At 40.7% G+C, this 125,135-nt stretch overlaps 2 pseudogenes; both read left to right on the forward strand.

The window, feature by feature from the left end:
• Positions 1–6,944: 6,944 nt before the first annotated feature.
• On the forward strand, positions 6,945–95,774 carry LOC145418109 (KRAB domain-containing protein 2-like; annotated as a pseudogene).
• Positions 95,775–95,840: 66 nt separating this feature from the next.
• LOC145418110 (uncharacterized) lies at positions 95,841–97,006 on the forward strand (annotated as a pseudogene).
• Positions 97,007–125,135: the final 28,129 nt, after the last annotated feature.

A 125,135-nucleotide genomic window follows, 5' to 3' on the forward strand; every position in this document is an offset into this window, starting at 1 on the left:
GGGCTGGCGGCCACAAATTAACACGAGTGACAAATTCCTGATTAATTTGAGTGACTTAGACACGAAACATATAGTTATATAGACTAATCCCTGGGAGAGTCCAGGCAAAAATTAGGGGCTGGCTCAATTCTCCACACTATATTAATAATAGTTCAAATTTATATTTTCTAACCCACCATAAATTTTCCGTAATATCCAGTCTCTACTGCTAGGTATGCTCTCTGTTCCTGTCTTCCAATTTATTAACTAAGTTTAGGGCTAATAGGATGCTCTTGAATTGTACTGCCTTTCAACTACTCAATTGTACTGTAATAGCAAAATGTACTAATGTATCGTCAGTTAATGTATGAGTTGTACTCTTAACGTTCGTAATGTTATGACAACTGATGTGTGTAACAGATGAAAAGAGAAAAATAATGAACATGGATCACACATTAAATATGTTAGTAAATTTACAACACTAATGGTAAGTTTACGATAGCTTACAGTGATGATCAAAGCTCAGTCATAAATGAACGTTTCTCTGGTGAATGGCAAAATCTCTTGCTGATACATTTTTGAAAGTAGTTGAACATAGCTCGTCACAGGAGGGCTCACAGGCCATTAAAATAGTGCAATAATATTATATATTAACAGCAGGCAACAGTGCATTTTGAAAAAAGTGGCGATAATATTATCAAGGTTGCACATATACAATGAGAATGGAAACGCGTCAACAATCCTAAAATATTTTGAGATCACTGATAAAACGGCCGAGAAGACAAGAAAGGCTGCAAATCCGCTGTACATAACTCTATCAGCAGCGAGAAAGAAAAGTAATAAAGTAGATGTTTGCCTTCACCTTTCAAATCCGGGTACAACTATATCAACTAAACAGACAGCACAACGACGGCAAGCCTGAAAATTGGCCTTGATCCGTGGCCTTGGCCATTGATCCATCTGTACCAAAATACAATTACTTATTTATAAAGGCTACGACGTCGGCCTCGCTGATTAAATGGCCCTTAATTCCTTGTTTTTTATTCTCATCCGTCATGACGGGAAGATGATGGCGGTTGTATCTAACCACGCTAGTTCGAAAATTATCTCCTCCAGACTGGATTAAGTCGTCTGAATAGCTAGAATAAAATGAAAAAGATGTCATTTGACTGAAACTTCCTAACCTCACTGCCCTAAGTTGTCTTAACCTCACTGCCCTAAGTTGCTGCTCATGGCTAAAACTGAGTAAAAAAAAAAAAAAAGTGGCCGGCCGGGAATTGCTTATCGTCAGTATGTTTCATTGCAGCTTTCGTGTCGAGAGCTGACAAAGAAAGGAAAGAGTGTGAAGTGAAGAGATCGAGGGAGGGAGGGAAGGAGGGAAGAAAGAAGAGAAGGAAGAAAGGAGGGAGGGATGGAAGGAAGAACAGAATGGGAGAGCGGAGGGTGAGATGGAGGAAAAAATGGAATAAGTGATAACTGCAGAGAAAGGTGGAAGTAGGGAGGCGGAAAAAAAAAAAAAAAAAAAAAAAAAACGAAATGAAGAAGGTCGAGATGGGAGAAGGAAAGGCGGAAAGGAGTGAAGAAAGAAGAAAAAGAACAAGAAGGGAAGGAGGGAAGTTAGAAAACAAGATAATAAAGGGTGGATGAAAACGAGGGGAAGAAAACCCGATGGCAAAGAGCGTTAAAAGGAGAGAATACAACTGGTTGTGCAAAACTGATGTAATAACTACTAACTAAAACAAGATAAAATTACTCTTACATTAATTTGAAGCTCACTGTATACAGGAAAAATATGTGAGAACCCGCAATTTTAAGAAACAATAAAAATTAACTGAAACATGAGTGAGGAATACCAGGAACACAGAAATATTGACAGGAAAATATAATAACAAAACGAAAGAATGCAACATGATCAGTATTATGTAAACTGTTAAAGAACCACGTGGAAAAAATGCAAAGGAAAAAGAGAGTTGTAAAGAAGAGATTAATAAAGCTGAGTGAGTGATGGAAAGGCTGAATATGAATGAGACACGAGGCGCGCCTGGGAGTTGAAAAACACCCAGATTGGAAAAAGGAAATATTATTTTTGAGAGAGAGAGAGAGAGAGAGAGAGAGAGAGAGAGAGAGAGAGGGAGAGGGAGTACATAGGGGTACACAGGAAGTACAGAAAACTGGAGGCCTATTGGCCCATGGCGCGGGTATCTCTTGGAAAAGAGACTAATTCTGCTAAGATCTAACCAGCATGTAACAAAAAAAGGATAGGGAAGAGGGAGGCTCTCCCTCACCCACCACACCATCCGGTCAACTCGGCAGGAAAGAGAGAGGATAGAAAACCAAGTTTTTTAACAAGAACAAGGTTGGAAGTTCAAAAGGAGTGGAATAACGGGATCGACTATACACTGTCATATCTGTTCTACAGATCTGTAAAAAAAAAAAAAAAAGTGTACACAAGATGCAAATGCTGTCGTTATTAATCAAACGTCTACCAGTCGCCAGCATCACTTCAACCTGTAAACAAACAGTAAGTAGTTAAATTCTTTAGTCTCCCCAAAATTGCCTAGCTGAACTTTTAAACGTACCGGTATCATTAGTTTTTGCACTAACTACCGTTGCTAGTAGCCTATTTCATTGTTTCACTACGCATATATTAAAGAAGTTTTTTCCTAAATCAGTGTTCCATCTTTTGCTTCAGAATCTCATTCCATTATTTCTAGTCAGAGTACCATTCTATATTTAGAACAAATTATCATATCATATATCTGCGGATTTATTAAGAATGTCAAATATTTGCTTTATTTCTCCTCTGAGTAGTCACTTTTTTCAGAAAAAAACCTATTTAGTTTCTTTAGTCGCTTTTCGCAAGGTAAATTTCGCAACGATGGGATCTGTTTTGTGGCTCTGTGCTACACTTTCTTGAGCCTGTCTTTGTCCATAAAAAGATTTGGGGACCACTGCTGTGCACAGTATTCTAGACGTTGTCTAACTAAAGACATATGAAGCTTAGAAATTGTATCGAGCCTTTTGTAATCAAAGTTCCTTGTGAGGACACTGAACATTTTATTTACCTTGTTATATATAAAGGAACGTTGTGGTGTTGATGTGGATGTGATAGGGAGCGTTATGAGGAACACACTGAGGTGGTTTGGCCATGTGGAGAGGATGGAGGGTGAAAGACTGACGAAGAGAGTGTATGTGAGTGAGGTGGAGGGGGGAAGAGGAAGGGGGAGGCCGAGGATGAAATGGAGGGATAGGGTGGAGAGATATATGAGAGAGGGGGGTGTGAGTTGGGAGCAGGGCAGTGAAATGGCGGGGGACAGGGCGACTTGGAGGCGATTTGTTTGTGGCCACCCCAAACGGGATTGAGGCGTCTGGCAATAGATAGATAGATAGAAACCCCAGTCACACACAAGCGAATCAAGGTCCAACCGCTGCGCGAGTCAAGGTCATAAAGCATTTTTTCATCGATCGTCCCTTGTTTTGCTGGCAACCTGGACTCTTTTGGGCGCTTGTGAGCCGCTGGGACAACTCGTCGGGCCTCATGACTTGCCAATATTCGTGCCACAGTTTTGTCGCATTCGGGAGTGTTGTACGTCAGTCGCGAAGCAGTCTTAGCTCAATCAGATGCATCGTGATTCGGTCATTGCGTGTCGTAATGCTGTCGCCGACAAAAAAAAATCAAACGTTACAACTGCATGTCCCTCATCAACTGACTAAACACAGGAGACGTCCATGGCTATGTTCTGGGTGTCATTGGTGGTCCAGGTGTGATGCCACACCTCATGGGTCAGTCGTGGGAGGGTCGTGGGGGTCTCGTGGGGGGTCAGGGTGCATTCCCCAAATGCATCATGCAGTCGTCTTGCGTTAGAGGGAGGTCGTGTCATGGTCGTGGCTGACAAAAATTTGTTAAATTTAAAATTTGGAGAATCGTAGCTCTGTCGCCTTGCAGTCACCTCGTGATCTTGTTGCATTCTTTACGACATCACGACCAGTCGTGAGGCCGTCGTGATGCGGTTGTGAGGCAATCGTGAGCAGAGCAGATTCGGGGCCAGTAAGAAGGTGTGGGAGCCAGCTAAGACACGACCTTGAGTCGCATGGCGTTCGGACCTTGAGTCACTTGTGTGTGACCGTGGCTTTACTGGCTATTATACACTGTTTGGAGTTTTTATGTCGTTACTGATAATAACTCCTGGATCCTTGTCCTTTACTTCCGTCAGCGGGGTATCAAACATATGGTATTCACATCTAATGTTTTTAATCGCCAATGTACATTACCCAACATATATCTACAAATAATTTTGTCTGCCATTTATCACTACAGTATATTAACATATCCAGGTCGTTCTGTACTGATTCACAGTCTGCTTTGGTAATTACTTAGCCTCCAATTTCCGTGCCATCTACAAATTTCACTACTTTAGTAGTGTAAAATAATGAAAGAAATTGGTCCTAGAACTTACCAATCCACGAACATAATTTGTCAGAGAGGCCGTGGGCTTTTAGTTTTTCTAGTAGTCTTAGATGGGAACCGTATCAAACTATTTCTGGAAATCTAGGTAGATGACACCCGTCGATATTATTGCGTCACAGTTACATGTGTGTAAAAAATATAAAAAATTCAGGCAGATTTGTGGGGCATGATCTATTACAACCAGTGCAGTGCTGCTTATCTCTTATACGATTATGTTTATTAAAGAGCACAGAAACTTCATCTCTAACATTTTTTTTTTTTTTTTCAAAAATTTGTATAGAACTGACATTAGGCTTATATGGGCGGTATTTTTGTCTTTTATCGCCGTTTTTTAAGATCGGTGATATATTAGCAAGATTAGGTGCTCTACACTCAGTTAACCCGCCCCGTCCCGACGACGTATGGGTACGTCACCACGATTTGCATTTGCCAGTCCCGGCGACGTACCAGTACGTCGTGCAATTGCAAGGTCGCTAATTTGCACAATTTTCAATTTTCGCACGTGATTTTTCGTATGTATACACGGGACACATTCCTCTATTCCTGTACAAGATACCAAGCAAGGACAATGCCTTACACTGCATAACCTCCCCCCTCCCCCCCTCACGCCATTGTCTTGGCAAAGGACCTGTTACCAGTGACCTGGCTAGTAAAGTTATTCAGGGCCAGAGTGATTCCCCAATCGATGACAATGTGGAGGACAATGTTTACATAGCATTAGAAGAAGAAACAGCCAGAAATAATGATCAGGTAGTGTGGCAAAAATAGGTCAGGTATGGTGATTAGTTAGTGAGTGAAACAATGCTTATTATGCCTTTATTACTGCTTGAAAACCAATATACTGTCATACTACATATACATTCGTACCAAGTAAATAAATAAATACCGTTTATGAGTGGATAAAATAGTTACCCTCCCATAGAACTCGTTTTCTTTGGTGCCAGCATGTTAGAAAACCCACTCAGGTAAGGAGGAACTCCTACCTGGATTGGGCACTTTAAACCTCAGGTGAGCGATTTCTCTATGAATTTTCGATGTTTCTCACCAAAAGCGAAGGTTTTAGCCAAAAAAAAAAAAATCGAAAATACCTCGGGACTGGGGGATGTCGGAGGTGCGGAAAACCTCGGGACGTGACGGGTTAATGATTTATGGAATATTTTAGTTATAGGAAAGGCTAACTGTCAATAACAGTTACGCAGTATGCGAGAAGATAGCTGATCTGGACCAGCAACAGACACGCAGACCAGAGAGAGAGAGAGAGAGAGAGAGAGAGAGAGTTACTGTATATCATCATCATCATCATCATCCAATCCCACGTTGCCCCACGAGGAACATAGGACCCCCGGGCTAGGCAAGTTGGTCCTGACATTTAAGATGAGTGTGACCAGCCGCACTCATCCCTGAGTGGCATTACGTGGGCAATAACTCCAACCATCCCTTGGACATAAGCCTTCACCGGCTCAATCCGACTGGAGTGCCGCAGTTACCCACTAAATCACCAGACGCCATAATTTAGTTATATGGTTACCACCCAGCGTAGTAAATGGTTTCCTGGTGTACAGGAAGCTATTCGGCTTGTCACTCAGTGTAGTGTCACCCATAGATAGAAGGAACAGGAAAGAATGAAGGAAAGACAGTCAAAAGATGGAGTGTAAAGTCACCCGTTTTGGAGAAGGACGAGGAACGAATGAAGTAAAGTAAGACAGAAAAGGAAGGAAGGAAAGAAGGAAGGAGAGGAAAGGAAGAAAGGGCAGACACCTGAGAGCAGCACTACATCGACTGAGTGGACGGCGAGTAATTATCATTACCATAAATGCATACTACAATGCCTTTATAAATGACTACTGAGACTTCCTTTGATTGAAGATATATTATCTGATATCAGTATAAATAAAATATCAAGGTGTACCAAATCACTGCCCCCCACCCCACACGCACATAAATACACAAACTGTTCTCCCATCTTCGCCAAGTGTGAGTTATATCAAGAGCAACGACATCTGCTTACAGCTGCTTGAGTTTCTTCGCTAACAAATCCATGAACTAACAGATTCTAATAAACCCTGAATTTTCCTAATGTCAGAAAAAATATTATATTTACTTATCAACGGCGGTATCCATAAACAGTTGCATTAAGTCAGTCAACGGAATACCTCAGTCATTTTTTATCACTTTAATTTGAAAAACGATTGTTTGATGTATTTCTTCTCTCATATAGTATCAAAACTGTTCCGAATATATGTGTGAACAGTTTTATCAGGATTTACCTCAAAATGCTTTAGAATAGTCATGTTGCAACGAAACACTTTCGAATCATTTCCCCTTCACTACAAGAACCTCGTTCACAATTTGCACTTCCTATAGTCACGCGATTTATTTCACCTTTGGGGATACTTTTCATGACAGAGAAAGTATTTATTTAGCCATAGGTATCCCCATCACTACTATGTACTGGTACTGGAGATGGACATCTTCACGTGGTGGCATCGATATAGCCATGTGGCTCAGCTGTCCCATTATACACAAGTCACTCAGCTCCCTCCCCGGCTCCTACGAGGACGATGGTGGACGGCCAGAGAAGGGCAGCTTCAGCCTGCAGTCCACTGGGTCCACGTTTCAAGTGGGCCTGAGGCTACATCTGCTATAACTAATATCGTTCTCAGGTAAAGTACAAGATTGTCTGGAGACTGAAAGAATAAAAAAGAACATGATGTACTCAGGCTGAAGGACACAGTTATAACAGTAATTATATTATACTGTATCTTCTCTGAAGATGAAATAAATGTATTATTATTATTATTGTTGTTATTATTATTATTATTATTATTATTATTATTATTATTTTATTACTATTATTAGTATGTATGTAGATGAGGTGGAGGGAGGGAGAGGGAGGGGTAGACCGAGGATGAGGTGGAGGGATGGAGTTGAGAGGTATATGAGGGAGGGGGGAGTGAGATGGGGGGAGGGTAGTCAAATGGTGGGTGACAGAACGACTTGGAGGCGTTTTGTCTGCGGCCACCCTTTGCGGGATTAGGGCGTCGGGCTTTAGATAGACAGATAAATAGATTATTATTATTATTAACTCTTATTATTATTATTATTATTATTATTATTATTATTATTATTATTAATATGCTCTGGCTGAACAGTTTCCTTTGGCAGAATTGACCAGGAGCTGAACTTTCGCTGATTTAAAACAAGTGAGATGCAAAGTTAATTCGCTCAAGGCAAGTCAAGTATTTTACCAGTAAGGATAATCCACTACTGTCTATTTCATTTTTCGTTCATGCTACTAATGCTACTATTTTTTTTTTTTCTTTCAGTTTCCAGCTTTTTTCTTGTTGTCGCCTGTATTTATTCAAACTCTTCTTAGATTTCACCTGGAGAGTCAGATATAGAAGCCTAGAAGGAATAAATATTTACTTATCAACACAGGCTTTGAATGTACAGATGAATTGTTCCCTTTGCTTCCTGTCAGTAATGTGTCAGCTGATGTATTTAAATACTGTGCTATTTAACTGTGCTGGTGGTTTGCACGTTTTGATCGTTATACAATCATGTTTTGCACATCTCTTTTCAATAATTATACTTCATTTTATTTTTGAACGATAATTAATTTTTGTTCGTTACCACAACCCTCATCCTACCCTCTGTCTCCTTCTGCCTGAGTAAATTATATTCTAGCCTCGCTGTGTCCTTCTCTTCTCATCTCTTTACTTCATTATCATTCTTCCATTCCTTGCTGCCTTTCCTCCGTTCATACCCTTCTACTTTTGTGTCAGTGTTTCCATCTGCGTATCCTCCTCCCTCCCGTTCTCTCCTCCTGCAGCCTGTGTTATTAACGACTGTGCTACACAGATATTCCACCGTCTGCCTGGCGATGATGGTGTGTGGTGGTCGTGGTGGTTGTAGTGTTGGTTATGGTAATGTGTGGTGGTCGTGGTAGTTGTCGTATTAGTTATGGTAGTGTGTGGTGGTTGTGGTAGTTGCAGTAGTGGTTATGGTAGTGTGTGGTGGTCGTGTTGGTTGCAGTAGTGGTTATGGTAGTGTGTGGTGGTCGTGGTTTTTGCAGTAGTGGTTATGGTAGTGTGTGGTGGTCGTGGTTTTTGCAGTAGTGGTTATGGTAGTGTGTGGTTGTCGTGGTGGTTGCAGTAATAGTTATGGTAGTGTGTGGTGGTCGTTGTGATTGTAGTCGTGGTTATGGTAGCGTGTGGTGACAGTGGTGGTTGTAGTAGTGTCTGTGGTAGTGTGTGGTGGCAGTGGTGGTTGCAATAGTGGTTATGGTAGTGTGTGGTGGCAGTGGTGGTTGTAGTAGTGGTTATGGTAGTGTGTGGTAGCAGTGGTGGTTGCAGTAGTGGTTATGGTAGTGTGTGGTGGTCGTGGTTGTTGCAGTAGTGGTTATGGTAGTGTGTGGTGGTCGTCGTGGTTGCAGTAGTGGTTATGGTAGTGTGCGGTGGTCGTGATGGTTGCAGTAGTGGTTAAGATAGTGTGTGGTGGTCGTGGTGGTTGCAGTAGTGTTGTGGCAGTGGTGGTTGTAGTAGTGGTTAAGGTAGTGTGTGGTGATCGTTGTGACTGTAATTGTGGTTATGGTATGTGTGTTGGTTGTAGTTGTGCTTATTGTAGTGTATGGTGGTCCTGGTGGTTGTGGTTGTGTATTATGGTGTAGTCATAATTATGATAGCGTGTGATGATTGTAGTAGTTATGGTAATGTATGGTGGTCCTGGTGGTTGTGGTAGTGTATTGAGGTTGTAGTCATAGTTACGATAGCGTGCCATGATTGTAGTCGTGGTTATGGTAGTGTATGGTGGCTGTAGTTGTAGTCATGGAAGTGTTGATGGTTGTAGTCGTGGTTACGATAGTTTGTGGTGATCGTGCTGGTTGCAGTAGTGGTTATGGCTGTATTCATGGTTCTGGTACTGTGTTGGGTGTGATGATTGTGGTACTGGTTATGGTAATGTGGTGGTTGTAGTCGTGGTTATGGTACTGTGTAGTTTTAGTGGCTGTAGTTGTGACTACGGTAGTGTGTGGTGGTTGTAGTCATGGTTATGGTAGTGTGTGTTAGTTGTACTCTTTGTTGTGGCAGTGTGTGGTAGTTGTTGTCGTGGTTACGGTAGTGTGTGGTGGTTGTAGTCGTGGCTATGGTAGTGTGTGGTGGTTGTAGTCGTGGCTATGGTAGTGTGTGGTAGTTGTAGTCGTGGTTACGATAGTGTGTGGTGGTTGTAGTCGCAGGTATGGTACTGTGTAGTATGTATTTTTTGTTGAGTCAGTGTGTGGTGGTTGTAGTCGTGGTTATGGTAGTGTGTGGGGGTCGTGGTGATTATAAGTGGTTTGGTATTGTGTGGAGGCCATGGTTGTTGTAGCAGTGGTTATGGTGGGGTGTGGTGGTCGTAGTGGTATCTGACATAGTTATGATAGTGTGTGGTTGTCGTGGTGGTCTTAGTCATGGTTATATTGCTGTAGTGGTGGTCGTGGTGGCAGTACTCGTTATGGCGGTGTGTGCTGGTGGCAGTCCTGGCTATGGTAGTGTATGATGGTCGTGGTGGTAGTACTCGTCGTTATGGTGGTGTGTGCTGGTGGTAGTCCTGGCTGTGGTAGTGTATGATGGTCGTGGTGGCAGTACTCGTCGTTATGGTGGTGTGTGCTGGTGGTAGTCCTGGCTATAGTAGTGTATGGTGGTCGTGGTACCAGTAATTGTACTTGTTGAGACGTTGTCATAATTACTGTGTCCATGAACTGGTAGTATTAGTGACACCAGGAGGATGTGTGTGAGAAATATTTAGGTGAAAATGACAATATGAATGTTAATGTGGGTGTTTTGTGTGAATGATGAATAACGGATGTTAATCATTATACAGGTCTGCAAAACAAACACACACACACACACACACACACACACACACACACACACACACACACACACACACACACAACTTCCAAGATTTAATGTTTTTTTTTTTTTTTTCTTATCGACTGCCATACACTGGTTCCTCCACAAAGTCTCACACTATTTAAAAATTTCAGCCATTATTTTTAGGAGGTCGGCCTCTCTCCAAAACGCATAAAGAAGAGCAGATATGTCTTTGGTATCAACTTAAAATACACTTTAAACAAGTACATGCTAATGCTTGGTGATGTTTTGGGCCACTACAAAGGGTTTTTAGGCCATTACATAGTAAAATTATTGCGGTGGAATCCCCTTTTTAAGGGTTTCATCACCGCAGAACTAGTTTTTTTTGTGTGTGTGTTTTTTTAAATGTGTCCGGCTGTGGGCAAAGGCTTCAGGGCCTATCCTAAGGACCAGTTATCCTCCTACACATCTCCAAATATCACCACTTCGGCGCTAACATCCACCATCCATACTGAATACATGCTCTTCCTTCTGCCTACGGGTGACTTTACACTCCCTCTTCCGTTCTTCTTTCCTTCATTCTTCCCTCTTCCTTCTGCCTAAGGGTGACTCTACACTGAATGACAAGCCAATTGCTTTCCGGGAAACCATTTACTACGCTGGGTGGTAACCATATAATCAAATTATGGCGCTTGGTGGTGCAGTGAGTAATTAAGGCGCTCCAATCTGATTGGGCCGGTGCAGATTTATATCCAAGGGGTGGTTGGGGTTTATTGCTCACGTTATGCCACTCAGGGATGAGTGAGGCTGGTCACTCTCATCTTAAATGTCAGGACCAATTTTCCTAGCCCCGGGCTCCTACGCTTCTCATGGAACAACAGAGGATTGGATGATGGAAGGTTGGATGGATTAACCTACATCACCATCACTACCACAACGACCATCTTCATCATAATCATTCATTCAGTCATCATCATGATCCTAATCATCATCAACATTTTTGTACTATTATCATTATCATCATTACTAATCTCCATCATCATTACTATCTTTATAACCACCACCAACAACATCATTAATCACACAACCATTATAATGAAGATCGTTATGCTTTCACTTATTATTATTATCAGAACTAACTCACATCACCACCACCATCACCATCACCATCAGCTACATTAGATCAAGGCCACCATTATAGTTCGCCCCTTTTAACTTAGCAAAATTTAACATAATTTTGCAAGAAATTATCCTTAGCTGAATGGCAGATCAGGGCAATATTACTGCACGACTCTGCTTCCTGTCCATAAAACTTCTTCGTGACCAACACCATATTCTACAGTCTTTTGTTACAAATCAGTATTCAAGATGGGAAGATGGCAATTTTAGGTCAGATTAAAGTGGACAGAGTATTAAAGCATTATAAGCAATAAGACAGGTAGAAGGAGATATGGAGAAAGGTAGAGCGGCACTATTATACCTGTCTAACATTTGTCACTAACTCCTCTGCCGATTTTTCGTTTTTTTTTCCTCTCTCTTTTTGTTTTCCCACCACTTCATTCATTCTTTGTTTCATCACTTTTATCAGCACTTTCTCATTTCTATTCTGATTTCTTCTTGTTCTCACAACTATACTTCCATACCTTTACTTTCTTTGGGTTATTTTCTTCATACGCCTTTTCGTTTTTTCGCCATTCGATTTTACGTCTTTTTTTTCTTCTTTTATATCTCCTTTGCTTGCTATTCTTTCTTTCTCCTCTATATTACAGCATCACAAGCTACAAGAGGTAGTAAGCGAGATGAAGTAAGTGGAGCGGCCTGGGACTCTACAAAGGTGTGCCCAATTAACACCTCTACTATTGGTATATCGTTTTCTTTCTTTCCTCCTTTCTTTCCTTCTTTCCTTCCCCTATATTTCCCTTTCTTTCTCGTCATCCTCCCTTCCAGATCTCTCAATTACCTTATTTGTTTCTCCTTTTTTTCTCTTTCTCTCTCTCCTTTTCCAACAAATCCATTTTCCTTCTTTTTTTTTTTCCTTTTTATTACTGTTTCACTATTCCTTTCTAATGCCTTCCTTCATTACATTACAGCAATAAAATCACAAGACAATCAGCAGGCAAAGTGAAGTAAGGTGTAGCGGCCTGACATCCTAACAAAGGTGTCTCGAGTTGCACCCTCTTGTTTCCTTGCCGCCTTTTACGTTTTGTTTTGTTTTCCTTTTCTTTTCTTCCTCTGTCCGTTCCACTTTATTCTCCCTTTCTTTCTTTTTCTGCTTTTTTTCTTTCTCTGTTTCTTGCCTTCATTCTTTCTCATATACTCATATTTTTTCTCTCTATCTTTTCATCTTTTTTTTTTTATTTCCCCGTTACATTCTTCATTAACACTCCTATTCTTCAGTCTCTCTCCATAAGAATTTTTTTTTGTTTGTTCCTTTGTCTTCCGCAATATCGTTCTTTTTCTCCCTTACTTTCTCTTTCTTTCTTCATTATATTACTGCATCACAAGCCACAATAAGGTAGGTGGTGAGATGAGGTAAAGTTATCATCTTCAATAGTACCTCATCGCATATCAACATCATCACTAGTACCATCATCACCATCATTATCAATATTATCGACATCATCATGATCATCATCATCATTACACATCTGATTAACATTATGCTCCTCACTAATACCAAAACCACTATCGTCATGTTTTATCATCATCACCATCACAATATCCATCATCATCACCATCGTCAACATTACCATCACCACCATCAGCCACATCGATCAATGCCACTACTATGTTTCATCATCACAAGCGACAAGAGAGGTTGGGGGCGAGATGAAGTAAGGTGTAGCAGCCTGGGACTCAACTACAGGTGTACCAAGTTAACACCATGACAATTTATGATTAATTTGCTTTATCTCTCATTCTTTCCTTCTTCACTTTATGTGTTGCCTCATTCTCGTTCTCTTTTAACTTCTTTCTTTCTCAGTTCTCTCTTTCTCTCCCCCTTTCTTCTTTTTCTTTTTTCCCTCAATTTTTTCTTTCACTTTTTTATACCTTTTGTTTTTCGTTTCCTTTCCTATTTTTCCTGCGTCTTTCATTTTCTCTACTGTAATGCACTTCTCTCTTTCTTTCTCCAACCATATCTTTCTCTCCTCATTCTTTCTTCACTATATCACAACGGTACAGCAACAACACAAGTAAGAGCCACGGTGAAGTAAGGTGCAGCCGCCTCAGACTGTAATAAGTGTCTGCAGTTCCAACCTTCTCCCATAATGGCTCTATTTTCTCTCTCTTGCTTACCTTGTGATATATTTTTCTTTCTTTTTTCATTTTCGCTGATGTTCCTTATGTTTATGGTCTCTTTTAATATTTTTTTTCTCCTGCTTTCTTGCTTCTTTTTCTCTAATTTTCTTACCTTTTTCTATTTCTTTTAACACTTTCTTTGTTTTACTCTTCTATCTCCCATTCATCGCCCTTTTCCTTACGAACTCACTTTACCATTCCACTGTATTCTGTCATTTCCCATTACTTCTTTCATTTTTTTTCGTTCTTATATTTTTCTTTGTTTCTTCCTCCTTTCTTCCTTCATTATATTACAGCATCACAAGCTACAACAGCGATAGGAGGCGAGATGTAGTAAGGTTATCATCACCAACACTAATCTATCCGAAGCCACCACCATCATCACTTCCAGTGCATCCACCACGACGATCATCATCATCATCATCATCACCATCGATACAGTTAACAAAATTCTTAAATCTAGTCATCATCATCATCATCATCATCTTCATCAGTATCACCTTCAGTACAAATAGGTACATTAGATCAGTCTGAAGTCAGTGGTAGGTGGGGGCGCCCATCATCCACCCACTTAGTGTAGCGGTACTCTGTTTTAGGGTAGCTGTACACTGAGTGGCAAGCCAAATGATTTCCTGTAAACCAGAAAATCGCTGACAACGCTGGGTGGTAACCTCATAACTAACCAATACATGTTCCCTATGTGAAAACAAGTAGTTTGGCGGAGCGTTACCGCCCCTCCCCAGAAAACAACTAACTAAAAATACAAACAAGAAGCTTCGAACCAGGACTGACCAACAGGTGATGACTAATGACCGAACAAAGGACATGGTACGGATTGCGACATGGAATGTACAGTAAGGGGTGCAAATGACGAGGTGAAAGAGAGAGAGATTGTCCAGGTGCTTGAGGGTGCAAAACTAGATGTATGTGGATTCACTGAAACTAAATGAGGAGGTGCAAGTGTGAGAGAAGCAGTGTATGGATGGGGCACATGCGCGGGAGTGGGTGAGAATGAGAGGGCTAAAGAAGGTGCGTGTGTATTGTTGTCTTCAAGAGATGGAAGGAGAATATAAGAGTGTATGGATCAGCTGGATCAAGGATTGTGCAGCTAAGATTGAAAGTGGGTGTACAAATGTTGGCGATTGTGTCTGTGTATGCACCAACGCAAGAACCTGCAAGTAGTACGAAAGAAGAGTTCAGGACAAATGTGGAAGCTTGCATGGAAAAGTTTGAAAGAACTGAGAGAGTGTTTTTGAGTGAAGAGACGAATGGAAAAGTAGGGAATGTGAAGGTGGATGGAGTAATTGGTGAGTGGGGTGTGCCTGCAGAGATGGATGAGAATGGCAGTGCTCTAGTGGACATTAATTTTGCGCAGGGAAGGGGTTGGTGATAGCCAATACCATCTTTATACTAAAAATGATCCACAGGTATACGTGGAGAGTGATAGAGGGGTGGGTGGTCAACTGAATAAATGGAAGGCAAAGATTGATCGTGTGTGTGTGTGTGTGTGTGTGTGTGTGTGTGTGTGTGTGTGTGTGTGTGTGTGTGTGTGTGGATGACAGAATCAGAAGGTGTGTTATGGATGCAAGAGCATACAGAGTTGGGGGAGTGGACTTTCAGACCACCACTTGGTGGTCGTGAAAACCAAGGTTCAAATGAAATGGAGGAAGAGAAGAAGGGAAGGACAGGAGGAAGTAGTTCATACAAGGAGGGTAGCAAGGTTGCAAGAGGATAAAAAAGGCAAAATAAAAGAGCTAAGTGGAGGAACGATTGGGTGATTATGATTTAGAGCAGATGGGGGACGTGGAAGGTGTGTGCAAGATATTCACATAATAAATCTGTGCAGCATGTGAGATGGTCTGTGGGGTGAAGAGAAGACGAAAGGGGATGCAACGAACAGCATGGTTGAATGCAGTGGTGAGACAGGCTGTGGCACAAAAGAAGAAAGCATAGTGTGAGTGGATGAGAAACAGGGATGTGGAGGAAGATGAGAGGTGGAAGAGAGAGTTACATGTAGAGAGAAGAGAGAGGTAAAAGGGGTAATAAAAGAGAGTAAGAAGAGAATGGATGAGAACTTGGGAAGGATTTGAGTATAAAGTGGAAGGAATGTAAGAAAATGTTCTGCAAAGACGTAAATAGAGTTAGACAGGGTGATAAAGAAGTCAGTCAGGAAGGGTGAGGGATAAAAATGGTAGATTGCTAGTGGAGAAGGGAAGAAGGGAGAAAAAGTGAACAGGTGGAGGAAACACTCTAAGGAATTGTTGAACACAGATAATGAAAGTAGTGCGAGTATAAGTGGTTGGGGAATGGCTTGTAGAAGGAGGAATGTAAGAAAAGAGGAAGAAATCAGAGGAATGGAAGTTGTGGAAGCAATGAAGAAAGTCAAAATGGGGAAAGTCCCAGGAATTGATGGAGTGTATTGTGAAATGCTGAAGCATGGGGGAGAGATAGTATAGAATGGATATGAAAGATGTGCAGATTGGCCTGGGAGGAAGGTAGGATCCCGGAGGATTGGAAGTCAGTTTACGATTTGCTATGGAGAATGGTAGAGCAGCCTGGCACTGCAATCTAAATTCTTTCTACCTCCTTTTCTGCTTTTTTTTTTTTTTACTTTTTTCATTCTTCTTTCTTTCTCACTTTCTTCATTTCTTTCCTTTTGTATTCTCTCATTTTGTTTTTCTCCCATCCTCTTACCTTTTCCTTCTTTATTATTTCCCATTTACTTAAATTACCCCTTCAGTCTTTTTCCGCCTTTCTCCACTCTATTTCTTTTTTTCTTTTTCCTTTCTTCTTTTTGGTCCCACTTGCTTTGCGTTCATTCCTTCTTTCTCCACAATACTTCAGATCCAAAAGTTACAGGAGGTGAGGCGAAATGAAGTAAGGTGGAACGGCCTTGGACTCTACTGCAGGTGTACCGATTTAATACCTTTCCCAATTATATTTCACTTTCATTCTTTATCCAGTTATTTCTTTCCTTCTCCTATATTTTACTCTTGGCATTACTATCGTCCTCATATCTTCCTGTTTTATCAATTTCTATTTTCTTTCCCTTTAGCTCTCCTTTTCTGTTTTCCCTTTTCTTTTTGCTCTTGAGCCATTCTGTTTTTTCAGTCATCCCATCTTTCTCCTTTCTCCCTTACTCCATTTCCTTGCTGCTTTCGGTTATCTTTCTTCGGCATATTGCAGCAATAAAACAACAAGAGAAGTAGGAGCCAAGGTGAAGCAGGGTGGAACGACCTGGCACACAAATAAACGTGTCTCGAGTTCCACCCTTTCCTCCATGATGGTTCCTTTTTGTTCCTCTTCAGTTGTTTTTTCTTTCTTTCTCTTACATCTCTTTACATTCTCCTTTGTATCTTGTTTTCCATTCTTTCGTTATCTATTATTTCAGTTCCGTTTTCTTCTTTCTTCTATATATTAAATCTTAATCCACTGTCTTCTCTTTCTTTTTGTACTGTCTCCGATTTTGCTTTCTCCTTTGTTTTTTCTCCAAAATTTTGTCATTTCTCTTCATTGATGTTACTGTATTTTGCTTTCTATAATGTTCTCCTGTTATTTCCGTTTTGCCCATTTCATTCCTATGAGATGCAGTATGGTCACTATCATGAATACTGTCCTTCACATTCATTATCATCATCATATCACCATCATTATTATCAACATAACTATCATCTCACTATCATCACCATCGTCATTATCCACAAAATTATTATTATAACATCACCACAACGAAATCACCACCACGCCTACCATCATCATCACCACCACCACCAGCAACACCACCACTACACCAACCATCACCATCACTACCACCACAACCACCACCAGCACCTCCACCACACCTATCATCGTCATCATCATCATACCACCACACCAATCGTCATCATCATCACCACCACTCCTACCATCATCATCATCATCATCATCATCATCATCACCATCACCACAACCATCATCATCGTCATCATCATCATCATCATCATCATCATCATCACCATCACCACCACCATCATCATCGTCATCATCATCATCATCATCATCATCACCATCACCACCACCATCATCATCGTCATCATCATCATCATCATCATCATCACCATCACCACCACCATCATCATCGTCATCATCATCATCATCATCATCATCATCACCACCACCATGGCCAGCATTAGGTGCATTAGATGCCAAGGCGGTATTTATAAACTGTGCTAAGGTTAAGTTACGTTGTAAGATTGCTTGTATATACGTTTGCCTTCACTCCTACACCTACCATACACTTTATAATCAAATCTGAGTGAATATTAATGTGACAAAATGCGAAAAACAAACCATCCCTGATAATAGTTAACTGTTATGAAGACTTATTTATTACGTTATTAGGTTAGGATCCTTTATAAAAACCAGCTAAAACCACTACTATATTACAGTATCACAAGCTGCAAGAGAGGTAGGATCCTTTATAAATACCAGCCAAAGCCACTACTATATTACAGCATCACAAGCTGCAAGAGAGGTAGGATCCTTTATAAATACCACCCAAAGCCACTACTATATTACATCATCACAAGAGAGGTAGGATCCTTTATAAATTCCACCCAAAGCCACTACTATATTACGTCATCACAGGAGAGGTAGGATCATTTATAAATACCACCCAAAGCCACTACTATATTACGTCATCACAGGAGAGGTAGGGGCCTTTATAAATACCACCCAAAGTCACTACTATATTACAGCATCACGAGAGGTAGGATCCTTTATAAATACCACTCAAAGCCACTACTATATTAAAGCATCACAAACATTCCTCCACATATTTATTATTCCTTTTATTCCTCTGCTACTATTTTTTTTTTCTGCACTGCGATTACTCTCGTCAGTTTTTTTTATATATCCTTTGGTTTCTCTCTTTCCCCCTTTACTTCTTTCGCCACCATATTACAGCATCACCAGCTACAAGAGAGGTAGGAGGCGAGGTGAAGTAAGGTGGAGCCGCCTGGGACACTGCTACAGGTGTACTGAGTTCAACCTTATTAGCAGTTTCGCTTCCTTTTTTTCTTTCTTCTTTTTCCCTCTATACATTAATTATCCCCCTCCTTCTCTTTTATCCTTTTTACGCTTTTCCAGATGTTTTCTTCCATTTTCTCTCTTTCTTTGTTTCTTTCCGTTTACCATCTTTTTGTTTTGTTTTGTTTTCTTGAATGTCGAGTCGAGACCAACTGCCTAGCCCCGGGCTCCTAAGCTCCTCATGGGGCAATGTAGGATTGGATGATGGATGGATGGATAGACTGTTTTATTTCTTTTTTCCTTATTGTTTTCTTCTGTGGCTTCTCTTTATCCCCTGTATTTCTTTTTTAATTTTTCTCACGAATTCTGTCTCATTATCTCTCTTAATTCCCCTCTTCTATTTCTTTCACTTTATATTTCTTTCATTACCCCATTATTTCTATGATCCTTTCTTACCTCTTGCTTTCTCCATTATATTGCATCACAAGGTACACGAGAAGTAGGTGAGTTCAAGTAAGGATATTTTCATCATTATTAATCTACATCAGCATCACTACCACCACCACCATCCTCATCACTGTTAGTCATCATCATCATCATCATCATCATCATCATTATTCATACTATTATCATTATTATCAAAACTAACCTCCATCATCATCACTTCACTATAACCATCACCATCATTTTGTACATAATCAGTGTAATCAAGATATATAACGATTCACTTATGGATATTATCATCAAAACTATCCTACATCATCACCACCACCACCACCATCACCATTAGCTACATCAGAGCCAGGTCTCCACCACAGTTTGTTCATCTAAACTTGGCAAAGATTTCCGTCGTTTCTCAGCAAATTTTCCCTAGTTGAATGGAAGATCAAGGCAATGCAACGACTCTACATCCTGTCCATAAAACTTCTTCGTGACCAGCACCATATTCTACAATCTTTTCTTACAGTTCAGTATTCAAGATGGGAAGATGGCAATTTTAAGTCAAGTTAAAGTGGACAGAGTATTAAAGCATTATAAGCAGTAAGACAGGTAGGAGGCGATATGGAGAAAGGTAGAGCGGCCTGGCACTATTATACCTGTCTATCATTTGTCCCTAACCCCTCTGCCGATTTTCTTTTTTTCTCTCTTTTTGTTTTTCCTCAACTTTTTTCTTTCTCTGTCTCATTATTTTTTCTTTATTAAGTTTCTCATTTCTGTTCTGACTTCTTATTCTTATAACTTTACTTACTTACCTTGACTTAGTTATTTCCTTCTTACTCCCTTTCTTTCTTTCTCCATTCGATTTCACACTTTTCCTTTTCTTTCTTTTATATCTCAATTGCTTTTCACTCTGTTTTTCTCCTCTATTATACAGCAACACAAGCTACAAGAAGTAGCACGCCTGATGAAGTAAGGTGGAGTGGCCTGGGACTCTACAACAGGTGTACTCAGTTAACACCATTACTATTTATGCATCACTTTATTTATTCCCTCCTTTCTTCCTTTCCTTCTCCAATATTTCAGTTTTTCATTCTCGTCGTCCTCTCTTCCTCCCTTCTTAGTATTTTTATTTGTTTCTTCTTTCATTTTTTTCTTTTTCTTTCTTCTTTCTTTCTTCTTTTTCACTCACTTTATCATGCTTTATCTATTTCCCTTCTGTTTTCTTATTCTTACTGTTTCATTAATCCTTTCTAATGCCTTCCTTCAGTACATTACAGCAATAAAATCACAAGAGAATCAGCAGGCAAAGTGAAGTAAGGTGTAGCGGCCTGAGATCCTAACAAAGGTGTCTCGAGTTGCACCCTCATGCTCCCCAGCCGCGTTTTGCTCATTTTTATCCTTTTCTTTTCTTTCTCTGTCCGTTGCACTTTATTCTCCCACTCTTTCTTTTTCTGCTTTCTTTCCTTCTCTGTTTCTTACCTTCTTTCCTTCTCATTTGCTTCTTATTTTTTTATATCTCTCTTTTTATCTTCTCTTCATTTTTTGTTATTTCCCCGTTACATCTCCTTTTGGCTGATAGATTATTTATCAACACTCCTATTCATCAACGTCTCTTTATAGGTATTTTTTTCTCCTATGTCTTCCGCAATATATTTTCGTTTTCTCCCCTTCTTCTTTTTCGTTCTTTCTCCATTATATTACAGCACCACCAGTCACAAAAAGGTAGGTGGTGATGATGTTGATATGCTTATTGCATATCAACATCATCACTACTGCCACCCTCACTATCATTACCAGTATCAGCGATACCATGATTATCATCATGTCATTATTCTTCAATTTAATATTATGCTCGTCACTTATATCACCCACACCATCAACATATCCACAATCATCAACATCATCATATCCATATTCATCATCATCATGACCATCATAATATCCAACATCAATACCATCGTTACATTATTATCACCACCATCGGCCACATAGACCAATGCCACTACTATATTTCATCACAAGCGACAAGAGAGGTATACTCTGTCCAAGTTGGTTTAAAGGTAAATGCACCACCTCTGGGATTTGACGTCAAAATCGTTCCACCTACCGTCCGCTATGACTGGCTGGTGAGATGAAAGGTACTATAGTCTCACCAATCTAAAACCAAGGTTTGGGTGGAGTCCAGCCGGGGATTTCCCGGCGTACAGCGTTGCCGTGTTTCCTATACTCTGATTGGTTAGTGGCTGACCTGACACCGTTAGAGCTCGCCGCTCACATCTCGCCACCTGGCCTGACATGACTTCACCCACTTCTGTGTGTGTGTGTGTGTGTGTTTTTGTATGTGTGTGTGTGTAAAGACAAACTAATTTAAGTTATAAATATAACCAAATTAATGAATTTAAAAATCGCATTCTCTCTCATATAATTTATGATTCCTTGTATGGGCCTGGATGTTGCCGCTCGTGAGTGTTTTAACTTATTTATTTCTATTAAGAAAATAGCGTATGTTCTACTGATTCCTTCAAATTATATTATAAACGTAATTGTTACATTACTTACCCAACTTAGAACTACCGTGAAAGTCGGTAAAAGTAACTACATTTTTTTCAGCACCACTGTAAAATATGTATGCCACGTTTCTTTATTGATGTACAAGAGCCATATGCATTACAAGTTTACCTTCCTTTGATATGCTAGAATACTTACGTTTATATTGTATTAGTATGTGTGTACCTATCTGTGATGCCTATTACATATATAACAGAATCTACTCATCGCTCGTTTAGGAAGTATGGCATGGCTGCACCCAGCGCCAGACCCCACCCAAACCTTGGTTTTAGATTGGTGAGACTATAGATGAAGTTAAGTGTAGCAGCCTGGGACTCAACTACAGGTGTACCAAGTTAACATCATTACCATTTATGATTTATTAGCTTTATCTCTCATTCGTTCTTCATTTAATGTTTTGCTTCATTCTTGTTCTCTTTTAACTTCCTTCCTACTCAGTTCCCTTCTTGCTATCCCCCTTTCTTCCTTTCCTTTTTTCCCTCAGTTTTTCTCTTTCTTCTTTTATACCTTTTCCTTTCCCATTCTTCCAGCTTCTTTCACTTTCTCTCTTTTTACCGTAATGCACCTCTCTCGTTCTTTTTCCAACCATTTCTTTCTCTCCTCATTCTTTCTTCACTATATCACAACGGTACAGCAACAACACAAGTGAGAGCCACGGTGAAGTAAGGTGCAGCCGCCTCAGACTCTAATAAGTGTCCGCAGGTCGAACCTTCTCCCATAATGGCTCTTTTTTTCTCTCTCTTCCCTTCTTATATCTTTTTTTCTTTCTTCTTCGTTGTCGCTGATGCTCCTTATATTGATAGCCTTTTTCATTAATTATTTCTCCTCTTTTCTTTCTTCTTTTTTTTCTAATTTTCGTTCCTTTTTACATTTCTTTTATCACTTCTTTCTTTTACTTTGTCCTTTCCATCTCACATTCCTTGTCCTTTTCCTTACAAACTCATTTTACTCTTCCACTGTATTTTGTCACTTTCCATTATTTCTTTCATTTTTTTAGTTCTTATATTTTTCTTACTTCTTCCTTCTTTGCTTTATATTATAACATTACAAGCTACAATAACAGTAGGAGGCGAGATGGAGTAAGGTTATCATCACCAACACTAACCTACCTGAAACCACCATCATCATCACTCCCAGTGGAACCGTCACGACCATCATCATCATCATCATCATCATCGATACAGTTAACACTATTCTTAAATCTAATAATCGTCATCATCAGTATCACCTTCAGCACAATTAGGTACATTAGATCAGCCACATCTATATTACAGCAGCTCAAGCTACGATAGAGTCAGGAGGCGAAATGAAATAAGGTGTAGCGGCCTGGGACTCTACTACACCTGTACCTAATTAACACATTCACCCTGTATTGCACCATAATCCTTCACTATGTTTATCCTTTCTGGCTTTTTCTTTTTTCTCTCATTTTTCTTTCTACCTATATCCTTTCCTCTATCTTTTCTTTCTCCTATCTTTCTCCTTTTCCTTGGTCTTTCTTTTTGTCTTTCTCATTTCCTTGTCATTAATATGCACTCCAACCAACAGCCACAGCATTTGCTTGACTTTGGTAATTTTACGTTGATTCTCAGGATGCCATGACTCACTCTGAACTGAATACAATCTTTTGGCGGCAGCTGGAATACAGTACTACATCTGTGAAGAAAGGGAAATAAAGAAAATAGAAGAGAGAGAGAGAGAGAGAGAGAGAGAGAGAGAGAGAGAGAGAGAGAGAGAGAGAGAGAGAGAGAGAGAGAGAGAGAGAGAGAGAGAGAGAAATAGTAAGAGAGAGCATAATGAAAGTATCACAGTGTATATTAACCCCCAAACGCCGGGCAATATTTAACGAAGTCATCACCTCACTACTGGCAATTTCTCAGAAACCCCTGAAAAGTGCATTTAGGGATCATCTGGGGAGAGAGAGAGAGAGAGAGAGAGAGAGAGAGAGAGAGAGAGAGAGAGACTGTGAACAAACATTGCCATCCCTCTTGTATTCTTCCACATTACCAGACATAAACAAGTGTGTGTTTAAGCCACCAAATATATCATGTATATTCTCTAATATATATTTTGTCTTTTACATATTGATTGCAGTTTTTACTATGCCGAAGATGTAAGCCTGTAAGGGGATGTGTGGTAGTGATTCTGGTGGTTATGGTAGTGGTTGTAGTGGTAGGTGTGGCAGGAATGTGGTAGCAGTGATAGCGTGTCGCGAGTGAAGTGGTGGTGGTGTTGTGGTTATAATAGTGGTTGTGGCTGTAGCAGGAATGTGATAGTGGTGGTAGAAGTGCGTTTTGTGGGTGTAGTGATGGTGTTCTGATGGTTATGGTAGTTGTGGTGGTGGTGGTGGTATTGTGTTATGGGTGTACTGATGGTGGTTTTTGGTGTTGTGGAAATGGTTGTTGTGGTAGTGATGGTGTTCTGGTTGTGGAATGACAGTTGTGGTGGTGTCAGTGTACTATTGGCTGTAGTGATGGTAGTGTTGTTGTTGTGATGGTTGTAGTAGTGGTAGTGTTGTGGAAGTGCGGTTGTTGTAGTAGTGATGCTTAAGTGATTGTGTTATAAAGGACAACCCTAATTTCTTTTCATTAGCAATTTATTTTCCATGTGACGCCTTACTATTCTCTTGTATGTTGTTTTTACCTTTTAAACATCATGACATACACACACACACACACACACACACACACACACACACACACACACACACACACACACACACACATGGTATTTTAAAGGTGAAGGTGTTAGGGAGCTAGCTAAACGGGCAGGAATACGGGACATGGACATGATATATTATTCAGCTAAAAAAAAAAAAAAATCTAACTTCCCTCTTTTGTTAAAATATTAACACTCGTTCAGGGGAGAATTCAATTATTTTTTTAAGAGATCATGAAAAAATAATAGCTCTCAAAAAAATGTATTTAGTTATATATATTTCAGCTGCAGATGTGTGTGTGTGTGTGTGTGTGTGTGTGTGTGTGTGTGTGTGTGTGTGTGTGAGACAGAGACAGTATCTATCTCTCTATCTATCTATCTAGATCTAGATCTATCTGTATGTATCTATCTATCTATCTATATATATATATATATATATATATATATATATATATATATATAAAATATATATATATGTGTGTGTGTGTGTAAGAGAGAGAGAGAGTATATAGAGTGCCCTCGCACAGAGAACGTATTCAGAGTAAAAGATTCGCTTAGTGAAGGAGCAGGGGGTAATCAGGTCCACAAAACCATAATGAACGAGTTGAACCCCGAGTGAACGATATCGGGGAAAAAGGTCATAACCGCCATCTCTCATATTAAACGACCCCCCCCCCCCCAAGTAGACGCTGCACAAGAGGCCAGATCTGAGCAACCTTTTGAGCAAAATCCAATGGAGGACAAAGATTTGCCTGTCTATTTGCTTAAGATCAGTATAATTCTAGCGGCAGTGTATGTTCTGACAGATGTTAAGGCAGTTGCAACCAGCTGCCTCAGAACACAGGAAGTGCTCAGAGGAGGAGAAACCACTTTTCGTCATTACATTGAAAGGCACAATATGGAAATCAGCAGAATAAAACAAACATCACACGCTGCTATCGAACTCAAGAACAACAGGAACCAGTTGCCTCTACATCGTCTGCTACACTTCCTGGGGAAGACGATGATGATGTGATGTCATTGATGTCATCTTTTGACTTTGAAGGTTTTATGGGGGAGGTGAATGAGGTAGAGGCAGGTGGGGAAGTGGTTCAGTCAAGTGATGAGGGCAAGACTGGTGACGGGAGCGAGGGAGTGGAAGGTGATGTGGCGGGGACAAACTAAGTGTATCTCCCTGCCTCGGAACCACCTGTATCCAAGCCAGTCAGAGCCGCCATCTGCTCCATTTAAGGTAAACAACCATGTGTTTTATTATATACCTGAACTGTACCTGTATGGAATGTGCCCTTCAGTACATCTCTATGGCGCAAGAAGTGGACTTTGAGGGAGCGGTGCCACCCATATGTTATTTTTTTCTTTAAGATACGTTGTTCACAGTGAAAGAATTCACAGTCAACGAGCTCGTCTGCCGCCCATAAACTCGTTTACTGTACGAGGGCACTATATATATATATATATATATATATATATATATATATATATAAAGAGATACATAGATATAAATATAGAAATATATACAGAGAGAGAGAGAGAGAGAGAGAGAGAGAGGGAGAGAGAGGAAAATCAGAGTAATAATCCATCCATCATCCAATCCTACATTGCCCCATGAGAAGCGTAGAAGCCCGGGGCTAGGCAGTTGGTCTGGACATTTAAGATGAGAGTGACCAGCCTCACTCATCCCTGAGTGGCATTACATGAGCAATCAACCCCAACCATCCCATAGATACAAACCATCCGCTCAATCCGACTGGAGCGCAATAATTACCAACTAAACCACCAGGTGCCAAAATTTAGTTATATGGTTACCACCCAGCGTAGTAAATGGTTTCCTGGTGTACAGGAAACCATTTGGCTTGTCACTCAGTGTAGAGTCACCCACAGGCAGAGAAATCTAATATTTCTGTTAATATACGTAGATGGAAATAGACTGATTGATATGATATACATTATATATATATATATATATATATATATATATATATATATATATATATACATATATATACTGTACATGTATGTATAGAGAGAGAGAGAGAGAGAGAGAGAGAGAGAGAGAGAGAGAGAGAGAGAGAGACTTTACGAGACAATGAATGGAAGAAGGAAAAACAAAGGAAAAAATTGTCCATGTGCCTAAAGGCATCCTTCATTCATAAAATATTTGTAACAACTGGATTTAAATAAATGTGGATTAAATGTCTCTGGGAAGCAACTCCCAGGAAGTGAATCCCAGAGAGTAGTAGTTCTGGGGATAAATGAATTTTGATAAGCAGAGGTTCTGCATTGCTGGGGAGAGACTGTAAGTTCTTGGGCGCTCACAGCTGCCCGAGTATTTCAGGAGAAAATGTGAAGGGGAGGCACAATTAAAGCAAGTGCATCAAAGCACTTGCAGTAAAAATATCGGTAATATAATGCTAAAGATGCAACATCTCTACGTATTTATAATGGAGGAAGGTCCTGCATAATGGCAGGATTATTGATTAATCTAATAGCTTTATTCTGAATTTTGTCCAGCTGCCTCAGTGCAACCGCTCCATATCCGCTCCACAGTGGCGAACAATATTCGATCTGAGGACACACATGACTTCTGTATATTGTTGCCAACTGCTCGTCAGTGAAGAATTCACGAATTCTGTACAGAAGTCCCAATTTTTTAGAAGCATATTTAGCAAGGGATTTAACCCGAGGCATCCCATCGACGTATGGGTACGTCGCAACATTTTGTCATAGCTAGACCCGTCAACATACTGGTATGTCGCTCAATTGCAAGGTTCATAATTTGCAAAATTTTCAATTTTCGCACTTAATTTTTGGTACATATACACGGGACACCTTCCTCTATTCCTCTACAAGATGCCAGGCATGGACAGTGCCTTACCCCGCATCACCTCCTCCCCCCCCAGCACGCCATTGTCTCGGCAATTCACCTGTTACCAGTGACGTGGCCAATAAAGACATTCAGGGCCAGAGTGATTCCCCAATTGATGACAAGGTGGAGGACAAAATTTACATAGCATTAAGGGAAGAAACAGTCAGAAATGATGATCAGGTAATATCGCCAAAAAAGGTCAGGTATGTTGAGGAGTTAGTGAGTGAAACAATGCTATACTACTGTTTGAAAACCAATATACTCTCGTACTACATATAAATTCGTACCAAATAAATAAATAAATAAATACCGTTTGAGTGGTGTGGAATAGTTACACTCCCATAGAACTCGTTTTCTTTGGAGCTAGCCTGATAGAAAACCCAGTAAGGTAAGGAGGTACTGCTACCTGTATCGAGTATTTTAAACCTCAGATGAGCGATTTTTTTATGAATTTTCGATGTTCCTCACAAAAAGTGGAGGTTTTAGCCAAAAAAAATTAATTCCAAAATAGCGCGGGATTGGGGGGTATCGGAGGTGCGAAATCGGTCAGGACATGACGGATTGTCCAGCTTAGGTTGGTGTTTAGTGTGACACCTAGGATATCAGCTATAGTGGATATGGGAAATATTGACATCATTTTAAATCATGTGGGAATCTGAGGGATTCTTTCTGTTGGAGAAATTAAAGTATTTAGTTTTCTGAGGATTAAATGAGACCAGATTTGTTTGTCCCCATTAATTAATTTTAGGAAGGTCCTAGTTTTGAGAAATTGCTGTGTTTGTTTGGGAATTAATAATTTCAGATTGTGTAAAGGAGGTACTAAATGTGAAAGAACTATGAAGTGTCGAGTCATCAGCATAAGAGTGTATTGGGTTGTGAGTGAGACATAAGATGTCATTAATATCTATCTATCTATCTGTCTATCATCTATCTATCTATATATTTTTTTAAACAGAACAGAGGAAGGAAAAACAAATGAATAAAAAAAATAATCCATACACCAGATTACTGGTGTCCTCTGTTCATAAAATATCTGTAACAGTTCGACTTAACAGCTGTGGGTTGAAGTAGGGAGGGAAACAACTTTGGGGAAGGGAGTTCCAAAGAGATCAGTACGGGGAGTGAAAGAATTCTGATAGGCAGAAGTTCTGCAATATGGATGAATGACATTCCAGTTATGAGCGATACCAGATGCCCGTGTAGCACGAGGGAAGGCATGGAGAGGGGGCACCATGGACGCAAATTGGTCTGAGCATTTGCCATAAAAATATCTGTAAAATAATGCACGGGAGGCAACATTCCTTCATACTTGTTCAGGAGATAGTTTATTTGTAATGGCAGGGTTGTTAATAATTCTAACAGCCTTGTTCTTAAATTTGTCTAGTTGAGAAAGAGGGCTGGGGCCAAAACTGATCTCTGAGATGCACCAGCATTTATGGAATGAAATTTGGAATAAATTCTATCTACCGTGACCCGTATTTTTCTATTATGAAGGTTAGAAGAAATTAGAGGAACCATTGATGCAAGGTCATAGTGTGACATCTTAGACAATATGGCCCGGTGCGATGCTGTGCCAGATGCTTTTGAATTATCAAATGCAATTGTGTGTGTTACTCTATGTTGGTCTATTGTTTTGTTGATCTGATTGGTAAGAAGGCAAAGAATGTTCACGTTTGAACTTTCTTGTCCAAATCCTTACTGCCAATCATTGATTAATTTATTGATTTCTAGGTGCTTGACTATGTGTTTGTTATTAGTGTCTCAAAAACTTTACCGAGAACGGAAGTTATACCTACTGTATACGTCTATAACTTGATGGATCAGAAAAGGCCCAATTTTTAGGAACAGGATGGATATTTGCTTCTTTCCAAGAGGCTGGAAAACCTGAAGTACAGATAAATAGGCGGAAAAATTTTGCTAATACAGGAGCCAACACTGAGGAGCAATTATTTTTAAGTACTGTTGAAGGAATTGCATCTGGACCAGTGCCTTTGTCCACGGAGAGATTCTGTAATACAACTTGTACGTATCTTGTGTGAATCTTGAAAGGGGGTGTTTGAGGGGAATCAGAATCAAGTACAGGAATATTGTAATTTTCTGTATTTAGGGTTGAGTTTCTTGAAAAAAATATCAACAAGAAGGTTGGGTTTTCCACGTGGGTCACTTGCTAGATTTCCATTGAGGACTGTAACGGTGGAATGGAAGAGGTGGTAGTCGAGTAAGATGTCTATCTATCTATCTATCTATAGCCCGACGCCCTAATCCCGCAAAGGGTGGCCGCAGACAAAACGCCTCCAAGTCACTCTGTCACCCACCATTTGACTCCCCTCCCCCCAACTCAACCCCCCCTCCCTCATATACCTCTCAACTCCATCCCTCCACCTCATCCTCGGTCTACCCCTCCCTCTCCCTCCCTCCACCTCACCTATATACACCCTCTTGGTCAGTCTTTCATTCTCCATTCTCTCCACGTGTCCAAACCACCTCAGTGTATTTCTCCTAATCTTTTCAACCACATCCACATCTACCCCACAACGTTCCTTCACTTCTTCATTCGTCAACCTGTCCCTCCACGTCACTCCACATGCTCCTCTCAAGTAACTCATTTCCACTGCTCTCACTCTTGACTTGTTCCCCTCTTGCAAGGTCCACGCCTCGCTTCCATACGTCAGGGTAGGGATCACATGAATTAAATGATGTGAATGAATTAAATGATGTGTTTCTGCTATAAATGACGCCACGGTGCTATAAATTACGTCATCCTGTTAAAAAATAACGCTGCTGGCATGAATGACATCATTGCTATACAGTAATGGTGTCAACCTACAATAAATGACGTCACTGCTATAAACAACGTCACCCGGCTGTAAATGACGTTACTCTGCTCAAAATGATGTCCCCGCGCCAAAAATGACATCACTGGGCTATAAATGACGTCACCCAGCGTGAAACGCAGTAACTGCTGAAAATGACGTTACTGCTCTATAAATAACGACACCGCGCTACAAATGACGTCACCCTGCTACAAATGGCTACACCCTGTTATAAATTACGTCAGCCTACTGCACATGGCGCCAACCTACTGTAAATGACTCACCATACAATATATGACGTAGCCATGCTATAAATGACGACACTCTGCTATAAATAATGTCATTGTGGTAAAAGATAAATAAGGTCACCGTGTTATAAGCTAAGTTTTAATGACGTCAACGCGCTACATAGGTTAATGACGTCAGCGCGGAATAGGTAACATTTGAATGACGTCCAGCATTTCCAAATACTTTTCCACATATTTTTTATGATTCACCTTTGACTTACAAATGAGTGACTCCCACACTGATTTTACAACACACACACACACACACACACACACACACACACACACACACAAACACACACACACACACACACACACACACACACACACACACGCATCTTTATACATCGTTTTAATATGAATATAATTTGCATATATAACACACAAGAGGATGTTGTGCAGTGTGCAGAATATATCGGTAAGGAAGATGTGTTACGTAATCTCCAAAGCTCCGCACAATACCTCCCTTGGCCTTCAGAAAAGTACAGTGAGTGAATGAGGGTGGGTGAGTGAGTGGTGAGTGAGTAGGCGAGTGACGAGTGAGTGGGTGATTTACGAGTGTCAGTGGATGAGTGAGTTACGAGTGTGAGTGAGTGTTCGAATGAGTAAGTGACGAGTATGAGTTAGTGCGTGTGAGTGACGAGTGTGAGTGGGTGACGAGTGAGTGAATGAGTGAGTAATGAGTGTGAGTGAGTAACGAGTGGGTGAATGAGTGAGTGAGTGACTAGTGCGAGTGAGTGATTGAGTGTAAGTGACGAATGAGAGAGTGAGTAAGTGATGAGTGAGTGAGTAAAAGACGAGTAAGTGAGTTAAGTGTCAGTGAGTGTCCAGTATGAGTGAGAGTAACGAGTAAGTGAGTGAGTGTCAAGTGAGTGAGAGAGTGAGTGACTCGGTGAGTAAGTGACGAGTGAGTGTGTAAGTGACGAGTGAGTTTGTGACGAATGAGTGAGCCAGTGAGTTAGTGAGTGACGAGTGAGGGAGTTAGCGAGTGGGTGACGGGTGAGTGAGTGAGTGAGTGAGCCAGTCAGTGACCAATGCGTCAGTTAGTGAGTGACGAGGAGTTAGTGAGTGATGAGTGAGTGGCGAGTGAATGAGTGATGAGTGAGTTAGTGATTGATTGATGAGTGAAAAATGAGTGAATGAGTGAGTGACGAGTGAGTGAGTGACGAAAAAGTGAGTGAGTGACGAGTGAGTAACGAGATACGAGTAGTGAGTGACTGAGAGGGTCACGAGTGAGTTAATGAGTGGGTGAGTGAGTGACGATTGAATGAGTAGGTGATGAGTAAGTAAGCGAGTAAGTGAGCGAGTGACAGTGAGTGAGGGAGTGACGAGTATAGCCCCGTTCACGCTAGGGGTCATGTTGTGCTCTGTTGCACGTCATGTTGCGGAGGATCTGTGCCGCAGCTTCTGGCAAATCTGGCCGAGGGGCATTTCGTGGTGACAGCGCCCTGTGTTACCCACAGTATCCGTCGGGCTTCCTTCTGAAATTACGTCGAGACAGCCACTGCTTGCACTAGATCTTCTTTTTCCCATTCTTCTACATTCTGGCACAACATAGTGCCACAGTGCTCCACATCACAATCTCATGAACTGCTGCAGTGTTGGTATCCTTCCCCCTCCTTTCACAGCTCAGCGGTAACTAGCGCGCTCTGCCCATTGTGCTAATGTGGACATCACCGGCCTCAGCAAAGGGAGTTTGGCAGCATGACGTGCAACGGAGCGCGCTACATGGCAACCAGTGTGGACGGCCTTACGAGTAAATGAATGAGCGAGTGATGAGTGAGTGAGAGACGCTGTTGGAGACAAGCTACCTTTGACTTACCTTTCTGGGTAATGTAAATGAAATAGCTAGCAAGTCCCTTCAGAATGAGAATTACGGAAGTTGAATGAGGGCTTTTCTTAAGTTAAGGGATTATTGTAAGCTGAATGAGATTTTCATTGACTGAAATTGTAAGTTGTAAGGGGAATTTTCATAAGCTGAGTGAGATTTTCCTAAGAGATTTTCGTCAGTTGAATGAGAGATTTTCGTAGTCGAAAGTTGAATTATTTTCGTAAAATGAATTGTATTTTGAAGAGATTTTCTCAAGTAAAGAGATTTTCATAAGTTGAATGAAATTTTCATATGCTGAATGAGACTTGTAAGTTGAATGAAATTATCTTAAGCTAAATGAGACTCGTAAGGTAAGAGATTTTCGCAAAACGATTGAGATTTGCTTACGTGATGAGATTTTCGTGTCGAAAAATCATCTTTATTTATATTAAAAAAAAAAAAGTAAGTGGAAACAATCTTTTCAAATTTGACAGTTAGATACTATACATATACAACAGAGAATTTTTCTTGGTAAAGAAATGAGAACAACTGAAGGATAACTGAAACAAGATTACGAGATATGAGATTTTTTTATATAATAATTCTATATATATGAAATCTTGGTGCTGGCCTGAGCATAGAATTATTCGGACAGATTAATTAATTCCATTGCCTGATATAATTAGCGCTTGTTTATGCTCATTAGTGATCACCCAGAATTATGCTGGGTAGAGGGCTGTTGCAATGATTTATTTATTTATTATTAGTGGAATTATTATTATTATTTTTTCCCCTGATATCCGAAGGGCTAAGGCGTTGCCTCTGGGTAGAGGACTTTTGGACTGGAACACGTAGCATTTTATGACCGGATGGCCTTCCTGATGTCTACCAATGACCCTTGGGTGGATTCGATCCTCCGACCCTTCGGTCAGAGCGGAGCGCTCTAACCCACTGAGCCACGGCTGCTGCTGCTGCTACTACTACTACTACTACTACTACTACTACTACTACTATTAATATTATTATTATTATTATTATTATTATTATTATAACTGTCATCATCATCAGTGTTATTTTTATTACCCATTTTCATAGCACTACCACATCACCATCTTTCATGATCACAACTACCACAGCCAGTATCACAACTACCACCACAACCAATAATATTCATCACCATCATCATCATCTAATCCTGTGTTGCCCTATGAGGAACGTAGGAACCCGGGGCTAGGCAGGTTGGTCCAGACATTTAAGATAAGAGTGACCAGCCTCATTCATCCCTGAGTGGCATCACTTGAGCAATAAACCCAAACTACCCCTCCGATATAAACCTACACAAGCTCAGTCCGATTGGAGCCCCTTAATTACCCACTAAATCACCAGGCTCCATAATTTAGTTATATGGTTACCACCCAGCATACTAAATGGTTTCCTGGTGTACAGGAAACCATTTGGCTTGTCACTCAGTGTAGAGTCACCCACAGGCAAAAGGAAGAAGAATGAAGGGAAAAAAGACAGAAGAGGGAGTGTAAAGTCACCCGTAGGCATAAGGAGGAGGAAAGAATAAAGGAAAGACAGACATGAGGAAGGAAGGAAAGAAGGAAGGAAGAGAGGAAAGGGCAGTCACCCGTAAGCAGCACTACATCGAGTGAGTGGATGGTGAGTGCCCCCCACCTACCACAAGACATAACTTCCACAGTCACTACCACAAATACCATCGCCACTACCACAGCTATCACGACCATCAGCACCACACACTACCACTACCAACTACCACAACTGCAACCACCAACTACCACTACTACCACAACCATCAACACCACACACCACCAGTACCAACTGCCACAACCAACTATAGCTACCACCACCAACTTCCACAACCAACTACCACAACCATAATCACCACCCCACCACCAACTACCACAACCAACTACAACTACAACAACCAACTACCACAACCATCACCATCACCACCAACTAACACAACTATCAACATTAGCAAATACCTTCAGTGACCACAACCAACCACTATGAACTACCATGACCATCAATGTAAGCAACCATAACCACATCACAGCTACTCGTACCAACACCATTTTTCACAACTATCATCCGCTACCACAACTACCACAGTTTCAGCACAGACACCACCATTAGCTGCCATAAATACCATAGTCGCACCACAACTGGTGCCAAGAATTACCACAAGCACAATTACACCACAAACAATCATCAGCTACCACAAACTACCACAATCGCACCACAAACACAACCATCACCTGCAACAACTACAGTACCACAATCACACAGCTACCACCATCACCAATTACCACAACCACAAGTATCAACAACCACAACTACCACAATCGCATTATTACTACAGTTGCGCCACAACTACCACCACCAGCTACCACAACTACCACCATTCGCTACCACATCTATCACTACCACACCATACTACCATATCCATCATCTTTAATACCGATAACTACCACCTGCCGCCACCACAACCACCACCATCCTCTACCACAACTACCACAATCCCATGACAATTACCACCATTTGCAAGACATGGCGGGAGACTGTGCAATATCCATACGGGCCCGCTGCTTACTTGTCAAAGGTGCAAGTTGCAGAGGGAAAGGGAGAGAGAGAGTCAAAAAGGGGAAAAGAGAGAAAAGAATGTTTAAATTCTGTTCTTTAGTATTTCTACTGTACATACCAGTAGCCATCGTCATCATCATCATAATCATCATCATCATCATCATCATCAACGACATCATCATCATCATTCAGTTTTTCATCTTCTCATAGGGCGGAGAGACTATCATCATCATCATAATCATTATCATTCAATTTTTCATCATCTCATAGGGCAGAGAGACTATCATCATCATCATCATCATCATCATCCATTTCTTCATGCTCATCTACTGTAGTACGGAGACATCTCAAGTCTGTTTAGGGATATGACTCAGAGGAGAAGAAATTGAGACATGAATCAGAGAAGAAGTTGAGACATGAATCAAAGGAGAAACAATTGAGACATCAGAGGAGAAGAAATTGAAACATGAATCGAAGAGGAAGGAAGTGAGACATTAATCAGAGGAGAATGAAGCGCCAACCCTCCCTATATGCAGCAGGAGGGACTGGGCTATCTGGGAGTCAGGTGCTGGGCGGCGGGGTCGGTAGTTTCCAACCCTCACTTTATGTCGCATTTTCATGCACGCTGGGAAGACGTGTGTAACATATTTAGCATATTCATTTTTTCCTATCCACAACGAGTTATAATGTAAAAAAAAAAAAATAGTATAGAACTGGACTTGGTTATGGAAGTATGAGAAAATGCGTATTTGAGCAGAAATTGTAACGCAAAATTATGACCTGAAAAATAGTAGTAGTAGAAGTAGTAGTAGTAGTAGTAGCAGTAGTAGTAGTAGTAGTAGAAGAAGGAGGAGGCGGAGGAAATGGAGAAGCAGTAGTAGTGATGGTGGTATTATCATTATTATTATAAACCGCAGAAGTAGTAGTAGAAGTAGTAGTAGTAGTAGTAGTAGTAGTAGCAAAAGCAGTATTGGTGGTGATGGTGACTAGTAGTAGTAGTAAGTAATAGTGGTGGTTGTGGTGATAATGATAGTAGTGGTAGTAATAGTGGTAGTGGTGATAGTAGTAGTAGTGATTGTGACAGTGATAGTAGTAGCAATAGTAGTAGTAGTAGTAGTAGTAAAGCTAGTAACTAGAAAGAGCTCAAAGAGTGCACACCTCCGCCAATGCCATTGCCATTAAAAAGGATCCGGATCTGTCCCCAAATTTAATAATTCCTTCTTGGTCCACGGCGCACCTTTCCACAAAATTTCATTGAAATTCACTGAGAACATTGTGCCTGATACTCCAAATCCTGAACCGGATCCGGCCCAAAACTAAATCGTTATTCCTTAGGCCGTGGCCCACCCTTCCAAAAATTTCATCAGATCAGTTCATAACTTTTTGAGTAATCCTGCTAAGAGACAGACAATCAGACAAACAATCCAACGCAGGGTAAAACATAACCTCCTTGGCGGAGGTAGTAGTAGTGGTAGTAGCAGTAGCAGTAGCAGTAGTAATAGTAGTAATAAGAGTTGTAATGGTGGTGATAATGATCGTAATAGAAACAGTACTAGTAACGAGTAGTGGTGGTGGTGATAGTGATCGTGAGAGTAGTAGTAGTAGTAGTAGTTTTTGTTGTTGTTGTTGTTGTTGTTGTAACCCCAAGTTCATCTGAAGGTGAACCCGGTGGACTGCAGGCTGAAGTTGGCCTGCTGCCCTTGGTGAATTAGGAGGGAAGTGAGGAACATTTGTGTAACCGAGCAATGGATCCGGCCAGGTATATCAGTGCCACCACATGAAGGCGTCTCTCTCCACCGCTCCTGTAATACCATAAGTATGTAACCGAAATATTGTAAGACTATTGGGAAAATCTGATGAACAGAATAAATAGTCTGTGAAAAGGTGTGAGGGGAGAAAATGGTACTCTGCGGTGTGGTCTGCACTTAAAAGTATTGTTTTTTTCTGTTTATGGTGGTGCAGTGGTTAACAGTGTCAGAGTGGTGGTGGTGATGATGGTGGTGGTGATTGTGGCGCTGGTGTTGGTGATGATGAGGATGGTGATGGTGGTGGCTGTGTTGATGATGATGATGATGATGATGATGATGATGATGACGATGGTGGTGGTTGGAGTGGTGGTTTAGGTGATGATGATGATGATGATGATGATGATGATGACCATGGTGGTGGTTGGAGTTGTGGTTTGGGTGATGAAGATGATGATGATGATGATAGTGTTGGAAGTGATGATGATGATGATAGCAGTGGTGGTTTAGGTGATGATAATAATAATAGCTATAGATCTGTTGGTGTTTTGGTGATGATGAGGATGGTGATGGTGTTGGCTGTGGAGTTGTTGATTGTGATAATGATGATGATGAAGGTGATAGTGGCGGTTTAGATGATGGTGATGATAGTGGTGGAGGTGCTTCAGGTGATGATGATGATGAAGATGATGGCTATAAAGTTGGTGAGGATGATGATGATCATGATGACGATAGTGGTGGGGGTGGTAAAGATGATGATGATGAATATGACGGTAGTAGTGGTGATGATAGTTAAGATGATGCACCCGTCTGGCCTACTTAACACTGATGCTCCTATGAATCACTCAGCTTAATAAAATCGCCAGAAATTAACTGGAATAAACTACACGAGTTGTGCTGACCATAAGAAAGTTACCCTTGGCTGCGTATTGCATTACGGAAATGCCTGTCGGTAGACTGCGTCCTCGATTCCGTAAGAGCCGCATGAAATTTCCAAAAAAAAAAAATGTGCTGTTTTTTAATATAGCGCATGAGTGCATGAACGCGCTCTCTGCGTGCGACTCAGAATTATTAAATGTGTAGCGGCGCTGGCTGGCCAGCCTTTGTATTCACTATTCACTCAGTATTCAGTTACCTACTGGCAGCCTTGGGGTGAGTATGTTGCTCGCAATTCGCCATAAATCCCCCCAACCCCCACCACTTAGTTGGGCGGGATTCACACCCGGACGCTCACCCATCTCATTCCTGTATTTATTCTCTCTCTCTCTCTCTCTGAGGGATAGGTGGGAGGGAATGGAGAGAGAAAGGAGGAACCGATTTTATGCCTTATCTCCCTCGTTTGTTTATCGAAGGGACGCAGCGTATGTCATGCCTGTAATTAATCTCTCTCTCTCTCTCTCTCTCTCTCTCTCTCTCTCTCTCTCTCTTCGCACTCGGTGCTTTCATTTGTACTTCATATTTTCATCATCATCATCATCATCACCTTACATTTCATATTTACCTTCGCTTTCAGTTCACTTTGACATTCACATTCACTTTCATATTCACTTCCATGCTCACTTTCACTTTTCCATTCACCTTCACCGTACACTCACTTTTCCTTTTGCCTTCATTTTCAATTTCAATATCACCTTCAACTTCACTTGCATCGTTACTTTCTCGCTTTCTCGTTTACTATTACGTTCACTCACCTGCACTTTCACCTTCCCTTTTATACTTTCATATTCCCCTTCACTTTCACTCACCTTCATTTTCACCTTCACTTTCAGTTTCACTTTCACTTTCAAATTCACCATCACTTTCACTTTCACCACCTTCATTTTCCCTTTCATTTTCACCTTCACCTTCAATTTCACTCATTCACTTTCACCTTCACCTTCAATTTCACTTTCACTTTCATTTTCACCTATACTTTTACTTTCACCTTCATTTTCACAATCACCTTTACGTTCACTTTCACATTCACTTTAAATTTCACTTACCTTCACTTTCCTTTTCACTTTCATTCCGACTTCCACCTTCACTTTCACTCTTAGCTTTACTTTCACCTTTAGTTCACCCTCACGTTTACCTTCCTATTCACTTTTATTTTCGCAGTCATTATCACTTTCCTCTTTTCCTCTTATCTCACTCACCTTCATCATCACATCGACACATTCTCTCTCTCTCTCTCTCTCTCTCTCTCTCTCTCTCTCTCTCTCTCTCTCTCTCACACACACACACACACACACACACACATGAAACACGCTCATATATATACAAACTTACACTCTCCCTCATTCATAAATGCGGACACATTTGTACATACACGTACACATGTAGGCTACATATACTGTACCCTCGATGAGGGCTGGTCTACACTGGTTTGGTTGCCTCTCTCTCTCTCTCTCTCTCTCTCTCTCTCTCTGGAAAATAATACGAAACAATATGCACCAAATCGTACCAAAATCAAAGAGAGGGGCTGAAAAAGGTATTTTGTATTATACTGTGAATTATTGTGATAAAATACAAGTGATTTGGTGATTTTTTCTGCGATAATTGAAGTCATATGCTAAGTGCATTAGCAAGCCAGCATTTTTGCGCGTGCAAACTGTGCAGCTATGCTTTAAAATGACTCATAATTGACATCAATAAGTTTTAAAAAGATAAGTGATAATAAAAGTCTTTCATGAAGTTTTATAAAGTTTGTAATGATTTTCCTCACATCGCTACTGTTTCACTAGTGTCTAGCGTAAACACAGTGGAATATTGCAATAAAATCATACAAGACTGGCTCGAAGTGTTTTTATTTTTTATATTATCGCAATTACTGTGATGAGATGGCGTGGCGGTAATACTATTTTGTATATATATATATATATATATATATATATATATATATATATATATATATATTGTGGACCGGCTATTTACAGCGTCAGACGGGCAAAACACATCTTCTTTTCTCTCAGATTATTCGCCAGCCTGGGAGTACCTGCGGACATGCAGTTTGTTGCAAATGATAGTAGATAGATTGAAGTTTGACAAAAATTTTAGTTCTTACAATTAAGGATAAGTTGGTTAAAACACGAGTTGAAAACACAGCACTTTTTTCCTATTTCTCCACATTGAGCACATAGACTTTCGTCACTGCCAAGAGGGTTTAAAGTCAAGAGATGATAAAAAAGCAAAGCTATGAGAGATAAATATTGGCATTTCTGATAAAGTAGGATATTGTAACATATTCTGTTGATTTTATTACCATATGAGACAATATATAACACAATACTTAAAACTCTAAGCATTTATAATACTGAACATTTGCAACACTACAGTATTTACACTAAAATGCTTACAACACTCCCAGTACTAACAACACTTACAGTACTTATAACATTTACAGCACTTACAATACTTACAACACGTATAGTTCTTACAGTACATCATTTACAACACTTTCAGTACTTACAACACTTACAGTTCTTAGACTATAACATTTACAACACGTATGGTACTTACATTACAACTTTTTAAAACTTACAATGCTCAAGCAAATTGCAACGAAAAGTATCGTAGAAGAGACAAATGTTAGTGAATATAATAACGAAGGGCATGACAATGCACTCTGAAGATAGGCGTTATCAGCTTATGGTGTTATTATTGTTTGCTATCTTAGAGTGCATTAGGCTGGGTTATTTCTCTTGTGGGGGAGCTTATACATACATGCGTACATATGGGCGTACATATATACATACATTAAGGGATAGAGAAGACGTAGGGACAGACTAATGGATGTACAAAGACAGTCGCACATTACATACATAAATACAGCTACAGGGGTAGATGCGGACATACAGACGGCAGACAGGGTGAATACACAACTGTAGTAAAGCATACGCAGATTTTTTTTCCTTCTCTTCCAGTTTACGGATTTAGAATTTGTTTTTCTTGGGTACAGTGACTTGTTTATTTACTATTTGTTTATTTTTTTACTGATCTCGGATTAATGTGTTTAACTTAAACCATTCTCAGAGTAGAGATTAATGTTGTGGGAATATGTTGATGGTGATGATGAGGATGGTGATGGTGGTGATGGTGGTGGTGGTGGTGATATGACGATGATGATGATGGTAGTGATGATGAAGATCGTAATAATGACGATGGTGATGATTATGAGTGATAATGGTTGCTTATGATGATAGTGGTAGTGGTGGTGATGGCGAAGATGATGATGATGATGATGATGGTGATGATGATGGTAGTGGTGAAGATGATGGTGATGGTGATGACAGTGATGATGATTTCTCTCATCGGGCCCAAATCGACTCATGTGTTAAATATAAACCTAAGTGCATCAATAGTGGCAGTAAGGGTAATGGACAGAGCTAGTCATCTAGGGGGTAAAATTTACCTCAGTTGAAAAAAATCGTCTGGAATTAACTTGAACTGAAGAGCTGAAAAATAGTAATCTGATTCTCTCTCTCTCTCTCTCTCTCTCTCTCTCTCTCTCTCTCTCTCTCTCTCTCCTAAACTTCTGTAATTTGAGGGAAGGTGTTTCGATTAATATTAAAGGCTTGTAAATTGTTCCCTCTCTCTCTCTCTCTCTCTCTCTCTCTCTCTTTATTGCACATTGTTATGATTCTCTCGTTTTACTCTCTCACTTTCTCACCTCACATTGTGTTTTTATGGCCGTTCCTTCCTTTTATTATCTTTTTATTTTTCCTCATCTCTTGGACACGCCTCTTCCTCTCATCTTCCTTTTCTTTATATTCTTCCTCTTCCTCTTTCTTCCCGTGTTTATTCCTCTTCCTCTTTCTTCCCTTTGCCTATTCTTCTTCCTCATCCTTTTCGTCTTCTTCTTCCTTTCCTTCTTATATTTTCCTTCATTCTTTTCTTCTTTCACTTCCTCTTCTTTCTTTTCTTCTTCTTTTCCTCTGCTTTCTTTTCTTCTTCCTCCTCCTTCCCAACTTTCTTGTCTTCTTCCTCATCCTTCCCTGTCACTCCCCCACAGTTTTTATACTTTTTTCTTTTCCCTCTCTCTCTTCATCTTCCTGGTCGACTTTCTATCCTCTCTCTCTCTCTCTCTCTCTCTCTCTCTCTCTCTCACACGTTTGCCTCCTCCTCTTCCTTCTCTTCTTCCCTTTTACCTCTTCTTCCTCCCTCTCCCCTTTCCACTTCCATTCCTCTCCCTCTCACCTTTCCTCTCTCCCCTCTCCCCTCTTGCTTCCTCGTCTTCAGTCTTTACCTCTTCCTTCTTCCTCTCGCTCTTCTTCTCACAGTTCATCAATACACACCCACAAACATTATTACTACCACAACTACCACTACTACTGCTTCAACTACCACAACCATTAATATGATATGTTGGTAGTAACTTACATAATATTCAGCCAAACTTTGTGGTACTCATGGTAGTCGTGGTTGTTGTGATGGTGGTAGTTGTGTTGATGACGGTGGATGGTTGTGGTTGTTGTAGTGTTGGTTATTTGTGTTGGTGGGTAGTTGGCTGTGGTTTTATTTGCGGTGGTGATTGTGGTAGTGGTGGTTATGATAACTGATTTTGGTGTAATTGAGTTTTTGGAGATATTTTGCATTGTAATGATATTATTATTATTGTTATTATTATTATTATTATTATTATTATTATTATTATTGTCAACCAGGAAACCATTTACTACGGTGGGTGGTAACAATACAACCAAATTTTGACGCCTGGTGATTTAGTGGGTAATTACGGCGCTTCAGTCGGATTGAGCCGGTGAAGGTTTATATTCAAGGGGGGGTTGGGGTTTATTGCTCACGTAATGCCACTCAGGGATGAGTGAGGCTGGTCCCTCTCATCTTAAATGTCAGGACCAACTTGCCTAGCCCCGGACTCCTACGTTCCTCATGGGACAACGTAAGATTGGATGATGAATAAAAAAAAAATATTATTCCTCCTATTGCTGCAACTACTACTACTACTACTACTACTACTACTGTATAATAATAATAATAATAATAATAATAATAATAATGATAAATTATTATTATTATTATTTACCTCCCCCAGGAGGTATATGTTTTACCCGGCGTTTGTTTGTTTGCTTGTCTGTCTGTCTGTCTGTCTGTCTGTCTGTCTGTTAGTAGGATTACTCAAAACGTCATGAACGGATTTTGATGAAATTTTATGGATGAGTGGGCCATGAGCCAATGAATAAATGATTAAATTTTGGGCCGGATCGGGATCGGGATCCTGAGTATAACGCATAATATCTCCAAAAGCTCTCAGTGAATTTCGATGCAATTTTTTTTAGGAAAGGTGCGTCATGGACCAAGAAAAAATTGATTAAATTTGGGGACTGATCCGGATGCGGATCAGGATCCTATGTCCACGGATCCGGATGCGGCTCCTTTTTAATGGCAATAGCATTGGCGGAGGTATGCGCTCTTTGACCGTTTTATTATTATTATTATTATTATTATTATTATTCTATCTATCTATCTATCTATTGCCAGACGCCTCAATCCCGTTTGGGGTGGCCACAAACAAATCGCCTCCAAGTCGCCCTGTCCCCCGCCATTTCACTGCCCTGCTCCCAACTCACACACCCCTCTCTCATATACCTCTCCACCCCATCCCTCCATCTCATCCTCGGCCTCCCCCTCCCTCTTCCCCCCTCCACCTCACTCACATACACTCTCTTCGTCAGTCTTTCACCCTCCATCCTCTCCACATGGCCAAACCACCTCAGTGTGTTCCTCATAACGCTTCCTATCACATCCACATCCACACCACAACGCTCCTTTATATCCTCATTCGTCAGCCTGTCTCTCCATGTGACTCCACAGGCTCCTCTTAAATAACTCATTTCCACTGCTCTCACTCTTGACTTGTGTCCTTCCAACAACGTCCAAGCTTCACTTCCGTACGTTAGAGTTGGTATCACAATACTGTCATGTAATAACTTTTTCACTTCCATGCTCACTTCCCTGTTTCTTATCACTGTTTTCAAAGAACCAGCAACCTTTCTTCCCTGCTGTACCCTTTCAAGCCCTTCACCCTCCAAACCTCCATCCTTACTCATCACACTACCCAAGTCTTAAACGTACTCACATTTTCCAATTCCTCACCATCCAACCTCGCTGTACATTCACTAACTTCACCTCTCTCACAGACCATCACTTTACTCTTCCCTACATTCACCTTTAGATTCTGTTTCTTACACACTCTCCCAAACTCATCCACCAAGCCTTGCAGCTCCCCTTCGTCTTCACTCAACAACACAGTATCATCTGCAAACAACAGTACAGGGAGTTTCCAAACACTATCCTCTCTCACCAGGGCCACTCCAACATCCACTACCCTACCTTGTACCTCTTTTATTACCCCATCCATGTACAGATTGAACAACCATGGAGACATGACACATCCCTGTTTCAACCCAACTTTCAAAGAGAAAAATTCACTTAGTTCACCATCCACACGCACTGCAGCCTTCGCACCATCGTACATACTCTTCACAGCATTCAACAACTTCCCATCTACTCCATATATTCTTAACACTTTCCACAATCCTTGTCTATCCACCCTGTCATATGCTTTCTCCAAATCCATGAAAGCCGCATACAACTTCTTTCCCTTCTCTAGAAACTTTTCCACTAAAGATCGAAGAATGAATATCTGATCTACACAACCTCTTCCCCTCCTAAAGCCTCCCTGTTCTTCTCCAACTAATTTCTCTGTTCTTTCTCTAACTCTGTCAATAAGTATCCTACCATACACTTTTCCTACTATACTAAGAAGACAAATGCCCCTATGATTACCACACACTTCTTTTTCCCCTTTTCCTTTGTACAAGGGAATAATTATTATTAATATTACTAATTATTATTTTCATCATCACCATCATCACCCCCCCCCCCACCACCACCACCATCATCATCATTATCGTCATATACACCATATATATAATACTTTATACATGTGGTAGGTGGGGTCGCTCATCATCCATTCACTCGATGTATTGCTGCTTTGAGTGTTTACCCTTTCATCTCTTCCATCCTTCCTCTTCTGTCTTTCCTTCACTTTTTACTTTTTCTTCTGCCTATGGGTGACTTTACACTGCCTCTTCTGTCTTTCTTTCCTTCATTCTTTCCTCTTCCTTCTTCCTATGGGTAATTCTACAGTGAGTGACAAGCCAAATGGTTTCCTGTACACCAGGAAATCATTTACCATGCTGGGTGGTAACCATATAACCAAATTATGGCGCCTAGTGGTTTAGTGGGTAATTAAGGCGCTTCAATCGGATTGAGCCTGTGTAGGTTTGTATCTAAAGGGTGGTTGGGGTTTATTGCTCACGTAATGCCACTCAGGGAAGAGTGAGGTTGGTCACTCTCATCTTAAATGTCAGGACCAACTGGCCTAGCCCTAGTTTCTTACGCTCCTCACGGGGCGACATAGGACTGGGTGATGGATGGACGGATTCTGTATATATATATATATCTGCAGCGTTATTCCTTTGCAGTACACAGCACTGTTAGAACATGCTTTGAGTATGAGTTGTTATCCAGTGGTAATGGTTGGCCTGCAAAAGTTGCCTTGCAGTATTACCACAGCATTGCACACTTAACTACCACAACTACCACTATTACTGCAGTGTTGACTCTCTTGATAATGATTTAAACACTGCTACCACTCTGACTACCACCACTGCCACAACCACAACTACCGTTATTATTGCAGTGTTGGTTGACACTGTCTTGTTCAAGATGGTTTAAATACTGCTACCACTTTGACCACCACCTCTTCCACCACCACCACTACCAAAAATACCACTCTATTTGCTGTGCTGTTTGACTCTCCCTTGAAGATGATTTAACTGCTGGTACTTCTAGAACTACCACCTCTGCTACCGCTTTCACCACCACGACTACCACATCACTACCACACCACTATCACCACCACGACCACCACCACTACAACTACTACGTCTACCATTATTATGGTATTGACTGTTGCCTATCTGATTGTCACGAGTTCGCGCGAGCGTATTTATAAAATCGTGACATTGTAATTTAGTGAGAAAACCACGAATTCTAGTGGAATTCCCACTGGGCATCACTCAGTTCAACCGTCCTCGTATTCACTCCGATCGGGATGGTTTTCAGAACATATGTCACTGTTTCACAAGTGATCATTCTTATCCACGACATTAGTGCTTTCAATGAGTGATTTATTGTGAGCCTATGTTGCTCACTTTCTTTCCGCTGACCGTTGAAGTTAGGCCACGCCCTACTTCTGGCGAACACGGCCATCTCTCGCCCCCTTTCATAGTTTGAAGTCAGTCAGCTTTCAGTCGCCTCAAGGGTAGGACCGCTTGTGCCCAGCTTAGAGCAGCGCCTCTGTTGTACAGCGAGTTCCTGATTCTCCACCTAGACGGTGAATTGGCGGAGTGGGCTTAGCGAATAGCAGTGTTTTGATGTCCATCACAGGTGCCCAGACTACTCGTTCGGCTCCCCTCCACTGGCCAGTATTTCTGTTCGTTTTTTTCTAGGCTTAAGTGTGTTTAGCTTTTGAATGAGCGAGTGAGTATTCTCCTTGTTATTTTGAACTCATTGTTGAGATTCATATAACGTATATTTATTTCATTGTAATAAAAAAATTTACAGTTCTTTTCTTTGAGCCTAATGTAATTAAACTCGTGTTTTATTTCTCCACATTAAGCTTATTTTAGTTGCCGCTCCTAGTTTGCACAAACTCCTTACAATATTCATAACTGGTAATTAGGCCAGTTCTTTTGTATCAAATTTAAATCCGTTGTCCCAGCCAGGAGTTAGGCATTAGCAGAGACCTGTTTATTATTATTAGCATTAGTTATTGATTGTCAGGGGTGGAGTCACTTTCTCAAGAGGCCAACAGTACTATCAAACAGCACACGTGAGTAATTAGTCTCTGCTGTGTACTGCTGGGAAAGTTTATAAATTCTCGTCTTTAGAGAATCGGCGAAGTAAGCCGACAGAAAGTAAAACTTACTGCTAGATTTTCACAAGTTAATTCTTTGTCTCTGTTTTCAAGTAACATCCAGCATTTTTAATTCACAAATTCACATCCCCCCGTGACAGATACTGATACAACCACATCTACCACAACTACCAGTACCATTATTACTACCCTCACTACCACTACTACTACTACACAGCTACCATCATTATGACCACCATTATCACCACCACATGCACCATCAACACCAGTATCACCATCACTACCACAACTACCAACATAGAGCTCTCTCTCTTTCTCTCTCTCTCTCTCTCTCCACAACTCGACGCAGAGATAGTGGCAAAATTTTCACTGTAGCTTTAGTGTCATTAATTACACAATACACTATGAGAGAGAGAGAGAGAGAGAGAGAGAGAGAGAGAGAGAGAGGAGGGAAGGACTGGAAGGGAGAGTAATAATAGTAACTCCGTACCTTATAAATCTTTACGCTTTACCTACCTTCCATGAGAGAGAGAGAGAGAGAGAGAGAGAGAGAGAGAGAGAGAGAGAGGAGGGAAGGACTGGAAGGGAGAGTAATAATAGTAATGCCGTACCTTATAAATACCAGGTCTCTTGATATAATCTACTTAGATTTCCAGAAAGCCTTTGACAAAGTGTCGCATAATAAATTAATGACAAAGGTAAGATCACCTGGAAGTGACGGAAATATTCATAGGTTGATAGGTTGCTGGTTGAGTGAGAGAAAGCAACGAGTCGTTATAAATGGAGTGGAGTCTGACTGGGCTCCAGTGACCAGTGGTGTTGCTCAGGGATAGGTGTTGGAACCAGTCTTAGTTATTATGTATATTAAAGATATCGGTGTTGGCCTAAACAACTTCATTTCTGAATTTGCAGACGATTCAAAAATCGGCAACACTATATTAACAGAAAAAAACAGATTTAACTTTCAAAATGACCTTAACAAAATTGTCAGCTGGTCAGGAAAATGGTAAATGTCCTTCACGAAGTAAATGTCAGGTACTACAATGTGGGAAGAAAAACAAGAGGTATGATTACGAAATGAAGGACCAAATCATTAGCAAGTCCTCACTAGTTGAGGATATAGGCATACTAACTTCAGACGACCTAAACTGTTCTAATTAATGTATCTCTGCCGCCAATAAAACCAACAGGGCCCTTGACTTCATGAAAAGTCATTTTACATATAAAAACAGAGATATTGTGATCCCTCTATACAAAAGCGGAGTTAGGCCAAACTTAGAGTTTGTTGTATAGTTTTGGGCACCTCAACTATACTCGGTCCAAGCTGGTTTGAAGGTAAGTGCTCCGCCTCTGGGATTTGACGTCAAAATCGCTTCACCTACAGTCCACTATGATTGGCTGGTGGGGTGACAGGCACGTACACACACACACACACACACACACACACACACACTTCAGACTGAATCAGATCGTGTCTTGCCCTGACTCAATGCTCTTACCCTCTTATTTATACTCTACAATATCCACGATAAAATAAATCTCTGTCTGTCTGTCTGTCTCTCTCTCTCTCTCTCTCTCTCTCTCTCGCGCGCGCGCGCGCGCGCGGAAACATAAGAGGGGTATTGATAAAGGATTTGATGTAGAGATAAGTTTCATAATACATAAGGAAGAAGGAAGTTAAAATGAAAGCCAGCCAAGAGTGTGTGTGACCTGAGGAGGGAGGCTAATTCTCAAGGGACAATATTCAGTATCCTGGTGTGTGTGTGTGTGTGTGTGCGCCCCTCTCTATCATACTCCAGTAGTCGTACACTTTGTTCCACGTCAATAAAGTCATTACCGGTATATGCCTGTCACCCCACCAGCCAATCATAGTGGACTGTAGGTGGAGCGATTTTGACGTCAAATCCCAGAGGCGGAGCACTTACCTTCAAACCAGCTTGGACTGAGTATAGTCAAAGATATAGAAATACTCGAAGTGGTTCAGCACAGGGCTACCAAGTTAATCCCATCCCTTAGGAATAAACCATATCTCGAGAGGCTCAGGGAATTAAACTTATTCTCTCTTAGAAAATGGAGACTCAGGGGACAACCAACTGAATGTTTTAAGATTCTGGAAGGTTTCAGTAGTAATGATTCAAGCAAGCTATTCACAGTCATTGTCTAGACTGTAACTTGAGGAAATGTTATGAAGTTGCAATCAAGGAGGGCTAATCTTGATACAATCCAAAACTTCTTCACTTAATCCGTTGTAAGTGAATGGAATAAACTCCCTGGGAATGTGGCTGAGAGTGGTACCATAAATATCTTTAAAAAGAGACTGGGCATGTATCTCGACGCAATTGGTATCAGTTAGGAAGGAGTAATTATTGTATATTCGCGTCTGCATTCATCTACTGTATTTATTAAACACAATACACCTAATCTTGTATTAAGATAGACAATATTTTAGGGCAAACATAATAGACAAAACAATGTTATTGTTTTATTAAAAAAAAAAATCTGTAAAAATAAATTGCATGCACAGGATTAGTATGTGGATGTATGCCTAGATTCTCCATTTCCATATTTTTCAACGTTCTGCCGATCCTATAAAATTCCTTCAGATATTCAGTCCCGAAACGTATTACTTCGTCTCTTCTTTCCTGTACGGCAAATGCCGGAGGGTCTGAAAGGTGGGGGAGAGTGCTTTCTTGTGTGCCATCCTTTTCTCCTGCTCCTATAACTAGTATTAAGGCCGGACCGCCTCGTAGGTACCTTAAGGTGTGTGTGGTCTGTTATCTATGTAACTCTCCACAAAAATGACCTGCCACTTCCATCAAAGCCTGCCCGTCAGTTGTGTGTGTGTGTGTGTTTGTGTGTGTGTGTGTGTGTGTGTGTGTGTGTGTGTGTGTGTGTGTGTGTGAGAGAGAGAGAGAGAGAGAGAGAGAGAGAGAGAGAGATGAGAAAGTAGATGGCAGGCCGGATGTAGTCATTCTTTTTTTGAAGATCAACAGAGGAAGGAAAAACAAATTGAAGAAAATAATAATTGCATTTACATTTAACTCTTTACCAAGGAGACACATTCCGTTGTGGTAAATAAGTCTAATCGTCTTTCATGCAACTAGCTAAGGTGTAGGATTTGCCCAGTTCCCTTGGGTGAACACGAATATAGGGCAGACGAGGAGTGTTTCGTGAGATCTTTGGAAGGTTGTGTACTGTCACCTCAACGATCCAGACTTTTACGTGATCAAAAGGGGTAGAAATCAAGTCACTAGTGATAACCACTGTGTGCGGAACGGTCGGGAACTCGGATTGACGGAGACTCTCTCCCACTAGCGGCCTCTTCGGTTGCGTTTATTACTATTCAAGTGGCCAAGTTAAGAGTGATAGCATGCCAAAATGACGGGGTCAGTCTCCATGTCGGCCAGCCCAAGCCCAACCTTCGCAAATGCTTCTAAGGTTACACATTAACAAACTACTAGGTAAGCTCTATACCACCAGTTATCGATGGTTATACAAACAGTAAAGTTCGAGTGGGAGGAAATGTGTATTAACAAGACCAAAAAATAAATAAATAAATAAAAGGTAGAAATCTTCCCATCCACTAGCCTTGTAGATTAATGCTGAATCAGTTGGAACGTTATTAAGAAAAATTATATATATGGTCCTAATATCAAATTCCAAACTTAGCTCCTTAATCCCAGGCTCAGTCCAATGTGGCTCTCCATTACCGTCCCTCAGAGCTCATAGTTCACTGGTCCAATCTTCTCATATTCTTGACCTTGACTTCCACACTGGGACCTTGACCTTGGTTCACTCGCTGAGACTGACCACACTTCGATCCGCTAGAAATTAATATGTACATTGAATAACTATTCTCCCTAATGCATGTAATCCCTTTACTTGATCTAGAAAGTCTCACAACAAAGAATCATAAGTTATAACACTCGGCATCTCAATTAATAACAGAATAACACATGGCACTACAGACACATAGGTCTGCTCAAATTAATACTTATTGTAGGGATAACATGGAAGAAAAAGTACTATCACAAATAAGCATGAATAACTCTAACTCTAACCATGGAAAACATCATTGAGTTGATATCATTGTGCCTCACAAAGTAACTACGTGAACATTAACTCACAACTAACACAGCCCTAATAAGTACTGCATTGCAAAGTCATCCCAACACTTATTAACAAACAATTCACAGTCCCAAGGCACCTGATATTTGGCCCACAAAAATCACACAATTGCCTGAGAGTCAGACAGAACTGGAACAAGAGAGCTAGCATTCTCTTATTCCAGTTACTAAATAATAATACTATAAAGTACAGTACACAAATATATGGGAAATACCTCACTATCCAGCTCACAGAATACAAGGGAGGTGAATGGGAACTCAAGACTCGTTCTTCCAATGGCGTCACCTCGCGTGATCAAACACTTCCTGAGGAACGACAATACTTGATACTAACACGAGTCTATTTCCCTATTTTCCGCACTATTATCATTCGTGGGGTATCACTTATTTGCGCTTCAACATGTCAAATATCAATACTATCAATTACTTACAGAATTCCTTGGAGGGAGGGGGGGGATGACTACAGCACCTACTACCCGCCTCGTTTCACCGTCGGTGGGCGCAGTGTTGCCAGATGGTCCCCATAAAATTTCTGTTGATTTCTTACCAAAATTCCTGGATTTTACAGAAAATTTCTGAAGATTCAATTTTTTCCCTTAAAAACATATATAGCAATGAAATATGGGTTACAACAAATCATGTAAAATATATAAATATCTTTAAACCAATCGTGCCAGAATAATCGGAAACAGCTGATAAGATCAGATATAAACAATTTTTGTATATCTTGGCACAATTATACTATCTGCACAAATAATGACAGGTACCTTCATTCATTGAAGATAACATTAAATATCTCGCATAGATCCTAATCTGTGGAGGCAAAGATTAAAGAAATAGGCCTAAACTGTGCGAGGGAGCAGAAAGACCGACTCAGGACTCGGCTCAAAGCACATTGTGTTTTCTTATCTTGAAGCATTATTCTCTCTGCACTTTATAATGACAAGTAGCCTGAATATATGCATTGAGTCTGTAGTTATTTACGTATTTAGCATAACTCTAACCTTGACAGGGTCAAATGCAGGCCTCTGAGTCAGAGCATGGGTGTCGTCTGTGTACTGGCAGTGGTCACACATTCAGCTGACTGCTGCTGCCTGACGGGGATCTTTACGTGTCCTTACCTAGTCTTTTGGCAGTTTCAACGGAGCAACTGTCGTTGGGGTTCGGTACGTTCCATTTTTGTGGAATTTATTCATTATACAAAAGTTGATGAAAGTGGATTTTTAGTGAAGGAGTGCAGATTGTTTAAATTCTCGGTAATAATTTCCAAAAATCTGAAAGAGTATCTGACATCTGTTAAAATTCTGAAGATTTTATAATAATTCCTTAAATTCTCACAATAGGTCAATTTTTCAGTAGAACTCAAGAAATTTCTGAAGATCTGGCAACACTGGGTGGGCGAGTGACTCAGTGAGACATGCCAGCGGCCAACACACAGTGTGCCACACTTTTAAATGGGAATTATCGTGCCAGGTCTTAAAAATTATTGTTTTTTCGCTGGAATTATCATACACTACTTAATTAGTTTTTTACAGTGTTTAATAATTTGATGTATTTTAAACCTGTCGCCGATACCTTGGTGTATTTACTGAAAAGTTACCCATCACAATTGTCTTTATCAGAACCGTAATTTTGTAAGGTACTGACGTATGTTCAGGTGTATTTTTATCACATTTTGTATCAAAATTAGGCATATCATGAAAATCTCATATCAATTATACTATTATAATATAATCATTCTTTTATTACAATATATATATATATATATATATATATATATATATATATATATATATTAAGGAAAAGAAATAGTCTGTGCCACACCAGAAAATCAATCTTTTTATACTCCGTTTGCTATATCTGGTCAGGGGCGTTCCTAGAGTATTTGGCAACCAGGGCAGACCTATCCACTAGCACCCGGCAGCTCCCAGAGATGAATAATATACAAACGAGAATTCGCCGTAATAGTTTTACGGTAGTTTCAGAATTCAGGATTAATGAAAATTAAGCAGCGTAGAATCATTTACTTTCGATCTAATTTCTGACAGAAATACTGAAAACCTTGAAACGGTGAAATGAAAAAGTTACCACTCAGTTAAACGGCAACCCCTATGGCTGCCAGCCGGGACGGGCCGCCCCCCCTGCCCTTCATTAGTATGCCACTGTATCTCGTTGTTGGGGAGTTTAGTGTTTGCGGTAGTATGGCGGACCAATTAACCAAGATCAAGGAAGCTTGACTTTGTTGGAACAAACTGGTGTTTACTTTGACATCACCACTGACACTTGCATCTTTCTTAGAAGCCATAGCCAGGGTTAAGTACAGTCATAAGAAAAATTATCGTTATCCTTCAGAGCTATGCACTATGACACAAGGACGAAGTGTTGTGGAATGACGGGACAGGAAAGTTTGTACCTTAAACCCGTCAATGACGGATATGTGAGACACAGATAACTGAATTTGTGTTAAAGGTAATAAAAGCTAATAAGATCGATTGGCCTCTGTGCATAGAGACAATACACTTTATTATCCGGCACCGAATTGATTAAATAAAAATATAACCGAATGGTCTGAAGTCGGCAACACACATGCAGACGTTCAATGAGTATGTGCACCCATGCCAGACGTATGATAGTACTTCAGCCGATACAAGTCAAGTTAGTAAATTTCAATGTAATAATGTTATGTATTGCTTTCTACTTATAATAAATGTTGAGCAGAAGGATAATAATTATATATGTTCAGTCTCACTGCTTTAATGTTTTGTATACCCACCCCCTGCTTCCAAAACAGCCTCTAGACGTCTGAAGCATCCATCTGAAGCATTTGACCACCCATCTAAAGCAAACAAATGAACTCGTGCACCCTTGCTAGACTATCATAAAAAATAAAAAAGTCGATGCCTATAGATAATTTATTTGTTGTATTCTATAGATAATAGTGTTGAATAGTAGGAAAATAATAAACCCGCCGAGTTTCATTATTAATCTCCGGCGGGGCCCTCAGGGTAAAACAAACACGTCGTATCTACTTCCCCGCCATATGGCTCATTCTTGCTCATTATTCCAACTCTTGTAATGGGACTGTGTTATGGGAATACTAGATAGGGGAGGGGCGAACAGCAAGGACCCGCCCACATAGCCCTGCTAACGTTCGTTTAGCATCGAGCATTACTGGGGATAACGATACTTTTTCTTATGACTTTACAATTATGTGCAATAAGGTAAGAGGAAGACAAAATACTGGGATCACACCAAAACATACAGTGTAAGTAATCCAAGTCATCACGCCATCACTCCGCATTACCTGTGGCCGTCCGGTAAACTATTCTCAATTTCACCGAGTCGGGCACCATCAGCGATGTGCTCAACGCCTGTACTGTTGATGTAAATCCTCTGCACTAGGTAAGCCTCATTATATTACTTTGAGATCCTATATAAAGGCAATACAAAAAGGTATGTCAGTGCTGAGGGGCTTTATCAGTGTTACAGATGATGAGGACATCACTGATGGTGCCAGACTCGATGAAATGAAGTATAGCAGCAGAATGTAGTCCACGGAACTTAAATAGATAATTCATAGCAATGTGCATACTTTTGCAGATAATAACTCGGTAAGACCATAAAAAAAAAAAAGTTTTGAGTGATCACCATTACATTAGCCCTTAAGATCCTCATCTGTCAAACTGTGGAACAACTGTGCATGATTAGCTATTTGTTCAGGCATGTCTTTAGAGAGTAAATCTGACACACGACCCTCGTGAATTTATTAGGCAATCTGATGAAAGAAGACCTCCATTTACAGTTTTGGTTTTTAGCTTATTTCTTTGCTTGGTTTCGAGAAGATTAACTTTGCTGAATACTCTTTCACATTCAGCATTAGAATGTGTGGTCTCAAAATTTACTGCCATGCTAGCCATACTGCCATACGGTTTGTACAATAATTTTGGGTAACCAAAATTATCGTACAAACCGTACGATAATCGAAAACGATACGTACATCTTTCCAGGGGGCAGTATTATCGTAAACTTACGATAATTATCGTACATGTGGCACACTGCCACACTGCGTGATGGATAGTGAAGGGGGGGGAATGACGGTTTACGCAATTTAAAATTTTCATTATTATAGACTCGTGATAGACTCAGTGATGCCTCTCCCCTTACAACTGATTATTCGAAAAAAATGACATTTTTTCTCTACAACAATCTCTATACACTTGCATCGAAAAAACATTGGCGCATGCGTACATGATGCTAGATTACATGACCATAGGCACGTTCCTTCTCACTCGAGTTTTTATATTATGAAGAGACTTAATACTAGTAAATTACAGTAGGAAAAAAAAATGACTTAGCAACTCGATAACTTATTTTACGTTCTGATCACGTTCGCATGGAAACAGCTATACCTCGGCCACACTCTCCCACTTAACCGAACTTTTTGGTCGTATAAAATGAACTAGATACAACTCATTATCACTTCCGGGCACTACAGTTGGAAATACTGGTAATTAATATCCAGTCAACGCTTTCTTGTACAGGCAAGTCCTCATATACCGCTGCATTGCACACCTACCTGGCTCCCTAACACTTTTTACCAAGGGATTTATTTTATTACCCGTTGTTGTCCTCTTCCGTGTTATTTAATCCTTCCAGTATCACCACACCCTGCATAAACTACGTACAAAAAAGACTAGCAATATCCAAAAATAAATACCTCAGACGAGAGTACGAGCCCTTGTGTGGTGCGGGGACGGCTCAGTCTGCAGGTTTGGTCGTGGGTTTGGCAATGGGAATCTGAAATGAATAATTGGTGCAGGATATATTTAATAACGGTAATGAGCCGTTCCTGCAACAAACAAGAAGTCGCCCCAGAGGAAAATAAAAGTTATATATAGACCAGCCCATTTGTTCATGTTTTTACGGCCAGTCGATTTTATTCAGCTTAAAAAATGGCCCCGATACCGAGGCACTTATAGTGACTGTTTCGCTGTGGACTAGATTTTAGTCCCTTTGCAGCTTATACAGTATCACGTAGCTGGGCGGCAGATAAAAAGACGGCATCACGCCTCTACAGCCTTCACATGACACTTGGTGACTAGCACCGTATATTGGTGGTGTTAATCTTATTGCTGCAACTCAGCATTCAAGACGGAGAGATGACAGTTTTGGACCAAGTTAGAGCCGAAGGAGTATGGAGAAGGCTAGATTACTTTTTAAGTGTCAGACTCTAAACATAGATTTAACAACCCCGTTCCCTGAGGCCCAGGAGTCCTCCTAAGTACCGCACACCATCACATGTCACCACTTGGGCGTAAAACCCACTATCCATGTCGAATACATGCCAGGGCTGTCTCAAACTGAATGCATCAGAGGGGGTGTTGTTACATGTCGATGGGTCTTATGGTACATCAGTAACGTCTGTTTAACGATTGTCAACTCCATAGACAATGCTCGGCCCCAGCAGGGATTCGAACACGCATCCGTTGGGACAGCAGACCACCTCTCTACTGACTCTGTCACCTTCTCCCGAACAAGCATCCATTGGGACAGCAGACCACCTCTCTACTGACTCTGTCACCTTCTCCTTACCAGTTAGTAAAGTCCCTCCTTAGCTGAATTAAATCGTCTGGAAATAGGAAAATGGAATACAAAGGTCATCATCTTCCCAACTCAACCATCCGTAGAAATGTAAAGAATCAAATGTCTTGAAAGGATGATGGGGAGGAAGGGAGGAACCAAAATGGAGAAAGTTGTCCCATGTAAGTATCTGTAAGACTTGTAATCTGCTAAAGGGATCCGACACAGAACTTCTTTTGTTTGAGATAAGATGGTGGAGAAGTGAATAGGTGTTTGTAATACTTAATAACCTTCCATCCATCCTTCCTTTTGCTTCAAAACAAACCAAACACAATTGAACTTGATAATCCTGTATGACCCAACTAAATCTATCCCAACCCAACCCATTCCAACCTAGCTTAACCCAACCCAACTAAACCCAGACTAAACTAACTCAACCTAACCCAGCCCAAACTAGCCAGCCAAACTCAACCCAACCCAACCCAACCCAACCCAACTCGACCCAACCCAATCCAACCCAACCAGGAAACCAAGAACTAAAGCACGCATATAGATACTTCAGTGAAGAAGTTAAAGTTTTTCTTCGTTTAGGATAAAGTATGATGTAGAGAGAGAAAAAAGTTTAGCATGTCGCCTTCCTAACTACTTCTTAGCTTCTGCGTATAATTAGTCAGATCCTCTCTCTCTCTCTCTCTCTCTCTCTCTCTCTCTCTCTCTCTCTCTCTCAGGATTCCTCGTTTTTCTTTTTTTCTTTCTTTTTTTTTTCTCTCTCTCACTCTTTCAACTCAACTGCCAATGTTTGTTCATGGATTTAGTTCTCTCTCTCACTTAATTATTCAATCAACGGTGCAGTGCTTTTTTTGAATATTTTTTAGCAGCTTTTTTGAGGCATATTTTTTGCTGTTGTATATATCGCTGTTGATTTTTTGGGTTTGCTTTACTCTCTCTCTCTCTCTCTCTCTCTCTCTCTCTCCCCAAATCTATTTATCTCTGTCAGTATATTTCTATACATGTATATGTCTGTCCATCTGTCTGTGTTGGTCTGCCTCTTGTCAATCTACCTACCTGTTTGTAAATATCTGTCTGTCGATCTGTACATTTGTCTCTCCCAGTGTTAGTTCGTTTTCAGATGACAAACACAGCTGAATACAGTATAAGAAGAAAGAATAAAATAAATAGATAAACTCGGGAAAAGAAAAGAATCAGAAGGTTTTGGAAGGTTTAGGGAGTGGGCGCCATCTTCTTTGCCTTCCTTTTTTTAATTTCATGTGTAGTGTCATTTTTGTCTTATCTCATTATTATCAAAACTGTAAACACTAATAGGCTACATCCGATTGGTGCGTCTTAACTTACTAGACCGCCTGGCGTTCATTTTTGATATGGTTACCACCCAACGTTGTGAATGGTTTGCTGGCCTAGCCGAAACAATATGACTTGTTACTCTGTGTAGACTCAAGGTAATAGTACATGGTGTTGTCCCCTTGTAACACCGTTTATTTCATATAAATGAGTCTGTCTGCCTGTTTTCTCTCTCTCTCTCTCTCTCTCTTTCTGTATGAATGTATGTATGTCTATGTGTGTGTATGTATTGTTACATAGCCTATGATTTCATCATCCTTTGTGTAATTTTAACGCACAGTATGCTGCATGTTTGATCACGAGCGTGTTCTGCCTCAGTTCCCCCCTTCTACCGTTATGGTAGAGTAAGTCGTCATTTCTGGAGTTCAGACCAGGATTGTCAACTCTTTGTCCCCATGGCTTCATTTGCGCGTCCTTCTTACAAGTTGTATCAAGCTCTGCCGGCCCCTATATAATGAGCTCAGTCTCTGCATCATTGCCACTTAGATCTGCTCCTCATTTTGTTCACATCTCTGTCCTCCCCTGTACAGTTATTATTATTGTGAGTGCTCAAGAAATCTCCAAACATCTAGCAGCTGTGTGTAATTTGAGTATAACTGTTGTATTTTTTCTTGTACTGTATCGCATAAGTTTAATTTGTAGGCCTAGTGAAGTTTTTGTAATTCATGTAGGGATCTTTATGTCCATCAGTTTTAATATTATTTTGTATCTGTAATAATTTATCTTGCATTCACTGAGTATTATCTGGTATCTCATTTTATCAGGGCTGACTTAGATAAATTTACTCATGCTAATTTTGTGTTAATAGAGGCTATTGCAGTTAACCATATATTCAACCTGTTTTTGCCATTACATTATCCTTATGAGTCCTGAATGTTTTGTTGTTAGTTTGAGCATTAAACTTTAACTTGTAATTTTACCTAACTCTTTTGTTTTGAACCTGGAACTTTACGGGACAGTAGTGATTATTAGTATTCTCACTTGAAGTGTGCATTATCTTTCTCTGTTCCGTAACATAAATTTGGCGACCTCTCATCAGGATATTCAGGATATTATCATAAGGATATTGCTTGATATTTTGTGACTGTTACTTATTCATGATGTCTACTATTACTACGCTTGATGAAGCCAAAGATTTTTTGTCAAATGTGCAAACAGTGTGTGATGTAGAAAACAGAACAAAGAATGAACTTAAGCTTGTTGCTCAACAATTGGGAATTGCTGTTCGCTCTCATCATTCTAAAGATCAAATTGTTGACATGATTAATGAAAGTTTGTTTAATGTAACTCCTCCAAATGAGCAAACGCAGATTGAATTAGCTAAGTTACAGCTAGCCCTGCAGGAGGCTCGTGTGAAGGAAGCTGAATTTCAAGCACAGGCTAAGGAGGCTGAATTTCAGGCAAAAGCTAAGGAGGCTGAGGCACAAGTTGAAATTGCTAAGATTCAGGCAGACCATGAGTATCGCATGAAACAAGGTGGAACTGGATCATCTTGCTCTGATGATTTTGATGTGGCTAAAAATATTAAACTTGTCCCTCCTTTTAATGAATCTGATTTAACAAAGTATTTTCAGTTGTTTGAGAGGGTAGCTACAGGTTTTAATTGGCCCAAAAAGTATTGGCCAGTACTCCTTCAAACTGTTCTCACCGGTAAAGCTCAAGTAACTTATGCATCTTTCCCTCAGGATCAATCTGATAATTATGATGTAGTTAAGAGCTTGATTCTTAAGGCCTATGAGCTTGTTCCTGAAGCCTATAGAGTAAAATTTAGGACAACTTACAAGCAAGATAAGCAATCCCATGTTGAGTATGCAAAAATCAAAGAAGATTTGTTAGAGCAGTGGTTAAATTCTAAGAATGTGGATTCTGATTTTGACAAATTTAAGCAGATGATTTTGCTGGAGGACTTCAAAAGGTGTATTAGTAAAGATGTAAGCCTATATCTTGATGAGAAAAGAATAGATAATTAGTCTGATGCTGCAGTTTTAGCTGATGAGTATGTTCTCACTCACAAGAGATATTCTAGAGAAAAAGGGAAAGCTGAGAGAAGTACGTTGCCTCTACTCAGAGTACAGGTAACAGGAAAGAAAATAAAGATGATGTTTCTCAGGCAGTAAATACCAGCTTCACCTCTAGATTTCAGAAAAGTAAATGTACTTATTGTAGTAAGCTTGGTCATACTACGGAGAGATGTTTCAGGAGACAGCGTCATGTGAACAAAAAGGAGTCTTTAAATATTCAGTCAATTGGTCTAGTGTCCACTCTTGAGAGTTCCCAGAATTCTTTAACTGAGTTAACTGAACCTGCTTTGAGGGGTAACTTAAATTCTCATGATGGAGCTCCTCTTTTGAGCAGTAACGTGGGTGACACTCTCAAGAGTTCATGTGCTAATTTCCTGTCTGATGGTTTTGTCAGAAAAGAGTTGGGCATCACCCAGATCACGTCTTCAGCTTACCATCCCCAGACCCAAGGAGCGTTGGAGAGATATCATCAAACACTCAAATCGATGCTCAAGAAATACTGTTTGGAACATCAGAAAGACTGAGATAAAAGTCTTCCATTCGTTGTGTTTGCTGGACAGTAATGACAGGAAATCAGTTAAAATATATCGTGATACAGGTGCTTGCCAATCCCTTATGCTGACCAGTGTTCTAGGCTCTAATTTTAATTCCTCTGATGAAACTGTAATCTTACAAGGTGTAGGGAATAATTACTTCTCTGTCCCTCTGTGCAGAGTGAATTTAGAGTCTGGTTTTGTTAATGGTTCTGTTATGGTTGGGTTGGTTGAGACACTCCCAATGTCAGGTGTAACTTTCTTACTTGGAAATGATATTGGTGGAAGTCAAGTGTGTCCAGCTCCTCAGTTGTCTAGTGAGCCAGTGGCTGCGGCCCAGGATTTTGATGTCCCTGATGTGTTCCCTGCATGTGCTGTCACTAGGGCTAAGTCTAAAGTTACTGGTGATTTAGAGGATAATGATGATGATGATGTTATCCTAGCTGACACTTTTCTTGCTAATTTGGACCACTCACCAGATGAGGCAGTACCCCGTAGTGTTGATAATTTGTCTCGTCAAGAGTTGGTTGAGTTGCAGGTTGCTGACCCTGAGTTGAAAGGTCTAGCTAACTCTGCTTACAGTGAAGAAGAGTCAGCCGATGCTTCTACTTGTTATTATGTAAAGTCAGGAGTACCTATGAGGAAGTGGAGACCCCCAACAGCATCAGCCGACTGTGAATGGGAGGTTGTACATCAAGTTGTCATCCCTCGTGTTTGTAGGCAGGATATCATTAGAGTGGCTCATGATTCCAGTTTGGCAGGACACCTTGGAGTGAGGAAGACTGTGGCACGCATTTTGAAACACTTCTACTGGCCAGGTATCTTCAGGGATGTTTCCTGGTATTGTAAGTCTTGTCACACCTGTCAAGTTGTGGGGAAGTGTAATCAGACCGAAAAGGTTGCACCTCTAGTTCCCATTCCTCCTTTTGAGGCGCCTTTCACCCGTGTGTTGGTGGATATTGTGGGCCCTCTTCCTAAGACTTCTTCAGGATTTTCTTATGTGTTGACCATGATTGATATGGCTACTCGTTATCCTGAAGCCATTCCACTTAGAAACATCTCAGCAAAGAACGTGGTTAAGGAAATGCTAGGGTTCTTCACAAAGTTTGGTCTGCCCAAGGAGGTACAGTCAGACCGGGGAAGTAATTTCATGTCAAACGTTTTCAAGCAGTCTCTGAAAGAGTTGGGCATCACCCAGATCACGTCTTCAGCTTACCATCCCCAGACCCAAGGAGCGTTGGAGAGATATCATCAAACACTCAAATCGATGCTCAAGAAATACTGTTTGGAACATCAGAAAGACTGAGATAAAAGTCTTCCATTCGTTGTGTTTGCTGCAAGAGAATCTCCAAATGAATCACTGGGCTTCTCACCTTTTGAACTACTGTTTGGCCATGAAGTAAGAGGACCCCTTAAGTTACTCATGGAATGCTGGCTGTCGGAGGAAGATGACGTCAACCTGCTGGAGTATGTGGTGAAGTTCAAAGAACGGCTGTCCACTGCTTTACAGCTGGCGAGAGAGAATTTAGGAGCTGCTTAGGAGAAGATGAAGACTTGGTATGATAAGAAGTCCAGGTTACGCCACTTTCAGCCAGGAGATCAGGTTTTGATTCTGCTACCAGTTCATGGGCAACCTCTTCGAGCCAAGTTTAGTGGCCCTTATTTCGTGGAGAAGAAACTCAGTGATGTCAACTATGTCATCGCCACACCAGATCGTAGAAAGAACAAGCAACTATGTCACGTCAACATGCTAAAGTTGTATCACAGGCGGGACGAAAATAACCCAGTCTGCACTGTAGCTGTTCCACCCGAGTCTGCAAGTGAAGCTCTCCCATGCAGTATGAACCTGAGTGATAGTTTGGGGAAGAATCCTGATATCATGAATGATCTCCAGACTAAGCTTTCTCATCTACCTCCCGAGGAAAGGCAGGAGTTTTCGGCATTACTGCAGGAGTACCCGCAAGTGTTCCGTGCCACTTCAGGAAGAACTACTGTGTTGATGCATGATGTCAAGGTTGGAGACGCAAAGCCAATTAAACTGCCTCCTTACCGTGTGAACCCAGTGAAAGTTCCTCTCATCCAGAAGGAGCTTGGCTACCTGTTGGACCACAAGATGATTGAGCCCTGTCAGAGCGAGTGGAGTTCTCCTGTCACTCTAGTCCCTAAGCCAGGTGGGTCACAGAGGCTTTGCATCGACTACAGACGTGTTAATCAGATAACTAAAACAGACACTTACCCTCTCCCTCGTGTGGAAGATTGCATAGACAAGATTGGAAAGGCTAGGTACATAAGTAAGTTTGATTTGTTAAAGGGATACTGGCTGTCACGGGGTTTTTATAATATCACGGTAATTTTGATATAAATGCTTAAATATTATTTAAATTGATAATAATATTCAATAATATTGAAGAGCAGAGACAATGATTGTCTTGCTACATCAAGCAACGATTACTTTACGCTGGCTTAGCACGATTCTCTGAGAACGAGAATTTATAAACTTCCTCAACAGTACACAGCAGAGACTAATTACTCACAATTGCTGAATTACTGTACTGTTAGCCTCTGGAGAAAGTTACATCACCCCTGACAATAAATAACTAATACTAATAATAATAACATCAGGTTCTTGCTGATGCATTAACTCCTGGCACAACGGATTTTAAGTTAATACAACAAGACTGGTCTAAGTACCAGTTATGAATAGTAAATGTTTATGCAAGCTAGGAGCTATATGGAAAATAAGCTTAATTTGGATTAAATGAAACAAGAGTTTACTTACATTAAGCTCAAGAAAGGAACTGTTAAATTTATTAATCACAAAAAATAAATTTAACGTTACAATTCAAATCAATTAAATGAGACGCACTCGCTCACTCACACACAAGCTAAATACTTATGCCTAGGAAAAAACACCTTAACTAAACTCTTAAAACTAGGAAATACACAAAAGAAATACCAGTCGATGAATGCTATGTATCACCACTAAGGTGGGAGTACTGGGATTACTGAACTAGTGGAGCTTGGGGTGCTAGCTGACCTCTCCACTTCTGAGCACAGAACCTTTCTCCGTCACAGCAAACACAAGACTGAATTCAAATAATGTATAGGCAGGACGCACAAGCTACCAGAAGAAGGCGTGGCTAACGGTTTAGGCGAGCAGAGGCGAACGATAAAGAAACAATTGTATCGCTCAGTAGCGCACTTAGTGACGTGCATTAAATCGGTCACTTTTAAACAGTGACGAATGTTTTGAAAAGTATACCCCGAAATGGAGGGAGAAACGGTTAGCTGAGCGATACACAGTGAGTTTTCCACTAATAGTTCGTGGCTTCTCATAAAACGGAAATGTCGCGAATTGATTCGTGACATTACGCCCCTACAAAATTAAATTTTTTCCTAATGGGAAAAAATTTGTGGATATATATATATATGTATACATCCTAAGTCATTCGCACAAGATTCACACTGTGGTGTGTGTGCTATACTGCTACAGGAGAAAGTCGCAGTCGCCAGTGAGCGAAAAAACCTCGTATTTACGTTAATAGAAGCAAGCTTGAGGGAAAAACTCCGTGACGACGGTGAAAATCCTGTACTGAGGTCAAACTGAGCGAAAATTCGCTATATTTACACTGACAACTAATTGTTGTGTAGTGTGGTGTATGTAATACACGGTGTAGGTGTGACAGTTGTAGTGTAACTGTACCTACGTGTAAAATGACACAGTAAATAATAATATGGCGATGACGAAGGCAGAGGAGAAAAGGTGGCAGCGTGCGGCAGACGATCGGCTGGCCCGCACAGCAAAACTGCTACACCCATTGCTGAACCTGCAAAACCAATTGAGGTGGAGCATCAAAAGTGTCAATGAGACAAAATTCTTATTACATTACAATTACTCTCTCTGCCTAGCAATCAGTACATGCTACGAAAAGTACACTCCAGCTGAAAAATACAAGTGACAGCCTAAGCTTCGTACATTCGAGGTCGCCATTAATTATAGCACACGATTATGTCAGCAAGTTGAGAATCCCTGCGCAAACTCGGGTCTTCCATAGCCTCGAACTGCACACGGGTCCTCAACCTGTGCCTTAACCTACAGTACTTATATTAATATCGGGAAGCTGAGAATCCTAGTGCAAACTTGGGTCTTCCATAGCCTCAAGTCACCTCTGCGGAATTCTCTCTCGAACTTCCCCTTAACCTACAATACAATACTTATATTAGTACCGGGAAGCTGAGAATCCTTGTGCAAACTTGGGTCTTCCATAGCCTCAAGTCGCCTCCTCAACTTCCCCCTTAACCTACGGTACATATATTAGTACCGGGAAGCTGAGAATCCTTGTGCAAACTCGGGTCTTCCATAGCCTCGAGTCGCCTCTCAACTCTCAACTTCCCCTTAACCTACGGTACATATACTAGTACCGGGAAGCTGAGAATCCTTGTGCAAACTTGGGTCTTCCATAGCCTCAAGTCGCCTCTCAACTTCCCCTTAACTTACGGTACATAATATGTATGTACAGGCCCTGGACATAATGTGTCCTGTGGGGCCAATGGGCGAGACGTCAGGTCTGCACCCACTTCACCACTACCCTGTCTCTCAACTGACTCAGAGATTACAGGTGTAGTTACAAATGGCACAGGAAGGGCACGTCCCTGATTAGTGGTGATACTTTGGCACACACTGCAAGAACGGACAAAACTATCTATGTCCCATCCCATCCCTGGCCAGAAAAAGTCAGCTCGGATACGGCCCTGGGTCTTCCTTTTGCCCATGTGACCTCCTGAGACTGAACAATGACCCCATTGTAACACTGCTAGGCGGTACTTGGCGGGAACGACAAACTGCAGTCGAACCTCGCCCTCGGGTGATCGTGGACTCACAGTAGAGCCGTCCTTGTTTACGAAGGAACTTGGCTCGACCTCCCCGTGAATACTTTATCACTCGACCCTTTTGTTTGTTCCGCACGGTAGCAAGTGTCGGGTCAGAATGTTGTTCTTGCACAACAAGTTGACTATACATCAGATCTTGCGGCGATTCAATGATAACTGGGGTGACACAGTCTGGAGCCTCAGCCATGGCTCGTGTTACCACAGCAGCCGAAGTCTGAGTAGCGCCATCATCGGAGCAACTATCCTTGGCTCCTTTAATATTGCCCACTATAAAGTCAAATAGAGGCTCTGGCATGACAACTGCAAGTGTCGTACCAGTATAAAATGGAGATGCCACCTGGATACATGCCTCAGGGAACAATCTCACTGATCCATCAATAAGCTTTGCATGGATCTGTCGACCTGTATACTGCTCAGGCCGAACTAAACTCTGCTTAACAGAGCAACCTGAGGAACCATTGTCTCTCAGGACCTTCACAGGAATGTCTCCCACAAACCCTTGCTGAACAAGGAAGGTACTGTCACCTGTGGGAGGGCCTATGGAGGAAGCAGCTAGCCACTCATGAGGCTGCTGAAATGATGTGGCAAACATTGTGCCTTGAGGGTTATATTGGGAAGATGGAACATTGGCCATCTGTGGAGGGGGGTTCACCGTCACTGTGGGACTAGTGAACTGTGGGGAAGTACCCACACTGGTAGGGACGTGACCACCAGGCTGCTGCTGAGGAATGAAGGCTGCATTCACTTCCTGCCTCTTTTGAGTTGGTGGTGAAAAACTTTGTCCCGTCGGTCGGTTGCGTGGCTGATACTGCTGCTGGTTAGGGTACTTGTTGTACCTCTTCCACTCGGGTTTCTGAGTGTTTTGCCCCTGGTCCTTCCACTGCGGTTTTGGACCTTGACCATTACTCTGAGAACGGCCTTGGTGCTGGGATTCAGTCTTGGACGGCTTCCCAGACTTGGTAGTATCTTTTCTGCTCCAGGTGTTTTGCTTACGAGTTTGATACCCGTATGCAGTAAAGAATGCGTCAGCCTTTTCTGCCATTTGGCTGGCATCTTTCACCTGGCAGATCTTAAGCTGTGCTATGAGCTCAGCAGGCCACGACCTCTCTAGCTGTGTACGCAGCATAAGGTCAATTATCCCCTCACGCGTTGAAGGAGTTTCATCTTTCTCCATCCACTCATTTAAGTAAGCTGTGAGACGATCAAGGAACTGAACAGCTGTCTCCTTGTCTTGGAGACGAGCTCGCATGAACTGAACTTTGGCGTCGTCTACTGTGAGACCATACGCCTTAATGAGTGCAGCTTTCATCATCTCATATGTGAGATTGTCTCCACGAATTCTGTGGAGAATATCGAGGGCAGGGCCCTCAAATAGGCTAAGAAACTGAAGCCGCTTAGCTGCCTCATCCAGTTGATACATGTCTGCCATGTCCTCAAAACGAGCTATGTACGGCTCAATTCGCTCGCCTTCCTTGTATGAAGGAAGCTTGATGCGTGGGGTCGCCAGGACATGTGCAGGGAGAACGCTCATGGAGCTTGGACCAACTGCACCAGACGTGTCTGAAGCCAAGGAATCTCGCTTGAGCTTCAGCACTTCAAGTTCATGTTCTCGTTCTTTGTCTCGTTGTTCACGCTCGTATTCGCGCTGTTCTCGCTCGTGTTCGCGTTGTTCTCGCTCTTTTTCTAACTCGAGCTCGCGTTGTTTCTGCTCGTGTTCGCGCTGTTCTCGCTCTTTTTCTAACTCGAGCTCGCGTTGTTTCTGCTCGTATTCGCGCTGTTCTCGCTCATACTCGCGCTGAATCTTACGCTCTTCACGAGCATCATTCTCGCGCTGCTGCTCCTGATTATGCCGTGAGAGTATATACTCTTTAATTTCGGTTGGGTCCGAAAGACCCATATCTTTGGCTTCCTGTAAAAATATGGTGGTAGCCATAGCGCTAATTTATTAAGCAAACCGAAACTGAGTACTGACTGCTTAGCGACGAATACTAATAAACACAAGTAAAGAATACAGACACAAGCTAGTGGTGACCAGTCTTATCTAGTTAACTGGAAAAGAATAAATAAAAAATGTAAATGACTGGGAAGACTCACTAATAAACACAATGGGTACGCCGACTTCCCAGGAGCGAATAAAATCGTCTGGCGTTACCAAGAATAAACTAGAGTTAAGTACTCTATTGATTAATAAAGCAAAAACTCACTTGCTAAATTAACGGTAACCACCAGTAAACTTGTGCCTATAAACTTTAATAATAAATACCTAAATATGAATGAGTGAGCACTATCTCGTGTATAGCTTTAGAGCTAGGAGTTAATATCCTGGAATGAGGTCGCCAATTGTCACGGGGTTTTTATAATATCACGGTAATTTTGATATAAATGCTTAAATATTATTTAAATTGATAATAATATTCAATAATATTGAAGAGCAGAGACAATGATTGTCTTGCTACATCAAGCAACGATTACTTTACGCTGGCTTAGCACGATTCTCTGAGAACGAGAATTTATAAACTTCCTCAACAGTACACAGCAGAGACTAATTACTCACAATTGCTGAATTACTGTACTGTTAGCCTCTGGAGAAAGTTACATCACCCCTGACAATAAATAACTAATACTAATAATAATAACATCAGGTTCTTGCTGATGCATTAACTCCTGGCACAACGGATTTTAAGTTAATACAACAAGACTGGTCCAAGTACCAGTTATGAATAGTAAATGTTTATGCAAGCTAGGAGCTATATGGAAAATAAGCTTAATTTGGATTAAATGAAACAAGAGTTTACTTACATTAAGCTCAAGAAAGGAACTGTTAAATTTATTAATCACAAAAAATAAATTTAACGTTACAATTCAAATCAATTAAATGAGACGCACTCGCTCACTCACACAGAAGCTAAATACTTACGCCTAGGAAAAAACACCTTAACTAAACTCTTAAAACTAGGAAATACACAAAAGAAATACCAGTCGATGAATGCTATGTATCACCACTAAGGTGGGAGTACTGGGATTACTGAACTAGTGGAGCTTGGGGTGCTAGCTGACCTCTCCACTTCTGAGCACAGAACCTTTCTCCGTCACAGCAAACACAAGACTGAATTCAAATAATGTATAGGCAGGACGCACAAGCTACCAGAAGAAGGCGTGGCTAACGGTTTAGGCGAGCAGAGGCGAACGATAAAGAAACAATTGTATCGCTCAGTAGCGCACTTAGTGACGTGCATTAAATCGGTCACTTTTAAACAGTGACGAATGTTTTGAAAAGTATACCCCGAAATGGAGGGAGAAACGGTTAGCTGAGCGATACACAGTGAGTTTTCCACTAATAGTTCGTGGCTTCTCATAAAACGGAAATGTCGCGAATTGATTCGTGACATTACGCCCCTACAAAATTAAATTTTTTCCTAATGGGAAAAAATTTGTGGATATATATATATATGTATACATCCTAAGTCATTCGCACAAGATTCACACTGTGGTGTGTGTGCTATACTGCTACAGGAGAAAGTCGCAGTCGCCAGTGAGCGAAAAACCTCGTAGTTACGTTAATAGAAGCAAGCTTGAGGGAAAAACTCCGTGACGACGGTGAAAATCCTGTACTGAGGTCAAACTGAGCGAAAATTCGCTATATTTACACTGACAACTAATTGTTGTGTAGTGTGGTGTATGTAATACACGGTGTAGGTGTGACAGTTGTAGTGTAACTGTACCTACGTGTAAAATGACACAGTAAATAATAATATGGCGATGACGAAGGCAGAGGAGAAAAGGTGGCAGCGTGCGGCAGACGATCGGCTGGCCCGCACAGCAAAACTGCTACACCCATTGCTGAACCTGCAAAACCAATTGAGGTGGAGCATCAAAAGTGTCAATGAGACAAAATTCTTATTACATTACAATTACTCTCTCTGCCTAGCAATCAGTACATGCTACGAAAAGTACACTCCAGCTGAAAAATACAAGTGACAGCCTAAGCTTCGTACATTCGAGGTCGCCATTAATTATAGCACACGATTATGTCAGCAAGTTGAGAATCCCTGCGCAAACTCGGGTCTTCCATAGCCTCGAACTGCACACGGGTCCTCAACCTGTGCCTTAACCTACAGTACTTATATTAATATCGGGAAGCTGAGAATCCTAGTGCAAACTTGGGTCTTCCATAGCCTCAAGTCACCTCTGCGGAATTCTCTCTCGAACTTCCCCCTTAACCTACAATACAATACTTATATTAGTACCGGGAAGCTGAGAATCCTTGTGCAAACTTGGGTCTTCCATAGCCTCAAGTCGCCTCTCAACTTCCCCCTTAACCTACGGTACATATATTAGTACCGGGAAGCTGAGAATCCTTGTGCAAACTCGGGTCTTCCATAGCCTCGAGTCGCCTCTCAACTTCCCCCTTAACCTACGGTACATATACTAGTACCGGGAAGCTGAGAATCCTTGTGCAAACTTGGGTCTTCCATAGCCTCAAGTCGCCTCTCAACTTCCCCCTTAACTTACGGTACATAATATGTATGTACAGGCCCTGGACATAATGTGTCCTGTGGGGCCAATGGGCGAGACGTCAGGTCTGCACCCACTTCACCACTACCCTGTCTCTCAACTGACTCAGAGATTACAGGTGTAGTTACAAATGGCACAGGAAGGGCACGTCCCTGATTAGTGGTGATACTTTGGCACACACTGCAAGAACGGACAAAACTATCTATGTCCCATCCCATCCCTGGCCAGAAAAAGTCAGCTCGGATACGGCCCTGGGTCTTCCTTTTGCCCATGTGACCTCCTGAGACTGAACAATGACCCCATTGTAACACTGCTAGGCGGTACTTGGCGGGAACGACAAACTGCAGTCGAACCTCGCCCTCGGGTGTTCGTGACTCACAGTAGAGCCGTCCTTGTTTACGAAGGAACTTGGCTCGACCTCCCCGTGAATACTTTATCACTCGACCCTTTTGTTTGTTCCGCACGGTAGCAAGTGTCGGGTCAGAATGTTGTTCTTGCACAACAAGTTGACTATACATCAGATCTTGCGGCGATTCAATGATAACTGGGGTGACACAGTCTGGAGCCTCAGCCATGGCTCGTGTTACCACAGCAGCCGAAGTCTGAGTAGCGCCATCATCGGAGCAACTATCCTTGGCTCCTTTAATATTGCCCACTATAAAGTCAAATAGAGGCTCTGGCATGACAACTGCAAGTGTCGTACCAGTATAAAATGGAGATGCCACCTGGATACATGCCTCAGGGAACAATCTCACTGATCCATCAATAAGCTTTGCATGGATCTGTCGACCTGTATACTGCTCAGGCCGAACTAAACTCTGCTTAACAGAGCAACCTGAGGAACCATTGTCTCTCAGGACCTTCACAGGAATGTCTCCCACAAACCCTTGCTGAACAAGGAAGGTACTGTCACCTGTGGGAGGGCCTATGGAGGAAGCAGCTAGCCACTCATGAGGCTGCTGAAATGATGTGGCAAACATTGTGCCTTGAGGGTTATATTGGGAAGATGGAACATTGGCCATCTGTGGAGGGGGGTTCACTGTCACTGTGGGACTAGTGAACTGTGGGGAAGTACCCACACTGGTAGGGACGTGACCACCAGGCTGCTGCTGAGGAATGAAGGCTGCATTCGCTTCCTGCCTCTTTTGAGTTGGTGGTGAAAAACTTTGTCCCGTCGGTCGGTTGCGTGGCTGATACTGCTGCTGGTTAGGGTACTTGTTGTACCTCTTCCACTCGGGTTTCTGAGTGTTTTGCCCCTGGTCCTTCCACTGCGGTTTTGGACCTTGACCATTACTCTGAGAACGGCCTTGGTGCTGGGATTCAGTCTTGGACGGCTTCCCAGACTTGGTAGTATCTTTTCTGCTCCAGGTGTTTTGCTTACGAGTTTGATACCCGTATGCAGTAAAGAATGCGTCAGCCTTTTCTGCCATTTGGCTGGCATCTTTCACCTGGCAGATCTTAAGCTGTGCTATGAGCTCAGCAGGCCACGACCTCTCTAGCTGTGTACGCAGCATAAGGTCAATTATCCCCTCACGCGTTGAAGGAGTTTCATCTTTCTCCATCCACTCATTTAAGTAAGCTGTGAGACGATCAAGGAACTGAACAGCTGTCTCCTTGTCTTGGAGACGAGCTCGCATGAACTGAACTTTGGCGTCGTCTACTGTGAGACCATACGCCTTAATGAGTGCAGCTTTCATCATCTCATATGTGAGATTGTCTCCACGAATTCTGTGGAGAATATCGAGGGCAGGGCCCTCAAATAGGCTAAGAAACTGAAGCCGCTTAGCTGCCTCATCCAGTTGATGCATGTCTGCCATGTCCTCAAAACGAGCTATGTACGGCTCAATTCGCTCGCCTTCCTTGTATGAAGGAAGCTTGATGCGTGGGGTCGCCAGGACCTGTGCAGGGAGAACGCTCATGGAGCTTGGACCAACTGCACCAGACGTGTCTGAAGCCAAGGAATCTCGCTTGAGCTTCAGCACTTCAAGTTCATGTTCTCGTTCTTTGTCTCGTTGTTCACGCTCGTATTCGCGCTGTTCTCGCTCGTGTTCGCGTTGTTCTCGCTCTTTTTCTAACTCGAGCTCGCGTTGTTTCTGCTCGTATTCGCGCTGTTCTCGCTCATACTCGCGCTGAATCTTACGCTCTTCACGAGCATCATTCTCGCGCTGCTGCTCCTGATTATGCCGTGAGAGTATATACTCTTTAATTTCGGTTGGGTCCGAAAGACCCATATCTTTGGCTTCCTGTAAAAATATGGTGGTAGCCATAGCGCTAATTTATTAAGCAAACCGAAACTGAGTACTGACTGCTTAGCGACGAATACTAATAAACACAAGTAAAGAATACAGACACAAGCTAGTGGTGACCAGTCTTATCTAGTTAACTGGCAAAGAATAAATAAAAAATGTAAATGACTGGGAAGACTCACTAATAAACACAATGGGTACGCCGACTTCCCAGGAGCGAATAAAATCGTCTGGCGTTACCAAGAATAAACTAGAGTTAAGTACTCTATTGATTAATAAAGCAAAAACTCACTTGCTAAATTAACGGTAACCACCAGTAAACTTGTGCCTATAAACTTTAATAATAAATACCTAAATATGAATGAGTGAGCACTATCTCGTGTATAGCTTTAGAGCTAGGAGTTAATATCCTGGAATGAGGTCGCCAATTGTCACGGGGTTTTTATAATATCACGGTAATTTTGATATAAATGCTTAAATATTATTTAAATTGATAATAATATTCAATAATATTGAAGAGCAGAGACAATGATTGTCTTGCTACATCAAGCAACGATTACTTTACGCTGGCTTAGCACGATTCTCTGAGAACGAGAATTTATAAACTTCCTCAACAGTACACAGCAGAGACTAATTACTCACAATTGCTGAATTACTGTACTGTTAGCCTCTGGAGAAAGTTACATCACCCCTGACAATAAATAACTAATACTAATAATAATAACATCAGGTTCTTGCTGATGCATTAACTCCTGGCACAACGGATTTTAAGTTAATACAACAAGACTGGTCCAAGTACCAGTTATGAATAGTAAATGTTTATGCAAGCTAGGAGCTATATGGAAAATAAGCTTAATTTGGATTAAATGAAACAAGAGTTTACTTACATTAAGCTCAAGAAAGGAACTGTTAAATTTATTAATCACAAAAAATAAATTTAACGTTACAATTCAAATCAATTAAATGAGACGCACTCGCTCACTCACACAGAAGCTAAATACTTACGCCTAGGAAAAAACACCTTAACTAAACTCTTAAAACTAGGAAATACACAAAAGAAATACCAGTCGATGAATGCTATGTATCACCACTAAGGTGGGAGTGTCATAAAGACTTTGTAGTTAATTGTAGAGAAGTATATGTTAGACTTGTGGTCGAGCGGCTTTTATATCTTGTAGTAGTTTCCCCACCTGATGTCATGTAGTGACGGGAGAGGTAAAGAATAGTATGGGACTATCTTTATTTGTCTTGGAAATATTAAACAGGTATAATAGTATAAGTCCTGGGTAGCTACCTCCCTGTCTCGCTATCTCTCTCTCTCTCTGTTCTCAAGCTAATCTCCGTCTCGACCTCTCTATAGGGTCGCTTGTCTCCTTCCAAACTCTCTTTCCTCACATCTCGTGTAGTAGGGTGTGTGTGTCACGTATCTTCCTCGTGGCAACAGAACTTTCTCACGAGAGGACTGCTGACAGCTAACTGAATCATCTTACTGGCCGCTGTCGTCAGCTTTCCCCCGTGTAAGCGTTTAGCGCTGCTCGCTTCTCGCAAACACAACCCCTTCTCATCGTTTGACTTCCTGCTTCTATCTGTCTCTCTATCTATCTATTTATCTATCTATTTATTATGTAGTCCTATATTTGCTCGGCCGCGCGAAAATGACGTACCATCGACATTTAATAGTTATAATATATTAATACATACTACATACACATTATAATGAACTTATAAGCTAATTAAGTGAAATACATAATATTGTAAAGTAACATAATTGTATGAATATTGTATACATATATTATGCATAGTAAATAGTGATTATTCAGTAATATTACATTTTAAATAAGTTGAATACATATTGGAATAAATGCATTAAAGTAAATTATTTAACTGTAATACAGTATGTACTTGGGTTATTATAGTGAAATGCATACATGCAAGAATAAAAATAGTTTAAAATTAAGAATATTGTAAGAGTTACTAATATTTCATTTAAAGATAATGGTACTGGTCTGCCATATATGGGTCATTCTTCTTTGTGTTATTATTATTATTATTATTATTATTATTTTTTTTTTTTTTATATATATAATTAATACTATATACAAAATATATACACTTCATTCAGGGTGGTTAACTGTGATGTTAACTCTCACCACACTAAACAATGACTCCAAATTAGCAATTCTTGCATGCATTCTGTGCATGGCCAACAGCAATACTGCAACAACAATGCAGATAATTATGAAGACAGAAGGTGCTTGGCTATACACATAATATGGGTTGAACATACTCAAACTCAAATCTTCCCAGGGCTTCATTGTTTCATTGATCAGCTGCATAGTTTCAAACTTAGGTGAAGTCAGCTTAATACTTGTGCTCATGTTTAAGTCCATATCAGGCAGTGGGTGGAAATGTTTGTGTGTATGATTGAGGATGGCGTAGTGATTGATGGTGGAAAAAGTAGACATGGATGGTGTAAATACCGCACAGTAGTCTGGTGCTATGTATAATCCTGAGGCTGATGTATGAGATGGTGGTATATCTGGACAGACTATGTAAACTGATGTGTTATGAGGGAAATAAAAAAACTGCGAGTGTCCAATGCGTTGATGGTGTACAAGTTTATCTGGAGCAAAAGTGAAGTTGCAATGATGATGAATATTGTTATTGCTGATGATAGCCATTTCACAAGGGACCGTATCAGTAGGCTGAAACGTGAAAATGTACGCAGGACAAAGATGAACAGCATGTAAGGATGTGCGGCACTTTCGCTCAATCGTTGACTCACTTGCGAAAGTGACAGTGTCTCGTCTCTTGGAGACCATGATGAGTTCGGTGTCTGTGTTGATGTTGATGATGACTAAAGTGTTGTTGTTTCTATAGGGGAAGGGGTGTATTTGGTATACTGTGAACAGGTCTTCCGTGACGAATGGTACATGAACTATCACTGATGTTGGTGTTAGTGTTGCTTCCAAGTACGGGTAATATTGCATAAATTCCCTACTGCGGAACAATGGCTTCAATTTATGTTTATGTATGCCTTGACTAACTATCTGACGTAGCTCATGAACTGGGAGTAAGTCATTTGTGATCTTGCCATCACCAGCATTCGAAATTCCTTGCATAAGTGCCCTGAAATGATCTCTAGTGTTCTCTAATTGTAGTAGAATCGTGTCAATATGTTCTGTGATGATGGAGAAGTGCTGGAAAAGGGTAACGTTACCCTCCAAGTTATTTATTTTATCTATACTCTCGAGAGCTACGTTTTCTGCTTGTTTCAGATTTTTCACAATTGTTTTCATTGCTGAGTTCTGTCCTGTGATGAATTTATCATGGTATGTTAGTACCTGAGCTATCTTATTAAATTTTTTGTTTATTTCTTTAAGGTCATCCTCTGTAGCCAATCCAAAGATTTTCCCAAGAATTGCGCCGCCCAGATCGAACAAACCGCGCTTTTGGCGAGTACGTGTGATGTTGTTCCTGTCGCTCAGCACCTCTGTTCCAGAAGATGGGAGATCTTGGATCATGACGAGCATAGTTGACTTCGCCTGTTCTAGTTTCCATTTCGCTAACTTCACCATTTCATCCACTTCCTTGGTGATATGTGATTGTGAAACATAATTCCCTATCTTGAAGTCCAGAGTTCGCATCGGCGTCGCAAGTCTTTCTATATAAGTAGGTAAGTCATACAAGTAATCTAGACTTATTTCAGTACTCATGACATCCTTGACGATTGTAGTCGTGGCCGTTGGAGCTATGAGGCATCCTTGTCGTACTATATGCTTGGGGTCTAGGTGCGCATATACTCTTACTATGTATAGGAGAATCCATAGCATAAGTCCCTTCATCGTAACCTACCGAAAAAAAAAAAAAATCTATTAATTTCCTATAAAGCTGTGGTTGATGATAGTGATGATGTGCGTTACGGTTGGCTGTTATTTCATTTATAGAAGGAGTTTAAATCGATATTTAATTCTCGTAAATGATGTACTGTAGATTTCATTGGAATAGTTGCACCTATGTTCGATTGTTTGGTATATGACCTTAATTTCTTTTTGTAATCATTGTTGTGTTCTTGCTTGGTTTCTTGAGGTACGTTCACCTGTTCGGTTGTATCCGAGGCTGAATAATTATGTGATAATTCCCTTGAAACTCGTTTTAAATGGTCAATATGAACTTGTTTTTCCTCGCCACTTGAAAGTGACTTAATTAAAACTTTGTTTGCCTTTATGTTAATTACTCTGTATGGGCCCTCAAATTTAGGGGATAATTTATTGTCTCTCGTATGAATGACTCCGTAAACAATGTCTCCTAAGCTGATAGGTGAATCTTTTGCCTTTTTGTTAAATGCCTCCGTCATTTCTTCCTTGGACATCGTTAATTGTTTTTGCACTCTTTTGTGAATGTCCTGGAATTCACGTAAACGGAGTTTAGAGTAATCATCGTAATTGTATATAGGCATGCTGTCACCTTCTAGGAGCTCATATGGTAATTTTTTATCTGTGCCATATATAATGAAATGTGGTGTGTCACCAATGGATTTATTTATAGACCCATTAATGGAGGCCTCTACTCTGGGAATCCAATCATCCCAGCTTGCATAATTTTCACTGAGAATGTGTCGTAGCACATCTAATACCTTTTTATTTTGTCTCTCTACCAACCCATTCGATGCTGGGTGATAGGCCAAAACGTTAACCTTTTTAATGTTGTATTGTTTACATATTTCTTGTAAGATCTCAGAATTAAATTCTCCTCCATTATCACTTATTAGTACCTTAGGGGTAGTAAAGCGACATATTACATTATCTGTTATTGCCTTTGCTACTGTCTCTGCTGTCTTATCTTTAATTGGAGCTAAAATGACATAACGGGAAAAATGATCCGTTGCTACGAATAAGTATAGGTTATTATTGTATGATAATGGCATCTTGAGTAAATCAACAGCGACAACGTCCCATGGCTGATGTGGTACTGGGTAATTACCCATCGGTGCAGGTGTGATTGGGTATCCTTTGTGTTTCGCACATGATTCGCATCTGTCTATATGATTGTGTATATCTCTTCGTAATGAAGGCCAGTAATATAATAGCTGGGCTTGGTTGAATGTCTTATCCTTTCCAGGGTGTCCTGCATGTGGGCTGTCGTGTATCATTCGTAATACTTGGGGTATCATGTCATTAGGTACTACCAACTGGTTAGTATTTCTTTGGCGTTTTGGTTGTTTAGAGTTAATTTTGTATAATGTATTATTGACCATTGTGAATTGTTCAAGTGGGACATGCAGTTTGGGTAATTGTATGTCATCTCCACTTTCTAACTTGTATATTACTTTTGACCATACTGGGTCAAGTCTTTGTGCCTTTGCGATATCCTCGTGGTTTGGGATATTTCCTTTGAGATCTAACGCCGCAACCTGAATTGTGTTCGGGTTCCTAGATAATGCGTCCGCTACTATATTCATTTTACCTTGTATATAATGTATTTGTACATTGTAGTTTTCAACTGTACATTTCCATCGTGCTCTCCTCCCAGAAAGGAGTTTTTCTTTAAACATACCCACCAGTGGTTTATGGTCGGTGAATAAGTGGATTTCGTAACCATATACCAAATCTCGAAACTTTTGTAATGCAAAAATCACTGCAAGTGCCTCTAAGTCTGTAGTGCTATAATTTTTTCTGCACCTCTTGTTTGTCTGCTGGCAAATGCAATTGGTTGATTCTTTCCTCTTTTATCTTCCTGCATCAGTACAGCCCCTAATCCTTTAACTGATGCGTCTGTACAAATAAGAAATGATTTCGTGTAATCTGGATATGCTAAACAAGGTGCATTCGTTAGTTTAATTTTTAGATTGTTAAATGCCCTTTTTTGTTCTTCTTCCCATTGGAATACAGCATCTTTTTTGAGTAGTTGGAATAGAGGGAAGGCTATATGAGAGAACTGTGGTACGAAGGACCTATAGTACCCAGCCAGACCTAAAAATTGTCTAACTTCGTCAGTCGTAGTGGGTTCAGGAAAATCTCTCACTGCCTGTATTTTGTCATCAGTGGTGTGAATACCATCAGAGCTTAATTTGTGGCCTAAGAAATTTATTTCCTTAAAGCAAAATTTGCATTTAGAAAGTTTAATTTTTAATCCAGCAGAGAGAAGTATATGTTAGACTTGTGGTCGAGCGGCTTTTATATCTTGTAGTAGTTTCCCCACCTGATGTCATGTAGTGACGGGAGAGGTAAAGAATAGTATGGGACTATCTTTATTTGTCTTGGAAATATTAAACAGGTATAATAGTATAAGTCCTGGGTAGCTACCTCCCTGTCTCGCTATCTCTCTCTCTCTCTGTTCTCAAGCTAATCTCCGTCTCGACCTCTCTATAGGGTCGCTTGTCTCCTTCCAAACTCTCTTTCCTCACATCTCGTGTAGTAGGGTGTGTGTGTCACGTATCTTCCTCGTGGCAACAGAACTTTCTCACGAGAGGACTGCTGACAGCTAACTGAATCATCTTACTGGCCGCTGTCGTCAGCTTTCCCCCGTGTAAGCGTTTAGCGCTGCTCGCTTCTCGCAAACACAACCCCTTCTCATCGTTTGACTTCCTGCTTCTATCTGTCTCTCTATCTATCTATTTATCTATCTATTTATTATGTAGTCCTATAGGAGTACTGGGATTACTGAACTAGTGGAGCTTCGGGTGCTAGCTGACCTCTCCACTTCTGAGCACAGAACCTTTCTCCGTCACAGCAAACACAAGACTGAATTCAAATAATGTATAGGCAGGACGCACAAGCTACCAGAAGAAAGCGTGGCTAACGGTTTAGGCGAGCAGAGGCGAACGATAAAGAAACAATTGTATCGCTCAGTAGCGCACTTAGTGACATGCATTAAATCGGTCACTTTTAAACAGTGACGAATGTTTTGAAAAGTATACCCCGAAATGGAGGGAGAAACGGTTAGCTGAGCGATACACAGTGAGTTTTCCACTAATAGTTCGTGGCTTCTCACAAAACGGAAATGTCGCGAATTGATTCGTGACACTGGCAAGTACCTATGACTGAACGTGCTAGGGAGATCTCATGTTTTGTAACACTAGGAAAGGCTTTTGCATGTTCTGTAATGCCGTATGGTATGAAGAATGTACCAGCCACATTTCAGAAGCTCATGAATGTTGTAACAGAGGGTTTGGCAGGGTGTGTTGTTTATATTGATGATGTATTAATCTTCAGTGACAACTGGAAAGATCACCTATGCCATGTCAGTAAATTTCTTGACCGTTTAGTTCATGCTAATCTTGTAGCTAATTTATCAAAGTGTGAGTTTGGTCAAGCTAAAGTTCAGTACCTTGGGTATGTAATTGGTGATGGACATGTTGCACCACCAGGAGCTAAGGTTCAGGTTATAAGTGATCTTCCCAGACCTAAAAGTAGGAAAGAGCTACAAAGATATTTGGGAATAGTAGGTTATTACGGGAGATTTGTTCTTAACTTTTCTATTCTTGTATCACCACTTACAGACCTACTGAAAAAGGGAGTTGAATTTGTCTGGACCGATAACTGTGAATCCTCTTTCAACAAACTTAAAGCTATTCTATTAAGTCAGCCAGTGCTCGCTACTCCAAATTTTGCTAAGCCTTTTAAGATGGCTGTTGATGCAAGTGATACAGGAGCTGGGGCTGTTTTGCTGCAAGAGGATGATCAGGGTATTGAACATCCTGTATCTTATTACAGTAAGAAGTTCACTCCACCTCAAAAGAACTACTCAACTATTGAGAAAGAGCTTTTGGCCTTGATTTTGGGTTTACAGCAGTTTTCATTTTATTTGTGTTCTGGTTTTGACCCCATAGTCATTTATACCGATCACAACCCACTGAAATTCCTTAGTAAGTTTAAAGATAAAAATCAGAGATTGACAAGATGGAGTCTACTTCTTCAGGAGTATTCATTAGACATACAACATGTCAAGGGGAAAGAAAATGTTATTGCAGATTGCTTATCTAGACTTTAGACAGATTGTTTTAGAGTAATAAGAAATTTCCTTTGTAAATTTCTTTTTCTTTGTGGGGAGGTGTTACATAGCCTATGATTTCATCATCCTTTGTGTAATTTTAACGCACAGTATGCTGCATGTTTGATCACGAGCATGTTCTGCCTCAGTTCCCCCCTTCTACCGTTATGGTATAGTAAGTCGTCATTTCTGGAGTTCAGACCAGGATTGTCAACTCTTTGTCCCCATGGCTTCATTTGCGCGTCCTTCATACAAGTTGTATCAAGCTCTGCCGGCCCCTATATAATGAGCTCAGTCTCTGCATCATTGCCACTTAGATCTGCTCCTCATTTTGTTCACATCTCTGTCCTCCCCTGTACAGTTATTATTATTGTGAGTGCTCAAGAAATCTCCAAACATCTAGCAGCTGTGTGTAATTTGAGTATAACTGTTGTATTTTTTCTTGTACTGTATAGCATAAGTTTAATTTGTAGGCCTAGTGAAGTTTTTGTAATTCATGTAGGGATCTTTATGTCCATCAGTTTTAATATTATTTTGTATCTGTAATAATTTATCTTGCATTCTCTGAGTATTATCTGGTATCTCATTTTATCAGGGCTGACTTAGATAAATTTACTCATGCTAATTTTGTGTTAATAGAGGCTATTGCAGTTAGCCATATAGTCAACCTGTTTTTGCCATTACATTATCCTTATGAGTCCTGAATGTTTTGTTGTTAGTTTGAGCATTAAACTTTAACTTGTAATTTTACCTAACTCTTTTGTTTTGAACCTGGAACTTTACGGGACAGTAGTGATTATTAGTATTCTCACTTGAAGTGTGCATTATCTTTCTCTGTTCCGTAACAGTATGTATGATTGAATGAATGAATGTGTGTGTGTGTGTGTGTGTGTGTGTGTGTGTGTGTGTGTGTGTGTGTGTGTGTGTGTGTGTGTGTTTACATGTCAGTATTGCCCCTTCTCTACACTAAATATATTTTCCTTTCCTCCTCCTCGTGTCTATATTTCCTCCATAATCTCTCCCTCCTCTGTGCCCCTCCTCTATCACTCCTTCCCTCTCCCTTCTCCATCATGGTTAACTCTTGAACAAAGTCTCCCTTGCTCATTGCTTGCCTTATTCCCTCCTCCTTCCATCCTTCCTTCTTTTCTCCTTTCCTTCCCTCCGTCCTTCTCTCATTCCTTTCCTCTTTCCTTCCTTCCATCCTTCCCTCCCTTCGTCCACCTTTCCTTCCTTCCCTCCGTCCACCCTTCCTTCTTTCCTTCCTTCCCTCCTTCCTTCCTTCCTTCCTTCCCTCGGTCTTTCCTTCAATCAATCCTTCCACTCTCCCTTCCTTCCTTCCTTCCTTTCTTCTTTCTTTCCTTCCTTTCTTCCTTCCTCTGTCCTTCCTTAATGCCTTCTTTCCTTCCTTCCTTTATGCTTAGTCCCCTCACTTCTCTCTGTCTCTCTCTCTCTCTCTCTCTCTCTCTCTCTAGTTGGTGGGGAAGTAAAGTACAGGAATAAAAGAAAATATTGAGGCTTAACCACAAATTCCAGATCATTTTTTTTTTTAGGTTAAAGGCAAAGAAATATATTAAGGCGTGACTGACAAGGATAGCACCTAAACATTGTCCTTGAATATGACACGGAAGCCGTTCTATGTATAATCAAGATGCCTTATTTTACTTTCTTTTGGGGGTTAATATTTCTTCATCAGTAACGAAAGATGAACATGGTTGAGAAATTAATGGAGAAGAGTACTAAGACAGAAAGAGAGAGAGAGAGAGAGAGAGAGAGAGAGAGAGAGAGAGAGAGAGAGTGAGAGAGAGAGAGAGCGAGAGACAGAGACAGAAAGAGAAAGAGAGATGAACAGAACACAAAGAAGTAAAAGTTAAAACAGACCAGGAGTTAATACAAGAAAAAAATGGACAAGAGGAAAGGTAAAGAAAAGACGATAAAGAAGGAGAATGTAGAAAGAGAAAGAAGGCAAGACGGAAATGGGAACAAGGGGACAAGGAAGGCAGAGAGAGAGAGAGAGAAAGAGAGAGAGAGAGAAAGAGAGAGAGAGAGAGAGAGAGAGAGAGAGAGAGAGCACAAATGTCGGGGTGTATAACTAAGAGAAGTGGAACTCTCTCTCTCTCTCTCTCTCTCTCAGGTTATGGTGTTTCTTTTAATATCGACACAGTCTTCCTCAGTAACACATACGAGGACATTGAGGTGTGATGGGCAGAATAAATCGCCAAGGGAGAGGTATTACATCTCCAGTGGCACTTATAATGCAAGAAAGACCCTCAGAACGTAACGCCCGCCCCGTAAAATCTATCTAATCGCTCGTCCGCGCAAGCAGTGTGCGTCTGTGGTTTTGAGTATCATTGTGAAAAAATTCCGGAAAAGTAATGAAAAAATGTTTGAACAGTGAAGAAAAAGTTACTGGAAAAGTAGTGAGAAAATGCTGGAAAGGTGATGGAAATATTGCTGGAAAAGTAGTGAAAAAAAAGAAAATGCTGGAAAAGGTAAAAATCTGCTCTTAAAGTAGTGATAAATTGCTGGAAAAGTGATAATGAAAATTCTGGAAAATTGGTGCAATACGCTGGAAACGTAGCGGGAAAATGCCGGAAAAGTGGTGATATGATGCTAGAAAAGTGGTTAACAAATGCTGGAATAGTAGAGAAAAAATGTTGGATGCTTCGAAACTGAGGAGACATGTGTTGGAACTAGACAGGGGCGAAGTGGTCCTATGGAGGTGTCATAAAATTGAATATCTGACCCTTCCTTGTGACCTTGACCTTTGACCCGTTGCTCTCAGAATCCAACTATTTTATCTCTACCTCACCCTTATAACACACACTAAGTTTGGTTAAAATTGATTCACTAGTGTTTACTTGACCTCACCCTATGACATTCACCTTTGGTTTATTATTCCGAAAATATAATAACGTCTTCCGAGGCTAACAGTAAACCCGCCCACCAAGTTGCATCAAAATCGAATGAAATCTGAGTTAAAGGTTAAACCATGGACCTTCCCTGTGATCTTAATCCCTGACAGATTTTTTTCAGGATTAAATCATCTCACCCATTCCTGTCCCTCAACCGTTTCACCAAGTTTGGTTAATATTAGCTAAAAAACTTGTGTTGATTCCGTGCATGACGTATGACCATTTCACTCCAGACTTAATGACCTGTTCTTCTGATGGTTCTCATTATCAATGCCTTAATTAGATACAATTACATTCAATAATTATCCCATAATATTGCTAACAGACAAACAACCAATACTAAACACTTAATCTCCCCCCCCCCTCCCCGTTCTTTTGCGCGCGGATGTAATAAACTACCCACCCGTATTATCTCTATCTATCTATCTATCTATAGCCCGACGCCCTAATCCCGCAAAGGGTGGCCGCAGACAAAACGCCTCCAAGTCACTCTGTCACCCACCATTTGACTCCCCTCCCCCCAACTCACCCCCCCTCCCTCATATACCTCTCAACTCCATCCCTCCACCTCATCCTCGGTCTACCCCTCCCTCTCCCTCCCTCCACCTCACCTACATACACCCTCTTAGTCAGTCTTTCATTCTCGAATCTTATAAAAAAAAGATAGTACTACTCAACGCTGGTGAGGGATGCCTTCTCGCGGTGACGCTGATGTGACCTACCAATGGAGGTGCCTGGTTATACATTCGTCCCTCAACCCCCATCCTATCCCCCAAAAGGAGCATGGTGGACTGCAGATGGACAGCTTCATTTTGTAGTCCACTTGGTTTACGTTTAATGAACCTGGGGCTACAGCATCATCATCATCATCATCATCATCAACAACAACAACAACAACAACAACAACAACAGCATTAACAACATCATCATCATCATCATCATCAACAACAACAACAACAGCATTAATAACATTATCATCATCATCATCATTATCAAAACCTCCACCACAACAACAACATCAGCAAATACTGAAGTTAACTTTACCCTGGAATCTCCTCCTTCCTTTTTTTTTGTTCAGTTAACCCTGCAATGCACGTCAACAATGCAGTACAGCATCTATTTTCTATCAGTATTTCGGCTCGGCTATTGTTATGGTTACTATTTCCATTTCGGCACGGGAATTTCTCGACCCTTTACCTTCGTCATCCCCTTTCCTGCTCTTTTCATTAAGTTCTAGTGCAGTATAGGAGGAGAATGAGAGAGAGAGAGAGAGAGAGAGAGAGAGAGAGAGAGAGAGAGAGAGTTTGGGTATGAGAAGGAAAATGTGTATGTAGGCCTCTTTGTGTGTGTGTGTGTGTGTGTGTGTGTGTGTGTTATAACCTCATATACATATTCGCACTGACACCAAACAGTTTTATCACTTTGACTCACGTGACTTATTGTCAACTGATTACATTCGTTTGGCGTGTATGTTTCCCCTTCCAGCAAATGCCATTTTGGTGTAACACAAAAAGAAAAGTGTTATGCTTATGGCATAACTATTACTCAACCATGTTATGTATAAAAAGTATGCCATTAAAAAACAGTAGGGTTGGGGTTATATCCCCTTTTACTGCCTTGCCTTTGTTGCAGTGGTTTATGGCGCACTGCCATCTGTGTGTCTTCGTACATTGTATAAAATGTGTTTTTATACTTGTAATGCTACAGTTGTTCTGATCACGAGAGGATTATTCAGCATAGGAAAGAACCCCTTCCCCTAACTTTTCTCGCACGTAATGAAAAGGTCACAAGTGTACATGATGTGGCACTCAGAGAGTGCATCATCCGCCCCAACAAACTGATCTAAGGGACGAATGTTTGACTGCCCCGTGACCCAGACCTTTGACCTATTGCTCACTTGGGTGATCCTCGATCCATCCACCAAATTTGATCCAAATTACTTCAAAATTTTTTAGTTATTTGATCACACACACACACACACACACACACACACACACACACACACACACACACACACACACACACACACACACACACACACACACACACACACACACACACACACGCACGTCTATCAAACCAAACACTGCTAAATAAACCTCCTGTTATTTGCACCTTTACTCAGCAATGAAACAACAGTACCCAATTTTTTTTACTCCGCCTTCGGTATGTTGTTGCAAACTCCCCTCATGCAACAAAAAATATAAAAGAAAGAAAAAAACGAAAAAATGCATTTTGTCTGTCCTGAAGTCGAATCGAGTTATTTTTGTCCTTTTTCCGAAGGGATTTTCACTGTGATATCCTAAGCGAGGCTGTTTTATTATTGGTTTGATCGAAATACCTTTTCTACCATAATTTATGTGCTGTAGAGGGACGCCTTCACGTGGTGGCATCCATATGACCGGGCGGATGAGCTGTCTAGTTATACAACTCTTCCATAATAATTTGTGTGTTGCAGAGGGACGCCTTCACGTGGTGGCACCAATATGACAGGGAGGAGGAGCTGCCTGGTTATGAAAATTTTGGCCAATCCCTTTCTTATACCCCGAAAGGAGTTTGATGGACTGTACAGTAGGGGAGAATGTCAGCCTTCAGTCCACCGGGTTCACGTTTAAGATGAAATGGGGCGTAATTGCTATTGCTAATAACATTTACCTACCCTAATTACCTAAAATAAATTAGACTTGTATTCTAACTAGCTTCAGAGGCGTCGTAGCACCTCTTCGATTGCAATCTATTTTCCATACACCACTTTCTTAGCGATTTATTTTACATACACCTCTTCCTTAGCGATTTATTTGGCATACACCTCTTCCTTAGCGATTTATTTTGCATACATCTCTTCTTTAGTGATATGCCTGGAACCACTGTCTGACTCTCTTCTTCATTTCTACAACATTCGCGGCCTTTCCTGTAACTTTCGCTCTGTTGAGCACCACCTCTCCTTCTCTAAACCTGATCTTTTTCTAACTGAGACTCAGCTGTCTGAGGCAACTGACAGCAGACCCTTTTCTGTATCCTCCTACTTTCTCTATACTCATTTCAAAGCCAAAGGAAGCTGTTGTGTATATATACGCAACAACTTATCTTGCTCTCATGTTCCGGAACTCGATACTTCTGAATTTTCTACTCTCTGGCTTCGGCTTTCCTGTCATTCTCTGACTAAATATATCTGTGCTGTTTACTTATCTCCTAACTCTACTGACTATCAAAAATTATTTGACTATCTTACTTCTACGATGGAACACATTCTATCCATTTCTCCTTTCTCTGAAATCTCCATTCTAGGAGATTTCAATGTTCACCACCACCTTTGGCTCTCCTCTCCTTTCACTGATCCACCTGGTGAACAAGCCTACACCTTTTCTATCCTTAATGACCTAGAGCAGCTTGTACAGCACCCTACCCGTATCCCTGACTGCCTTGGAGAGAGCTCCAACATACTTGACCTCTTCCTTACAACTAATCCTTCTGCTTACACTGTTAATCATTTCTCTCCACTGGGCTACTCTGATGAAACCTCATCACCTTAACCTGTCCTATCGCTCCGGTACGGCCTGCAGACCCTCCAAAGAAACGTCGTCTGAGGCACTTTGGAGCTGAGGATTGGGAGGCCCTCAGGCAGTACTTCTTTGATTTTCCCTGGAATGATTATTGCTTCCATGGCCGGGAGCCATCTGGGTGTGCCTTGCGCATTACGGAGGTTATTCTCTCGGGCATGGAAGCATACATTTCTTTCTCATATCCTTTGACTATTGCACGAAAGCCTTGCTTTAATCACGCTTGTTCTAATGCTGTCCGCAACAAGAAGAGGGCCTATAAAAGGCACTGGAGCCAACCCACCCCTGAATCACATCTTTTATACGTTTCTGCCCAGAATCGTGCTAAGTCTGTTCTTCGATCTGCTAAAAATAATTTCATCCGTACTAAATGCTCTCAACTCTCTAACTCGAATTCTTCCCGCTCCTTTTGGCATCTTGCCAAAAACCTTTCTGACAACTTTACCTCATCATCCTTCCCTCCTTTTTTCTACTCTTATGGCTATGTAGCTATTTCTTCTACTGATAAAGCAGATTTCTTCGCTCAGACTTTCTTCTCCAATTCCACCTTACACGATTCCGGTGCTGTTCCTTCATCACTTCCCCCCTCTGACTTCCTTTTGGCTGACATTAAAATTTCTTCAGCTGATGTATTTTCTGTCATCACAGGCCTCAGTACTAATAAGGCATATGGGCCTAATTGAGACTCTCCTGTTGTTCTGAAGAACTGTACTTTTGTGCTTACACCCTGCCTAGGCAAACTCTTTCACCTTTGTCCATCAACTTGTACCTTTCCTTCTTGCTGGAAGTTTGCTCTCATTCAACCAGTCCCAAAGAAGGGTGACCATTCTCAACCCTCTAACTATCGCCCAATTGCTTTAACATCCTGTATCTCAAAAGTTTTTGAGTCTGTTCTTAATAGAAAAAATTTAAAGCATCTTTCCCATCACAACCTTCTTTCTGATCGTCAGTATGGGTTCCGTCAGGGACGCTCCACAGCCTATCTTCTCACCTACCTTTCAGACTCCTGGTCATCCTCCTTTTGGGACTTTGACGAAAGCTTTGTCATTGCATTTGACATCTCAAAGGCTTTCGATCGAGTCTGGCATAAATCTTTAATTTCCCAACTTCCCTCTTAAGGTTTCTATGCTTCTATCTGTGCCTTCATCTGTATCTTCCTTTCTGGTCGTTCTATAGCCGCTGTTGTAGACGGCCATCGTTCTTCTCCTAGATCTATTAACAGTGGTGTTCCTCAGGGCTCTGTCGTATCACCAGTTCTCTTCCTTTTATTCATCAATGACCTTCTAAGCTGTACATCTAACCCTATCCACTCATACGCTGATGACTCCACCCTTCACCTTTCCATTCGATTCCCGCAACGTCCATCTCAGCAGTTAATTCAACAAACAAGGGATGAGGCTATGGCACACCTAATGTCTGACTTGGCTCGTATCTCTGACTGGGGTAAAAATAATCTGGTTGTTTTTAATGCATCAAAGACTCAGTTTTTGCACCTATCAACCCGACACAATCTTAAACAGGTATACCCACTAATGTTTAATAATATTCAGCTTAATCCTGCATCATCCTTGAACATGCTTGGGGTTTCATTTACTTGGGACTTATCTTGGAAAGATCATATTACATCTCTTGTAAAATCTGTTTCCAAGAGATTGTGTGTGCTACGCCAACTCCGTTCCTTCTTTACCCCTGCACAATTGTTGACTCTATACAGGGGTTTTATCCGCCCCTGCGTGGAGTACAACTCTCATGTGTGGGAAGGCTCCCCACATACAGCTCTTCTCAATCGGGTGGAGTCAAAGGCTTTTCGCCTCATTAACTCTCCTCCTCTTACTGATTCCCTTCAACCTCTATCTCTTCACCGCACTGTTGCATCTTTATCTCTTTTCTATCGCTACTTCAATGGTCGCTGCTCCTCTGAACTGTCTGCATGCATTCCTCCATCTCTACGGCGGGCAAGTAGCACCCGTCTAGCAGCAAACTCTCATACCTTTTCTGTCCAACTGTCCAGTGCAAGAGTTAACCATTACTCCCAGTCCTTCATTTATGCAACAGGTCATCTCTGGAACTGTCTTCCTGTCACGAATCAATTCGCGACATTTCCTTTTTGTGAGAAGCCACGAACTATTAGTGGAAAACTCACTGTGTATCGCTCAGTTAACCGTTTCTCTCTCCATTTCGGGGTATACTTTTCAAATAATTCGTCACTTTCAAAAGTGACCGATTTAATGCACGTCACTAAGTGCGCTACTGAGCGATACAATTGTTTCTTTATCGTTCGCCTCTGCTTGCATAAACCGTTAGCCACGCCTTCTTCCGGTGGCTCGTGCTTCCTGCCCATACATTATTTGAATTCAGTTTTGTGTTTGCTGTGACGGAGAAAGGGTCTGTGCTCAGAAGTGGAGAGGTCAGCTAGCACCCCAAGCTCCATTAGTACAGTTAATCCCAGCTCTCCCACCTTAGTGGTGATACACAGTATTCATCGACTGTTATTTCTTTTGTGTATTTTGTAGTTTTAAGAGCTTAGTTAAGGTGTTTTTCCTAGGCGTAAGTATTTAGCTTCTGTGTGAGTGAGCGAGTGCGTCTCATTTAATTTGATTTGAAATGTAATGTTAAATTTATTTTTGTAATTAATAAATTTAACAGTTCTATTTCTTGAGCTTAATGTAGAGTAAATCTTGTTTCATTTCTCCATAATTAAGCTTATTTTCCATATAGCTCCTAGCTTGCATAAACGTTTGCTTTCATAACTGGTACTTAGACCAGTCTTGTATTAACTTAAAATCCGTTGTGCCAGGAGTTAATGCATCAGCAAGAACCTGATGTTATTATTATTAGTATTAGTTATTTATTGTCAGGGGTGATGTAACTTTCTCCAGAGGCTAACAGTACAGTAATTCAGCATTTGTGAGTAATTAGTCTCTGCTGTGTACTGTTGAGAAAGTTTATAAATTCTCGTTCTTAGAGAATCGTGCACAAGCCAGCGTAAAGTAATCGTTGCTTGATGTAGCAAGACAATCATTGTCTCTGCGCTTCAATATTATTGAATATAAATATCAATTTAAATAATATTTAACCATTTATTCAAAAATTACCGCGATATTATAAAAAACCCCGTGACAATTGGCGACCTCATTCCAGGATATTAACTCCTAGCTATAAAGCTACTCACGAGATAGTGCTCACTCATTCATATTTAGGTATTTATCATTAAAGTTTATAGACACAAGTTTACTGGTGTTTACCGTTAATTTAGCAAGTGAGTTTTTGCTTTATAAATCAATAGAGTACTTAACTCTAGTTTATTCTTGGTAACGCCAGACGATTTTATTCGCTCCTGGGAAGTCGCCGTACCCATTGTGTTTATTATTGAGTCTTCCCAGTCATTTACATTTTTGATTTATTCTTTGCCAGTTAACTAGATAAGACTGGTCACCACTAGCTTGTGTCTGTATTCTTTACTTGTGTTTATTAGTATTCGTCGCTAAGCAGTCAGTACTCAATTTTGGTTACTTAGTAAATTGAGCTAGCATCATGGCTACAGCTGTATATGTACAGGAAGCCAAAGATATTGGTCTCACAGACCCAGAGAAAATACAGAGTTACGTTCTCTCACGGTTCAATTACGAGCAAGAACGTGAGAAAGATGCTCGTGAAGAGCGTAGGATTCAGCGCGAATGCGAGCGAGAACAGCGCGAATACGAGCGAGAACAGCGTGAGGAACGTGAAAGAGAGCGTGCATATGAACAAGAGCAGCGTGAGAAAGAGCGCGAATACGAGCGGGAACAACGAGAACACGAACGTGCCGAGCGAGAAGCACGAGAAAAACATGAACTTGAAGTGCTGAAGCTCAAGCGAGATTCCTTGGCTTCAGACACGTCTGCTGCAGTTGGTCCAAGCTCCACGAGCTTTCTCCCTGCACATGTCCTGGCGACCCCACGCATCAAGCTTCCTTCATACAAGGAAAGCGAGCGAATCGAGCCGTACATAGCTCGTTTTGAGGACATGGCAGACTTATATCAACTGGATGAGGCAGCTAAGCGGCTTCAGTTTCTTAGTTTATTTGAGGGCCCTGCCCTCGATATTCTCCACAGAATTCGTGGAGACAATCTCACATATGAGATGATGAAAGCTGCACTCATTAAGGCGTATGGTCTCACAGTAGACGACGCCAAAGTTCAGTTCATGCGAGCTCGTCTCCAAGACAAGGAGACAGCTGTTCAGTTCCTTGATCGTCTCACAGCTTACTTAAATGAGTGGATGGAAAAAGATGAAACTCCTTCCACGCGTGAGGGGATAATTGACCTTATGCTGCGTACACAGCTAGAGAGGTCGTGGCCTGCTGAGCTCATAGCACAGCTTAAGATCTGCCAGGTGAAAGATGCCAGCCAAATGGCAGAGAAGGCTGACGCATTCTTTACTGCATACGGGTATCAAGCTCGTAAGCAAAACACCTGGAGCAGAAAAGATGCTGCCAAGTCTGGGAAGCAGTCTCAGACTGAATCCCAGCAACAAGGTCGTTCTCAGAACAATGGCCAAGGTCCAAAACCGCATTGGAAGGACCAGGGGCAAAACACTCAGAAACCTGAGTGGAAGAGGTACAACAAGTACCCTAACCAGCAGCAGTATCAGCCACGCAACCGACCGTCGGGACAAACTTTTCCACCACCAGCTCAAAAGAGGCAGGAAGCGAATGCAGCCTTCATTCCTCAGCAGCAGCCTGGTGGTCACGTCCCTACCAGTGTGGGTACTTCCCCACAGTTCACTAGTCCCACAGTGACAGTGAACCCCCCTCCACAGATGGCCAATGTTCCAGCTCCCCAATATAACCCTCAAGGCACAATGTTTGCCACATCAATTCAGCAGCCTCATGAGTGGCTAGCTGCTTCCTCCACAGGCCCTCCCACAGGTGACAGTACCTTCCTTGTTCAGCCAGGGTTTGTGGGAGGCATTCCTGTGAAGGTCCTGAGAGACAATGGTTCCTCAGGTTGCTCTGTTAAACAGAGTTTAGTTCGGCCTGAGCAGTATACAGGTCAACAGATCCATGCAAAGCTTATTGATGGATCAGTGAGATTGTTCCCTGAGGCATGTATCCAGGTGGCATCTCCATTTTATACTGGTATGACACTTGCAGTTGTCATGCCAGAGCCTCTATTTGACTTAATAGTAGGCAATATTAATGGAGTCAAGGATAGTTGCTCCGATGGCGCTACTCAGACTTCGGCTGCTGCGGTGACACGAGCCATGACTGAGGCTCCAGACTGTGTCACCCCAGTGATCATTGAATCGCCGCAAGATCTGATGTGCAGTCAACTTGTTGTACAAGAACAACATTCTGACCCGACACTTGCTGCCGTGCGGAATAAACAAAAGGGTCGAGTGATTAAGTATTCACGGGGAGGTCGAGCCAAGTTCCTTCGCAAACAAGGACGGCTCTACCGTGAGTCACGAACACCCGAGGGCGAGGTTCGACTGCAGTTTGTCGTTCCCGCCAAGTACCGCCCAGCAGTGTTACAATGGGGTCATTGTCCAGCCTCAGGAGGTCACCTGGGCAAAAGGAAGACCCAGGGCCGTATCCGAGCTGACTTTTTCTGGCCAGGGATGGGACGAGACATAGACAGTTTTGTCCGTTCCTGCAGTGTGTGCCAAAGTATCACCACTGATCAGGGACATGTCCTTCCTGTGCCGTTCATAACCACACCTGTAATCTCTGAGTCAGTTGAGAGACAGGGTAGTGGTGAAGTGGGTGCAGACCTGATGTCTCGCCCATTGGCCCCACAGGACACAGTATGTCCAGGGCCTGTACATGCATATTATGTACCTTAAGTTAAGGGGAAAGTTGAGAGGCGACTTGAGGCTATGGAAGACCCAAGTTTGCATAAGGATTCTCAGCTTCCCGGTACTAATATATGTACCGTAAGTTAAGGGGGAAGTTGAGAGGCGACTTGAGGCTATGGAAGACCCGAGTTTGCACAAGGATTCTCAGCTTCCCGGTACTAATATATGTACCGTAGGTTAAGGGGAAAGTTGAGAGGCGACTTGAGGCTATGGAAGACCCAAGTTTGCACAAGGATTCTCAGCTTTCCAATACTAATATAAGTATCGTAGGTTAAAGGGGAAGTTCGAGAGAGAACTCCGCAGAGGCGACTTGAGGCTATGGAAGACCCAAGTTTGCACAAGGATTCTCAGCTTCCCAATACTAATATAAGTATTGTAGGTTAAGGGGGAAGTTCGAGAGAGAACTCCGCAGAGGCGACTTGAGGCTATGGAAGACCCAAGTTTGCACAAGGATTCTCAGCTTTCCAATACTAATATAAGTATCGTAGGTTAAAGGGGAAGTTCGAGAGAGAACTCCGCAGAGGCGACTTGAGGCTATGGAAGACCCAAGTTTGCACAAGAATTCTCAGCTTCCCAATACTAATATAAGTATTGTAGGTTAAGGGGGAAGTTCGAGAGAGAACTCCGCAGAGGCGACTTGAGGCTATGGAAGACCCAAGTTTGCACAAGGATTCTCAGCTTTCCGGTACTAATATAAGTATTGTATTGTAGGTTAAGGGGGAAGAGAGAACTCCGCAGAGGCGACTTGAGGCTATGGAAGACCCGAGTTTGCACAGGGATTCTCAACTTGTCGAAACATAATTGTGTGCTATAATTAATGGCGACCTCGAATGTACGTCGTAGCACTGACTGCTAGGCAGAGAGAGTAATTGTAACTTAATAAGAATTTTGTCTCATTGACACTTTTGATGCTCCACCTCAATTGGTTTTGCAGGTTCAGCAATGGGTGTAGCAGTTTTGCTGTGCGGACCAGCTGATCGTCTGCCGCACGCTGCCGCCTCTTCTCCTCTGCCTCCGTCGTCGCCATAATATTTACTATGTCATTTTACACGTAGGTACAGTTACACTACAACTGTCACACCTACACCGTGTATTACATACACCACGCTACACAACAATTAGTTGTCAGTGTAAATGTAGCGAATTTTCGCTCAGTTTGACCTGAGTACAGGATTTTCACCGTCGTCACGGAGTTTTTCCCTCAAGCTTGCTTCTATTAACGTAAATACGAGGTTTTTTCGCTCACTGACGACTGCGACTTTCTCCTGTAGCAGGATAGCATACACACCACAGTGTGAATCTTGTGTGACTGAGTTAGGATTTATATGTATGTATATTGAAATCTTTCTTCTGAAGGAAGAAAGATTTAATTTTCATGGGGCGTAATGTCACGAATCAATTCGCGACATTTCCTTTTTGTGAGAAGCCACGAACTATTAGTGGAAAACTCACTGTGTATCGCTCAGTTAACCGTTTCTCTCTCCATTTCGGGGTATACTTTTCAAATAATTCGTCACTTTCAAAAGTGACCGATTTAATGCACGTCACTAAGTGCGCTACTGAGCGATACAATTGTTTCTTTATCGTTCGCCTCTGCTTGCATAAACCGTTAGCCACGCCTTCTTCCGGTGGCTCGTGCTTCCTGCCCATACATTATTTGAATTCAGTTTTGTGTTTGCTGTGACGGAGAAAGGGTCTGTGCTCAGAAGTGGAGAGGTCAGCTAGCACCCCAAGCTCCATTAGTACAGTTAATCCCAGCTCTCCCACCTTAGTGGTGATACACAGTATTCATCGACTGGTATTTCTTTTGTGTATTTTGTAGTTTTAAGAGCTTAGTTAAGGTGTTTTTCCTAGGCGTAAGTATTTAGCTTCTGTGTGAGTGAGCGAGTGCGTCTCATTTAATTTGATTTGAAATGTAATGTTAAATTTATTTTTGTAATTAATAAATTTAACAGTTCTATTTCTTGAGCTTAATGTAGAGTAAATCTTGTTTCATTTCTCCATAATTAAGCTTATTTTCCATATAGCTCCTAGCTTGCATAAACGTTTGCTTTCATAACTGGTACTTAGACCAGTCTTGTATTAACTTAAAATCCGTTGTGCCAGGAGTTAATGCATCAGCAAGAACCTGATGTTATTATTATTAGTATTAGTTATTTATTGTCAGGGGTGATGTAACTTTCTCCAGAGGCTAACAGTACAGTAATTCAGCATTTGTGAGTAATTAGTCTCTGCTGTGTACTGTTGAGAAAGTTTATAAATTCTCGTTCTTAGAGAATCGTGCACAAGCCAGCGTAAAGTAATCGTTGCTTGATGTAGCAAGACAATCATTGTCTCTGCGCTTCAATATTATTGAATATAAATATCAATTTAAATAATATTTAACCATTTATATCAAAATTACTGAGATATTATAAAAAACCCCGTGACACTTCCTCTGTCTGTATTTCCTGCTTCCTATGATCTACAGTCTTTCAAATGCAGTGTGTCCAGGCATCTCGAAATGATCGGATCTTGAATTTGGCTCTCTTTTGTATTTTGTTTTTCTCTTGGAAGGAATATATATATATATAGTGTGTGTGTGTGAGTTTTACGCCAGGTACCCCTTTTTTTTGGATAAGGGCTAAGGCGTTGCCCCTGGATAGAGGACTTTGGTTTGGAACGTGTAGCATTTTATGACCGGATGCCCTTCCTGATGTCTACCAATGACCCTTGGGTGGATTCGATCCTCCGACCTAACGGTCAGAGCGGAGCGCTCTAACCCACTGAGCCACGGCTGCTATATATATATATATATATATATATATATATATATATATATATATATATATATATATATATATATATATATATATATATGTGACGGTCATTTTGCGAAATTGGGCATTTTGCAAAATGCCCGGCCATTATGCAAAAAGACCAAATCCGTGGTCAATTTGCAAAATGACCTAAATGTCTGGTCATTTTGCAAAAAGACCAAGGTTTTGGTCTTTTTACAAAATCACCAGTATTATCGTTGGTCAGTTTGCAAAATGTCCAAACAGCAAGCAGCTAGGCTGAGGAAAACAAAACATTAAATATTTCGAGTTTATTGTCTAGAAATGAATACGAACAAATCCTGATTCGTTTGAGTGAACTTAAACGTCCTAACATGAAAAAGACGCAGAAGGACTATCGGTTGTTACGAAAATATGAAATTCTTGAGGTCATAGTTGAAAGTATCACCGTTCAGAAACTGCAGAAAAAGGGAACTCACCTTAGATTCGTATGCGCTGAAGATGTGTTCGATGTGATCGATGCTGTTCATCGTGCAAGTGGGCATTGAGGTAGAACTGTTGTGTTCAAGGAAACAAGTGAAAAATATGCCAATATTTCAAGATCCCAAATACAGTTGTATTTACAGTTGTGTGAGGAGTGTCAGCTGAAAAAAAACACTGTACGCAAGTCTGTGATTGTCAAGCCAATTGTCTCAAACAGCATGAACTCACGAGCTCAGGTTAGTAAACAAGCACTGGTTAAGGCCGTATTTGTTAGGAAAGAATAATGTTGTATTTCCGCACATCATACCAATGTAAAAGAGTTTGAAGTTAATTACGAATTGCCCTAAAGGACCTGAAAGTTTCCCTAAAATGGGTCCGATTCTGTCTGTTTGTAGGTCGACTTGATCGATATGCAGAGCCAGGCAGATGGGAAACATCGTTTCATTCTCAACTATCAGGATCACTTGACCAAGATGGTGTGTCTTCGGGCTCTACAGACGAAAACTGCTGAAGAGGTTGCTTTCCACCTCGTTGACATTTTCTGTGACAAAGGAGCCCCCCATATCCTGCAGTCTGACAATGGTAGAGAATTCTTAAATAAGATATAGAATATATTATTTCTTTAAATCAACCAATTCTCATAAAACAGCAGAAATATCAGACATGGTCAGAAAAAGACACCAGAAACTTAGCGAGGTGATATATATGACAGGGTTTGATGTTCACCGTTTTAATTTTCAGCTTATCAAGGAAGTTCTGGTGATGTGGCCAGAGTGTAAGCTGGTTCATGGCAAACCACGACATTCACAATCGCAGGGCTCGGTGGAACGAGCCAACAGGGATACTGAAGCAATTCTTGCATGTTGGATGAAGGACAACACTACACAATGGTCATAGGGACTGCGCTTTGTCCAGTGGAAAAAAAACACCCGCTTTCACTCCGGAATTGGAAGAACACCATATGAGGCCATGTATGGACAGAAGGCTCGCCTTGGTGTTGACGCATCTTCTGTACCAGAGGAAGTCATGGACGGTATGCAGACGGAGAAGCAGCTTGCAGAAGCACTAGGTGTTGTCAATGAGGAGGACGCAGATACAGAGGAGGAAGAGATAGGTGCTGAAGAGCAAGAAGAACCATCCGCTGTCATTAACTGCATCTCCTAAAAAGCTACTTTGGTTCAAATGTGTGCAAGGTGTATGGGAACCCATGTCACTCTTATACTCCGTGTTCTGTGATGAATGAAGATGCTGATGAGCCTGTGCTTTGTTCCATCTGCAGTCGGAATCACAGTATTCATACTGATCAAATGAAGTCTAACATAGAACAACAGAAACAAGCTAAAAAAATGATGGATAATTCTGTGAGGCGATTTAAACTAGCCCACGCAGGGGACACTGTGATGGTTCCTGTTCTATTAGTTGACCGCGGACGTGCAGAGTTTCCTAATGTGAAGGCTGTTGTTGTTCAGGCATTGGACAATGGCACGTACAAGCTTGGTACAAAGCACGGCCTGCTTAAGCAGGTGTACACTCTCAACCAATTTACTCAATGTGTAGAAAAATTCCTTTCGATAGAAGATGTAGTAGAGGAGCGGGAAGTAAGTCTGAGGGAAGTAGCCATTGCAAAATCCATGGGACAAGGTCAGGGATTCGCTAAATGCGCTTGCACTAAGTCATGTCTGACCAGACGCTGCAAGTGTTTAAAAAACAATGTTTTATGCAACAGCAGATGCAAATGCAGTGCCTCTTGCGCTAACAAGTCCGATACACACACACACACACACACACACACACACACATACACACAGGTGTGCCGCTTAAGGATGTAAGACCATTTTCTTCATATATATATATATATATATATATATATATATATATATATATATATATCATGAAGGTTGAATAAACATACTTTTTAAGGTTTAATGTATTTTCTAAGAAAGAATAAAATTTTACGTCCACTTCCTTTTATCGTTTACTCGCCTTTCTTTCAACTTGTTCTATTTTACGTTCACCACCTCTTATCATTTACTCGCCTTTTTTTTCAACTGGCTACTTGCTGTTTAGACATTCTGCAAACTGACCAACGATAATACTGGTGATTTTGTAAAAAGACCAAAACCTTGGTCCTTTTGCAAAATGACCAGATATTTAGGTCATTTTGCAAATTGACCACGGTTTTGATCTTTTTGCATAATGGCCGGGCATTTTGCAAAATGCCCAATTTCGCAAAATGACCGTAACATATATATATATATATATATATATATATATATATATATATATATATATATATATATATATATATATATATTTATATATATATATATATATATATATATATATATATATATTTATATATATATATATATATATATATATATATATATATATATATATATATATATATATATATATATATATATATATATATATATATATATATATATAGATAAATATATATATATATATATATATATATAATCATCCAATCCTATACTGCCCCATGAGGAGCGTAGGAGCCCGGGGCTAGGCCAATTGGTCCTGACATTTAAGATGAGGGTGACCAGCCTCACTTATCCCTGAGTGGCAGTATGTGAGCAATAACCCCAACATCCCTTGGATGTAAACCTTCACCGGCTCAATCCGACTGGAGCTCTGTAATTACCCACTAAACCACCAGGCGCCAAAATTTGGTTATATGGTTACCACCCAGCGTAGTAAATGGTTTCCTGTTGTACAGGAGACCAATTGGCTTGTCACTCAGTGTAGAGTCACCTACAGGCAGAAGGAAAAGGAAAGAATGAAGGAAAGACGGAAGAGGGAGTGTTAAGTCACCTGTAGGCAGAAGGAAAGAATGAAGGAGAGCAATAAAGAAGAGGATGGAAGGAAAGAAGGATGGAGGAGAGGAAAGCGCAGACACCCGAGAGCAGAACTACATGGAATGAGTGGATGGTGAGCGGCCCCACCTGCTACAATATATACCGTAATATATATATATATATATATATATATATATATATATATATATATATATATATATATATATATATATATATATATATATATATATATATATATATATATATATATATATATATATATATATATATATATATATATATATATATATATATATATATATATATATATATATATATATATATATAGATATAGATAGATATAGATAGATAGATATAGATATATAGATAGATATAGATATAGATAGATAGATATTTTCCATACCCCTCTTCCTTCGCGATTTATTCTCCGTACACCTCTTCCTCAACGATTTGTGTTGTATACACCTTTTGCTTAGCCATTTATTTTGTGTATTACATCTTAATATTCTCTTACATGTTGTCAGTTTTTTTATCTTTTAGTGTCAGCTTTTTTTTTTCATCACCAATACAAGAACATATTTAGGAGGACTGGAGAATAAATCGTTGACAAAGGGGTGTTAGGAACTTTACATTGCCACATATAATATGAATACTAACGAAATTTAACGCAGCCAGGCATCTCAAACTTAACATCACATTATTTAATCTAACCTGGCCTACCTGTAATAATCTAATCTAACTTTAGAGTCGAATTCAACATGGCTTAAACCAACTTACCCACATTTAACCTAATCTCTCCTAACCTAACACCCTAATCCCTCTAACAACCTAATTTACCAACCAAAACTTCGCCTACCTAAAGTAACCTAACCAGACTAATCCTAAAAGACCCTGACCTAATCAAACTAATCCAAACCTAGCCTAACTAATCTTAACCTAAAATAGCCAAACCAATCCTACCCAACCCTGACCTAACCAAACCAATCCTACCCAACCCTGACCTAACCAAACTAATCCTACCCAACCCTGACCTAACCAAACTAATCCTATCCAACCCTGACCTAACCAAACTAATCCTATCCAACCCTGATCTAACCAAACTAATCCTACCCAACCCTGACCTAACCAAGCTAATCCTACCGAACCCTGACCTAACCAAGCTAATCCTAACCTACCCTGACCTAACCAAACTAATCCTACCCAACCCTGACCTAACCAAACTAATCCTAACCTACCCTGACCTAACCAAGCTAATCCTACCCAACCCTGACCTAACCAAACCAATCGTACCCAACCCTGACCTAACCAAACTAATCCTACCCAACCCTGACCTAACCAAGCTAATCCTAACCTACCCTGACCTAACCAAACTAATCCTACCCAACCCTGATCTAACCAAGCTAATCCTAACCTACCCTGTCCTAACCAAACTAATCCTAACCTACCCTGACCTAACCAAACTAATTCTAACCTACCCTTGTCCCTGACTTAACCAAACTAATCCTAACCTACCTTGACCTAACCAAACTAATCCTAACCTACCCTGACCTAACCAAACTAATCCTAACTTAATCTGACCTAATCAAACTAATCCTAACCTACCCTGACCTAACTAAACTTATCCTAACCTAACCTGACCCAACCAAACTAATCCCAACTTAACCTAACGTACCCTAACCTAACCACACTAATCCTAAACTAACCTAACCTAACCAGACCTAGCTAATTCTGACCCAGCGTAACCTAACCAAACAAATCGTAACCTAAGTTAACCTAACCTTACTCCTCAAATGCAGTCCTAACCTAACCTAACCTGACCTAACCTAACCTAACCTACACGGCTTATCAACCTAACCTACCATGTCCGAACATTATGGCAGAGAGAGAGAGAGAGAGAGAGAGAGAGAGAGAATGCTTTAGATGTTCCCACAAACCTCCGCACATTGCCTCTCCTCAGAAAACGACCTGTCACTTCCATTAAAAGCAGCCAGTCAGCTGCGTGTGTGTGTGTGTGTGTGTGTGTGTAAGAGAGAGAGAGAGAGAGAGAGAGAGAGAGAGAGAGAGAGAGAGAGAGATGGGGGAGGGAGGGAAAAAAGTAGGTTTATAGGCAAGTTGAGTGTTTTTTTTTTTTTTTTTTTTTACAGAATGTGAACAGAGGAAGAAAAAACAAACTAAAAAAAAATAATTCCAGGTAGATTTAACTCTTTACCAAGGAGACATATTCAGTTGTGGTAAAGAGGTCTAATCAGTAATCACCTTTTATACAGCTGGCTAAGGTGTAGGATTTGTCCAGTTCCCTTGGGTGAACACAAATATAGGGCAGGCGAGGAGCATTTTGTGAGATGTTTGGATGGTTGGAAATACTGGTAAGTAATATTCAGTCACTTAAGAGTTTCTTGTACAGGCAGGTCCATATATACCGCTGCACTACACACGTACAGTACCTGACTCCTTAACACATTTTCCTCTGGGATTTATTTTATACACACACACACACACACACACACACACACACACATTTAATCGTATCTTAGCCCTCTTGGGACTAAGATACGAATAAATGTGTGTGTGTGGATGAGTAAATTGCGAGTGGGTCTTCCTGTCTCGGCTACCCCCCTTCTCTGGGGGAAGTAACCAAGGTGTATAGATAAACAGATAGATATTGCTTACTGTCCTCTTCTGTGTTATATAAATCCCTCCAATATCACCATAGTCTGCATTGACAACACACTAATAGGACAAACACTGCCCAAAAATTATTCGCTTAGGAAGAGGTGTTAGGGAGCTTCCTTAACCGAGGAGAATACGAGCCCTTGTGTGTTGCGGGGACGGCTCAGTCTGCTGGTCTGGGTGTGGGTTTGGCAGTGGGAGTGCGGAATGAATAAATGGTGCAGGAAATATTTAATAACGCTAATGAGCCGTTCCCGCAACACACGAGAAATTGCCCAGGTGGAAAATGAGCGTTATATCTGGACCAGCCGGTTTGTTCATGTTTTACGGCCAGACGATTTTATTCAGCTTAATAAATGCCCCGATAGCCAAGGGGTTACTGTGTTTTTATTGTGGACTCGATTTTAGTCCTATTGTAGCTTATATCACGTAGCTGTGTGGTAGATAAAGACCGCTCCTCTACATCCTTCACATGGCACTTCTTCGTGACTAGCACTGTATTCTGGTGGTGTTAGTCTTTTGCTGCAACTCAGTATTCAAGACGGAGAGATGGCAGCTTTAGCCAGGTTAGGGCAAAAGGAGTATAGTGAAGGCTACATTTTTTTTTTCTTAATGCGTCTGACTCAGAACATGGATTAAACAGCCCCGTTCCCTGAGGCCCAGGAATCCTCCTATGTACCACACACCTTCACATGTCACCATTTGGGCGCTGACATCCACCGTCCATGTTGAACACATGCTAGGGCTGTGTCATACTAGTATACTGAATGTATTAGCGGGGGTGTTGTTATATGACGATGGGTCTTATGGTACATCAGCAACGTCTGCGTTAACGATCGTCAAACCCTCTGCCCCAGCCGGGATTCGAACACACATCCACTGGGACAGCAGAACACCTCTCTACTGCCTCGGTCACCGCCTCCTTACCAGTTAGTAAAGGCCCTCCTTAGCTGAATTAAATCGTCTGGAAATAGGAAAATGGAATACAAAGGTTATCATCTTGCCAACTCAACCAGCCGTAGAAATGTAAAGAACTCTATGTTTAGTAAGGATGGGGGGGGAGGGAGAGGAACCAAAATGGCGATAGTTGTCCCATGAATGTATCTGTAAGACTTGTATCTGCTAAAGGGATCTAACACTAAACTTCTTTTGTTTGAGATAAAACGATGGAGAAGTGGAAAGGTGTTTGTAATTGCTGACATCTAACCTTCCTTCCTTGTGCTATAAATCAGACCTAACATAATGGAACTTAAGATAGTCCTGCCTAACTTAACCTAATCTATCCCAATCCAAACCAACCCTGCTTAACCCAACGTAACCCAGTCCAATTAAATACAACCCAAACTAAACTAACTCAACTTAAACCAACCCAACTACTTCTTTGGGGGAGGCGGTGGCTCAATCGGTAGAGAGTTGGTCTGTAGTCCTAACGGACCCGGGTTCAAATCCCGCTGGGGCAGGGAACTGTTTAAGGGTTTGAATTTGATAAAAATCAGACTTTACTGATCTACCAGAAGACCCGGTGACATGTCAAAAAAATACCCCCGCTAATACCAATACACCAGTCCTGTATGAGAGCCCTAGCATGTATTCAGGATGGACGGTGGGTGTTAGCGCCGAAGTGGTGACATGTAGAGGTGTGCGGTACGTAGAAGAGCTACTGGGCCTTGAAAGCAGGCTGTGAAGCCTATGCCCAGAGTCGGACACATAAAAAAAAAAAAAGTTTCTGCATGTATTTAATCAGATCCCCCCCCTCTCTCTATCTCTTCCGTGTCTATTAGTGGCTATAAAAATGATTGTTGGTTTCAATAACAGAATTACTTTACTCGTAATAATGGAAAGAAAAGAGATTACGTGGTATTTAGTTCAGTGTGTGTGTGTGTGTGTGTGTGTGTGTGTGTGTGTGTGTCAAGGCAGGTTGATGAGTGCTATGGAAATGGAATTCAACTTGTCTGTCATGTTCCTCTCTCTCTCTCTCTCTCTCTCTCTCTCTCTCTTGCCGTGTCTATTAGAGCCTATAATAAGGCTTGTTGGTTTCAATAATTGAATGACCTAACTTGTTATAATGGAATGATAAGAGATTGCGTGGTATTTGGTTCAGTGTGTGTGTGTGTGTGTGTGTGTGTGTGTGTGTGTGTGTGTGTGTGTGTGTGTGTGTGTGTGTGGGCAGGTTGATGAGTGCTATGAAAATGGAATTCAACTTGTCTGTCATGTTCCTCTCTCTCTCTCTCTCTCTCTCTCTCTCTCTCTCTCTCTGTTCAGTGTTTTCTCATTACTTATATTTTTCTGTTTTCGCTTCTTTAAGTTATCAGGTATTCTCTTTCCCCAGCGTTTTTCTTTTATCAGGTATTCTCTTTCCCCAGCATTTTTCTTTTCTTTTTTCTTTTTTTTTAATTTATCAAGTATTCTGCCATTCCTTGACATTCTTTCAGTACTGATATTTTCCTTATCTTTTTTAAATTTATTTTTGTAGTTTTTTTCATTAATGCTTTTTTATTATTTTTTATAATTTGCTATTCTCTTTCCCGCCCTTCTATTTTTTTTTTCAAATGGATATATGGTCTTATTTTTCTTATATTCTTTAGCTTTTTTGTAATTTTATATTCTCTTTCCTTGCCTCCGGCTTATTTTTTTTTATTGGATATGTAGGTGACTTAACAAAAATGTGTCTTTAAATTTCAGTAAAAATATTAGTACAAATGTGTTCAGTGGTGATCTGTCGTGAGTAGTTCCATTTTTTCATTCTTTGTTAGTGATATATATTGATTTCCCTTTTTTTTTTTTTTTTCATTTTTTGTGTTTAACTGAAACTTTCAAAATTTTTACCTTAACGATAATGTAAAGCTTCCTGGTGTGGGCCTGTGGTAAGTCATTTTTTTTCTTTTTCTCATTTTTTTTTCATTCGCTGTTATTGGATAGTAATGGAATTCACCGATGGTTTGAAGGCAACTTGTAGGTATACGGTAGTAAAATAGAGATGAATTAAAATGAGAGGATTGTGAGTTGGAGGGAAGGCAGCCTGATGGTGTAAGACAGACAGAGATCCAATATGTTTAGGATGCTTATGGAATTTACGGATAATATTCTGTAAACTCATTATTTAAATGAAAGTGGAGGAAGAGAGGGCGAGGGAGACCGAAAATGAAATGATGAATTACAATGGAGGAGGAGGAGGAGGAGGAGAAGGAGGAGGTGACCGAGAGTGAAATGAAGAGATTGGTTAGAATGGGGGTGGAGGAGGAGGAGAGATAGAGAGAGTGAAATGAATAGATGAGTTTGTATGAGGGTGGTGTGGGTTGGAGGAAGGGCAGCCTGATTGTGGAAGACAGGTTGAGATGGAAATAATTTGTTTTGGGGTTAAGGTGTCTGGCCACATACATGGCGATAAATTATATCTTCCTTGTGATGCCCTGGTTTAAATATTTCCAAATTATTTTTTCCTTGCTCTTTTTTTTCGGGGGTTTATTTTTTCTATTTTTTTTTCTGTTCATTTATGGAATCTTTTCTTTTGATTGTTTTCATTTTTTTCTTTTTTGACATTTTTGGATTTTTCTATGGAAATTTGGGGATATACTCTTGATAAGTTTTCGGATTGTTTTTGATCATTTGTAGAATTTTTTCATTTTGATCATTTTTGGTATTTTTGTTTTTATGCTTTGGTCATTCAGCTGCGTTCATACCTTTTTTTTCTTTTCGCACTCTTATTTCGATTTTCACTCCTTTTTTTTTTTTCACATTCTCCTTACGAGTATATTTGTTTTTTAGGCTTTAATTTCTCAAAATTGGTTTCTCTTTTTCATCTCTTTTTTTTCTCAAATGTATTTTCTAATTTCGTTTTTTAGTTCTCTTTTTTTTTTTCAAATTTGTCTGCTTTTTTATCAGTTTTATTTTGTCTTTATTTTCTCAATCATGTTTTCTTCATTTTTTGTATTTTCTGTTGGTTTATAATCTACTCTTTCGTTTTATATTTTCAGTTTTGTTTCTCTTGTCTCCTTTCTTTTTACATTTTCTGTTTTGATTTTGTCTTCTTTTGTATTTTCCCAATTTTGTGTCAGTTATTCTCTTTTCATTTATATTTTCTCGTTTATTTTCTTTATTGTTTATTCTCATTTTTTTTTCTATATACAGTATTCTTCTTTAACATTTTCTCAATATTGTTTCTGTTTTCTCTCCTTTTTTTATTTTCACACTTTTATATTATTTTCATTTTCATTTTTTCAGCTATTTTTCAATTTTCTTTCCTTTTTCTTTCCTCAGTTCTTTCTATTTTCTCTGTTGCTTTATTCGTTCGTTTTTATTCCCTCTGTCCTTTTTTTTTTTTATTTCCTCAATTCTCAATTTTCTCTTATTTTTTTATCACTTAGTTTTGTTTATTTTCTGCATCGTTTCTTTTTTATCTCATTTCGTTATTTCTTTCTGTTTTTCAACCTTGTTTCCGTTTTCTCTCTTCTTTTTGTACCTCCTCAATTTTGTTTATTTTCTCTCTTAATTCTTTTCTTAATTATGTTTAAAGATTTCTCTTCTCTTTTTAAGTTCTCCATTTTTCTTTTTTTTTAGTTTTGTTTCTATTTCCTCATTTCTTTTTTATTTTTTCACTCTTGTTAATTTTCTCGTTCCTTCCTTTATTTTTTTTTTCCTCTTCCAGTTTTGCTTCTGTTTCTCTCATTTCATTATCATTATCTAATTTTTTTTAAATATTAAGTAATTTTTTCTTAGTTTATTTTCTTCTCTTTTTTTTTCATACTTTTGTTTCTTCCTTCCCTTTCTTCTGTTATTTCATTTTATTTTATTATTATTTTTTTTTTTGGCTTCAACGTTTTTCGTTTCGCACCAATCTGGGATTGTCAGTTATTTAGTGCTTTGTTTGAGTACTCTCTCTCTCTCTCTCTCTCTCTCTCTCTCTCTCTCTCTCTCTGTATCTATGTCTATACAGTATATCTCAGTCTTTCAGTCTAACTGTGTCTGTCTGTCTCCTGTCAACCTGCCTACCTGTTTGCATCTGTCTGTCTCTACCAGTGTTAGTTCGTTTCTCCACAGCAAGAGAAAGCTTACTGAACACAGCTGAATACAGTATAGAAAGAAGAAAGAAAATAAACAGAAAACCGGAAAACGAGAAGCAGGATTTGTTAGGTTCAGGGAGGGGGGGCCATTTTATTTGCCTTTTTTTTTTTTAATACTTTTTCTTACCGTAGTGTCAGTTGTGGGTCGTATCTGATTATTACCAAAACTGTAAACACTAATAGGCTACATCTGATTGGTGCACCTTAACCCACTAAACAACCTGGAGTTCATTTTTGATATGGTTACCACCCAGCGTTGTAAATTGTTTCCTGGGCTTCCAGAAAACATTTGACTTATTACTCGGTGTAGATTCAAGGTACATGGTGTGCACTCCATGTAGCACCGTTCTTTGGGGGGTGTATTGTATGTCTCTCTCTCTCTCTCTCTCTCTCTCTGTATATATATATATATATATATATATATATATATATATATATATGTCAATGTGTGTGTGTGTGTGTGTGTGTGTGTGTGTGTGTGTCTGTCTGTCTGTCTGTGTGTGTGTGTGTGAATGAATATGTGTGAGTGTGTGTGTGTGTGTGTGTGTGTGTGTGTGTGTGTGTGTGTGTGTGTACGTATGAATGAATATGTGTGCGTGTGTGTGTATGAATGTATATGTGTGTGTGTATGTATGTATGAATGAAGGAATGTGTGTGTGTGTGTGTGTGTGTACATGTCAGGATTGCCCCTTCTCTACACTAAATATATTTCCCTTTCCTCCTCCTCGTGTCTATAATTCCTCCATTTTTCTCTTTCCTCTGTGTACCTTCTCCATCGCTCCTCCTTCCCTCTCCCTTCTCCGTAATGGTTAACTCCTGTGGAAAGTCTCCTTTGTGCATTTCTTGCTTTATTCCCTCCTCCTTCCTTCCTTCCTTCCTTTTTTACTTCTTTCCTTCTCTTCTTTCTTCCATCATTACTTCTTTCCTTCCCTCCTTCCTTCCCTCTTTTCCTTCCTTCCTTCCCTCTGTCCTTCCTTCCTTTCTTCCATTCTTCCTTATATCCTTCCTTCCTTACTTTCTCTCCCTCCGTCCTTCCTTCAATCCTTCCTTCCTTTCTTTCCCTCCGTCCTTCCTTCAATCCTTCCTTCCTTTATGCTTAGTTCCCTCCCTTCTCTCTCTCTCTCTCTCTCTCTCTCTCTCTCTCTCTCTCTCTCTCTCGAGCTGCGTTTTTGTCGTCAAAGCTGACGGATTGGATTCGAAGCCATCTTCAAGGACACTAAGCTGCTCCGTTGTTGTCTGCCAAAGTGATACGAAGCCGACCCAAGCATTTGTCATCGAAACCAAGACCGTCTTCGTATCTCACCGAAGCGTGGTCTGGAGCAGTCTTGGTGCATCTTGGGGAGAGTGAGAATGGCCAGCAAGGACACGTAAATGATAAATATCATGCAATCTGCACGATGTACATAAAATTTGGGTGCACGTGGCTAATATTAACGACATATAGAGCCAGTTCAGCACAGATAAGGGCTACTTGTAAATTGCATATTCGACAGATGACAGTTGTTCAATCAGTATGTGGATGGGGTAATAAAAGAGATACAAGGTAGGGCAGTTGATGTTGGAGCGGCCCTAGTGAGAGACGGCAGTGTTTGGAAACTCCCTGTACTGTTGTTTCCAGATGATACTATGTTGATAAATGAAGACGAAAGGGAGCTGCAAGGCTTGGTGGATGAGTTTGGGAGAGTGTGTAAGAAACGGAATCTAAATGTGAATGTTGGGAAGAGTAAAGTTATGGTCTTCGAGGGAGATGAAGTCAGTGAATGTACAGTGAGGCTGGATGGTGAGGAAATGGAAAATGTGAGTACGTTTAAGTATTTGGGTAGTGTGATAAGTAAGGATGTAAGTTTGGAGGGTGAAGTTCTTCAAAGGGTACAGCAGGGAAGAAAGGTTGCTGGTTCCTTGAAAGCAGTGATAAGAAACAGGGAAGTGTGCATGGAAGTGAAAAAGTTATTACTTGACAGTATTCTGATAACTGTAACGTATGGAAGTGAAGCAGTGAGATGAGTTATTTGGGAGGAGCATGTGGAGTCACATGGAGAGTGAGACCAACAAATAAGGACATGAAGGAGCGTTGTGGTGTGGCTGTGGATGTGATAAGAAGCATTAGGAGAAACACACTGAGGTGGTTTGGCCATGTGGAGAGGATGGAGAGTGAGAGACTGACAAGGAGAGTGTATGTGAGTGAGGTGAAGGGTGAGAGAGGGAGGGGAAGGCCAAGGATGAGCTGGAGGGATGGAGTGGAGAGGTATATGAGAGAGGGGTGTGTGAACTGGGAGGAGGGCAGTGGAATGGCGGGGGACAGGGCGACGTGGAGGCTATTTGTTTGTGGCCACCCCGTAAGGGATTAAGGCGTCTGGCAAAAGATATATAGATCTTCGGCGAACCCCCTCTGTTTACACTGCATATCGGCAAGTGTAGTTTTTCGGTTCTATGTGTCCTGTACTGTTTTTGTGGACAGAAACCAAGCTGCCCAAGACGCGCTGCGAATCCCAAGCTCCAGCTTGGATGACACAAACACGGCCTAGTTGGTGGGGAAGTAAAATACAGGAATAAAGGGAAACACTGGGGCTGAACCCAATATCCCAGACCAGTTTTCTTCAGTTTAAGGGACAAGTAGAAATGTATTAAGGCGTAACTGACAAGGACAGCACCTAAACATTTTCCTTGTGTATGATACGCATACCGTCTAATGTGTATTCAAGGTCCCTTATTTTACTTTCCCTATTGTATCAATATTTCTTCATCGTTAACGAGAGAAAGATGGACAAGCTTTAGAAATTAATGGAAAAGAGCACTGAGTAGGATTAAGAGAGAGAGAGAGAGAGAGAGAGAGAGAGAGAGAGAGAGAGAGAGAGAGAGTTTAATATCTTTATATGCGTGTGGGGGAAACTTTTTATGTACATGTCATTGTTTGAGAGAGAGAGAGAGAGAGAGAGAGAGAGAGAGAGTTCAACTTCCACTGAAGTTATACAGCTTCACTGGCTCTTTCTTTATTTTCTCTGTTTTTCACTTTCCTTCTCTGCTCTCTGTTTCTTTATTTTCTGTTTCTATTTCCGTCTTCACTATATTCGTTCCCTCTCTTTCCTTTATCCTTATCATCTATTCTCTTTCTTCTTCCTTCCTTTCTTTTCGTTTCCCTCTTCCTCTTCTTCTCCTTCCCTTCCTTGCTTTTATACCCTCTCATGTTTCCTTCTTTCTCATTATTATATATATTTCTTCATTTCTTCTCACTACCGTGGTCACTTAACCCTTGTTTCTCTCTCTCTCTCTCTCTCTCTCTCTCTCTATCTATCTATCTATCTATATATATATATATATATATATATATATATATATATATATATATATATATATATATATATATATATATATATATATATATATTCCACCCAACCATCATCCAATCCTACATTACCCCATGAGGACCGAAGGAGCCCGGGGCTAGGCAGTTGGTCCTGATATTTAAGATTAGAGTGACCAGCCTCACTCATCCCTGAGTGGCATTACGTGAGCAATAAACCCCAACCATCCCTTGGATATAAACCTTCACAGGCTCAATCAGACAGGAGCATAATAATTACCCACTAAACTCTCTCTCTCTCTCTCTTTGTATATATATATATATATATATATATATATATATATATATATATATATATATATATATATATATATAGTGTTACATAGCCTATGATTTCATCATCCTTTGTGTAATTTTAACGCACAGTATCCTGCATGTTTGATCACGAGCGTGTTCTGCCTCAGTCCCCCCCTTCTACCGTTATAGTAAAGTCGTCTTTTCTGTTATTCAGTGCGGGATTGTCAACTCTTTGTCCCCATGGCTTCATTTGCGCGTCCTTCTTACAAGTTGTATCAAGCTCTGCCGGCCCCTATATAATGAGCTCAGTCTCTGCATCATTGCCACTTAGATCTACTCCTCATTTTGCTCACATCTCTGTCCTCCCCTGTACAGTTATTATTATTGTGAGTGCTCAGAAAGTCTCCAATCATCTAGCAGCTGTGTGATTTGAGTATAAGTGTTATTGCATTTTGTTCTTGTACTGTATAGCTTAAGTTTAATTTGTAGGTCTAGTGAAGTTTTTGTAATTCATGTAGGGATCTTTATGTCCATCATTTTTAATAATATTTTGTGTCTGTAATAATTTATCTTTCATTAACTGAGCATTGCCCGGTGTATTTTCATTTTATCAGGGCTGACTTAGATAAATTTACTCTTGCTAATTTCGTGTTAATAGAGGCTATTGCAGTTAACCATATATTTAACCTGTTTTTTTGCCATTACATTATCCTTATGAGTCCTGAATGTTTTGTTGTTAGTTTGTGCATTAAACTTTAACTTGTAATTTTACCTAATTCTTTTGTTTTGAACCTGGAACTTTACGGGACAGTAGTGCTCTTAGTATTCTCACTTAAAGTGTACATTATCTTTCTCTGTTCCGTAACATAAATTTGGCGACCTCATATCAGAATATTCAGGATATTATCATAAGGATATTGTTTGATATTTTGTGACTGTGAATTATTCATGATGTCTACTATTACTACACTTGATGAAGCCAAGGATTTTTTGTCAAATGTGCAAACAGTGTGTGATGTAGAAAACAGAACAAAGAATGAACTTAAGCTTGTTGCTCAACAGTTGGAAATTGCTGTTCGCTCTCATCATTCTAAAGATCAAATTGTTGATATGATTAATGAAAGCTTGTTTAATGTAACTCCTCCAAATGAGCAAACGCAGATTGAATTAGCTAAGTTACAGGTAGCCCTGCAGGAGGCTCGTGTTAATGAGGCAAATGCTCGTATTCAAAAGGCACAGGTACAGGCTCAGGCACAAATTGAACTTGCCAGGATTCAGGCAGACCATGAGTATCGCATGAAACAAGGTGGAACTGGATCATCTAGCTCTGATGATTTTGATGTGGCTAAAAATGTTAAACTTGTCCCTCCTTTTAATGAATCTGATTTAACAAAGTATTTTCAGTTCTTTGAGAGGGTAGCTACAGGTTTTAGTTGGCCCAAGGAGTATTGGTCAGTACTCCTTCAAACTGTTCTCACCGGTAAAGCTCAAGTAACTTATGCATCTTTGCCTCAGGATCAATCTGAAAATTATGATGTAGTTAAGAGCTTGATTCTTAAGGCCTATGAGCTTGTTCCTGAAGCCTATAGAGTAAAATTTAGGACAACTTACAAGCAAGATAAGCAATCCCATGTTGAGTATGCAAAAATCAAAGAAGATCTGTTAGAGCAGTGGTTAAATTCTAAGAATGTGGATTCTGATTTTGGTAAATTTAAGCAGATGATTTTGCTGGAGGATTTCAAGAGGTGTATTTATAAAGATGTGAGCCTATATCTTGATGAGAAAAGAATAGATAATTTGGCTGATGCTGCAGTTTTAGCTGATGAATATGTTCTCACTCACAAGAGATATTCTAAAGAAAAAGGGAAAGCTGAGAGTAAGTACGTTGCCTCTACTCAGAGTACAGGTAACAGGACAGAGAATAAAGATGATGTTTCTCAGGAAGTAAATACCAGCTCCACCTCTAGATTTCAGAAAAGTATATATACTTATTGTAGTAAGCTTGGTCATACTACGGAGAGATGTTTCAAGAGACAGCGTGATTTGAACAAAAAGGAGTCTTTAAATATTCAGTCAATTGGTCTAGTGTCCACTCTTGCGAGTTCCCAGAATTCTTTAACTGAGTTAACTGAACCTGCTTTGAGGGGTAACTTAAATTCTCATGATGGAGCTCCTCTTTTGAGCAGTAACGTGGGTGACACTCTCAAGAGTTCATGTGCTAATTTCCTGTCTGATGGTTTTGTCAGTCCTCTGGACAGTAATGACAGGAAATCAGTTCAAATATATCGTGATACAGGTGCTTGCCAATCCCTTATGCTGACCAGTGTTCTAGGCTCTAATGTTAATTCCTCTGATGAAACTGTAATCTTACAAGGTGTAGGGAATAATTACTTCTCTGTCCCTCTGTGCAGAGTGAATTTAGAGTCTGGTTTTGTTAATGGTTCCGTTATGGTTGGGTTGGTTGAGACACTCCCAATGTCAGGTGTAACTTTCTTACTTGGAAATGATATTGGTGGAAGTCAAGTGTGTCCAGCTCCTCAGTTGTCTACTGTAGTGAGCCAGTGGCTGCGGCCCAGGATTGTGATGTCCCTGATGTGTTCCCTGCATGTGCTGTCACTAGGGCTAACTCTAAAGTTACTGGTGATTTAGAGGATAATGATGATGATGATGTTATCCTAGCTGACACTTTTCTTGCTAATTTGGACCACTCACCAGATGAGGCAGTACCCCGTAGTGTTGATAATTTGTCTCGTCAAGAGTTGGTTGAGTTGCAGGTTGCTGACCCTGAGTTGAAAGGTCTAGCTAACTCTGCTTGCAGTGAGGAAGAGTCAGCTGGTGCTTCTACTTGTTATTATATAAAGTCAGGAGTACTTATGAGGAAGTGGAGACCCCCAACAGCATCAGCCGACTGTGAATGGGAGGTTGTACATCAAGTTGTCATCCCTCGTGTTTGTAGGCAGGATATCATTAGAGTGGCTCATGATTCCAGTTTGGCAGGACACCTTGGAGTGAGGAAGACTGTGGCACGCATTTTGAAACACTTTTACTGGCCAGGTATCTTCAGGGATGTTTCCTGGTATTGTAAGTCTTGTCAAGTTATGGGGAAGTGTAATCAGACCGAAAAGGTTGCACCTCTAGTTCCCATTCCTCCTTTTGAGGCGCCTTTCACCCGAGTGTTGGTGGATATTGTGGGCCCTCTTCCTAAGACTTCTTCAGGATTTTCTTATGTGTTGACCCTGATTGATATGGCTACTCGTTATCCTGAAGCCATTCCACTTAGAAATATCTCAGCAAAGAACGTGGTTAAGGAAATGCTGGGGTTCTTCACAAAGTTTGGTCTGCACAAGGTGGTACAGTCAGACTGGGGAAGTAATTTCATGTCAAATGTTTTCAAGCAGTCTCTGAAAGAGTTGGGCATCACCCAGATCATGTCTTCAGCTTACCATCCCCAGACCCAAGGAGCGTTGGAGAGATATCATCAAACACTCAAATCGATGCTCAAGAAATACTGTTTGGAACATCAGAAAGACTGGGATAAAGGTCTTCCATTCGTTGTATTTGCTGCAAGAGAATCTCCAAATGAATCACTGGGCTTCTCACCTTTTGAACTACTGTTTAGCCATGAAGTAAGAGGACCCCTTAAGTTACTCATGGAATGCTGGCTGTCGGAGGAAGATGACGTCAACCTGCTGGAGTATGTGATGAAGTTCAAAGAACGGCTGTCCACTGCTTTACAGCTGGCGAGAGAGAATTTAGGAGCTGCTCAGGAGAAGATGAAGACTTGGTATGATAAGAAGTCCAGGTTAAGCCACTTTCACCCAGGAGATCAGGTTTTGATTCTGCTATCAGTTCATGGGCAACCTCTTCAAGCCAAGTTTAGTGGTCCTTATTTCGTGGAGAAGAAACTCAGTGATGTCAACTATGTCATCGCCACACCAGATCGTAGAAAGAACAAGCAACTTTGTCACATCAACATGCTAAAGTTATATCACAGGCGGGACGAAAATAATCCAGTCTGCACTGTAGCTGTTCCACCCGAGTCTGCAAGTGAAGCTCTCCCATGCAGTATGAGCCTGAGTGATAGTTTGGGGAAGAATCCTGATATCATGAATGATCTCCAGACCAAGCTTTCTCATAAAACCTACCGAGGAAAGGCAAGAGTTTCGGGCTTACTGCAGGAGTACCCGCAAGTGTTCTGTGCCACTCCAGGAAGAACCACTGTGTTGATGCATGATGTCGATGTTGGAGACGCAAAGCCAATTAAATTGCCTCCTTACCGTGTGAACCCAGTGAAAGTTCCTTTCATCCAGATGGAGCTTGGCTACCTGTTGGACCACAAGATGATTGAGCCCTGTCAGAGCGAGTGGAGTTCTCCTGTCACTTTAATCCCTAAGCCAGGTGGGTCACAGCGGCTTTGCATTGACTACAGACGTGTTAATCAGATAACCCAAACAGACACTTACCCTCTCCCTCGCGTGGAAGATTGCATAGACAAGATCGGAAAGGCTAGGTACATAAGTAAGTTTGATTTGTTAAAGGGATACTGGCAAGTACCTATGACTGAACGTGCTAGGGAGATCTCATGTTTTGTAACATTAGGAAAGACTTTTCCATGTTCTGTAATGCCATATACAGATTGTTTTAGAGTAATAAGAAATTTCCTTTGTAAATTTCTTTTTTCTTTGTGGGGAGGTGTTACATAGCCTATGATTTCATCATCCTTTGTGTAATTTTAACGCACAGTATGCTGCATGTTTGATCACGAGCGTGTTCTGCCTCAGTCCCCCCCTTCTACCGTTATAGTAGAGTAAGTCGTCCTTTCTGTTATTCAGTGCGGGATTGTCAACTCTTTGTCCCCATGGCTTCATTTGCACGTCCTTCTTACAAATTGTATCAAGCTCTGCCGGCCCCTATATAATGAGCTCAGTCTCTGCATCATTGCCACTTAGATCTACTCCTCATTTTGCTCACATCTCTGTCCTCCCCTGTACAGTTATTATTATTGTGAGTGCTCAGAAAGTCTCCAACCATCTAGCAGCTGTGTAACTTGAGTATAAGTGTTATTGCACTTTGTTCTTGTATTGTATAGCTTAAGTTTAATTTGTAGGTCTAGTGAAGTTTTTGTAATTCATGTAGGGATCTTTATATCCATCATTTTTAATAATATTTTGTTTCTGTAATAATTTATCTTTCATTAACTGAGTATTGCCCGGTGTATTTTCATTTTATCAGGGCTGACTTAGATAAATTTACTCTTGCTAATTTCGTGTTAATAGAGGCTATTGCAGTTAACCATATATTTAACCTGTTTTTTTGCCAATATATTATCCTTATGAGTCCTGAATGTTTTGTTGTTAGTTTGTGCATTAAACTTTAACTTGTAATTCTACCTAATTCTTTTGTTTTGAACCTGGAACTTTACGGGACAGTAGTGCTCTTAGTATTCTCACTTAAAGTGTACATTATCTTTCTCTGTTCCGTAACAATATATATATATATATATATATATATATATATATATATATATATATATATATATATATATATATATATATATATATGTATATATATATATATATATATATATATATATATATATATATATATATATATATATATATATATATATATATATATATATATCTGTCTGTCTATTTGTCAAAATGTGTCTGTCTTTCTTACTATCTAGTTATGTGTCTATATACTTGTCTGTCCACTGCTGTCTGTCTGTCCATCTATATCTATCTGTCTTTGTCTGTCTACCTACCTTTCTAACTATATTAGTCAAGCTATCTATATCTTTCTATCCACCTGTCTATATACATGTCTTTCTTTCCATCTGTCTGCTTATTCATCAGTCAATCCATCCATCCATCCGTCAGTTCAACTCTCACCTCCTCCTACGTATCTTATTTTTTCTTCTCCATTTTTCTTCCTACTTTTTCTTCTCCCTTTCTTTCTTTCCCTCTCCTTCATCTCCTCCTATCATCACTCCTTCTCCCCTCCCCTCTCTTCAGCATAGCAAACCTTTGAACAAACTTCTTCCGTGTTGATTCTGCCCTTATGCACTTCATCCTTCCTTCCTTCCCTCTTTCCTTCCCTCCTTCCTTCCCTCTCTTTTGCTTTCTTTCTCTTGCTTCCTTCACTCCGTTAATATAGGAATGCATCTGTGAGAGAGAGAGAGAGAGAGAGAGAGAGAGAGAGAGAGAGAGAGAGAGAGAGAGAGCACAAACTTGGATAGGGTGTATAACTTCAAGGAGGACTGAACTGACTCTCTCTCTCTCTCCCTCAGGTTCTGTGTATGTCTGTATATTTCTTATAATCTCGTCGCAGTCTGCATCAATAACAGACAAGAGGACACTGAGGTTTAATGGGCAAAATAAATCGCCAAGGAGAAGATGTTACATATCCAGAGCCACTTATAATACAAGAAGTGCCCACAGAGTGTAACACCCGCGCCGTTAAATCTATCGCAATGCTCGTCTGCACAAGCAGTGAGCGTCTTTGGTTTGGAGTATCGTAGTGAAAAAATGCTGGAAAAGTAGCGAGAAAATGCCGATAAAGAGGTAGAAAAAGCTGGGAAAGTGGTAAAAATGCCGGAAAATGGTGGAAAAACACCGGAAAACTGTTAAAAGTTCAGGGTAAAAGTGGCGATAAATGCTGGACGCTTCGAGACTAAGGAGATATTTATGTGAGAAATTCTTTACCAAACGGGCCTGGAGGTTCCACCTACAATATAAACTCACGCTCTCAAGATAAGTACTTTAGGTACATGATCAACACAGATACTTAACTGCTCCATTGTGATTGCAAGTATTGATTGGAAAACGACAATATATACACTTCTGGGGTATTTAAGGAAGCGGCCTGGTCGCCCGCGGCAATGTTTACCGAGAATCTCTCCGACAGGCCGCGTTGTTTACCAACCATCGCCCCGACTGGACACGTCAGTGTATCCCGTGTCAAAGGAATGGGAAACTTAATGAATTAACCAAACCTAACCTTATGAAACCAAACCTAATCCAACCTAACCTCACGTTTGACAGCCAGCTTTCAGATTTAAAAATGCGCGTTAGCAACATTAAATATGGCCGGCTACTGGCATACGTCGGCGTAATATTTATGCATTGTAAATCCTCATTTACAGCTTCCAGGGGCAAGTTTATAAAACGCCAAGTAGCTGTGGTAGTCCAGGAATAATAACAAGTAACCTGTGAAAGACTCATTTCAATAGAAAATATTGAAAGGCCGCACACGTTTGGTAAAGAATTTAGGATATGTGTTCGAACAAGACGGGACAGAGTGATCGATATGTCATAAAGCTGAACATTTGACCCTTCCTTGTAACCTTGACCTTTGACCCATTGCTCTCAGAATCCAACTACTTCATCCCTACCTCACCCTTAACCCATTCACCAAGCTTGGCTAAAATCAAGTCAGTAGAGTTTAACTTGACCTCACCCTATGACTTCACTTTTGGCTTACTATCCCGAGAATAAAATATCATCCGAGGCTAACAGTAAACCCGCCCACCAAGTTTCATCAAAATCGAATGAAAACTATTTGAGTTAAAGGTTAATCCATGGACCTTCCCTGTGATCTTTATCCCCGAGAGATTATTCTCAGAAATAAATCACCTCACTCATTCCTGTCCTTCAACCGTTACACCAAAGTTTGGTTAAAATTAGATGAAAACTTAAGTTGATTCAGTACATTACCTATGACCATTTCGCTCTTGAATTAATGGCCTGTTCCTCTGATGGTTCTCATTATTTATGTCTAAATTAGATACAGTTCCAGGAAATTATTTTTCCATAATATTGCTAACAGACAGACAACCCAAACCAAACGCATAACCTCACCGCCCCCCGCTCTATCGCCCACGGGAGTAATAAACTACTCGACCGTATTATCTCGAATCCTAGTACTACTCATCACTAGTGAGGGACTCCTTCTCGCTGTGACACTGATATGACAGGCCAGTGGAGGTGCCTGGTTTTACATTCGTCCCTCAACCCCCATCCTATCCCCCAAAAGGAGCATGGTGGACTGCAGAAGATGGACAGCTTCATTCTGCAGTTCACTTAGTTTACATTTGATGAACCTGAGGCTACAACATCATCATCATCATCACCAACAATATTAGCATCAACATCATCAACGTCATCATCATCATCTCCAACAACATCTGCATCAACAACGTCATCATCATCATCATTATCACCATCACACCATCGCCACCACCACAACAACTGCTACAACTGCATTAAAATTTACTCTGCAGCCTCTTCCTTCCATTTTTTGTTCAGTTAACCTTGCAATACACGTCAACAGTGCAAAACAACCTCTATTTTTTCTCCATATTGGTATTTGGTCCTTGCTATTGTTATGGTTATTATTTCCATCTCTGCACGGGAATTTCTCGACCCCTTACCCTCGTCATCCCATTTCTTGCTCTTTTCATTAAGTTTTAGTGCAGTAGAGAGAGAGAGAGAGAGAGAGAGAGAATTTGGGTAGGAGAAAGTGTGTGTGTGTGTGTGTGTGTGTGTGTGTGTGTGTGTGTGTGTGTGTGTGTGTGTGTGTGTGTGTGTGTGTGTGTGTGTGTGTGTGTGTGTGTGTGTGTGTGTGTTATGACCTCATATGTTAATTATTCGTACTGACACCAAACAGTTTTATCACTTTGACTCATGTGACTCATTGTCAACTGATTACATTCGTTTGGAGTGCATGTTTCCCCTTCCAGCAAATGCCATTTTGGTGTAGCCCAAAAAGAAAAGTGTTATGCTTATGGCATAACTATTACTCAACAAGTAATGCATAAAAAGTATGCCATTAAAAAACTGTAGGCTTGGGGTTATATCCCCTTTTACTGCCTTGACTTTGTTCCAGTGGTTTATGGCGCTCTGCCATCTTGGTGTCTCCGTACATTTTATAAAACGTGTTTTTATTCTTGTAATGCTACAGTTGTCCGGATCTCGAAAGGATTTTTCAGCATAGGAAAGATCCCCCTCTGCAACTCTTCTCGCTGGTAATGAGAGGGTTATAAGAGTACAAGAAGGGGCATTCGTAGAGTGCGTCTCCCGCCCCAACAAACTGATCTAACGGACGAATATTTGCCTTTGCCCCGTGGCCTTGACCTTCGACCTATTGCTCACTTGGGTGATCCTCGTTCCATCCACCAAATTTGATCCAAACTACTTCAAAATTGTTTTGGTTCACACACACACACACACACACACACACACACACACACACACACACACACACACACACACACACGTCGATCAAACCAAACACTGCTAAATAAACCTCCTATCGTTTACACCCTTAAGCCCCGTCCACACGGTGCCTAAAACATTGCCCGAAACAATGCTAGGAACATGTCAGGAACGTGCTAGATACCTGCCTCCAAACACGCCACAAACATGTTGGTAAACCTGCCGGACTAAAAAGCTTCACAATGCTGCAAACATGGCTCCACACCAGTGATAATAGCATGTCTCGAAACAAGTTCTCGGGTTTGATCGTCCAAACGAGATATTTCAACATGTATGCAAACATGTCTGAAGCAATGTTTCAAACATGCTTCAAAACTTGTATCAGGCTCATGTGGACGGGGCCTTACTCACCAGTACAACTACAGTGATCCATTTTTTTTTTTTTTTATTCCGGCTTTGGTATGATTTTGCAAATTCCCTTCATGCAAAAAAAAATAAATAAATAAATAACAGAATGAAAACGAAGGAAAAAGAGGAAAAATGCATTTTTTTCCTGAAGTAGAATCGAATATTTTATAATATTTTTTCCAAGGTATTATTATTGTGATATCCGAAGCGAGGCTGTTTGCATACTGGTTTTATCGTAATACCTTCTTTTCTAACCTAATTTATGTGCTGTAGAGGGACGCATTCACGTGGTGCCACCCATACGACCAGGCGGAGGAGCTGCCTGGTTATACAAATGTTCGTCTATCCTTTTCTCACATCCCAAAAGGGGTTTGGTGGACTGCAGGAGAGAGTTTCAGCCTTCAGTCTTTAAGCACCTCTTCCACTGCGGTCTATTTTCCATACACCTCTTCCTTAGCGATTTAATTTGCATACACCTCTTCTCTAGTGATTAATTTTCCATACACCTTTACTTTATCGATTTATTTTCCATACACCTCCTCCTCAGCAATTTTGCATTCACCTGTTCTTAGCGATTTATTTGCGTATTACATCTTAATATTGTCTTGTATGATGTCAGTTTTATATCTTTTAATATCAACCTTTTTTTCATCATTAGTATAAGAAGATATTGAGGTCAAGTGTGCAGAATAAATCGCTGACAAACAGATGTTAGGAACTCTACATTGCCACATTCAGTACGAATATTAACGAAATTTAAAGCATTCAGGCACCTCAAACTTAACATCACATTGTTTAACCTAACCTAACCTACCTGTAATAATCTAATATAACTTTATAGTCTAATCCAACATGGTTTAAACCAACCTTCCCAAATTTCACCTGACCTCTCCTAACCTAACACTCTAATCTGCGTCTAACAACCTAATTTACCAACCTAACCTCACCTACCTAAAGTAGCCTAACAAAACTAATTCTAAGAGAACCTGACCTGATCAAACTAATCCAAACCTAGCCAAACAACTCTTAACCTATAATAACCAAACCAATCCTACCCAACCCTGACCTAACCATACTAATCCTAACCTAACCTGACCTGACCTAACCAAACCAATCCTACCCAACCCTGACCTAACCATACTAATCCTAACCTAATCTGACCCAACCAAACCAATCCTAACCTAACCTGACCAAACCAATCCTAAACTAACCTGACCTGACCTATCCAAACTAATCCCAATCTAACCAATCATAACCGTACCTAACTAATCTTAACCTAACCTGACCCAACCAAACAAATCGTAACCTAACCTAACCTAACCTGACCCCTCGAAAGCAATCCTAACCTATCCTAACCTAACCTACGCAGCAGCCTACCATGTCCTAACGTTGCTGCAGAGAGAGAGAGAGAGAGAGAGAGAGAGAGAGAGAGAGAATGTTTTCATTTAAGTATGGTGTGTGTGTGTGTGTGTGTGTGTGTGTGTGTGTGTGTGTGAGAGAGAGAGAGAGAGAGAGAGAGAGAGAGAGAGAACAAACTTGGCTGACGATGGGATGATTGTGAGAAATGTCTGCTTTTTTGAGAAATGGTAACCGAGAATTGAATTCCTTCACCTTTTTAATGATATTTCTTTTTTCGAGTTTTATTATTATGTTTATTATTATTATTATTATTATTATTATTATTATTATTGTCGTTGTTGTTTGTTGTTTTTGTTGTTGTTGTTTTTGTTCTTCTTCTTCTTCATCATCATCATCTTCGTCTTCTTCATCTTCTTCTTCCTATTATTATTATTATTATTATTATTATTCGTGGTAGGTGGGGGCGCTCACCATCCACTCACTCGATGTAGTGCTGCTGTCAGGTGTCTGCCCTTTCCTCTCCTCCATACTTCTTTCCTTCCATCCTCTTCTGTCTTCCTTTCCTTCATTCTTTCCTTCTCCTTCTGCCTACGGGTAACTTTACACTCCCTCTTCTGTCTTTCTTTCCTTCATTCTTTCGTCTTCTTTCTGCCTTTGGGTGACTCTACACTGAGTGACAAGCCAAATGGTTTCCTGTACACCAGGAAACTATATACTACACTGGATGGTAACCATATAACCAAATTTGGCACCTGGTGGTTTAGTGGGTAATTATTGCGCTCCTGTCAGATTGAGCCGGTGAAGGTTTATATCCAAGGGGTGGTTGGGGTTGATTGCTCATGTAATGCTACTCAGGGATGAGTGAGGCTGGTCACTCTCATCTTAAATGTCGGGACCAACTGCCCAGCCCCCGGCTCCTACGCTCCTCATGGGGTAATGTAGGATTGGATGATGGATGGATTATTATTATTATTATTATTATTATTATTATTATTAATATAAATATATATTATTGATTGTGACCGCACCTCATAGATATTAGGATCATTTTGTTTGTTATTTGAAAGAAATCCTGTCGCCTTATCCTAAGCAATATATTTTCCATATTACACCACAGTTTCCTCTTCTCCTATACTTCTTTCCCAATAACTTGGCTCATATTTTCGTCCTTACCATTGCACTTCCTCGTTGCTAGTATCGTATTCCGGTGTTAATCTGTTGTTACAGCTCAGCATTTAGGTTGACAAAAGTTTACCTAATATTTCACGTGTTTTGATTCTCACGTAACATTTCATGAGTCTCATTTAGTCTTTCACGTTCTCTGACTCTCACGTAAGTTTTCACGTGCTCTGATTCTCGCAAAATATTTCCAGTACTGTGATTTTCGCGTAATATTCACGTATTGTGATTCTCACGTCATATTTCACGTGCTTTGATTCCAACATAATATTTCACGTGCTATTGTTCTCATGTAATATTTCACGTATCGTGATCTTCATGTAATATTTCACGTGCTCTGATTCTCAAGTAATATTTTACGTGCTCTAATTCTCACGCCATATTTAACGTGTTCTGATTCTCACGTAATATTTCACCTCTTTTGTTTCTCATTTTCCACCACTGACGAATATTCCTAAGCTGACAGAGGCTTGGGATATTTCTCTGCCTAATATTTCACCTCTTCTTATTTATCATTATCCCATACTGGCTAACATTGCTAAAGCTGAGAGAGATTTGCAATGTATCACTGTCCTTAGATGTCTCTTGGATATGAGGCATCTGGGAGGAGAGTGACGGATGTGCCCTAAGTGTGTAGTAGACGCAGTGGAATAGTAGAGAGAGAGAGAGAGAGAGAGAGAGAATAAGAAGGTATTGGAATTTTAAGAGCAGTAGCCGAGTGGTTATTGACGTTATAGTCTTTTCACCTTAACGTGGCACAGATATTGGCCCTTTTGCAGATTATTCCAAGCGATTTACTTACAGAAAAGTTGTGTACTTCACCTCTACCTCCCCTCCATAACACTTCTTCGTGACTAGCATCATATTCTTCATTTATTTTACCCTGGCTTAGGCCCAAATTCCCGTCCTTCTTTAGCCTATTTCACGTCGTTCATATAGAGTGAAAGACAGCACTTCTTGGTGACTATCATCATATTCTAAACCTCTAGTATTACAGCTTAGCACTGGAGATGAACACTTTAATTTTAATCTATTACAACTCAGCATTGCCGATAGATAGAAGGCCATTTTAGGTCAAGGTGAAGTAATTAATATAACAACAAATTTGCGGCCACATAGTGCCAGGGTCGGAGTCCTGGTGCGGCCAGTTGGCACCACTAGACTGAGCTGTTCGTTTACCTTTTCTAGTTGGTAGTAATAGGAGTAACTGGGGTACCATGTAGATAACTGTGGTAACCAGGAGGATGAAGCGGCTTTGTATCGCAGGTTAATGAAGGAACATGCCACAGGCTCAAAGGCCTAATGAATCGAAATGAGCACCTCGCGTAGGCGCCTTATGCTGCCTTGTCCCATATTTACCTTTACCTTTTAGCCGAGGGAAAGGAAGAAAAACATACTCTTTTTACTCTAACTTGGCCTAAAATTGCTATCTGCCCACCTTGACTGCCGGGTTGTAACTACAGTATATTAACACTTGAACATGAAGCTAGTCACGAAGAAGTGCAATGGAGTGGGTGTAGAACAGTAGCATTATCCTTTTCTGCCAGTGAGTTAAGTGAAATAGGCCAGAGAGGGAGAAATGTGTGGACCCGGTTAAAATGAATGAGAAATATGAAAATGAAAAAAAAAAAAAAAAAAAAACGGAGGGAACGAGAAAATACAATAATAATAATAATAATAATAATAATAATTGTATTTGTAGTAGTAGTAGTAGTAGTAGTAGTAGTAGTAGTGGTGGTAGTAGTACTAGTAGTAGTAGTAGTAGTAGTGGTGGTAGTAGTACTAGTAGTAGTAGTAGTAGTAGCAGTAGTAGTAGTAGTAATAGTAGTAGTAGTAGTAGTAGTAGTAGTAGTAGTGGTGGTAGTAGTACTAGTAGTAGTAGTAGTAGTAGTTGTGGTGGTAGTAGTAGTAATAGTCTCAATAATAATGACACTAATAATAATAACAGTAATAATAATAATAATAATAATAATAATGTGATAATAATAACAGAAGGATGGAGAAGACTGAGGGGAAGGAATGAGGGGAAGAATGAGAGGATAATAAATATAGAAAGAAGATTTAGATAGATGGAAATAGATAAAAGAGAAGGTGGAAGGGAAGCAGGTGTGATTGACAAGGGACGAAATTTGATGGATAAAAAAAAAGGAAAAATTGTCTGATGATACATGGATAGATAGACAGATAGATATAGATAGGTAAATAGATAGATAGATAGATAGAGGGGGAGGGGGATATAGATTGATACTGGGAAAAAATGTAGAAGGAGAGAGAGAGAGAGAGAGAGAGAGAGAGAGAGAGAGAGAGAGAGAGAGAGAGAGAGAGAGAGAGAGAGAGAGAGAGAGAGAGAGAGAGAGAGAGAGAGAGAGAGAGAGAGAGAGAGAGAGAGAGAGCGAAAGCAGTTGCCTTCATATGCATGTATTACTCGGTGGAGGAGAGAGAGAGAGAGAGAGAGAGAGAGGTGGTCGTAATCTGGTCTTCTGAATCACAGATGTGTGTGTGTGTGTGTGTGTGTGTGTGTGTGTGTGTGCGTGGAGAACAGAGTGTGAAGGTAAGGAGCGAATACGAAGAAAATTAACAAAAACGAAGGGCAGAATATGGAGAAAATGGAGAATTAGTGTTGGGAGGAGAGAATGTGTTGGGGAAAAAGAGGGAAAAGAAAAGAGGAAGGTGAAAGAAGAAAAATCTCTCTATCTATCTATCTATTGTCAGACGCCTCAATCCCGTTTGGGGTGGCCACAAACAAATCGCCTCCAAGTCGCCCTGTCCCCCGCCATTTCACTGCCCTGCTCCCAACTCACACCCCCTTCTCTCATATACCTCTCCACCCCATCCCTCCATCTCATCCTCGGCCTCCCCCTCCCTCTTCCCCCCTCCACCTCACTCACATACACTTTCTTCGTCAGTCTTTCACCCTCCATCCTTTCCACATGGCCAAACCACCTCAGTGTGTTCCTCATAACGCTTCCTATCACATCCACATCCACACCACAACGCTCTTTTATATCCTCATTCGTCAGCTTGTCTCTCCATGTGACTCCACAGGCTCCTCTTAAATAACTCATTTCCACTGCTCTCACTCTTGACTTGTGTCCTTCCAACAACGTCCAAGCTTCACTTCCGTACGTTGGAGTTGGTATCACAATACTGTCATGTAGTAACTTCTTCACTTCCATGCTCACTTCTCTGTTTCTTATAACTGCTTTCAAAGAACCAGCAACCTTTCTTCCCTGCTGTACCCTTTCAAGCACTTCACCCTCCAAACCTCCATCCTTACTCATCACACTACCCAAGTACTTAAACGTACTCACATTTTCCAATTCCTCACCATCCAATCTCGCTGTACATTCACTGACTTCACCTCTCTCAAAGACCATCACTTTACTCTTCCCTACATTCACCTTTAGATTCCGTTTCTTACACACTCTCCCAAACTCATCCACCAAGCCTTGCAGCTCCCCTTCGTTCTTCACTCAACAACACAGTATCATCTGCAACAACAGTACAGGGAGTTTCCAAACACTATCCTCTCTTACCAGGGCCACCCCAACATCCACTACCCTACCTTGTACCTCTTTTATTACCCCATCCATGTACAGATTGAACAACCATGGAGATATGAC

Source organism: Coenobita brevimanus, chromosome 112 (assembly GCF_032717465.1).
Source record: "Coenobita brevimanus isolate Jiangsu-jjx chromosome 112, ASM3271746v2, whole genome shotgun sequence".
NCBI lineage: Eukaryota > Metazoa > Arthropoda > Malacostraca > Decapoda > Coenobitidae > Coenobita > Coenobita brevimanus.